The 135,918-nt window shown below is 40.9% G+C and overlaps 20 protein-coding genes and 2 non-coding genes across 27 annotated transcripts; 14 read left to right on the top strand and 8 right to left on the bottom strand.

The window, feature by feature from the left end:
- Positions 1–8,470: 8,470 nt before the first annotated feature.
- On the top strand, positions 8,471–10,557 carry LOC104424323 (CDGSH iron-sulfur domain-containing protein NEET). The gene is made up of 2 exons (XM_010036694.3): positions 8,471–8,812; positions 10,191–10,557. The coding sequence occupies exons 1-2, from the start codon at positions 8,580–8,582 to the stop codon at positions 10,297–10,299; spliced, it is 342 nt and encodes a 113-aa protein (XP_010034996.2). The 5' UTR covers positions 8,471–8,579; the 3' UTR covers positions 10,300–10,557.
- A 2,500-nt stretch (positions 10,558–13,057) lies between these two features.
- On the top strand, positions 13,058–18,974 carry LOC104424322 (DEAD-box ATP-dependent RNA helicase 7). The gene is made up of 14 exons (XM_010036693.3): positions 13,058–13,731; positions 14,416–14,550; positions 14,631–14,771; positions 14,871–14,982; positions 15,492–15,562; positions 15,702–15,856; positions 15,968–16,079; positions 17,062–17,163; positions 17,258–17,318; positions 17,405–17,573; positions 17,647–17,743; positions 17,879–17,973; positions 18,120–18,253; positions 18,416–18,974. Exons 1-14 carry the CDS (start codon positions 13,210–13,212, stop codon positions 18,622–18,624), a joined length of 2,115 nt encoding a protein of 704 aa, XP_010034995.2. The 5' UTR covers positions 13,058–13,209; the 3' UTR covers positions 18,625–18,974.
- Positions 18,975–19,441: 467 nt separating this feature from the next.
- On the top strand, positions 19,442–22,597 carry LOC104424321 (glycosyltransferase family 64 protein C4). The gene is made up of 5 exons (XM_010036692.3): positions 19,442–19,897; positions 20,406–20,793; positions 21,343–21,506; positions 21,616–21,686; positions 22,186–22,597. Exons 1-5 carry the CDS (start codon positions 19,617–19,619, stop codon positions 22,344–22,346), a joined length of 1,065 nt encoding a protein of 354 aa, XP_010034994.2. The 5' UTR covers positions 19,442–19,616; the 3' UTR covers positions 22,347–22,597.
- A 751-nt stretch (positions 22,598–23,348) lies between these two features.
- Positions 23,349–28,554, top strand: LOC104424319 (uncharacterized Rho GTPase-activating protein At5g61530). Its single transcript, XM_010036690.3, has 10 exons — positions 23,349–23,581; positions 24,580–24,696; positions 24,778–25,040; positions 25,297–25,359; positions 25,441–25,459; positions 26,041–26,139; positions 26,235–26,312; positions 26,394–26,638; positions 27,569–27,725; positions 28,084–28,554. Exons 2-10 carry the CDS (start codon positions 24,636–24,638, stop codon positions 28,227–28,229), a joined length of 1,131 nt encoding a protein of 376 aa, XP_010034992.2. The 5' UTR covers positions 23,349–23,581; positions 24,580–24,635; the 3' UTR covers positions 28,230–28,554.
- Positions 28,555–29,208: 654 nt separating this feature from the next.
- On the top strand, positions 29,209–34,540 carry LOC104424318 (ceramide kinase). Of its 3 annotated transcripts, none has more exons than XM_018865695.2 (13): positions 29,210–29,536; positions 29,822–29,977; positions 30,057–30,224; positions 30,328–30,420; positions 30,869–30,961; positions 31,564–31,647; positions 31,769–31,838; positions 31,943–32,027; positions 32,720–32,869; positions 33,059–33,160; positions 33,378–33,743; positions 34,034–34,100; positions 34,190–34,540. In XM_018865695.2, the coding sequence occupies exons 1-13, from the start codon at positions 29,351–29,353 to the stop codon at positions 34,325–34,327; spliced, it is 1,758 nt and encodes a 585-aa protein (XP_018721240.2). In that variant the 5' UTR covers positions 29,210–29,350; the 3' UTR covers positions 34,328–34,540. The 3 variants fall into 3 exon arrangements, with proteins under 3 accessions (XP_039160249.1, XP_018721240.2, XP_010034990.2); XM_010036688.3 differs by having other exon boundaries at positions 29,211–29,536; positions 31,506–31,647; positions 31,806–31,838; XM_039304315.1 differs by lacking the exons at positions 34,034–34,100; positions 34,190–34,540 and having other exon boundaries at positions 29,209–29,536; positions 31,506–31,647; positions 31,806–31,838; positions 33,378–33,442; positions 33,546–33,659.
- Positions 34,541–36,553: 2,013 nt separating this feature from the next.
- On the top strand, positions 36,554–41,531 carry LOC104426942 (U-box domain-containing protein 35). Its single transcript, XM_010040112.2, has 9 exons — positions 36,554–36,755; positions 37,048–37,169; positions 37,293–37,414; positions 38,154–38,338; positions 38,788–39,014; positions 39,298–39,399; positions 39,606–40,034; positions 40,440–41,189; positions 41,314–41,531. The coding sequence occupies exons 1-9, from the start codon at positions 36,554–36,556 to the stop codon at positions 41,494–41,496; spliced, it is 2,322 nt and encodes a 773-aa protein (XP_010038414.2). The 3' UTR covers positions 41,497–41,531.
- Positions 41,532–42,119: 588 nt separating this feature from the next.
- LOC104424317 (putative kinase-like protein TMKL1) lies at positions 42,120–44,863 on the top strand. Its single transcript, XM_010036687.3, has 2 exons — positions 42,120–43,059; positions 43,583–44,863. Exons 1-2 carry the CDS (start codon positions 42,573–42,575, stop codon positions 44,185–44,187), a joined length of 1,092 nt encoding a protein of 363 aa, XP_010034989.1. The 5' UTR covers positions 42,120–42,572; the 3' UTR covers positions 44,188–44,863.
- Positions 44,864–45,878: 1,015 nt separating this feature from the next.
- Positions 45,879–49,687, bottom strand: LOC104424316 (ubiquinol-cytochrome-c reductase complex assembly factor 1). Its single transcript, XM_010036685.3, has 8 exons — positions 49,508–49,687; positions 48,912–49,107; positions 48,432–48,645; positions 47,566–47,732; positions 47,312–47,436; positions 46,915–46,978; positions 46,580–46,628; positions 45,879–46,223 (listed from the first exon to the last, which is right to left on the bottom strand). The coding sequence occupies exons 2-8, from the start codon at positions 49,095–49,097 to the stop codon at positions 46,150–46,152; spliced, it is 879 nt and encodes a 292-aa protein (XP_010034987.2). The 5' UTR covers positions 49,098–49,107; positions 49,508–49,687; the 3' UTR covers positions 45,879–46,149.
- Positions 49,688–56,800: 7,113 nt separating this feature from the next.
- On the top strand, positions 56,801–62,848 carry LOC104424315 (putative lipase ROG1). Its single transcript, XM_039304833.1, has 10 exons — positions 56,801–57,235; positions 58,239–58,306; positions 59,258–59,328; positions 59,449–59,691; positions 60,639–60,802; positions 60,930–60,985; positions 61,180–61,232; positions 61,313–61,433; positions 61,628–61,725; positions 62,459–62,848. The coding sequence occupies exons 1-10, from the start codon at positions 57,099–57,101 to the stop codon at positions 62,528–62,530; spliced, it is 1,083 nt and encodes a 360-aa protein (XP_039160767.1). The 5' UTR covers positions 56,801–57,098; the 3' UTR covers positions 62,531–62,848.
- Positions 62,849–64,251: 1,403 nt separating this feature from the next.
- On the bottom strand, positions 64,252–64,857 carry LOC104426941 (ethylene-responsive transcription factor ERF106). The gene has a single exon (XM_010040111.2). It carries the CDS (start codon positions 64,855–64,857, stop codon positions 64,252–64,254), a length of 606 nt encoding a protein of 201 aa, XP_010038413.2.
- A 6,359-nt stretch (positions 64,858–71,216) lies between these two features.
- On the bottom strand, positions 71,217–72,668 carry LOC104424314 (ethylene-responsive transcription factor ERF105). Its single transcript, XM_010036683.3, has one exon. It carries the CDS (start codon positions 72,416–72,418, stop codon positions 71,558–71,560), a length of 861 nt encoding a protein of 286 aa, XP_010034985.2. The 5' UTR covers positions 72,419–72,668; the 3' UTR covers positions 71,217–71,557.
- Positions 72,669–78,805: 6,137 nt separating this feature from the next.
- On the top strand, positions 78,806–79,877 carry LOC104424313. The gene has a single exon (XM_010036681.3). The coding sequence runs from the start codon at positions 78,916–78,918 to the stop codon at positions 79,708–79,710; it is 795 nt and encodes a 264-aa protein (XP_010034983.2). The 5' UTR covers positions 78,806–78,915; the 3' UTR covers positions 79,711–79,877.
- A 1,552-nt stretch (positions 79,878–81,429) lies between these two features.
- LOC104426940 (oleosin 1) lies at positions 81,430–81,879 on the top strand. The gene has a single exon (XM_010040109.2). The coding sequence runs from the start codon at positions 81,430–81,432 to the stop codon at positions 81,877–81,879; it is 450 nt and encodes a 149-aa protein (XP_010038411.1).
- A 5,570-nt stretch (positions 81,880–87,449) lies between these two features.
- LOC104426939 (zinc finger CCCH domain-containing protein 54) lies at positions 87,450–88,145 on the top strand. Its single transcript, XM_010040108.2, has one exon. The coding sequence runs from the start codon at positions 87,450–87,452 to the stop codon at positions 88,143–88,145; it is 696 nt and encodes a 231-aa protein (XP_010038410.2).
- Positions 88,146–89,174: 1,029 nt separating this feature from the next.
- On the top strand, positions 89,175–91,723 carry LOC120289535 (probable transcription factor At5g61620). The gene is made up of 6 exons (XM_039304581.1): positions 89,175–89,460; positions 89,770–89,987; positions 90,120–90,200; positions 90,416–90,490; positions 91,218–91,255; positions 91,498–91,723. The coding sequence occupies exons 1-6, from the start codon at positions 89,175–89,177 to the stop codon at positions 91,721–91,723; spliced, it is 924 nt and encodes a 307-aa protein (XP_039160515.1).
- Positions 91,724–97,259: 5,536 nt separating this feature from the next.
- Positions 97,260–98,288, top strand: LOC104424312 (blue copper protein). Its single transcript, XM_010036680.3, has 2 exons — positions 97,260–97,454; positions 97,724–98,288. Exons 1-2 carry the CDS (start codon positions 97,292–97,294, stop codon positions 98,110–98,112), a joined length of 552 nt encoding a protein of 183 aa, XP_010034982.2. The 5' UTR covers positions 97,260–97,291; the 3' UTR covers positions 98,113–98,288.
- A 3,518-nt stretch (positions 98,289–101,806) lies between these two features.
- Positions 101,807–102,991, top strand: LOC104426938 (histone-lysine N-methyltransferase, H3 lysine-9 specific SUVH5-like). Its single transcript, XM_018864742.2, has one exon. It carries the CDS (start codon positions 102,045–102,047, stop codon positions 102,927–102,929), a length of 885 nt encoding a protein of 294 aa, XP_018720287.2. The 5' UTR covers positions 101,807–102,044; the 3' UTR covers positions 102,930–102,991.
- Positions 102,992–104,266: 1,275 nt separating this feature from the next.
- On the bottom strand, positions 104,267–104,958 carry LOC104424311 (putative glycine-rich cell wall structural protein 1). Its single transcript, XM_010036679.3, has one exon. The coding sequence runs from the start codon at positions 104,924–104,926 to the stop codon at positions 104,450–104,452; it is 477 nt and encodes a 158-aa protein (XP_010034981.2). The 5' UTR covers positions 104,927–104,958; the 3' UTR covers positions 104,267–104,449.
- Positions 104,959–108,858: 3,900 nt separating this feature from the next.
- On the bottom strand, positions 108,859–108,943 carry LOC120290070. Its single transcript, XR_005547945.1, has one exon. It is a non-coding gene; the product is annotated as a small nucleolar RNA SNORD34 (small nucleolar RNA).
- Positions 108,944–109,153: 210 nt separating this feature from the next.
- On the bottom strand, positions 109,154–109,238 carry LOC120290069. The gene has a single exon (XR_005547944.1). It is a non-coding gene; the product is annotated as a small nucleolar RNA SNORD34 (small nucleolar RNA).
- Positions 109,239–111,639: 2,401 nt separating this feature from the next.
- LOC104424310 (ATP-dependent DNA helicase SRS2-like protein At4g25120) lies at positions 111,640–125,030 on the bottom strand. 4 transcript variants are annotated; one of them, XM_010036676.3, is made up of 29 exons: positions 124,745–125,030; positions 124,060–124,651; positions 123,921–123,962; positions 123,552–123,715; positions 123,023–123,221; positions 122,184–122,240; positions 121,971–122,076; positions 121,753–121,886; positions 121,569–121,643; positions 121,336–121,461; positions 121,123–121,254; positions 120,927–121,010; positions 120,094–120,207; positions 119,890–119,990; positions 119,064–119,130; positions 118,627–118,677; positions 118,064–118,141; positions 117,557–117,766; positions 117,391–117,429; positions 116,545–116,616; positions 116,375–116,461; positions 116,241–116,297; positions 115,240–115,442; positions 115,049–115,142; positions 114,378–114,428; positions 113,498–113,560; positions 113,320–113,379; positions 112,531–112,593; positions 111,640–112,134 (listed from the first exon to the last, which is right to left on the bottom strand). In XM_010036676.3, exons 1-29 carry the CDS (start codon positions 124,894–124,896, stop codon positions 112,045–112,047), a joined length of 3,363 nt encoding a protein of 1,120 aa, XP_010034978.2. In that variant the 5' UTR covers positions 124,897–125,030; the 3' UTR covers positions 111,640–112,044. The 4 variants fall into 4 exon arrangements, 3 of the variants coding, with proteins under 3 accessions (XP_010034978.2, XP_039161661.1, XP_018721355.2); XM_039305727.1 differs by lacking the exon at positions 118,064–118,141; XM_018865810.2 differs by lacking the exon at positions 124,745–125,030 and having other exon boundaries at positions 123,552–123,669; positions 124,060–124,160.
- A 7,013-nt stretch (positions 125,031–132,043) lies between these two features.
- Positions 132,044–132,946, bottom strand: LOC104424309. The gene is made up of 2 exons (XM_010036675.3): positions 132,482–132,946; positions 132,044–132,287 (listed from the first exon to the last, which is right to left on the bottom strand). The coding sequence occupies exons 1-2, from the start codon at positions 132,813–132,815 to the stop codon at positions 132,268–132,270; spliced, it is 354 nt and encodes a 117-aa protein (XP_010034977.3). The 5' UTR covers positions 132,816–132,946; the 3' UTR covers positions 132,044–132,267.
- Between the last annotated feature and the right edge of the window lie 2,972 nt (positions 132,947–135,918).

Raw genomic sequence — 135,918 nt, 5'->3', positions numbered from 1 at the left:
CGTTTCCCGATGCAGACACCTTCTCTTTTTCTATAGGAATTTATTAGCATAGCAGTAGTCGAATTATCTGGTTTATAATACCTCTTCCGTTTTTCAATGGATTCATTAATAAATAATCTCATTATAATTTATAATTAAAATTTAATAACATTACAGTTTCTAGATTATTATAAAAATAACAACTTATTGTGAATGAATGAATCCCGTAATAATTTATAATTATTTATTATCTGATTTTTGTAATCTAAAATTATGTATTATTCTTGCAGTAGATAAAAAAACGGTTGGATTATTATTATTTATTTATAATTAATTATTATATATATTTTTATGATTCGAAATTATTTATTATTTTCATACTAGATCAAAATTATTATCACATCATTTCTCTTTTCGGATATCCATTCCCTTCCTCCCCGTAACGGACCACGTGCCACGCGCCACGCGCCGGGCTCGCACGCCTCCGCGTCGCCCGGCTGCCGCCCGTAATTTTGCTGCCCCCGCAAAAAGTATTCATTCATTTGCAAAATAGCAAAAAGAGAGAGGAAACAACTGCTGCGCGATCAGGGAGCCCAGCAGGCATTAAACGGAGGCTGCTCCCGTTCGTTTAAAGCTGTCTCTTCTTTGTTGTACTCTCAGCTTTTTTTTTTTTTTTTTTTTTTTTTAATTTTTAAATTTTATTATCTAAACAAAGATGGGAAAAAGATAAATCAACGACACATATATGCTCGGATGGGCTACGTCGATCATGCAGCATAGAGCGTAGAATAACGTCCCTCCATCGAAGCCGTCTAGGGAGCGTAAGGTTCGTCCCCAGCCGTCTGATCTACTCGCAACAGCCGCTCGCTAGGGGAATAATGATGGAGGGAGTTCGACCTTCATTGCCACTTTTATATTAAAGACTAGCCAAAAGACCGTCTCGCTTCCGCATTACCGCAACGGCTAATTTCACCTCGAAACCACTACATGGTCATCTTTTTCTTATCTTATAAACCACTCGTCAAACCCTAACCTTCTTAGCTCTTGGTAAACTATAAATTACCATGATTTTTTTTCTTTTATGCAGTGCCCATGAAGCTTGCCTCTTTATTGGTGCTAGCAGTCGGGACAAGTGGCGAGAATAATTGAAGTTAACATTTTTACATTGTAGAGAACAGTAATGAGTTTAACTTTAACTCTCACGCAGCTTCAACTGTCGAGCAATCGTTCAATGATAGTAAAATCATACCTAGAGAAATAAATAATAGATTTTGTTGCATGTCATGGTTGATTTTATCTTCTTTGATACTTTTTTTTTTTTTATGTACACTTAATTTTGAAGGAAGAAGAAAAAAATAGGATAGCCAAACTTAGACTGATGATGCAATTTTGTTTGTTGTATGAAATGGGGCAACGCTTGATTTTGTTCCAAATGGCATGATACTTGGGAACAATTTGTTCCAAAAGATATGATATGCCAGAGAGGTTTTGTCCATAGTGTTAGGTCAATGCAATATCAAAAGTTATGTTTGAATGGCCACGAATCTTACTTGTTAATCCACTCATTAACTTCACTAGGTCTTTTAATAGACCAAAGGAAAATTGAAAATACACAAAGATGAATTCATATCTGTCACTTTCTTATTCTTTGCCGTTTTATATTTCTCTTGAATTTACGGGCATCATTGAAAATGCCTCGAAGTGCATCTATATCATGTTCTCATAGATACGTTGTACATCAAATTAGCATTTGCAACTGAAATGTTTGCATGCGGAAAAGGACAAAAAACTATTTCGCAGAAAGTTTCCGAAGTGCCTCGGCTCAATCTATATTCCCGTGTTTTCTTCTTTCAAATGTGATCCTCTTAGTTTCCCAATGCATGCTTAACGACATAAGGAATTGCCATATTTTCTTTAAACTAATTTATCTCAACCAGTTTCTCTAATTGATAGATTATATATATATAGATATTATTTATATTCATCATCTGTTCATTGTGTTTGACCCATCAGCTAAAAGCGTATCGAGATATAAAAGAAAATATACGAAAAAAAGAAAAAGAAAAATCCAACCTGTCACACGTACTCAGTGAACATTAATCGAGGCATTTATAATGCCCAACTACAAAACAACGATTTTTATCACGTTGACTAGTAAATCACTGTGTTTAAATAAGCAAGATTGCTTCCGACGTTGCAACTTTCTCCTTTCCTCAGGTGCCGCGTCATGATAGTGAGCTTTGCATGGCCTTGTCCGAAGCCCGACAAAGCGAAACGCGAATTTCCGGGACTTCTGTTCTGGTCCCGGCGGACGAACTCGTCGGAAAAGACAGCTTGCAGACCCACGCGACGCGAAACTTATTGCAGCCGGGACGACGCATAGCGGCTTGAATCTGACAAAGACAATAAAGCCGCAGCCACCCCAAAAGACTCGAAGGAGATAGGCGGCGACTTGCTCAAAATCGCCGGACGCATGCCGTCAGCCAGGGATAGAGGAAGGCGCCAGGCGGCCACAGCCGAGCCGAGAATGTGGGCCCCGAGGGAGGGAGAGAGAGATTGTGATCCTGTATTTAAATTTAAAATCCCTTAAAAAAATATATATATGGGCCTTGATGTGATGTTGGCTTTCCATCGTGTCAGCTTGCTTTTCTTTTAATTTAATTGTTTTTCTGGTCCTTTTCACATCCATTTCGTTATTAAATAAAATATAAAATAGAGGTAGCTGTGCTCTAATAAATTAAAATTTCAGATTATGCAGGAAAGTAATCATTGAGTAAGATTCTGGTTGTCTTATCCCAGAGCCGTATTTCCACGTGGACTAACCGGAGATTCCAAGTTCCCATAAAAAGTAAACATCATTAATATCTGCAAACAATATCCCTTTCAACGATTATTCATCGAGCGAAAAAAAATTCAATTAATTATCTAACAAGTGTCTCTCACCATTCGCTGACGGCATTTCATTAATAATCGCTTAATCATGGGACTTGTTTGGGATAAGTTACTATGGCTTGACAATGGTTTGTATTATTTATATTTTTCAATCTTCCAATTCTGTTAATTGTGCCAATTTTTTGCTGCAGAGTATTTTGTTTTTCTAATTTCCAAGCGATATGTTCATTATAAATTTTAAAACTTATCATAAAAGTACAATTAAATCTTAAATCTTATAAAAAGTGCAATCAAATCATATAATTGTCAATTTGGTATAATCGAATTATTTTGTTAACTTCATCCATTTCAATTAATGAAAAATGTTAACATGATTTTTTAAATATTTTTTTCTCTCGAGATGATGATGTTGACTAAATTCTAATTTATTTAACCAAAATATTAATTAAAACAACATTTTATAAACAACTTGAAATGTAGTATAACAACCCTCTTAAGGCCCACCACAGTTGAGCAAGGAGCTAGCAACCTCGCTCGGATTTGTGGGTGAGGGTCACCGAGCCTTTGTTTTTGGTTAGTAAGGGTCGCCAAACCTGGCCGAGGCCCCATCAGCCTATTCCGATAATGAGCCCTTGTCCTTGCTCCCTTTTATGCGTGTTTCTTTATAAATGTTTTTTTATTTTATTTAATTAAAAAAGTTACATCTATATTTTTCGTTAATTTAAATAGATGGAGTTAATAAAAGTATTCGATTATACTAATTTGATAATTTTTAGAATCTAATTATATTTTTTTTATAAATTTTAAAATTTTATTGTGTTTTAATGATAAGCTTAAGGCTTCTGATAACCATATCCCTATTTTCAACGACCAGCTTGCCTCCTCCCTGTGCATATGTAAGGAGAATGATGATTTTTTGTCTCTTTCCGAGGTGGGGTGGATCCGTAATTTTCCCCAGTCCGCCGGTGCTGTTGGCCTGGGAATTTGACAGGCGGTCAAGAGTCAAGAGTCAGCAGAGAAAGTAAAACCGAGAGGGGGTAACCAGACAAAAAAGCTGTTGTCCCATTACAGCGGTACAATCAGGACAAGCCAGCCCAACGCAACACGAAACCGAAACGGAGGGAACGGGGCGAAAAAGAATTGGGGGCGGGGGGCGTGGGGCCCAGCGCTTTGCAGAGGGAGGGGAATTAAAGACGGGATTGATGATACGCATCATAGGACCCGTGAGGGGCTATCAACTCCCTCCCCCCCGCCCCCTATGCTCGCTACTCCCTCTAGGTCCTTTGCATTATGCAGTTATTATTATTGAAGAAGTGACCAAAATCATGCCTACCTTTACTCCTCATAACAAGGAATTTACAATTATCTTTCACGTCTCGGATAAATAAGAGAATGAATAATAACAATTCTATTTTAAATATCAATTTCTGGCCATTACATTCTCTATACAAATTTTTGAACAAATATACGCATTTGATAACGATATAAATTTTTTATTTTCGAAACAAAAATTTACCTAATAACAGCACAAAATTTATTCTTCATTTATGGTGAGAAAGGTTTTTATTTTTCATTTCTGTCCAATAGATAAAAAAGTATAAAAAATTATTTTTAATTTATTTTCCTAAATCTGTTTATGAACAAAACATTTATTTCAAAAATAAAAAAAAAAAGAAATTGCATTATCAAATAAGTTTCAATTTCAATTTTGTTTTCAAGAATAGAAAAATAGTAAAATAGACAAGCCAAATAGTTATCGTGCATGTTCTAAACGGTTATACACACTCTGTCCCCTCATTCGAGAGGCTTATTCAGTCCATCACACACACCGCTGTGTCTCTCCTCTCCACCACGAGCGCTGCCACTCCTTTTAGAGGTCATTGCGGCATCAAATCATAGTTTGGCCATGGTCACTATGCTAACTCAAAGCCAGGTTGAGGTCGAGCAACGTGATGGCCACCTTGGCTAAGCTTTTTACCATAGAGATTGCGTTGCTCTCAAGCTTGGCCCAAATGCTCATGGCCGTCGCGTGCTCAAGGCCAACCTGATGGACTCCAAGTCAAGCTTGTGTGGATTCACCATCACGAATAGCAAATGAGCTCGCCACAAACAAAGACATGGATATAGGGGCATTTGTGGTGAGCCAGAGCGAGGGTCTCGTTGTTGACATTGTGGTTAGGCTTCAAACGCTGTGAAATGACTTTTAATTATCGATGTATAGTGGCGTGTGAGAAGAGAGAAATGGTATATAAAACAGAGCGGGAGAGGGATTTATGTATAGATTTTATGCGTGCACGAGAGTAATTAAATAATTTCATATGGCGGAAATGCAAATTGAGAGTTTGAAATATTGGGAGGACAGGTGATGTAAACATTATGGCCGTGGCAATTATCTCTTGTTATTGTTATTGTGCGTGAATGCATTGTGAAACCCGACCAAAGTATTCATCGTTAGGCACGCGGGCGCATGACGCGCTGCACCCGGACCAAGAAATTTATTTTTCTTTTTTGTGAATTTTGTTGAAATATGCCCATAAGACGCCCTTTTTAATGATTTCTTTGTTTATAAGAAAGCCCCGCGAAGTAATCGATTAAAAAAAAATTGACAAAATTTAGATACACTATTTATTCTTGTATTATGCATACTTTTAAAAATTGGATAGTTTCGAATAAAGTAAACTTTCCAACCAAAATAAATGAATAAAGCAGGCTTAACAAGTAACTATAAACAATTGCTGCTGATGTATGTTTTTATTCGAGAGAGGGTGGAATTGGCGGTCGCTGATGACTCTCTCCAAACCATTATCCTAAGGGCTTCACATCCATAGAGAAATGTTGAGTTTAAGTTCCAGCCATTTCGTGCGATTAGCGTTCTAGGAGTTTGAGATTAGCAAGCTCATCCTCACAATCCCATTGAGATGCTTGTGTCACAGTCTCGAGGTTTGCAAACCAAAGGACAGTGTTTGATCGAAAAAGATTGTCCAATGTCGCCTAAGATTTCCAAAACATTCTCAAGGATGGCACAATACGGCAAATGTGCCATATTCTAAACTTTTCTCAATACAAATATCAGTAATTAGTAGATAGGGAGATGCAATCGCATATACTCTATCCAATGTTGATCGATGATTGTAAAAAGGACTTATTATATAAACAAGAGAGCTCCCCCTTCTTGTTTGTATTAACTATTTAAGCAATATAAAGTATCATTTCCTAGAATTTCTTTTTTTAGATTTTCTCTCTATGCAACTTGGGTGAGCAAGTGAGTGATCCATCGCAAGAAAGGCTTTGTTTAGGTGCTTCATTGATCCGAGGAAGTCTATGTTGCCGCATGATCTTGATTCCAAACGATCGGTCTGTTACACTTGCATCTCAAAAATTTATGCTTGGCAGGATAGATACAAATCAAACTCGCAACTCCATAAAAGATAGTTATTATTTAACTAATCATTAGTTTTCAAGCTCATGTCATGCGTGTGCACGGTTTATTTTCATTTCCTACTCAACGGAATGATTCCATAGGAGAATTCACAATTTAAATATGAGCGGACCATTTTAAAATTCTCATTAAATGCAGGGATGAAGTTGGTTCTTGCATTTCCAAGGATAATTTATAAATTTTTTCAAGTCAAGATTCAAGATTCTTTATGGAAAATAAATAGTTGACTTCTTAATTTTGCATTTTATTATTTTTCTAGTCCCTAATTTCACATTATTCCATTCAAAGCTATACCTAGACAACCTTTGGTAGTTACAATAACTTCACGACACGGGATAAGGTGTTTAGTTTGTGTCGAAGGTAAGACGAGGTCTAATGCGAGAGGGATATAACCAGATGGAATATAGGTGGATATTATATTTTATCTCAACGGTATAAAAACTAATTTTCTCAAATGAAAAACCTCTTATAACACGTAAATTCTAATGTAAGAATTAAAATATCCAAAATAAGAAATAAATAATAACAATAATTTTCACCTTTATTTTATCCTATTTTTATTTATATACTTGAATTTCTTTCCATTTTATAATATATTCCATGTACATATTTGAAATTTAAATTTATTACATATTTTAGGTATATCAGTATTTTATTATCTAAAAAACTATTAAGGAACGATGGAAGGAATAAAAAATAGAGAGAAAAAAAATAAGTAAATAAAATTGAAGTAGAATAATTCATATTTCAAATGAACAAATCTAAACTTGAAAACGATATTTTCAATTCTCGAAGCGAGGTGTAAGGAAATTTATTACTAAGATCAATTAAAGAGTGGATGGAACATAGTAAATCTCTCTAGATTTTATAATTTATCATATTCAATTTTATCCCCTCGAGAAATCAAAACAACAAAACACTTAAATAGGAGGGTATCTTTGTAAAAAACAATTAGATATAGCGAGTAAGACATGTGTAGACACTTAGGGCGCACGTGACGACTATTATGACATAGCGAGTAAGACATGTGTAGACACTTAGGGAGCGCATGAAAATCATTTTGTTCCATAAATAGTTTATGAAACATAAATATATTTTTCTATTTCTATTTCTAGAGGAGTTTCAAAGCAAAAATAACTGTTTGATAACGATACAAAATTTATACTCTAAAAATATAAATTCGTTTGATAACGATATAAAATTTATTTCATTCGGACGGTGGTGGTGACGGGCAGCGACTGGTGACTAGCGGTGATGGCGGCTGGTGACCAGCGGGGGCTGGCGACCGACGGAAGGTGTCGGCGACAACGGATGAAGGATCGGTTGACAAACGATGAGAAATTTTTTTATTTCTCATTTCTGTTCAAGAAATAGAGAAGTAGAAAATTTATATTTATGATTTATATTCAAACAAAACCTATTTATGGAATAGAAATCTATTATAGAAATAGAAAAACGGAATAAGTTTATCAAACGGGTTTATATTCTAGCAACAAGTCTGGAATAGAAAAATTGTTTCCGAAACAGAAATAAACAGTTGTCACGTACTCCCTTAACTTCTCTTAACTTCTCCGTAGAAAAGCAATATTCATTAACTATGAATTAGAATTTAATACAAAAAAAAGTGAGAAAGGGAGTATGACCACTAACTTATTTACGTCACCGGTAAGTTTTCATATAAAAAAGAATTTAACCGCGTAGGACGCGAGTAATGACTTTTCTATATTGAAAAGTATTTCTTTCTCTTTCGCCTCAAATTGTAGAATAGGCTTTTAACAGATGCGTAGCTGGTATTTTCCAAAAGGCTGCAATACCTTTTCTTCAGCGATCTTTCTTTGAAGAGCCGGTTATCGTCGATATTATGGGCCGTGGATTATCGTCAGATCTTTTGGATCCACAATGACGTGGAAATCCCCCAAAGTGAAGGAACCATTTTGTTCCCGCGGGCCTCCTCGTTGGTCTCTCTCTTTTTCGTCAAAAACATCAATTGGGCTTTAACTCCAACGAAAAGCCCATGAGCACGGACTGGTCCCCTGGGCCACGACGATGGAATCGCATTTTTGTCCTAACCTTTTGCGACTCGCTACGCTCCTAGAGTCGACACGTGTCGCCGCTTTCATCTACTCGATCGCCCATCGGCAACGCCCCCATCCAAAGAAGCGTGGTCGCCACAAGTTCTTGCCTCCCAACTAATTTCTCAACCTTCGGAAAAAGAAAAAAGAAAAGCAGTTCCCACTTCCCAGCCGTCCGTCGCTCGAGCTCATCGTCCATGGCGTCGATTTTTAATCTGGCGGGCGTAGGGCTCTCGTCACCGGCGGCGGCGCCGAGGCGGAGCAGGGGCGGAGGATTCGCCGGCGCGGCCGAGAGAGCGAGGACGAGGCGGGTGGTGTCGGTGAGGGCGGAGGTTCAGGCCATAAACCCCGAGATCAGGAAGAGCGAGGATAAGGTCGTGGACTCCGTCGTCGTGTCCGAGCTCTCGAAGCCCCTCACTGCTTACTGCAGGTAGGTCGCCGACGTGGCTTCCGATTTTGAAGCTCGCCGTTTCGAGTTCGTTTCGCTTTCGTCGCTTTTGGAGTATGATTGATTATGTGCGAGTGCATTGGAATTGTTCCTGGACGAGGCTAGTGATTAGCAGTTACTCTCGTGGACCTGTTCCGACACTGGGGTTGGCTGATTGTGAATGAAACCTCCCACTTGAGTCGGCCCTTGCAAGAGAGAGGAAATTGCCCCGATTCATTCTAACTGTCCGAGTTAATTACATCACAGAAAGACGTGGGAGGGAGTTATAATCCGACTTTGTACGTGACCTGATGAAAGATAGACTTCGCATGTTTGTTCTTTCACCGAGATTAGCTATGTCTTGAGCTAAAGGATGAGGCCATTTTGCTTTATTCAGTGGTGGGACAATGGGTCTGTTCTGGTAAGATAGTGTAGCGCTTTTAACCAACTTGGAATGATTACGTTTCCCCTGCTACATGCTGGTTGCTCATTACACGTGGATGAAAGACTTGACTAATTCGGAAAATGAAATGGAAGCATTTTCTTCGTCTGCATTGATGAATGGCTGGTGAATGGTGTTGTTGCTATCTTGTACTTAATTACTCAAGTGCGGGATCCTTTTCTGGAATGGGGATAAAGCATACTCTGGAGGTGCATTTGGTACGTGGGAGTGGAATGTGGGGTGGATGGATGGAAATGGGTGTGAGGATGGACAGCATTATTGAATTCGGTTGCAGTTGTAAGAGGAAACAAAGGGAGAAATTTCAATCTTCCTTATCGGTTTAATTATCTCTATACCGTTATGGAATGAGGGGGAATTTACCTTCTCGATTTACAGTATGAAGGACTTCTCTTGGGAGTCTAAGGGCAGAGTATACTGCATTAAACCATCTAATGTGAAGACTTAAGATCAATTGATCCGAATGGACTCTATTGGCATTGTTTATAGAAATTCAATAATTTCATCCGGTGAATATTAAGTCATATCTCGATGAAGTCGAGAAATCTGCTTCAAATGGAAGCGACAATTTTAGCATGATGCATCCTCGTTATGATATCAATTTCTTTTGCTCAGAAGGAGGATCGGTTTAGTATAGTACTTTCCTGCATATGCTCTTGGATTGGTTGTGACACTTGTGCATGATGGATTAGTGACTAGGAATTAGGTGAGTTTATTGCTCCGTGTCAGTTCACAGATAATTGGTCGAAGCAATGTCTGAGAATTTCTTGCTTTTACTGGTGATATGTGAACTAAAGAACTTGTATACATACTTGGGCTGAATCATGCTGTCTAAATTAGTTATGATATATGGCTTCTGTTGTAAGATGTCTCATATTGTAACTCATCTCGTGCTTTCTCTGTTTTTGAACTTGATTGCAGATGCTGGAGGTCTGGTACTTTCCCCCTCTGTGATGGGAGCCATGTGAAGCACAACAAAGCTACCGGGGACAATGTTGGTCCTTTGCTGCTGAAGAAGCCAAAAGAGTAGATTGTACTGTATTCAAATGGCTAATTTGGCATGTTAAGCTGATAGTCTGAACTTTGAGCATGTGTGCAGTGAATTTTGTCTGTCGTGCTACGGAACATATTGAGTTGCTGCTCCGCTAATGAATAAACTAAAAGAATTGTTTGCGTAAATGGATCTTTAAGGTTTCATCCATCGTGTAGTTGATGTTTTCTTTCCCAAGTTTGTTTGCATAATTATTTATGCTATGACTTTTGAAGCTGGAGTGTCACCCCGCTATTATTCCCATATTCCCTCATCCGATGGCCCTCTATAGATTTTGAGACCCTTTCAATTGATGATTTGTGCCCTCTTGTAATGGTACTTTTTCTCTTTAATCTTGCATGTATCTCTCCTACATGGGTTAGTCTCGTGGTTAATGTAATTAAGTTTTACGTTCTTGATATCTATGATGCCTTTACCCATGATGCACATTTATCAAATCGATAGAATTATCGAATCTACTCTTTGATATCATTCGACTCCATTTAGCGAGCTGCAAGCACCTCTTCCTTGTTGCTTTCCTTGTTGCCTGCTGGAACTTTGGCCAAACTGGGTTCCCAAACTCAAATGGAAGTAATACCCCTGGCTATGGTTATCTGAGTTAGAAATACCATTCTGTTCTAAGAGAATCAGTCTGAAGCTCATCAGTCCATGGACACGATTTCTCTGCACACATCCAAGGCTCTTTCAAGGATGTACCACGGGGGTTAAGAATGAAACTAGCATCACTTTTGCTGTTGTCCTCTGGTGTAATTGCTTTTATGTTGCTGTTGATTAAGGTTGGATTTGGTGGTCAGCTATCATGGAGCAAGAGGGAAAATGTTCTTTTGCTTGGAGATTACCGAGAAAATCTCACATCTTATTGCTGAGAAAAACTCACACCTAATTCGTCATTATTTTGTGTGCAGAGCTTTCTCTGTCCCTAGATAGCTAATTTGCTGCTTTGAGATTACCTGAGCCGTTGGTATGAGGAGAAAGGAAACTTGTACGCAGAGGTATTTTTGTTCGTCGATGAAGTTATGGTCTGTCCTTTTATTTAGACCTGGGCGTCGGAGCTTATCTTGGGCCTGCAGCTTGCTAGATCTGCCAGGCCTAAGGTCTCAAATCAGCGGGATCGAGCAAGTTAGTTTACTTTTTGGGCTTGATTCATCCAGTTAGGCCTAGTAAGAACACTACCTTTCTTTTCTTTTTTTTCTATTACTTTTTAGTTATGAGGTATCGATATTCTCACGCGATCCGCACATCAACGAGCTCGTCCATCTCCGAGGTATACGTTGGGAAGAATTACATTTTCTTTTTGTTTGGATGGAAGAATTACATTTTGCCTGTCGAGTTTTAGGATTGTAACTAGTCATTTCCAAACGTTTCACTTATTGCAAGTTACTCCTAAATACATTGAAAAATGTGACAATGTGCCCTTCACTCCACTCAAAGATTTCTCACGTATTTAACCATATTACTAGTTGTGGAATGTACAAGCACATATTATCTATATATGGGGAAAAAATTATAGACTATTCAAAAATACATTTTAAAACTATATAACAATGTGCATTTTATGTTGACTTCAATTGGCTTGTCATTAGAACTTTAGTTAGAATTGCTCTCACATAGAATGTACCTTTAAAACTATTCTTGTACTCTTTTCATATGTGCGTACTTATACGATGAATTTGCATTCCATAACCAGTGTTGTTACACAGTAGGGGCTTGTAGCAAGAGTTGGTCAAAATCAAAATTAAGAGACATGCAATCAATTTCTAAAATTTGAGAAGAACATTGCAAATATGAAATGTTAAGAGGCAATTTGCAATATACCTAGAAATTTGGAGGCAATACATAATTTTGTCGATATAAGTTGCATGCAATCTCATAGTATTTCATTTTTGTTTTCTTTATTGATCATCGTTCCTTTTTTACTCTAATCTCATAAAACGAATTTTTCATGTTAGGATTAAGTATGGAAGGAAAAGTTGCTTCATATCTAGATCCTCGTGAGACATATGATCACTTTAGAAAGATAAAAAACAATAAAGGATTTAGAGTAGCTGCTGTTTCAACAGCAACCCATCCTCGAAACAAACTCCGCAAGGCTCCATTGTCTCTCTTACCAGTTGCAACTGGGATATGAGCTTTTGCATCATTGATATGAAATTCCAAAGCCCAGATTTGGCGATGCCACCGGTGGTGATGGTAAGATCCTAATAAGTTTTGTCAAGAGAATAGAGAGGCAAGTTTGACGATGGCGGGTGGCGACATCATGTGACATCGATGGGGTGGTGGAGGCGGGATGGAGGTGATGGGGTGGTTGGGTGTTTTTTGTGAGTAAAATTAGGGTTTTTGGGTGTCGTTTGCAAAAATGTTTTGTGTGTAATTGGATGCGCACGGGTTTACAAGAAAAAAACATAAATGAAAAGGACAACCCTAAAGGAGCAGCAGCGAAACTTGCCCAACGATTAGGAGGTAATTAAAAGAGGTAACCCCAGAAAAACAGGCGAGGTTTTTAGGTATTTCCTCAGCAAGAGGGAAGCGCTTGAAAAGTCTTGGACCGAAAAAGGGAGACGGCGTGAGTCGGGCAAAACGACGTCACATTCCAGATTTTTCGAAGCGGATCGCTGGCTCCGGGGCCTAGAATATTCCCATCCAACGGCGGGCGTCGATTTCAAGTTCCCTCCACCATCCAACGGCCAGAACTCGCTCAACCGGCAACGCCATATAATCATAAAACCCTAACTCTCGACTCCTCTCCTCTTTGTCCCTCTCCTTCTCTTTCTCCTGCTTCTGCTGCTCACCGCCACACCATTCTCCAAGCAGGAGAAGAGAAGAGAGGACAAAACCCGCCCCCGCCCTTCAAACTCCTCTCGCCGTTCCTGCCAGTTGACAGCTTCATCGATGCCTTCGATAGTTGTCTCCGATTCAGTTCAGTCCCCCGACAACTCCAAAAGCAAAAGCAAAGAGAAGAAGATGAAGGTGAAGGTCCAGCTCGAGGCCGACGGCGGCTTCGAGTCTCCGGCGTCGGACAAGAAGCACAAGAAGGAAAAGAAGAGCGGCGGCAAGAGCTCCGAATCCAAGCAGCCGAAGGTCCTGGAGCATCAGGAGGATGCGAAGAAGGAGAAGAAGAGGAAGGCGTTGGAGCTGCGCGAGGACGATGATGACGATAAGAGCGAGACCAGCTCCGAGCTGGTCGACCCCGAGAACTTGAAGGGGAAGAAGAAGAAGGCAAAGCTGAGCGACGGCGACGATGAGGTGGCTCAGGAGGAGAACCCCAACGCCGTGTCGAATTTCAGGATCTCGGACAGCCTGAGGTTGAAGCTGAAGGACAATAAGATCGAGGCTTTGTTCCCCATTCAGGCCATGACGTTTGATATCGTCCTCGATGGGACTGATTTGGTCGGCCGTGCCCGCACTGGTCAGGTATAAAATTTCTTATTCGAATTTCGTAGGATTGACATGTTTGTGGTCGCGTGCTTATTTGAAATCTGCTAATATTAACAGACAGTTAGAGAATTGAATGGTCTGGACTTGGAGTAATGATAGTGTGTGATGGTGGAAAAGGGTCACTAAGCTGACATCTTTGAAAAGAGAAAATATGTTCTATCTGCTCTACGAGCAGTGAATGGTTGATTTGTGAGCTTGGTGAATATTGTGTTATCACTGCCGAGGCACGATGCAATTATAGTGTAGATGCAATTATAGTGTAGAGTATAGCACAATGCAATTGGTTCATGAAGTGCCTCTCGTGTATTTCCGGTCCTATTTCCCTGTATTTCAGCCCGTGATTGTAATTGTAAAAAACAAATTCCGGCTGATCTTTTCGGGCATTCGAACTTTCAGCTAATAATTCGACTGAAAAACCAACGGCTAGCTAAACCTTTAAGTTTGTGGCAGAGTCATCTGTACATTAGTTCACTGGTGTCATTTGGGATATAAAAACTAAAAGTGTGTGAAGACTGTTTGGCCGCAGTTGCTTTTCAAGTTTTTTAAAGGTGATTGGCTGCTAGGAACAGGAGTTTTTCAACTGTTTGCTCTTTCTGTAGTTGATGGGTTTTAATTTTTTAGCACTGATTATCACCTTGTTCACTGTGCGAATTGTAACAGGGCAAAACTCTAGCTTTTGTCTTGCCCCTTTTGGAATCTCTGACGAATGGGCCTGCAAAAACCTCAAGGAAGACAGGATATGGTAGGCCACCAAGTGTTTTGGTGCTTCTACCTACTAGGGAATTGGCCAAGCAGGTAAAGCAATCAAGCTCATGGAAGTAATCTCATCTCTTTGCAGAGATAGATGTTTGACATCTTTTACTCTATTATTTTAGGTGTTCTCTGATTTTGAAGTATATGGTGGAGCAGTGGGCTTAACATCATGTTGTTTGTATGGTGGAGCACCCTATCATGCTCAGGAGAGCCATCTGAGGAGAGGGGTTGATATAGTAATTGGAACACCTGGCCGTGTGAAAGTAATTCATTGAATTGGAAGCTTATTTGGTTTTCTTTCACCCGCTGGGAATAATGGTCATGTTCACAGCATTGATCTTATTTGTTACATCTTGTGGCAGGACCACATTGAGAGGGGAAATATTGACTTGAGCTCTTTAACCTTCCGTGTCCTTGATGAGGCTGATGAAATGCTAAGGATGGGTTTTGTTGAAGATGTGGAGCTAATTCTTGGTGCGTGTGTTCAAATTTTTTTCACTATGAAGTTTCTGGTGGAAATATGCTCCACTTATTTATTGCAATCGCAATTACTTTTAGTAATGTTGTTTTTTGAAATTTGAAAACAGGTTTCAGTTTCAGCATCATGCAGCTTAGAACTTTTAAACAAGAGATGTTAAATCTTTTTTTTTTAAGAGCAAGATCTTTATTTTCTTTTTGTGCCTTTTAAATTCTCTACTACACTGACCCAAAAAAAAAAAAAAAAAAAAAAAAATTCTCTACTACATGTAAGATATCTCTTTCTGTGCATACATTAAGAGGGGCTCAAACCAATATTGCTATTCCTTTGTTCGAGGCTTGTCTGAGTAGGTTTACATAAGGCATTATCAAAGTTGCAGTTTGAAAATCGATAGTTTCCTGAATTATTTGGAGAATTACTGTCTCAATTTTGTGATTTTTTTGATTTAACCACGTTGGTGATAGATGTGGATATACTTATCCTTCAATTCTTCTGGTTCTCGCAGGCAAGGTGAAGGATACAAGTAAAGTTCAGACGCTGCTCTTTAGCGCAACCTTACCAGACTGGGTGAAGGGTGTATGTAACTCAATCTGGCAAAATTGTTTTGTTGTTCTGAATTTGTATCTTGGTTGTCAGTGTTTGGTTTTCCTTATTTGCTGTTGTGCCAACTCATCTTCACCCAACTTTTCCTGATACCACAACTTTGCATTTCCAGATTTCTTCCAGGTTCCTTAAACAGAACAAGAGAACTATAGATCTAGTAGGTAATGAGAAAATGAAGGCCAGCACCAATGTTAGGCATATTGTCATTCCTTGTACAAGTGCAGCTAGACCTCAGCTTATCCCAGACATAATACGCTGTTACAGCAGGTTAGTTGTTTCAATTTCCATTTCTTTAGTGCTGTGCTCTTTGGTTAGTTACGAGATTTACTTGACAATATACACTTTTTAAACTTTCTTCTCTGGTTGGATTTTCTTTAGTGGAGGCCGTACCATAATTTTTACCGAGACAAAGGAATGTGCTTCTCAACTTTCGGGATTGTTGCCTGGAGCACGGCCCTTGCATGGAGACATACAGCAATCCCAGCGAGAGGTAAATGATGAATGTGCAGAATCTTTATAGATACTAATACACGTAAAAGTAATAATGTTGTAACACACTGAAGAGGAGATGAACAGAGAAGAGAGGGCATGGTTTACTATACTAAATTACATGACTAGGAATAGTTGGTTTACCTGCTTTCCAGTTGTCAACCACATTTAGCGGGTGACAATGTTGTGCGAGCTCCTTACTATCTTAATCAAGTCAACCAACCTAGTTTGCCTAGAAGTTCATTTTCTTGGAGAGTGCTGATATATTGATGTGTGGTGGTTTCACAAGGTATAAATGATTAAAGTAATAAATGTTACATCCAGAGGCAAAGAGATTGGTCTGTAGCAAAAAATTCCCTTTCATTATAAACTATTTTCAGAGAGTAAAGGTGGCTGATGCTTTTAGTGGGGTACCTACCCTCAGATTTTCAAGTGATAAATGCACAGGTCTAGGCTTCAATAGAATGAATTATGGGTATTTGTCTTTGGATCTAATTCATTGGTAGGTCTGGCATCATGACTGTGGAAACAATATTCTTTTGTTAATTTGCAGGACCTATCTGTTTTAAGTGATGCATTCCTTGTATGTCACTTGTTTTCTGGTTTCGCGTATGCAAGTATTTCTAGAAATTAACTCTCACACTCTTGGGCATGTTTGGTTACACTCAAGCAAAAGAGAAAAGTACTTCCTGCCAAAATTTAAAATATTATTTGAATTTGGGAAATACTATGGATAAATTATTTCTGAATTTATGTGTTGATACTTGAGTGTTTGTGATGAGTTCAAGAGTTTCAGATTTAAAAGAAGTGTGTGCAAGCCACAATGTTTATATTAAGCAAAAACAAAATGTAAAAGGCCATCCAGATACATGCTCAGAATGGCTACCAATGACCATATATATTAAAAAGGCTGAAACCTTTTTTGCCTCTTAATTGATGCACGACATGCTTTTCCTTGCTTAAACTTTGCTTCTTGAGTGCAGGTTACACTTGCTGGTTTCAGGTCTGGCAAGTTTATGATATTAGTGGCCACGAATGTGGCGGCACGAGGATTGGACATCAATGATGTCCAGTTAATTATCCAGGTATGCTGTATGTGGTATGTTTTGATTTGCTTTTATTTTATTTTAGTTTATTTTAATGCAGTCGTGCTGATAGTTGGCCTTTTTTTCTGTTAAGTGCGAGCCTCCACGTGATGTTGAAGCATATATTCACAGATCTGGACGCACAGGGAGAGCTGGTAATTATTCAACTTGAATCCTGCATTTTCCATAGGTTTGTTATTTCTGTAGCCTGCCAGATGCTGAGGGCAATGTTGTTTTCTAGGCAATACTGGAGTAGCTGTCATGCTGTACGATCCAAGAAGGGCAAATGTATCTAAGATTGAAAGAGAGTCTGGTGTAAAATTTGAACACATCGCTGCTCCGCAGCCAAGTGATGTTGCTCAAGCTGCTGGTGTTGAAGCTGCAGAATCAATAACACAAATTTCTGATAGGTACAGTCAATTCTTTTTGCTGAGAAGCTGAATCATCACCTATAACGAGATGCTAATATCCTCCAAAACGCAGTGTTATTCCGGCATTCAAATCTGCAGCCGAGCAACTACTGAACACATCAGGCATGTCAGCAGTTGAATTACTTGCAAAGGCTCTTGCTAAGGCTTCTGTAAGTTTATTTTCCACTCGCCTCTTGTTACTTCAACAAATCTGATTTCTTTTATTGCACTTCCTGGACATGCATCTCTTTTCCTTCTTTCTTCGGTTATTTAACAGATATAATCTGTACTTTTCCTATTTTCAGGGTTATAGTGAAATAAAGAGCAGATCACTGCTTTCGTCACTTGAAAACCATGTAACCTTACTTCTTGAGGCTGGAAGGCCCATTTATACACCTTCGTAAGTATGCAAGATCTCTGTTGGCAAATAGTTGTACTGCTTTGCAGATATTGTGTGGATGTGGGGGATGGCCCCCTTCTAGCTTTGGTATTGTATTCTATTCTCACCTGATCTGATGCTGGGCTTATGTGTGGCTTTGATTTTAGGTTTGCTTTCGGTGTCTTGAGGAGATTCTTGCCTGAAGACAAAGTAGAGTCTGTGAAGGGTCTTACTCTCACAGCTGATGGAAATGGCGTTGTATTTGATGTGGCAGCTGAAGATCTAGATACTTTCCTTGCTGGTACTTAAACTACAGAACTCATCAGGCTCCTAAGTGATGCTACACTTTATGCATACTTTCCATAGATTTTTCTCTTATTTTAGTAGAGAATGTTGTGAATTAAGCAGCCTAGTGTAGAAAATGATTGATTCTGATATTTCTTTCCCCTTGTCCGGATGGCAGGTCAGGAGAATGCAGCGAATGTAAGCTTAGAGGTGGTAAAAACATTGCCGCGTCTCCAGGAGAGAGAGCAATCAAGAGGGGGAAGATTTGGCGGCGGGGGTGGTCGTGGTGGCTATGGTGGTAGGGGTGGTGGTGGTTTTTCTGGCCAAAGGAATGGTCGGTTTTCTGGTGGCTTTGGCGGGAGAGGCCGTGGCAATTATAGAAGGTGATAAAGTAATCTGCAGCCAGTCTCTTGGTGTCGGAGCTTTCCAGAATAAAAGAAGGCATCACTTTATGTTGATGCAGAAATTTTGGCTGATTTTATGATTTTACGAACGTAGCCTCAAGCGTCTGTAACGGATGACCCACCGTAGGATAAACTATCTGGTACCGTGGTCCCATAGTTTTCTAATATATTTTGGTATAATTTCTCAAGTCAACTTTGTTTTTTTTTTCCTAATTTTTTGTGGGGGCGCTTTGATGATGCCTCCACCTTTCTAATTTTTTGTTTTTGTTGCAATTGTGAGTTGTACGCTTGAGTATATATTCTTGATCAGTTCAATATAAGAGTTGTTTCCTACTTTTTTGTGCTTTTTAACGGTGGAACTGCAATAATGCTCTTGCCAGCCTACAATTTTTGATCTCACCTTGTAATTCGATCTACCCATGCTAGTTCCAAGGTTGGAGTTCTAAATGATGAACCTCACGTTGGTAAAACTAATCCGTTACAGTTTTGTGTCAACGTATGGCTTTTATGTCAGTTTTGTGTTAGTGAAACATACTAAAATCCATGGTCTGGCAATGTGCTCTTTTGATGCGTTTCGTATTAAAGAAAGAAAATGGTCAAATTCGGTTATATTTCTTGAGAATGGAATACTTAGATGTGAAACGTGAAGCATCAAAATGACTTGCATTCCAATCGAAATGAGATGTCAATTCCGTCCATTGGACATTCAGGTCATTTTGCTTTTTGGGGAAATGAAATTCCCGTTTGACTAAACTCGCGATTTATATATGTCAGCTCCAGCAATGAAATAACACGAACCCGACCCGACAGACTGAGTCCCAGTCCACGAGCGCGGGTCTTCCCTCCCCCGGCTTGTCACTTGTCGTAACGGTCGACTTCGCAATCGCAGGCTAATTATTATCAATCGAAGCCAGTCATGGTCATAGCCCGAGCTAAACTAATCACGATCGCCAGCGGCGTTGACTTCGATCATCCATGTCCTCCGCTTCCACCCTAGTCAGAATCCGCGAGGAGGAAGCCGGGCTGTGCTCGCCGGCGAAGGAGAAAGCGGCCGCCCGGGGCGCGTTCGGCAGCCGGTGGCTGCTCCTCCTGTGGCGGCCCCGCCACCCGCTCTGCGGCGGCGGCGGCGGCCGCCCCAAGGTGAAGCTCCTCGCCTGCGTCGTCGTCCTGGGCCTCGTTCTCTTGGTCGGCTCGAGATTGGACTCTTTTATGGGATGGAACTTTCATCAACCTTCTTCAGTCTCTTCTCCTTCGAGGTATCTCTGAACAAATTCCCGCACGACTTTCTTCCGTGAGATTGTGTTTGATTCTGTTCGTTTCAAGAGTGTTTTAGCGACTTGTTGTTTTTGCATGCATGACGTTTCTGGGAATGATTGGCGTTTGTAGTTTGCAAATTGTGAAATAGCATATTGGGTTCTGGTCTCAGAGACAAATCACCTGATTATTTTTCAATAGAAACATTCACTGGTTCATTTCCTTTGTAATTATTGAATGTCGGTGATTCTTTTGCTCCACGATAAGCTCTGCTCAGACAATGGGCACTAAAGTTTGCTATCTTGATGAATGATGACTTGACGTCTTCTAGATCTGATTTCTTTTGCTTCAGTTTCGTTTTACTGATTCATTATTGATGATGATTCTGTGATGTCTACATAGTTTTAGCGTGCACTGGCTGCTGCTTCTTTTACTCGCATGGTACTTGGATTACGAGAAGCGATCGGTGAAATGCGAGCTCGTTTTGTGCTTCTCTCTTTTGATTTGCAGGGGTGGTTACACTGTGCTAATCAACACATGGAACCGAAACAACCATCTTAAGCAAACTGTTGGTCATTATGCATCCTGCACTGGTACCGATGCAATATGCGTCATATGGAGCAAAAGTGATCCGCCACAGGAGAAACTAAAGTCCCATCTCAATGAAGTTGTGGCGTCGAAGTCTCATAAGCATGATTTTAAGTTTGATATCATCAGTGGGAGTACCACGATAAGTAGATTCAGGCCAAGTGGGGACATCAGAACTGATGCTGTTTTCTCTGTTGATCATGATGTGATTATTCCATGTCCTACTCTGGATTTTGCTTTCACGGTGTGGCAGAGTGCTCCTTCCACTATGGTGGGATTTGTTCCTCGTGCACATTCGCTAAAAGCAGAGGTTGGATTTGTATCTTTGCTATTCTATCATTTGTGGGAATGAATAAGATCTCGGAGAGTTGTTCTGAACATTTGGCAAAGTGGGAGAATCTATCCTCTGACTCCATGATGAACTTACAAGCTGCAAAATGGACCCATCATTATGGAAGGACAGTATGGCCTGTTGTACTTGTACATCGCTGTAGTTTTGTGAAACTCCTATTGGGTTTTCTCTAGAAAGTCTTTAGGTGTCTTTCTTTGGATATTTGAGGATTAGCAGTCTATAACCACTTCTATATATTAAAGGAAAATGTTATGGAAAATAGCTGATGCTCACCAGAAGTATTATGGGGGAAGTAACAAACGGACTTGATTATAGAACATGTAACTAACACTAGGCACCAAAGTTACGCCAGGAAGATTAAATTCAAACCTACTTGTTTTCTTTGAAAAAAAGTATCCTCCAATGGTTGGAAAAGAATTGGGACCAATTGATTTCCAGAGTATAAATGGAACAAGAGGATTCGTCCTGAAGCCGTCACTGAGTAAGTGTATTTTTGACCTGTTGCAGGGAAACGGTATTCCTTATTACAAATATGAAGGATGGTGGTCAGTTTGGTGGAAGGGCACCTACAGCATGGTTCTTGCACAAGCAGCATTCTTTCATAGAAAATACCTGGATATGTACACCTATATAATGCCATCGACAGTTCATGATTATCTTACTAGGGAGAGGTACAGCTTTCAAAGTTTTTGTAGAACAATGACTACATGGTGCTGCATTTTTGATTGATTCTATATGTCCTTGAATGAATTGAAATTCATTTTTTCTTATGCTACTCAGAATTTGTGAAGATATTGCAATGTCTCTGCTCATTGCCAATGCCTCTGGTTCTCCTCCAATTTGGGTGAAAGGTATTGATCTCCCCAAGCTAGTACCATATTGCTTGGAACTCCTTAATGAAAAAGGGAAGATATGTACAGACTGCGAATTAGATTTTTTTATCTGTCCAGCCTAGTACCATATTGCCTTTCCAACATAGATAACAGCCAGTCCAACCTGCCTTTTGCAAGGCACAGATGCAGAATAATAGTAGAGATAAAGAGGATGGGAACTTGAGTATCCTTGAAAGGAAGTAGAAAGATGATCACCCTTCCTTGAAAAAAGCCTCATATAAGCTAGCCTCCTTTGCATTATAAATAGTCAGCAATGTAATAACTCTGAGTCTTACCAATGACCTCACCGTACCGTTAAAAATTGCATTATTAGCATGACATGCGAGGTACATATTCCACTCATCTAGTTAATTAAAAGGTGAAAAAATCCCTACTCTATCATTTCCAGGTATGCTTTTCGCTAAATGCTTTCATGACAAACTGTTTTTGCTAATATCTCTTGACAAAAATTTTTCAGGGAAGACTTACAAGATAGGAGCCTCAGGTACAAGCGGTTTAGAAGGCCATGGTGACCACAGAAGCAGATGCCTGAATGAGCTGCTTTCCCTATATGAGACTGTGCCCCTTATGCATACCAATGTGAAAGCTGTTGATGCAAGACAGGGATGGCTCTGGTAATTCATGCCAGTTTCATGTAAATCGTGCCTCTGCCGTTTCGGCTATTGCCATCCTCATTTAGGACTTTAGGCAGTAATTTATTGCTCCTAGATGATTGTACATTCCATTGGAGCGGCTAACTGGAGAAATCAGTGTTTACGGTGGTTTGACTGTTAGTCTGACTCGATTGCGAGGAACTTTGGATCGTGGTCATGTTACTTTAGTTAAGCAATGTACCCATCTTCCTCTATTTGGCCGTGATTATCATACAACTCCAATGTCCATGGTACTGCTGAGGAGTGGCTTCATCGTACAAGCCAATTTTCTTTGTTTTTCAGAATCCTTTTTGGTGGAAAACTTGCACAAATCGATGGGGCCCTTGAAGTGTAATCCATGCATGGGACAAAGCAAACTTTACTTTATCAAAAAGGGACATGCTCAATGTGGGTCCTTGTTTCAATCTCGATTCTTCTGCCTTCGGCCTCTTTGGACCATTCCTTTCCCATCGATCGAATGCCAATGTCATAAGCAATCGGGAACTATTCACGGTCAATCATCGTACAGCCTCGCCCCTCATGGAGACCGGCTCAATCATGCTCCTCAGTCACGTCACTCTCACGGAATCCAGCTGCCGTGATTACACTGGGTTTGCGAATCTCTTCGTCTTGGGTCGGCATGGGCCCAGAACGCGTGCCATTCTCGAAACCGGATCCAATGATATTGTGGATTCATTCGTGCCCGGAAATTGAAATCCCAATTCGAGTCGGGATGGATGAGATCGAACCGGATCGGCACATTTGTCTGTTTCCACGCTCCAAAAAGCAAAAGGCCGCAGAGTAAAACCTCATCGGCTGCTAATCTCTCTCTCTCTCTTTCAAATTTTGAAAAGGACGGGTCAAACAACCGTTGATTAGCGAATTTTGCTTCGGATCACTTTATTGATTAGTTAAATTAGACCACGGGTCTCCTTCGATAACCCCCCAAATATAGCAAAAGGAAGAGGGAAAAAAAAAAACAAAAAAGGGGGAGGAGAGAATCTGTCCACTCGCTCTCGCCTCTCCCAGTCTCACTGCCGCTTTCCCTCTCAGGAGAAAATTCATCATATTAAAAAAAAAATATCGCAAATAGGAGAGGCGACTTTGAAGTTCAAACTCAGCAGGCCAAAAGTTGCTCCTCCTCCGTGCTCATCAGCTCAACCGATTCCCGTCTCGCTCTCTCTCTCTCCCTCCGGATTCCATCGTCATCGAGCATATCAGGTGCGCGCCGTCTTTACGTCCGTTCGATCCGTCGAATTGTTCTCAATCCTCGATTCTCCGCTGCGCGTGTCCGAAGCTTTTTCGCGGTTCGTGCTTCTTCGGTCGTGTTTTCGCTGCGGGACGGGTGGTTTTTTCGTTTGATTGCGTTCTCGATGAGCGGAACCGATGTCGATTGTTCTTGTTTGGAGTGATGGGGCGAGGAACCTGTGCAGAGCTCATTGTTCTGGACACCCTTTTGCTTTTTCTTCTCTTACGTCGGACTCTTGGAGAGAATTCTTGATTTTTTAATGTGAATTTTGGATCTTTTTCTTTCGTTTCGACGTTGATCTTGTGGGTATACGCGCTTTCAGATGGGACGCCTACTGCTGTCGTGGGTACTGGGTTTGTGCTGTGTAAAGTCTGTGTTTAGAGAAAAACAGTTTGATGGCTTCAGGATTGAAGTGCCGTACGCTTACTAATTTGTACTGCCAAACCAAATTTAGAGTCTGGACGAATGGGTTTTCTTTTCTGTAAAGATTGGTGAGTGTTCAGGCATACCTACATCCATCAGTATGCGAACCTCCACTGCAGCGACATCCTTTCGTTCAAAATATTCACCTTCAGTCGTGTTTACTGTCAGTCATGCTGGTTTACACATATCAAATCATCTAGCTAGTTCCTTTGGGCATTTCTTAATTCCCCATCCTGCATGTGCTGGACAACTAAGCCTGTTTTGTAGGTGGTTTCAGCCAACTAATTCAATGCCATGAAAGGAGTTTTAAGTACAACTGGCATGTCTAGTTGTCATTCTTCTTTCTTACTTTCTGTGTGTGTGTGTTTTTTTTTTTTTTTTTTTTGGGGGGGGATGTCTGGTTTCCATTTTCTTTGATGTAGGTATTCAGTTTTGATCAGCTGCTTTCCTAAGAAGCTCAAATCTCCTTTACATTATTGAAGAACGCTTGAGATACTTTGTTGTTTTCATTTTTGGATACATTGTCAATGTGTTTTTTATTCAACAGAACTTTTGGTTGGGATATTGAATTCATCTTGGTCCGGCTGGCTAGCTTCGCTATCAATGCCTTTGCCCTTCTCACCTCAGTGGAAAGATAAGGCGAGTGGCTTCTTTTCTTCTTCAGGTAAGAGATTATTTTTTCCTAATGTTCTTCTGGAGATCCTTCACTGGAACTGCTTGTCACATTCTCAATGGTTTTTTGCAGGTGTGAAGCTTAAAGAAGCTGGGCAAACTGCAGGAACATTTGTTGGCGAGGTCGCAAAGGATGCTAAAGGCAATGTTGCTGAAGTGGCAGGACGAGTTGGGTTGAGTGTCAAGAGTCGCTGGACACTGCTACAGCAACCATCTACCAGACACGCTATGCAGGAGCGCCTCATAGAGGCAGCAGCATCAACGGGCTCAATTCTAAGGAAGGGCATTTCTGAGACAAAGGATAAGGTTGCCGTTGGCAAGACGAAAGTCGAGGAGGTACCTCTGTTCAGCTTCAGTTTGCGATTTAGATTTTTCACAACACAATAAACAGATGAAGTAGTAATTAATAGGCATAGTATATACATAAGTGACGCCCGCTGATTGTATAATAGAAGCAGCAAAATTATTAGTGCAATTTGATTAATGACCTGACAAATGGTAGGATACAGATTATAGGTCTTGACAAATTCAATGTATATCTGTTGGTTAATGAAAAGGAAGTTTACTCATTTAGATGTTGAAATTTGTTCAGGTGGCAAAAAAGACTGCACAGAAAAGTAAAACAATAATTACTGATATCGAAAGGTGGCAAAAGGTAGGATTTGAGGAAACTCTCTCTCCCTCTCTCTCTAAAATTTTGGCAAGTGCCTAACACACGACACTTCACTGATTGCAGGGTGTTGCAAGCACTGATGGTGAGTGGCTATATTGTAAATGCAGATGGGTGAAGTCATGGGATATCGGTCATCTTTTTTCTTTCTTTAGGTTAAAGTGAAGACTGACAATATTTCTTGGCTTAAAAATGAAGTATTGCCAGTCATTACTTGACAACTCTCTTTGAATTGATAAGCGATTTCAGGATCTATTAAATAAGGTCTGTGTCTATATGTAGGTGATGTAGTCCTACATCATCATTTCTCATGGAATAACCCGACACATGTGAAATGCAACATAAATTAGAAATACTCAATTTCCTGAGAGTGAATAATCTGAATCTTATCGTCAATATATTGTTAGGTTAGTTCTGGTATAAAATGTTATCTTGCCGGCAGACAAAGAAACTGGTTATCGTGTTTTTGTCCGTTGGGGATATAGTGTTTGGACTTGCCAGGCATAAACATGGCAGTTGCAATATTGACGAGTCCTGTGATTTATGACATTGTTTGACAATGCAGCTAGACAATCCTTTTACTCGGTTTGTTAGTGAAATAGGTACAACTTTTGTGAGGCTTTCCTGCTTGACAGCAATTAAATTTGCTTTTCCAACTTTCTTCAGTATTTGGAGTTCCGATTGAGGTAACTGTACATCGTGAAGAGTCCAGCCGGCCAATTCCGCAAATTTTGGTCAAATGTGCTGATTACCTCGTATTATCAGGTTATTTAATTTTAGGTTATGCTAAGCTTGTTTAGATATGCATGATGCAGTAATTGTCCAATGAAAGTAATTTTGGGTACTAACATGTTTATTAGGCCTAAATGCTCCGTATCTGTTCAAGTCTGAAGGAGATAAGAAGGTTATCCAGCAGTTGGTCTCATCATTCAATCTAGGTATCTCAGATACTTTCTTCTTTCCAAAGGCAGTTTCATTTATTTAATCTGGTAGGTGTTGATAAAATTTGGTCACTCCAGATTCAAATGCATCTCTGCCTGATGGTGTAAATCCAGTGGACATAGCAGCTTTAGTCAAATGTTATCTTGCAAGCCTTCCAGAACCGCTCACCACTTTTGAACTTTATGAAGAGATCAAAGGAGCTCGTTCTAGTATAAATGCAATGAGAAACATACTAAAGAAGCTTCCGACGGTGAATTTTATGACTTTGGAATATATCACTGCACTACTGCACCGTGTGAGCCAGAAGTCCCTTCTGAACAAGGCAGGAATCATCTCTCTCTCTCTCTCTCTCTCTCTCTCTCCCCAGCTCGATTCTGGTCAACATTCTAAATATGTCTTTTATTAGAAAGCATTTACAGATTATGGAAAATATTAATTAACGTGCAAGACATTAAATGTATAGCATAAGAAAATGTTTACCTTTTTCATTACATGGATGATGAGAGATATGAAACTTTATAATAATAGAATATCTTTATCACGTGATTGGTAATCTAGCGTGTTCACAAGCAATATGGTTTCCCAGTTCAGTTAATGTATCTGAAGATTTATTTTTCTTGGTTATTAACCGGTTTTAGCGTAGTCAAAGCATCCTTGACATGTTAGTCTTGCCTTGTCAGTGCTGGTGCCACCATTCAAACATTCTCATATATTCCTTCACCAGGTTTAGTTGTGCTGTGTTCCTTGGAAGCTTGTGAGAATTTTTTTCTCCTGTTAGAAGCTTGCATGGTTATCCTTTGCTGCTTCCACATAATCCAGCAGGACTGGAGCTGGAAATTGTCATGTAGTATATGTCTACAAGGAAGTTATCATATACTGTATGCCCACTAGTTAACTGTGCATGACCATCAATTTGTTATTCTACCTTGTGCATGGAGACTGAGAATCAATCCTGGTTAAGGCAATGTTGGAGAGAGCCTCACAGGCCATCATCCTTTTATTTCATTGTTTGAATACTTCTGGCGAATGTGAGAGATTGACAAATTATAAGCTTCCCAACAATTTTGGGGAAGTCCATTCTACGCGACATGTATTACATATGATGTTTCTTGATATTGTTGAGTTCTTGCATGTATTTTCTTTTACATTCTGATCAAAATGCTAACTGGAGTGGTATATAATCTAATTCTTTGGTTGAAGTGGTATATAATTTTATTGACCAGCTTTTTGCACGGCCCTTTATTTCCTTCAGATGGATGCACAGAGTTTAGCTATGGAATTTGCTCCTTTGATTATGTGGCAGAATGGGCAGAAACCTGAGTATTATAGGCAGTACTGGAATGATCCACGCACAGGTCAGAACGGCACAGACAAGGCGCCTACTTACAGTGCATGGGACATGCTTGCAGGTTGGTAAGCTTATATAATGTGTTTTTGCATAGATGGTTTCTTCTGTGCTGAGCATGTTGGTTCATGCACGGTGGATATGATCCAAATTATTGTCAGCAGTGGGATATGTTAGGAGATTAACCATTTGTTGCCTGAAAAGTGAATGCCCTAAACCTTTCGGTCTTGCAGGCACCTTGTCTTTCAAGTTTACAGCCATTGGATATCTATATTAATAAATCAAAATGTATATGCCAACACTTGGTCCAATGTTCAATGTCCTTGAAGGCCAAAATGATGACTTTTTTTTTTTAATAAGGATTCTGTGTTGTACTCTACAGAAAAACATACTTGTGATTCTCATTCCCATTCTAATTGCAGAAGAGGATGATACTGCCGTTGCGTCATCCATGATTCCCTTGGATGATGGGACTCCAATGGATTTTGGTGCCATCGAGGTTGTTCAATGCCTCATACAACATCACAATGCCATTTTCACGGATGCCAACGAGACAGTTTGGAGATAACTGAGATTGGAGTCCGTCCTTGTACAGAAAGGGATGCTGACCGTTTGGATCGTGCATCATCAGCAGCATCATTGGCTTCAACCAATTTATTCATGATGCTTCCTTATAGCCTAGTTTTTGGATAGATATTGTAAATGTTAGCTGTTATATAGACATTACTCCTACACCCTAGGTTCTTCTCCATGTTCAATAAATATTTTGTTTCGCAATAATTTGTCTGCTTTGGAGAACTTGTATTTGCATTGAGAAGATTTTCGCCCTTGTTGTGCATCCACGAGGAGTGGTCTCTTCTGTTATGCAATAAATAGCTGTCTTGTTTTCTGAATTGCCTTTTATATGGGCCTCTGCGAGTTGCAGGATAGCTTGTTGATACTTGAGCAGACCAATCTAATAATGAAAAGATTCGAATGCTTCGAGAAATCACTTGTGCTGATATTGCCAGTTTCGGCCCTGTGAATGTAAGCAAGAGCCTGTGTATGGTATATGATAGTATATGATATGACCACTTCCATTCCTCCTCTTTTGAAAGCTGTAGGCTTTTGCTGTGATATCACCAACTTCAGTTTTACCTGAAAGATTAATGGCCAAATGCATGAAACTTGAGGTTGGGAAGCTCAAATTTGGAGAGAGATTTTCTAACTCTAAGGACTATTGATTTGATTTTATCAACTGGTGTAACGTGTTGTTGAGTTTGTTCATGCTTTTAATTCATTTTCATACGATATTATCAATGATTATCATCCTGTCATTGTTATTTTCATCGGCTGGAATCTTGTAATTGTGATTGGTCGTTTTGGTCGAAACGTGCTTACTTGACAGGCTGTCAATGGACAGACCCGGCCCAATTTCTTGGAGAACCAAGCTAATCGATGGGGCAACAACGTCGGCATCGGTCTGCCTCGAGCCGAACCGAAGCAACGGACCGGTGAATCTAAGAACCGGAACTGTGACCAAGTTACCAACCCCCCGGCCAATGAATTTTCTCGACGCATTTCTTCCCATCAAGTTTCAACAGCGATCGTCGCTGCACTTTTTTGTCCCTCCCCCGTCCCTAGTTACCTTGTCTTTTCTTGTTTTCTTGCGAATCTCCGTGATAGATCGGATTGGACAGGCGTGGATTGATGGAAAGGAACGGGGACGATTCGATCCTCGCACACGAACCCATTGCCGACTCGAACGGGGGCATCGCCGGCGAAACCACCGCGGTCTTGTCCGCCAATCTGATCTTGGACAACGTCGGAGAAGTGGTCCTCACCCTCGATTCCGATGGGCTGCTGTCTTGGAGGTTGCTCGAGCCCTTACGCAGCGTGAGCGCTTTTTCCTCTTTTCGAGAATGATGCGCGCACGGATGTTCCTGTTCGCGCATGATTTTGCCGTGATGTTTCTAGATAGGCGGCTGATCTTGGCCAAAGAATAACAGTTAGGGAGGCGATTGGAATTGCGTGGTGGTGTAGTGAGATTCATGCTCGCCATGAATACATGTGCTCTCCGATTGATAAGTTTTTGGTTTTAGGATCGTAAAGATGTCTTTTTGAACGCTTCGGAAGACATGACGGCTTAAGTTCACACGACTTTCTCTTTACTTGGAACAGGATCGATCGGATTGCTGTGGCATTAAACGTTCTCCTTTGGTCGCAACAAGTATCAAACTTGCTGATGTTTATGCTGTGGAGTTTGTCGACCATGGTTTAATTCCTGAATCAAACCTCTCGAATCCCGCAAGATGTCTTCTAAGCGAGGACTCGCAGGTTCGTTCTTGTTTGTGTTGGTTAGCACATTGGCATTATGACATGATGGTAACTGATGGGCATGCCGATGATGGAACAGATATACCACCTTGTGGTACACGGGGTCCAAACGTCGAAGTGTCATCCTTGCCGGTGTATCTTAGACAAATATGTATTTAGTCATAAAGATTGGCAGATATGTCAGATGTGGGTAAATCTAATTAATTCCCGTTTGGACAAAGAAATGCAAAGGCCGAAGAATCTCCTGGTAAGGTCTTCCTGGGATGCTACCCTTCCATGAGCGAGATATGTAGATTAATTGGCTGCCTCAATGATAATAACTCGTTTCCAGAACTCTTTCATGGTAACAGGTTTTTGTTCATCCGAAGAGCGGAAAGGAAAATGGCCGTACGACGTGGGAAAACGTGTCTCCTATATTCGCACGTGCTAAAGTGCATACAAAGGTTCACATTCTCCTCCTTCTAAAGTTAGTGATGCTATCTCTGAGATTTTCTTTTTTGTTAATGTATATAGAAGCTGTACTTTTCTTATTATTATCCTTGCCAACTGCACTGGACTTTAGTTGAAATATTTTTCCTTGTTCATCTTTTTTAATAATATCATGGTTGTTGTTTTGCCCTCTAATAGCACTCGCAATTGTCTTTGCATGTCTTGCTGTCTAGACTACTTTTTTAATCATATTTGGTGTTTGAACTTCGAGTTGAGATGTCTGCTGCGTCACAAGATCTGCAATAAACTAGCAACTCATTATGTATAGAAGCTTTTCACAGTAGTGTTCCGGCGTTATTAAGCTAACATGAGCGTGTGGGAGGAAAATTCTCTCCCTTGGACGGCTATGATTAAATGTGCAGACATAATAATTGCTTAAATATCTTTGAATTTTTTAATCAGGTGATCGTGACTGAGAGGGCAAGTCATGCATACGATGTGATGCTGGCTGCCACGAAGGAGGAGCTCAGCCAATATGATGGCGTTGTTGCTGTTGTAAGATATGAAATTTCTTAACATTCTAGTTCATATGTTCCAATTTTTGATGTGTAGCTGGTCAAGGTCTGAGTAGTTACATCAATAAATTTTAATGGAAATCAGGCTACATGTGCCCAGAACCAAGCAATTGTGTGATTAGCACCTTTACAACACGTGCCTCTTGTTACAATCATAGATTTTCCATTGTAACTGGTATCGGCATATTCTAATAGAAAATATCGCATGATAAGGTTTCAGTTGTAACTGTTCAGAATGTGACTGCCAGTGCTTTCTCCTTGAATGCTTAAATATGAGTAAGTATGTGCGAGACCTGGATTTTCAAACATAAATGGTGAAACAATATCTTTGGTATGGTACAGAAGATTCAATCCTGAAAGGAGCCAATTTGTTCAACTTGCCTACACGGCCATATCTCTTGCTACTGCTCTTTAGATGTTACCTTTTTTCTGACCATACTGGTTATCGTGCATCAATTTTTTGGCAGCATTATGAGTGAGTGGTTTTGACATGTTTTTTGCTGAAAAGAAGTGTTATGAATCAGGGTGGTGATGGTTTCTTCAATGAAATTCTCAATGGTTTTCTTTCCTTGTGGCATAAAGCTCCTTATCCACCTGCTCCAGCAGATTTTGTGCAGTCTCTTGGAGATTATGGTGATTTCTCAATGCACAATACAAATGAAAGAGGTACTAAGAATTCTTTCCAGAATGAAGATCAGTCCCCCCTGATCACAAAAAAGGGGTTAATCTTACATGTATTTTGATTATGCTTTTTTCTTAATAATTAGACTGAAACTTGTGGTAACAGGTGAGTCTGATGTCAGATGATTATTTGTACATTGCAGGAGATGAAGGAGATTCTGGCACTTGCTACACAGGTGAGTTTTTCCAAATCTCATTGTCACTGTGGAATTATTCATAGAAAACGTCACTTCTGTTGTAAATTGATATAGAGTTAGTTTGTCACTGTTTAACTCTACAGGTGACGGTTCTCAGTTGCTGCTCCCGAAGGAAGGATTTCGATTTGGAATCATTCCAGCTGGTTCTACTGATGCTATTGTGATTTGGTAATGTCAATTTTCTCCTCGGGTGATTCTTATTTCTTACCCTCCCTAGTTAATTACATCGGGACACTTGCCCCTTACATAAGGAGTAGTGTCTTAATGACATATTTGTGATATAGATTTCTGATAAATATGTACTCAATAGGGCCTTTCCTTGTTTATGAGCGGCTCTGATATTCTTTGTCCAGAAGTTCTTCTGGCTTCAACAGTAAGATGAAAGAAACTTCTTGCTGAAACAGACTTACATGACTAAACATACTTTGAATTACAAAAAGTTGATCAGAAAACAGCAAATGAGCACTAGATAAAGTAGGGCCAATTGTTTGTTGATTGATTGACCTGGATTCTCCATTGTCTTGCAAGTGCTATACTTGAGAAATTATACAATAAAACTTCATCTTTGACTGCTGAAAGGACAATCAGATTCTGCCAATTGTGTAATTTTTTAAACTTATGGAACCTCGCAGGCCTGAAATTAGCTTTTTCAGGTCATATATCTAGCAGTGGCATGAAATTAACTGTGGAATTTGACCATTAATCTTTGTTCTTCTTCATTGTCAGATTAATTTCAAGTAAAGAGAAAAGTTTATATTGCAAATGCAACACTGAATTCATGTCCCGTAAATAACTTAGTCTAGCCAATTATTAGCTAATTGTTTTCATTGCTTCACATCTGGTGCTTGTGCTTTATGCAGTACAACTGGGGCTCGTGATCCTATTACTTCTGCATTGCAAATTGTAATGGGGAAAAATGTGCCCCTCGATATCACTCAAATTGTAAGATGGAGGACAACAGCTGAATCAAAGGTTGAACCTTGTGTACGATATGCAGCTTCTTTTGCTGGGTAGTTTCTCATTATTACTGATGCCACATACTGCAAGACAATATATGTTTTTTGTGCTTCTTTTTTTTTTTTTTTAACTGTCTTGTTTCCATGCTAGTATGAAACAAATCTTGCATTTTTTTTTTTTTTTTTTTTTTTTGGGATATTTTGGGTTGAAACTGTCCTTCTAAACTAGTATCCTTGAAGCAGGTATGGATTTTATGGAGATGTTATTACTGAAAGTGAGAAATACCGATGGATGGGACCCAAGAGATATGATTATGCTGGAACTAAAGTGTTTCTGAGGCATAGGTATACCTCTTAGTAGGCTTTATTTCCTTTTGATGATATGTGGACTCTTTTTTTTTTTTTTTTGGTTGAAGATGGTATGCAGACTTAGTGACTTGGTTCGGTATAGAGTTTTTTGAAGTCGAATTGTTTAATTTTAGCTTCTTTTGAAGAAACCTACTAAAAGTTACTTTGAATTTGTTTCTTTCGGGTATTGATGATGTTGTTTCCTGACATGCAGATCATATGAAGCAGAAGTGGCAGTCCTTCAAGTCAATTCTGAAGAAACACATCCAGTGGAGGGAGGTAATCAGCATCGCCACTTTCGAGCGCAACGTGGTTTGAATAAACGTCAGAAAGTAATTTGTCGTGTTAATTGTGAGATCTGTACTGCAAATCCTGCTGTCAGTTCTCAATCAAAACCAGATTCACAACGGGGTGAAATGGGTTGGTTGAGCTTCAAAGGGCGCTATCTTAGCATAGGGGCTGCCATTATTGCGTGCCGCAATGGGAGAGCACCAGATGGTTTAGTGGCTGATGCACATCTTGCAGATGGCTTTATGCACCTCATTCTGATCAAGGACTGCCCCAGGGCCTTTTATTTGGGGTAATGCTTCTTCAAGCTCTGAATCTGGTTTTTCTTTTGTAAAATGTGCACACAAAATTTCTGGTGTTATCTGATTCTGAAAGCTTAAGTGACAATCAGGATTAATTTAACAGGACAGTTAAATTTTGTGTCAGCAGCGCAAATTATACAATTTACTCACCATGAATGAAAGAGTTTTATGAGTCCTTTTGGGATTGACCTTTTCAATCCAAAATTCCCCTTGCTTAAAGTTCTTATCCTCTCATGATCTTCTAGTAGCGTCAGAGTTGTGACTTTGTTGTGACCGACAGGCACCTTCTGCAGCTGGCAAAGAGAGATGGAGATCCCTTGAACTTCGAGTTTGTGGAACATCATAAGGAAGTTACTTTAATCATATCTTGTATGTTCTTTTCCACTGGTTTAGAGTGTTTTTAACTTTTTGACACATTTATTTCTTGATGAAACAGACCTCGGCCTTTACATTTAGATCTTCCGGCAACAGCAGCATCTGGAACTTGGACGGTGAACTCTTTCAAGCACACCAACTGTCAGCGCAAGTATTTCGAGGCCTTATCAACTTGTTTGCTTCTGGACCTCCGGTTTAGAAGTTAACCACGTGTCATCATCCTCTCAAGAAACATTTTTCATTCCATAAGAGTTGGATTTATACTCTACTGACTTATGCGGCAGAAGGAAGGATATATGTGAACTAAATTATACATCATGCAGAAATCACGAAGTTGTATCTCGAGAATGCCTCCAACAATTGATATCACATAGTCCTTTTCTATTAGCACTGTCAAAAGGATCTCTTTTTATGAATTAGATCCATCTACTAGGTATATTAAGTTAACAGGAATTACGGCGCTTCCCTAAATGAGGAGCGGACTTACATTCATTGCATGTGTGCATAAACAGGGCGAGATTTCGGAAGGGATGTATAAGCTTTTCATAATGATCTTTCAGGAAGGGAAATTACCCCTTGCATTGGGAGAAAATAGATTTTCTAGAAAAATGAAGATATCCGTGTTCCTTGAATGAAAAACATCACAGCTGCTTGAAGTGTTGTAATTATTGATTGACGTATCAACTCAAGTATCGCAATCATCTAATGATACCTTGAATTGGTAACCTGCACGACAGCTGAATTTTGAAACAGAATCAAAAAGTGCAATTTTCGGGTGTAAATCTCATGCCTGAAGGTACGGGACACCATTGAAGAGGCGTGAAGCATGCATTTCATAGCTATTGACAAACTTCAATATCCTCCAAGTCCCACCATGTTCGAATTTTTTCTTCGAACTCTACAAGAAAAGAGACTTATGAAACCATAGTCCTCATGATTCATATGTTACAATTGCAACTTCACTTTTTGTTTGCAGACTGCTAGCCCTGATATCACTTAAAATTGCTACTTTTTTCGCTCCCGCCATGGAACTTGCGCAGAAGGAAGAACGCCTCAAAAGTATCGTCTGCTTTCCCCTTTTTAAAGCTGAATACCTTCTGTAGAACAGAAAGATATGGAACGCCATGTTATATAATTCCTTGACACTTGGGGGACAATGAATATCTCCATCTCCCATACGGTTGGACTTCTAAAGCCAACATGCATCTAAGAGTGGAAACGAAGAATAATCTTTCTTCTCTGTATTAATTCTGACTAACCCAGGCGACATGCCCTCCACTAAGGTTCTTTAGTTTTTGCTTCTTGACAATTCGTTGTTAGGACTGGGAAAACTATATTTAACCTCCCTGACTTGAGAGCTAAGTTCAACTTGCAATTCATTGGAACCCGTTTCTGTATTTGCCCCAACTCATCACACTCAAGTTGACGCTTATACATATCAAGCTATCAACTAATTTGAGATATAATTTGATCTTTGATTGACTCTATCTAACAAGAGAGGTGGTCTAATACGTCAAGTTCATTGCATTGTCAACTTCTATCAGAGCCTTAATAGCTCAATACATTAATTTTTAAGAAGCGTACAATACTTGAAAGGCTTAGCAAAAACTCAAACTTGATTATAAAATCCCAGTTTTGAAATCTCTCCTTGTATGCACGTTGCTAGTTGTTGTAATAAAATGCGATGAGGACGAAGATGCTGTTTATAACTCACAAATGGTGACATTCTGTTAAGGAGAACCAAACATAACAGGTAATGACCCAAAATCTATGAGAAATTGTTCCTTATAACAATCGTTACTTGAATTAATGGAGCCATTCCTTGTCAATTTGAGCTTTGATATTGTATTGCCTGTGAAACCAGCAAACAAAAAGCTGTTAAAATGGTGATAGATAAATAAATAAAAGTCTTCTAGCACCATATGAGAAAAATCACTGAAATAAATCAAGATATTTAGCAATTCGCAAGGAAAAGATAGTGCTCATGAAAATATTTCAGTAAATTTTTTAAAGACAAAATGCAGAATCTGGAAAGCTGGGATATGATGATTTTGCATCCAAAATTTTCAAGTTCTCTCTGTGACTTACGTCTCAAGCAACACAACCAGGTGAAACCCTCTGGTTTTGCGACTTGCCATTCATTAACATATTAAAAGGAGAAAAATAAATTTTAAGCCAGTTGACTATTTCAGGTCTTAAATTTCAACAGCAGACAAAGTGTAAGCTTCATGTCCTAGCTGTTGCTCAACAAGATAACACACCTCCTATTTATAGATGCAAATGTGAAGTCTCTGCCCATTTTGAGAGAGAGAGAGAGAGAGAGAGAGAGAGAGAGAGAGCTTAAGTTTGAAACTTGAAGCTGCTGAAGCAATTGAAGTGGTCTGTCTTGCTTTAATTGGCTCTGAATAAGGAAGCGGGGTTTTCCATGGAGATCAACAAACCAAGTGAACCAGAGGATCCATTGCCTTTGCAATCACCACTATCGGCAGTTGTTGCAGTAGCTATCAATGGGAAGAGAGAGAGTAAATATGTAGTGAGGTGGGCACTTGAGAATTTTATTCCTGAGGGAAAGGTGGTATTCAAGCTGATACATGTACGCGCAGTTCTCTCATCTGTCCCTACTCCAAGTAAGTTGACGATTTTATAGACCCATCTGATATATTGGGCAAAATATCTATGTGGGTATAAACTGCTTGCTCAATCATAGTTTTGTTTCTGAATTCATGAATAAGAAAAGTATACATAAACAAAATTTACAACATAAGAAGTTAAATTTTCAAATATCATTCTGGAAAATCCAAGTAATTTTGTCATGTTGTTAATGAAATATAATGTACGAGACATTGTGAACAAAATATTGCATAATATTCTTCTTCTTCTTTCTCTTCTTCATCATCATGATTGTCATTTTCATTTCAGTGGGAATCATGATCCCAATAACAGAAGTGAGAGAAGATGTAATTGCTGCTTATAGGAAGGAAGTGAATTGGCAGACACATGAATTACTTCATGCTTACAAGATAATGTGTGTCAAGAAAAAGGTGAGCCTTTTGGTTGAATTTATATCCATGTTGTACATTTCTTTCCTAGATTTCTAGCTTAATCTCTTCACGGTGTTTCATAAGGTAAAGAACTGCTTACATTTGACTTGGACTTGCGTACAGGTGCTGGTAGATGTAGTCGTGCTTGAATCAGAGGATGTGGCAAGTGCACTAGCACAAGTGGTTCATAAGAGCAATATCACCAAACTAGTCATTGGAACTTCTACTCCCGGACTTTTCTCAAGGTACTTCCACTCCATGTAATTATCGGTATGGTATAGACATGAAGAATATACTGCTTGCTCGAAATGCGCCAGGCTCCAGCAAGACTTTTTTCTTATTGGGGTTCAGGATTATTTTTACTGCTTCTTCTTGATATGGAGGAAATGCTATCTTTTGAGAAGATGGAAAAGCTATTGTGTGCATTGCTGTCACAAATGTTAGGTTGTTTACAGGGAGACAAACTTGCTTTCATGGCTTCTTTTCTTACAATATTCGATTGCTGAATTTGAACTTAGAAGGAGTTTATGATATCGATATACCTTGTTTCAATCTATTTGGCTACCATAACAAGGTTTAACATCAAGGATAATACGACTCATAAAGTCTTTGAAGTTCTTCACCCCCAACTCAAATACAACTAGCATCATTTTGGTTTGAACCTCCATCATACATCTGCACTTTTTTTTTCCCGGAAGCATACTATTCTGATTAAAGCAAGTGGGTCCTGTTTGCTAGGCCTAACAATTGTCTTATCAATATACCTTGCTGTTTTACATTTCTTATCTGGCATGTCTTTAAGACGATTATTGGTAGTCATGCAATGCAACTTAACATGAATATAATAGTTATAAAACGATAAGGCAAGATAAGAGAAAATAGAAGAATTAAGCAGATTCCTAGAGAATGAAGCATTCCAGCCATTAAGGTATCGCTTTCCCATTGGTTTCTTCAATACTTACTTAATAAGGACGCTGATTTCAGGAAAACCGGTACTCTATCATCAACAATCTCAGCAAAAATTCCAAGCTTTTGCACGGTATATGCAATCTCAAAAGGGAAATTGTCATCTATCCGCCCATCAGATATGGAGACTAATGGAAACACTAAAGATGACTACAGTGACACAAGCTCTACCAGCGGTTCATCTGGTTCTGGCTCACAGAGAGGTTAAATTTTGTTGTTACCTAAAGATGCCTCTGTTTGTGCTGGAGATTGCTGACATTAGGATGTAGACAATAGGTGGATAATATCGAAAATGGATATATATTATGCCAATAGGCATGCTTGAAATGCGAAGTGGCTGTGGAAGTCTACAAATTTAATGTCATTAATAGGTACATTCCTAGTAATTTTCTCTCTCCAGGGATGTCCGATTACGTAATCATTTTCAAGTACATGGCTCTTACTTTAATGTGAATGAATTTCTCTCTTTATGTGGGTGCGGGTGAGATGAAGAGAAACTGAAAAAGTATGCGGCATTATATTTCCTAAGGATAGAGAGAATGTTGGCAGAGACTGGTATATTACGTCTAATAATATCGGTATGAAAGTAACTCGGTCCGGTTGCTCCACTATCTCATATCTGATATTTTTTCCTACCGCACCATGTGTGCAGGCTCTCAGGCTCCTTCAATTAGAAGTCAAATGTTTGCAAGACCGAGCTCTGTCAATGTGAATCACTTGCGGTGTCAGTCTCTAGGTAGTGAGGAAGGGAATGACCCCATTACTACACACTTTAGAGAGTCTAGTCTACAAAGCTTGATGTCAGAGACTGAGTCCAGGATGTCCAATCAGGAATCCATCTCTGATGTATTATCAGGGTACTCTACAAGCGAAAGTCAGGTAACTTACACCCTTCTCTGGAATTCCTGTCTTGTTGCATCTGAGGATTATTTTTCGTGTAAAAGATAGTAAAGTTCGTATCTGGTAGAATTAATTTTCCTGTATAGCGCAATTTCAAAATGGTTATCTTAAGAATGAGTTCTCCTGATGCTTAGATTTCTCTTTTGATACCTACTCCATAAGCTTCAGTTCAATTTCTGTGCAACAGTAGAATGAAATGTACTATGAGTGGGTAAAGTTTCTCCATGACTCCCTAACTTGAAGGAAAGACTGTTATGTGCAGGCAAATCTGAACTTTGAGCTGGAAAAGTTGAGAATCGAACTCAATCATGTCCGTGGAATGTATGAAATGGCCCAGAGTGAAACGGTTGATGCCTCTCAAAAGGTAAGCTCAAATTCACTGAACACCACCCATCAATTTTAGTCATGACGAAGAGTGTCCTGAAAAGTGACGAGTTCCTGTCATAGCCAAATGATATTGGCCCGATCCACATTGTCATTCTCTGTGCTGTGATCCTAATTTCGTAGCAAAATATGGCATCTGCTATTATTCGTTTTTATTTTCTGTTACTATTTTATTGCTTTAATCAGCTTTACAATCTCAAGGAATGGAAATTGGAGGGAGAGAAGATGTTAAAAGAGGGCAAGTTTCGCGAGGAAATGGCCAAGGAGTTAGCAAGGCAGGAGAAGGAGAAGTATGAGGCAGCGAAGAAAGAACTTGAATTGATGAGGGACCGTGCTGAAAGAGAAGCCTTAAGAAGGAAAGCGGCAGAGACAAAAGCTGAGCGGGATGCAAGAGAGAGGGAAAAGATCAGCAATGCTCTAGTGGATCAGATGCAGCAGTACCAGATATTCACATGGGAAGAGATTGTTTCTGCCACATCTTCATTCTCCGAAAGTCTAAGGATGGGAATGGGAGCATATGGAACAGTCTACAAGTGCAGTTTGCATCACACGAATGTTGCTATCAAAGTTCTTCACTCAAAGGAGAGTCAAAACTCAAAGCAATGTGATCAGGAGGTACTAAAATTATTTTCCGAACTTCTTATCTGAATAGCAAAGTAATACGTGACCTAGAGTTGTTTTTTATATAGTTTCACTTGGTCTATTACTCTTGGTTGAAAAGTAAGGATCTTTGGACTTCAGATTGAGTGAATATGAATGTGTCTCTTCTTGCCTTTGGACATGTCAGTCCTGTATGTTGATTCATTGAGACAAAGCTTCAAGATTTATTCTCAGCGAGAAATGTATGTTTATTCATGTGTTCGTCTGATCTGTCTCTGGTCTTATCATCTAATCCATCAAAACTTCCGATAACAAGGTTGTCTTTTCAATTTTCCTGGCTTGCCTGTGGAATGATGGGCTTACTTACATGTTTGACACCTTCGATTGGATGATATATGCCTCTTTGTTCTTGTTTTGCAGCTTGAGGTATTGAGCAAAATTCGCCATCCACATGTGCTCCTTCTAATCGGTGCATGTCCTGATCGTGGTTGCCTCATCTACGAGTACATGGAAAATGGAAGTCTCGAGGACAGGTTGCTCCAGAAGAACGGCACGCCTCCCATCCCATGGTTTGACAGGTTTCGCATTGCCTGGGAAGTGGCCAGCGCTCTTGTTTTCCTTCACGATGCGAAGCCTAAGCCAATCATCCACCGCGATCTCAAGCCAGCGGATATATTGCTGGATAATAACCTTGTGAGCAAGATTGGTGATGTTGGACTCTCGAGTATGCTTCACGCTGATCCATCCTTACCAAGCATATTCCAGAACACAGGGTCTGTTGGAACACTGTGTTACATAGACCCTGAGTATCAAAGGACAGGATCGGTTTCTCCGAAATCCGACGTGTATGCTTTTGGGATAGTCATTCTGCAGCTTCTGACTTCAAAGCCAGCAATAGCACTCACTCATATGGTGGAAAGAGCACTTAGTGAAGGATCTCTAATGGATGTCCTAGATGCAGATGCCGGGGATTGGCCACCCGAAGAGACAGAGGAACTGGCTTTATTAGGAATCTGTTGTGCCGAACTTCGGAGAAAGGACCGGCCCGACTTGAGAGATCAAGTTCTTCCCGTCCTTGAGAAACTGAAAGAAGTTGCCAGCCAGGCCAAAGACGCGACAAGCTGGGTTAAACTTGCACCTCCTAGCCATTTCATTTGCCCGATCAGTCAGGTACTAATACTCCCATTTTATTCATTTTATGTACGCATGTTTCCTATAATCTCCTGCAGGAGTACTATTTCGAATGTTCAAAATGCATGCTTATCTGCCTTTTCATCCTCTCCCCTTTCTTCAGGATGTGATGAAGGACCCTTACGTTGCTGTGGATGGATACACTTACGACCGCAGAGCGATCGAGAAGTGGCTAGAAGGCAACGACAAATCCCCAATGACGAACTTGCCGCTTCCGAATAAGCATCTCATTCCGAACTACACTCTTCTCTCCGCAATTAAGGAGTGGAAGTCCCTAAACCATTGAGATAACATCTGCACTAAATGTGCACATGAAGGCTCTTTCTAAAGCGAACTTTATAACTTGTGGGAGTGTCCATAATTCCAAATTGCTGCGCTACTTGTTTGTCACAGTTTCGGCAGTTTCTTTCTTTTCTCGTCATTTCATTTGCATCCCTAGAATTTCAATTCCCGCGAAGCCAAGAGGTCTCTGCATAGCGTGCAGAATCATAAAGACCAGAAAAACTCGTGGCTTTACCACACTTGAAAAGCGAGAAGAAGAAGAAGCACGACATCGAGTGATCGATTGCAAGAGAACATCACAAGGTCCGACAATTCAAGAGATCGCTAGCAAATTGAGCAAATCGTGGCATGATATAGACACATGATTAAATTTGGTCAAACCCACCTCGAGTTATTGCCTTCACTCATCGTAATACATTCATTCGCTACGCATTAAAAAAAATGTCCTGCTGAAAAGCACAAGTCACTGCAATGTAAATGCTCGGCGACTAGTTCGTGTTAATGGCATAACCAATAGGATAATAAAAGCTTTTCCCTTCCCAACCACCGAAAATTTGCCTTCTAGTTGAAGCAAATAGAAAAGGGTGAAAAAGCCAACGACAAAAAGAAATAAATATCAATATCAGAGCCACACAAGATGCGGTGGCACGAGGGAATCGAGACGGGAACAGTCAATCATTCGTACATCACTGCACATGCATTTGAGATCTGTCTTCCTTAATTCCGCTCTCACTGCATTGCGTTGCATTGCATAAGATAGTCTTTCTCCATCCCCAGCCTAGCTCATCTTTCATTCATGCCATGTTAGTCACGTTCCTTAAAATCTAGTGTGCCCCAACCCCACGCAAACTTCAGCTCTTTCTTCTTCTTCTTCTTCTTCTTCTTGTCTTGCTTACATGGCCTCTGCAAATCTTGCTACAGCATTATAACTGCAAATTCAACTCTCTCGCCCAAATTTTTTTTCCATGTTTTAGCAAGGTGTTCTTTCTTGGAACCGTAACACTCACCCAAGAATCTTGAAACTCTTTACCGACCGTCAGCCAGATCAAAAGCTGCATCTTTTTCACACTCTCTTCTGTCATGAGAAACACCCACATGCTCAAGCTCATCTTTGGACTAGCTACAGCTGCTGTTGCATTAGCTCTGTTCCTCTTCTTTTACTTCTACCGGAATATATCAAGAACAGATGGTCAAAGAGCAGACTTGGAGAATTCAGACGGAACGTACGAAGATGAGACGGACGTGGAGGACCTGATGACGTTCCGAGGCGGCGAGGACCTCACGATTGGCGAAATCTTGGATGCTCCGGGAGAGGTCATTGGGAAGTCCAGTTATGGGACACTGTACCGGGCTGTGTTTGATCAGAGCAATTCATTGAAGTTGTTGAGGTTCTTGAGACCGGTTTGCGTCACAAGAAGTGAGGAATTTGCTGAGGTGATTGAGATTTTGGGAAGTGTTAAGCACCCAAATTTGGTTCCTTTGCTGGGGTTTTATTCTGGGCCAAGAGGAGAGAAATTGATGGTTTATCCATTTTATAGGAAGTGGAATCTGGCAGAGTTCATCAGAGGTACTTCACTCATCTCCAGGTCTTGTTGCTGATTCTCGATTCTTTATTTGCGCTACGTTCAGTATTTCCTTTTTTATGGAATTGGGGAAGACGATGAAGGGCCAAATTCAAGAGTTTTTGAGTTACTTCTGATCATAACGGAGATTCTTGGCGGGGATCTAAATTGGAGTGATTTAATAATTTCCCCCTCAAAGGGCTTTTCCCAGGCATTACAATGTTTTCAGTTGACTCCATACTTTTGAGAAAGTGCTCGACTCAAATTTTCCAATTAGACTCGTCAGCATTTAAACCAAAATATTGTACCTTTGTCTGAATAATTGTTTCTATAAACTGAGTTATTTTCTATTTCCATGCTTGCTTGACAGCTTTCTTTTTGATTCAGTCAGAAAAAAAATTGCACACAGCACGGTGTTTTATTTTGGTCCTCGGACCTGCTTTAGTTGGATTAATCAACTCTATTGATTTATGATATAGTATCAAGAGATCATGATCTTACTAAACACAAAATTGTCCTGATTGGCAGATGGAAACAAAAATTCTCGCAGATGGGCCACCATCTACAAGATCTCGATAGGCATAGCCGAAGGACTGGATCATCTTCACACGGGACTAATGAAGCCTATAATCCACGGGAATCTAAAATCGAAGAACATTTTCTTGGACCACAATCAGCACAATCAGCAGCCGTACGTCTCAGATTTCGGCTTGCATTTGCTGTTGAACCCGATGGCTGGTCAAGAAATGCTCGAAGCATCGGCAGCTGAGGGCTACAAAGCTCCGGAGCTCATCAAAATGAAAGAAGCAAGTGCAGATTCCGATATATACAGCCTTGGCGTCATCTTGCTCGAAATGCTTACTGGGAAAGAACCAATCAATGGAAAAGCATCTTCTGATGAGGAGATTTATCTACCAAACTATATTAGAAGGGCAGTACTTGGTCGTAGAGTCTCGGAGTTATATCATCCTGATATTCTTTTCAGCAATGGAGGAGGTAGTGATGATGTTTCTGTTTTGGAAGCGCGCGTGCTCAAGTTATTTCACCTTGCAATGGCCTGCTGTTCTCCATCTCCCTCTCTCAGACCAACCGCAAAACAAGTCCGATGGAAGCTTGAGGAAATCGGGAAATGAGGACTCAATTACAGATCATCAGACCTATTCGATCCGAGTAATAGTAGTGTAGGTCTAGGTATACTCTGACGGTTAAATTTAAAGCTGAGACTTGGTGTCATTTGGTGAAGTCCTAGGACAGTGACAATGAAGACTATGATGTTTCATATCTATAGAGTTTGTTTTACTAGCAAAACCTTTGAAAATTTCAGCTACCCACCGGACGTGAGCAAATGCAGTGACAATGACTTCCATGACGGTTTTGTTTGTGGGCATTACTAATTCCCTGAAGAAACAGGTGGATGCGTCAGCCGCTCAAAAGAATTGGAGAGTTGGTGATTTGGGTTTTGTCCCGTTTCGAGATTCTTGATTGTTACCGCAATTATCAGCTACAACAGACTGGATTCTACTGGTCCCATCTTGATTGTGGAGGCTACTATATCCTGAATTTGAAGCTATGACATTGGGATTGATGATTGATATGGGTGTCCAGGATCTTTTGTTCATTTCTTAAGCAAAGAATGTCAGCTACCAATGGAACCTTGAGTGCTCATGTGGGTATTACATTTTTTTTATTTTTGTTTTAAAGATGATCCCTGTTGATAGGGATTAAAGAATATGTGGCACCAATGAAATATAAAGTGCTCGCTCAACCTTGGCATATTTTATTATTATGGCTCCATTATTGATGATTAAATTTCATTTATAAATGTGAGTATGCAAGCGTTAGTTGAGATTGTAAATCTGTCCACTTCGATAAAGTTTATCAATCCAGCGAAATGATATTTGGTTTTGTAAAAATGGAGATGTAATGATATCAGAGGATTCGCTAACAAATGAAATGAATTGAATCCCCCCCTCTCTCTAACATACACTCACATACATCATTCCTTGTTCTTTCAATTCAAGTTCTTTAGCTGGCATAGGTTGGTGGTGGGTGGTTATCACCCCTTGGTTGTTGGTGGTGGTTCAATTGAGAGAAAATATGTGGAGTCGAGGGAAAAGAATTATCTAAAATGTCATTATAACCCCATCTGGAGGTGGAGACAAAGAAATGTCACTTTTTCGATTATGGCACTCCCTTTACCACTTTTATTTCTCTGACCAGAAAGAAAAAGAAGGAAAGAAAAGAAGAATATCTAAAAAGAAAAAGTCTTCCAAGCAATGGACCTCCCTGGACCAGCGGGGAGTGACCCTTTAGGGACGGGCCAGGACATGCGGCACATTATTGAAAAAGAGGACCAGCACTAAGGTAATGTTCCCCGCTTTAGCAAATTGGCCTTGTGGCTTTTTGCTGCTTTGGGACCTCCTCTGCTTTTTGGGTTCTTCACCTTTTTAGGCAATGTTTAGTTGGCAGTTGCATTTGAATTCTGAGCTCTCCCTCTCTAAAGCTCGTGTTCAATCTCTTGGTTCATTCGTTCCCATGACCAAATATTCAGAGAAAACCGGCGATTTGAATGGCGAGATTGATTGATGAAGCGCCGTACAGGAGCATTGTTTCTTATGGTCTAAGTGCTTTTTAACCCAGTACTCAGTAGCAGGGGCACCGCTAATTTCACCGGGACAAAGAATCCCGTGTTATTCAGTATCCATCAGTTCTCTGTGTTTCACCTTGACAGAGAAAATATAAATTGATGAAAGGACATTTTAGACAAGGACTCGCCATTGGACGGTTAAAGCTAAGCGGTTAGTACAGGAGAAATGAGCTGCTATTTACACTAAGCTCAACAAATTAATCTTATCAAAGTATACAGAAACATGATGTGTCCATATCATCTTATTGATTCCGGTGACATTGCCAGTTTATAGACAAAAAATAAAGGCATACCGAAGACATCCATCAATGTCTAATAGGTCTTTCCTAAAGGTAATTTGACTAAGAACAAAATGTCCCCCAATAAAGCAATGATTTCTCCTACATTTCTGCCGCCATCTCATTTTCTTTAGATGGCTTGGAAACTCCTCACCCACATCTCTTGGAGATCACTTGTTCTCTGAACCAGTTGTGCTCTTTAATGAGGTGAACATGAAGTTCCCAGAGAACATGGCCTCTTTGTCTGCCAGATAGTGATATAAATTAAACCGGGCAATTTGAATGAAATCATATTTAGCATTAAACATTCAGAATTATTGATAGTCAGGCCAATAAAGTAGGTAAAACTCATCAGGCACATAACAGCAAAGAGCATGGAATAGGTTTAGCACACGGCAGCTCCTGTTTCTGGGTTTCAAGACATACACCTTCGGAAATGTAACCAATAGGACTTGAAGGTTTATGAAAGATTAAAGTTGTCAAACACTAACTTTTCATGAGTACAGCTTGTTACAAGTCCTGTTTGTACTATCAACATATACGAGGGAAGACAAGAGCAACCCACGTATGCACAGAAGAAAAACAAAAATGTGAACTTACCTGTCAAGGAGAGGCAATGGGATTCTCGACAAGCATACCTAGCCATTGCCTACAGAGTATCCAAAGTTAGTAATAAGTTGTGGCAAGAACTTCACAGCGGGGAAGATATCTTAAAAGATCCAACAAATATTTTAAAGGCTGGAATATCATCCATTACAGAAAATATTGCATTACCATATAGAGACAAACTGTACCAACTGAGTATTAAACTCATTCAATGATATAAATATCTAGTTTGTGGAGAAAAAGGGGCGTTACTAATGACCAGTGGTTTTCATTGCTTCTAAAATATCATCGTTTTAACAAAATTTGGAAAAGCTCTTTAAACTACATGCCTGAACAGCACCTAGCACCGCAGTACCATTTGGTCTTGGTGAGCCATCGTCAGAGAAAACATTCCTGCAGATCAAACATAATATGAAGAAGAGCAATGGAGGTTTCAACATCAATTATATCTCTCATACATGAAATAGAGACCTAACCCTGATTCTAACAGTCAGATTGCCTATCCAGGTTTGCCATTAACATCAATGAATTATATACTTGTAATGTTTTCTATGCACCTTTGTATCTTTGGCTACAAGTATTTACAAGTATACTTTCTACAGCATAAATATGAGTAGAACTCTTTAGTCGAGACTTGAGAATGTATATTTTTCATATCACATGTTACATAGACATGTCCAATGACAACACCTCATAAGCTCTTGTTGGATAAGAAAGATGCGCTACCTCCAAATTATGTTTGTCATCTCGTCCCGTTTAGCCTCTGGAAGCATGGCAGAATCATAAGCGACAATATTTCCATAAAATATTTTCTCCAGGTCCTTCATCCATTTGGTTAGCAATAAGTTAACCTGCCAAAGATAAAAGCAATATGAAAACCCCTTCACATGACAGGTAGCATGTGCACTTCATTGATATCTTAAGAAATATCTAGTCACAGTATATAGTCTTAGGCAACTAAAGGAGACCTAGTCACATACCCCAGCTTTAGATACTCGCAACTCCACATCATGATTGTAAATCTCATACAAGTATTGCCCAAATTCAGCACCTTCTTTTCCATCTTCTTTCAATCGACGTAAGCAAAGCCACATATGGAGTACGAGCAAAGAGAACGTAGTCTTAAAAGTCTTCTCCAAATTAAACACTGCATGGACAGCAGTCACCCTCAAACCACTTGATGCATTAATTGTTCGGTATAAAAAAGTGAGTCGTTAATAAAGTCTTACTCAACCAGTAACATACCTTCACGATGTTTTGCTCAAGCAAATTATCTGCCTTTGGATGCCACATGCATTCAGAATGCCTTCGTACTAAAGTCTGTCATTCCTATGATTCTATCAAGCCATTAACAATTGACAGCTCTGGTCTAGACTCTACTTAATAAATTAGGCGACTGTAGCTTCAAAAGAAAAGAAAGTTCCATAGTCACAGCATCAGCTGCAACTTAAAAGGTGTAACTTTTCAAGAGCTTGAATGGACATTTGATTCCTCAATAGTTTGTTATTGAAATGAAAGGTCGGCAAAAGATTCGTAAGAGATAGCCGTGTCATTTTTATTCTTGGTTTCTTCAGAAGCAGGACCGGTTATTAGAACTACATTGCTATCTCCACATCTTCTTTTTAAAAGTTCTTTCACTTAATAACAAGGCTTCTGCCAAGCTTTAGTTATTAAGTCATGGTCCCAACATTATATAGCTATTAACTCCACCATTCATGACATTGGATTGCTTGAATAGTGGAATGAAGAATCCTCATTCTGAAAATTGAATCTCAAACTTCAATATTTATCAACAGGTCCATGAACTACACGTTTTATCCGGCTAGCAAAGTAAAGATAGGGTTACCTTCATAAATGGCGGGTTTATCGACTTGATGAAGGATCCGCCGGTACACAACATTTGCACCTCTGATAGATTTGCTCTGTTTGCTGTAAAAGAGCATCAGTTTGAGGATCACATGGCGGATGCCTTCGTACTTTGGTTCTTCAATTCTCAACGGGGAATCTGGGGCCAAAGCCAGTGAACATGGCTTGGACCAAAACATTCTCTCCAAGTTTACCTGAAGGAACAATCCCAGTCAATTTCCACAACAAGGAACTGCAAGGGTGGATGCTATAACATAAAATTGGAGAGTAGCACGCGAGCATAGAGATTTTGATGAATTTCATTTGGATGATCGCTACGCTTATTGTGACCAATATACTTATGAATTAAAAGCAGGAAGAAGCAACATCTACAGAGCTGAGCTCTTCAACACTTTGCCGGTATCTAAAAAGCAACGGCACCCCTCATACACATAAAAACTAGATGTGCTTCAGCACCTACCGCTGGTCTGGCGGACAAATCATTCCCGGCATATTCAGGCGCGACGGGTGCTGCAGCTGCAGCTACAGCTGCACCCTTGGCATAGCTTCGATGAGAGAACGCAGAAATTCCATCTCTGACTTCCACATTCCTTATTGGACTGACCCTTGATAATTGATTAAGTGCTCTGCTCCATCTCGGGAACATCGTGAGTTGCCTAACAAAACAAACCGAATGTCGAGCGAATTACAACATACATAGACGCAAAATAAAAGTTTCTGGGGGCAAACCTAATCTAAATTAAAACGAAAGATGCAATTTTTGTTAAATCCCAATAAATTAAAAGCAAAAGGAAAAAAAAAAAGAAGGCAAAAGAGCTCGATATCTAGACAATCATCATCCGTCGATGCGACCAAAATGCAAGACATTCCTCCAAATGAGCTAACGATTGGACCGAAATCTAAGTTCAGTGAAGTGATCAGAGGAGCAAAGCTGTGCGAGAGTTTCTGCTACTCTAGACACGCGCTCGTTTTACAGCTGATCGGGGGGTAACTAACTGGACAGTAATTGGGGAGTGGGAGGGAGAAGGAGAAGAGCACAGAAGAGAATGAGCAGACCGTGGAACCCAACGAACGCGAGGGAGATTACGAATCGGTCGGAGCAACCATTTCTCGATCCCGCGACGCTGTCCTGCCACCGGCGGAAGTCCTAAAACCCTAGACAGGTACAACGCCCAGAGAGAGAGAGAGAGAGGGGACGTGGAGCCACTTGCGGCCGTGAACGACTGAAGTCGGTTAGTTTGTTTCGACGAAGTCCAATTTCTGATTTCTCATATTGGAATCGCTTTGAAAAATGGATCAACGAGTTTTTCTTTTTTTTTTTCATAATTAGTTTGTTTGTTTTATAGAAAAATGCATACTTTAGAATTTGCATTTTTCTAAATATGATCATTAAAACTAATTAATTAATAATTTTTTATTAACAATAATTTATATTAAAATATTATCGTGGATAATGAAAATACTTTAATTTCATTTATTCTAATAAGTGATATAAGTGACATTTTTAGAAAATATGCCCTTAATGAAATGTTCTTCTTTTTGAACTCAAGAAAATAATTTCTTTTCTTTTAAAATTAGTGACCATATTTTTTTAATGTTACTAGATTGGCGCTGGATCACAAATATTATGCATGGCATGGACACCCACATGTTTGTGCCCAAGTCCTTAATGGCCGAGTTTCTGTCCAAAGAGATGAGGACTAAGTCCGGAGCGCAATAACGTTCCTTGAGCCTTAGTCCAAGATATCGGACATGGGCACTAACCCATATAACATCTCTTCACAAAGGTTGGATGCATGATCCCATTACTTGTGATCGAGTCTTTGGTGACTGTGTATGATACCCGACTTTGAAACCCAAGTCATCAGCATCCGTGTCGAGTTTCCAACATGGTGGTTAAGTTCCCAACGTTGGGCTTGAGAAATCCTGGCTCCTATTATTAAGATCCCGATGCTTGGGCTTGGGGACCTTAGTGGTTAGGCCCTAGTCCCATGAGTCCCCAAAACCCCATCTAAGGTCCTTAACATCTTGGTCCAATACCATGGACATCGAATCCAAGGCCTCGGTTCCTATGCCTGGGTCTATAGTAGTGATGCTTTAGTCCTCGAGCCCCCACTTGCCAAGTCTATATCCCTTGTAACATAAGAATAAGGAGGCAACAATTTCACTACAAGCATTAAGAACAACCTAGATATGACAAATCTTATTACTATTTTCAAGATCATCACTACCAAAGGGCACTAAAAGTGACTGCTGCCAAGATCAAGCCGAACAAAACACGAAAATGAAGAATCATACAACCCAGAGCAAGAAAAAACAACTATGACAGGTTTCAAACTCTGATCACAGCCACATAGGGTTATCCAGAAATTGAAGTGAAGCTAATTTAAGATGAACCGGCAAAACACAAATCAAATTGATATCGCAAAAACCTTCATGCTCAACATGAAGTTATCCAAAATTGTAAAAACCGGCATATTCTCAGGGAAGGGAGGCAAGTGGCGAGCGGCATTGAGAGCGGGCGTGATGGAAGAGAGGCAAAGTGGCGTGCAGCATCGAGAGTCAAGAGTGAAATGAGATGTTTGTCAACGGCGTAGAGACGAGCAAAATTTATCGAGAGCGAAAGAAAGATGAGACATGAAAGAGAGAGGAGAGAATCTTTGGGGTTTGTTTTAAAATGGAAGTATACTTGATAAATGAAGGTAAAATGGAAGTTTAGAAATCTTCATCAAACCAACGCTTAGCATTCCGGAAATGCAACTTTTCAAAATGCCTCCAACTCGGAATTTAGCGAAAGTCCTTTGGAGTTTTGGAGGTGCAATTGCAACTCTCCAAAGTAAAAAAAAAAAAAAAAAAAGTAGCCAAATGCCATTTACATTTGGCCAAAAACTTTAGAGCTTTAAAGCCATTTCCAAATGTTGAACCACATGAGGCCTATGTTTCTTGAGGCTTGGTCCAAGACCCAAGTGTCGTGCTTGGGCTCAAGTGCCCCACTTGTACCTAAGTCATCGCCACTTGCATTGGGTTCACTGAGGTCGAGATTGTGATCCCATTGCTCATGATCGGGTCCCTTGCAATTGTGCATAGTTCTCAACTCTGAAACCCAAGTCATAGGTATCTGTGCCGAATCCCTACCACAATAATTAAGTTCCCAATAATTGGGCTTGAGAAATCCCAACTCCTAAATTACCGAAGTTCCACTCTTCCAACATGAAATGGGGAGGTGGAGGGTTCAAATCTCCATCTTCTCAAAGGGGTTTGGATGGGGATAATTTAGTTTCAAATGTGGGTTTCAACTCCCACATCTTGTAAAGAGGTAGAGTAAAAGTCTAATATTGAAAATTAGAGTAGGAATATAATAGATCGATAAAAAAAAAAATCCCAACTCCTATAATTAAGATCCCGATGCCTGGGCTTGGGGACACTAGCAATTGGGCTCGAGTCCAGTGAGCCCCCAACACTACATCTAAGGTCCTTAACATCTTGGTCCAAAACCATGGAGGCCCGGCTCATGGCCTCGGTGCTCATGCTTGAGTCTATGATGGTCGTGCCTAAGTCCTCGAGACCTCACCTACCAAGCCTAGGTGCCCCATTACTAGGTCCTAGACCGCAGGCCCAAGTACCCCCAGGTTGGGTGTGGACCTAAGTAACTAGCCCATGAAAAACTAATGTAATAAAATTCTATTTAAGATTTGATGATATAATGTTACACGACAGTATATGTCACTTTGAGAAAATAAAAAGCAGTGTTCTCTTCGAACAAAAGAAAATAATTCATTGTTTAATTCCAAATTTCAAATAAATACTAGAAAATATTATCATTTTCTTAAAAAATATTTTTTCGAAAGGTTAACTTTTCCACAAAACAAGCAAAGTATTATGAATAGCACTAATTACCCTTCTTGCATTAACTGTCGCATTTCTGCCCTCACTTACTTTAGTAATACTAATTTACATCCTCACTTCAGTATGCTTGTACATTGATTTACCATATTATCATTTCTCTTTCCTAATATATCCTTCATCTCCTTCCATTTACCAGCTCACCAACCCGAATTTCTAAATATAGTACCTAACACGTGAGCGCAGCTGCCGCGGCCAAATGTCTCACCCCCGAGACCAATCCTCTTTCCATTCTTCCTCTTGCTTCTCCATAAGTTTGCCAACTGTTGACTTCCCTCGCGAAGTCGAGACACTGCAGAATCTTGAGCATCCTCGAGGTGGCCAATGAGCAGTAACAACCTCCGATCGAGGTCTCCATGGCCGTTGTGACCTTGGATCTGAGGCCTGGGCATGGCGACCTGCCAAACTCAAACCTCAGGTCTCCATTGATGTCCATAGAGAGAGCGCGAGAGAGAAATGGGCTTGTACATACTTGGAGAGGCGCTGCATTGGGTCGGTGGTGAGGGGCAAGTCGGCGGCGTCTCAACAGTCGACTGGTGGCACTGGCGACTGCGGTGGCAGTTTTCCTAAAGTGGGCTGAGGATTTTTTCTTTTTTTTTTGAAAGTGGTTCGGGCAAGAAAGGTATTTTGGTCATTGCAGCAGTTTGAAGATGCGAAGTCGCGATTTGGAATTAGGGGAGGATAAGCGGTAAAGAGTTAAAAACTGTTGAAAGGTAGTTGGTATAATTTCGAGAAATTAAAAATATAATGTAAAACTGATTTTTTTAACATATAACGTGATTTTATGAAGTAAAAAGGCTACTATGATTCATTGAGGTGCACTTCCAATGAAGCTTAAAACTCCACATATTCATATTGTTAGCGTCTATCATGCGGGAGGACTTTTTTAGGGCTCTTGCATAATGTAAGACTATGTTTATTTCCCATAAAATGAGGCTTACATAATTAATCAATTGAATACATTTTCATTATGAACAACAATTTATGTGTAAAAATCTTGGTGTGTGATGCAAGTATTTTTTATTCATTTATCGATTTTTATAAGTGATATAAACGATCATTTTCAAAAAATATTTTTAAAATCATTAATCTTTCAAAAAAAAAAAATACAGCATAAGTTACTAAGCCTGCTCATTCGAAATATAACCACCTCGTGCTAATCATATGGTCTTGGATCCCAATGGTCATGCATCAGGATTCTTTGAGGCTATAAAAATGCTTTTTAGTGCGTTTAGTAAATGAAAATTTGCAGTCTAATGTCAATGAATGGCCGTGAAATTCTTAATAGACATGGGAAAGTTCAATTCCTAGGTTATGTTTTTTTTCTCCCCTGAATTAATAGATAAACTAGATTTTACTTATCCAATAAAAAAAAATACACCCTAGGACGGATGAGTGTTCTGGGTCCACAACCTAAAGACGGGTTGTTCTTTACGGTTAAACTAGACATTTCTTTATCCACGAGAGGGGAAAAAAGGGGGAAAAACCAGACACTGAAGCCAACAAGATGATGGACACTGTGTTTCTTGTCAGAGAGGATGACAAGGAGATGAGTTCGCCAAGGAGAGACGTGCTTGTCCAACCGACGTTGGGAATTAGTCAGCTAATTGGGTCTTTTCTAGTTGTCGGCTCGTAAATATGAGCTGCCAGATCTATTCACATAATTGATCCCCCAACCCCCACGATTGAAACGCGAGCACTCAATTCCAAACCTAAGTCCATAGGGAAAAAGCTTTAGCATAACCATTTAAGAGCGATGAATATGTACTATTGACGGAGTTGATCTAATGGTACAAGTTGATATCTTCAAAATGCGAGTTTCGTGAATGAATTTTCAACCTTCTAGGACATACGTTGGGATACGGGTATGATCAATAAATGACGGGTGTGTTGGGTGTATTGAATAACGACTTCTCCCGCATTCTCAAGTCTGAACTTTCCAGAGCCAGTACGGAATCATTGTGGAATTGTGCACAAGGAGGGGCCATGTTGAACACCTCTTGTCAACAATCTGGTTAAGAAAACTAATCAAACTATTTGACTTAATGTAACCTCTTGTTAGTGTTAGACAACAAATAAAGTATTCCTCAAAATCCCTTTATGCGGGCGTGGATGCTCATGCCTTCTGTTCTATTATAGCTTAAAGAGTTTGAAACATAGACGCGTGCGCAAAAGCTTTAATTAAATTCGCCGCAAACCCGAAGCAAATAATTGACATAAAGATACGTTTCCAAGGCCATATGCCTTTCTTGAAAGCAATATCAACTGGCAGAGAGATATGCTTTGCGTTCAAGCGGAATGCGGTTGGCTTTATAACGCGGATTGCGAATTTTCACGGATTAATAATGGGAAAGTATAAAATAATGGGAGGACGAGTCCAAGCGTGTGATTATTGTAGGATGGGGGCAAAGGCCACTTTGGATAAGTCTTGCCATGTCCCTCTTCCTAAGCAAAGACAAGCATATGAAATTGATAAAGAAAAGAGTTAATAATTTTCGATATTTGGTTACTAGCTACTGTGAGGTCCCAGCACTGAGGGCCATCTTTTCAAAATTTTTATAATTTTTCGTAAGGAGGATTTGAATCGTGCAATTATTAACTGATTAATCATGAAGATATTAATATTTTTTCATAGATGGGTGACTCTTTTCTGGTCACGTGCACAATTAGCAGTTAATAAGATCCAAATATTCCTGATTAAATATGTTTGTTAAATAAGTTAAAGAAATGTGACGCTTGTAAAAATGCGAGTTAGATTTGGTGTTCTTTTACCTCTTTATTTGATTGGTGAAATCCATGGAGACAGCCAATTTTAACTTTCTTTGGCTTTTCGGCTGAATAAATCCAAAAATTCTTATTGCCTAAGAAATTGCGATGATCGGCCGATGCAGCGTTGGTATGAACTGAGACTGCGGCTGCGATCTATTCAATCGACCGACCAGTGAACCGCCCACTTGCTTTCTCTTCCTCTTGATTTCTTCGAAATTCGAATTACTCAAGATATGAACAAACAACCAGTCGCTAGCTGCCCTCCAAGGATATGTTCGGGAATTTGTTGAGATCTGCTACATGCGAGAAGATCTCCTCAGTAGGATCCGCTAATATCTTTATCATATCGTTCGCAAAAATTTCGTTAACAAGCATTCACTTGTATACAAATTTTATAACTTCCAATGTACTAATATCTTTTTTACTCTGTGTAATTCATGTTTTACAAAATGATTTATATAATTTTATAATAAGGTGAGATATACTTAACAACTGTACCCACATACTTGTTAAATTTGAGTGCATAGTTTGCCAAACCTTATGTAAAAAATAATAATAATAAAAAAATAAAATTCTTTCGTTGGTGCAATAATGTCAGATTATTCCTTCCTCGACCAGCTAGGCAGAATGTCGCTAATTCAACGACCAGCTCCTTAGTGATGACGCTTTCTTCAATTGCACCTTTTGTTTTGATGGAAACGATTTATTTACTAAAGCAATCCTCTACGACAATGAATCCAAAGCTAAACTAGCACGGCCCACACAATAATTAAATAGATAAATACCCTTAATCCTTACTAGGGTTAGTGACACAAATGGTCTATGAACTTTTGTCTATTGTGCTATGTAATCCCTTAATTTTAACTCAATGTGCAGTATCATTTTGAATGTTTTGGACTCGAATACATGTTAAATTTGGTCCTTAAATTATATGAAAATTTTTAATGTTGTTTTTAGTTTCCGAACTTAAATTGATGGAAGGATGACATTAAACATTTTCGTATAGTTGATTGACTAAAGTGAATATATACTAAAAGTTAATGGATCATATTAAATGAATTTATAGTTCATGGATCACATTGCATGGATGAAGAAATTTTATAAGAATAAACTTTTGTCAATGTTATTATTGAAGTTGAATTAATGAAAGAACAATATTAAACATCATTATACAGTCAATTGATTAAATCGAATGTATATTAAATATTAATGGATCATACTGAAAAAATTTAAAGTTCATGAATTATATTGCATAATAAATCAAAGTTCATGACCTTTTATATTATTATATCCATCTTAATCAAAAGAAACCCTAGTGAACAAGCTTTACTTTGGTTGAAAGACTCCATCGACGAACTCAACTCATCTTCTCTTCCCCGTGGTCTTAAATGTCTTGGACGAACTAATCAATGGCATGATTTTAATCAGACGACCCTCAAACCAAAAAAAACACCTCTTGAATTTTGACGACCCTCAAACCAAACACCTTTTGAATTTTGATCGCGGAACTCCGATCTAGTGGGGCCCAGCGACTTTGTCCCTGTATACCCGCGTACCTAACCGCCCTATCGTAAACGCTTTACGAATTTTTTACTTGACCCCACTAATTTTCTTATTTTATCCTTTGGCCCCAAAAGAGCTCAATAAGTTAATCCACAAAATAAAAAGAAGAATTTTAGTTTCGCGGAGTCATCGAGCCATTTGGCTACGTGTTCTCTTCCTAGTTTTTCCTGACCTTTCCTTCAGTCCCAGGCACTCTTTTTCTTCCGCTCCGACGCCGATCATTCTCGCCCTCGTTTTCCCACGCTTTCCCGACTTTTCTCTCCGATTTTTCTCGAGAATCTCGCGCGCCGCCGCCGACGTCTCTCCTCCCCGCCACTCGCCGATCGGCGGCCGTCCTGCTCGCTGCTGCTCTCAGCATCGGACGCATTTCGCCCGGCGACGCCGAGCTCGGAATCGGATCAGGTCGGATTTTATGGAGAACGGAAAAGTAGAGGACGGAGTGTGTTCGGCTGAGTCCGTGAACGGGAGCAGGGAGGTTTGGAGTAGCAAGGACTCCGATTCTTCCTCCGCCGATCACCTCGTCGTCATGGTCAATGGGATTCTAGGAAGGTCGGTCAGTCAAAAACGTCATTCGCTCATTTGTGCCGTCGACGTTAGCCTGCTGTGAAATCTCGCGGCGTGTCTCCGTGAAATTAGGTTTCAGGAATATCGACCTTGTCTGCGAATGTTCTTGCTTTGACTGACGGATGATCGGATTTTCGGTCCTACCTTTATCTGCCAGATTTGATAGAACCCGCTCATCGCCTTTATGAACTTTTTGTGCTGGTTGCCGTGTGCATCTCGAACATTTGTGTTTGAAGAAATTATATCTGGCATGAAATTTCGGGGACGCTAGTCGTTTTATGTTGGCTTATAAGGCTTTGCTTCGTAGTTGGAACTGGGAGCTTTTCCCTTCTAATCTATGCAGCTTTCCCGTTTTCTTCCTTCGTTGAGAACTGGCTCAATCTGCAAATTGTCTTCTGTTTGAAATGCCATCATAACAATATGCTTGCGGGGGTATGTGCTGAATCTACGCCCCTGTGGGTGACTTATGAAATGTAGGAGTGAAGAAGGGATTATAGTTTTCTTACACCATGTCATTCTTTTTTTAATTATACAAATGACTGCATAAGGCCTATCTTCGCATGGATAATTTGTTTAAAAAACCCTACTTATGTTTCTGACCTTTCTTTTTAACGTGCTCTAGCTCTGATCAAAGTGATTACTTTCATATCCTCTGATCAAAGACCAAATCACGGGTCATACATGTAATAGAAATAAGTTAATCAGCTACAGCTTCTCGAACATCAACCTTCTTTAAGCTGCAAAATGTGGTTTTTCTCATTTAAGTACGAATAGGTTAGGTTTGAGATTACAAAAACTGATGGTAGTAAGTTCTTCGAAGAATGCCTATCCATAGAATGCTTTGTGTAAATAAAGGTAAATCCTAGGAAACTGAACCTTATTGTTTTGAATAAGATGAGACGACTAGGTGAAACATTAATAATTCTTGGCTAGAATGGTGAGATTATTTTCTATCTGGAAGTGCTAAACTGTATGTGATACTTTGCAGTGCCTCAGATTGGAAATTTGCGGCAGAGCAGTTTGTTAGAACTCTCCCTGATAAAGTATTTGTTCACTGTAAGATTGATTTCTTGAATCCTTTTTCTATCTCCATCTATTGTAAACATCTTGTGTTAAACTGATATATGCTAATGTGCTGCATGCCTTGATTTAGGCTAGAAATACATAATTTGCAAATCATATTAAGTTTGGTTGCTGGTCTCCTAATGAAAGCATTATTTTTGTTTTTGCGCTTGAGACTGGTTTGAAAGAGTTTCGTAGTTCTTTATCTTGCTTCTTCCTGGGTTTGTCGTTTGTTCTTCTGGTTAGAGAAGGTTAGAAGGTTTTGCTTCCTAAGGTTCCTATTAACTGCTAGGATCCTGCATAGCATGAGTGGATCTACTCGCTGATTGATGGTAATCTTCCTGCATTGTTTGTTACTGTTCCGTTGAATTTTTTACAGCCTTTATTTCTTTGCACGTTTGAATTCCTCATGCATATCTGAAAGAGAAGCAAGAATTATTTCCATCTTACGGAAGGAGTTCACTCAGTAATATTAATAATCTTTGAGGCTATGTTTGGGAAAAGAGAGAACGTGGAGGGGATGAAAATTTGGGTGGAAAATTGGAGTAAGTTTGAAATGTTTGTGAGAGAAAAATGGAGGGAAAATTTAAATTTTGTGATACTTTCTGTTCACATTCCATCCCCCCCCTCCCCTGGGGGCAATGTTCCCAAACATAGTGTAATTATCTCTCCAAAAAATGCCATGTCCTGTGGATGGCATTTTCACTGCTGAGAAAGAAACCACCCATAATTCTTTGTTTTCTTCTGAGCTTCGTGAAGGGTGGTTGTAAGCAAAACATTGTGGTAGATTCTTAACTTTTGAGTTTTGACGTAGTATCATGGACATTTACATCATAACTGTTCTGTAGGCTTATGGTTCTATATTCTTTTCTTTCCACATCGTTGACTTGACTCTAGTGGGCTGTCAGCCTTTTCCCCGATCTTCAATTGTTTACATGATTTCAGGTAGTGAACGCAATGTGGCTAAGTTGACACTAGATGGTGTTGACGTGATGGGTGACCGTTTGGCCAAGGAGGTTTTTTCTTTTAAATCTGATTCCAATTCTTCTTGATTACTTGTTTTTCATTGCTTGGCAATCTTTTTTTGAAATAATTTATAGAGTAATGCATTGCCCTTTATTGCCATTTGTTGTCAGGTTCTTGAAGTGATTGATAGGAAACCAAATATCCGTAAGATCTCTTTTATTGCCCATTCCGTGGGAGGGTTAGTTGCAAGATATGCTATAGGAAAGCTGTATAGACCAGCTAAGACGAAAACCCTGGAAGATTTGTCAGATAAAAAAGTGGTGGAGGAATCTAGGGGTACCATAGGTGGTCTGGAGGCAATTAATTTTGTCACTGTTGCTACACCTCATCTTGGTTCACGGGGTAATAAGCAGGTATTTTGTTTCTTCATTGTTGAACTACATCCTTTTTCTTCAATTTTCTGGCATTATAATGTATTGATGAAGATGTCATGAGAATTCTGTATCAGCTCGTTTCAATGAGAAGCAACTTTTTTGTCTTCATTTAATTTTCAAGCATAAAATTGCGACTTTTCTCTGGTCAGCCGTTTTTTGGGTAATGTCAATTGGATGAATAATTCAGAGGAGAAGGGCCTTCCGAAGGATTGAGAACAAGTGTCAAGGAGTAAGGAGCCGTTGGAATCACAGAAATTGTTGCTATAATATATGGTACTTGTAGATCAATAACATGGAAGACTTAATTTTCCCACTGACTCCTTGAGTTTCTTCTATTTGACCCTAACCTAAGCCTTCAAGCCTGAGTATGTGGGATTTGTTAGATTTGAGAATATTCTGTTCCATGTTTTCATTGGTGGCTTTTAAGGGCATGTTGTGATAAGAACCTGTTGCATGGGGGGAAACAGAGAACTTTTCTGGTTGCTGAAGGACAAACTTGAAGTGCTTAAGAGGCTCTCTAGATATGCTTGCTCTCCTTCACTTGGTTTTTACCACTTTCTTAAGTTTCTCATAGAGACTTCAAAAGTAAATTCTGTATATAGATTTTTGAAGTTTCTAGCCCCTAAGGATTGTCATCTACCTTGAACAGGTTTCAGTTTGTCCAGATACTAATTTTTAAATATATTTGCTGAGTTGATATGCACAAATTAGTTTCATCTGCAGTCTGGTTAGCAATCGTATATCTACAAACAATTGACAAATGACACATGGATGTATAAACCTGGATATTATGACAGCTAAGACTGCTCAGAGTTTGGGAACTGCTTGATAATTTACCATCATAACCGTTCCTGCAATTGCTATCTTTCTTTTTGTCAGCTCAAATTCCTCACTTGGTGTTTTTTGAGTGGACTCTGTTCTGACAGGTGCCATTTCTTTTTGGATTGACCGCCATTGAGAAAGTAGCCACTCTTGTTATTCACTGGATATTTAGAAGAACAGGTTGCCATCTTTTTCTCACTGATGAAGATGAAGGAAAGCCTCCATTACTTCGCCGCATGGTGGATGACTTCAGCGATTACCCTTTCATGTATGTCACATTGTACTTATCCTTGTTTAAGCTGATTGTACTTGAGGTGTACCATCCAATCATTCCAAAGTTGAAATGTCAATTCTCCAAATGGTTGCCAACTCTCCCCCTCTTTTTCCCTTTGCAGGTCTGCATTAGGCACCTTCAGGCGTCGGGTCTTATATTCAAATGCAGGCTGTGACCGTATCCTGTTAATAGAAGTTGTTATTCGATACTTTCTTTAGATTATCGCTTCAATTAGGGCATGATTGAGTTAAGGCAAAGATGTGTTAATTCATGTCAATAAGTGAAAACAGCATATTTCTTCCTATTTGCATCATGCCATGTCCAATGTTGCAGCTATTTCTAATGTTGTCCATGACAGATAATCCTTCAAGATATTGTTGGATGGAGAACATCATCGATACGACGTATTACTGAACTGCCAAAGGTAGCACCTTAATTTTTCTTCTTTTATCATGGTTCACGTAATTCAATGTTATTTCTGAACTGTTTTTCTTGGGATTTTAGTGGCAAAGCTCTCTCAACGAAAAGTATCCTCATATTGTTTACGAAGAGCATTGCAAGGCCAATGATACTGAACAAAGCGAACCTGTACTAGGTGAAAATGATGGAGCTGACAAGTTAGAAGGTGTGTCTTTGAAATTCAGCAAGATTGTAAACATTAGAATCTTCTTCTCTAGTTTTCCAGGTAGCAGAGCTGATGCTTTACCATCTCATTGTTCTTATGTCATTTTTCTGCATACAGTGCTTTGACATGCCCTTGTGCCAAAATAAGTGTTTTCAAGTGGTTTTCTATTCATTCTATCCATATATGTTTTGCAGAAGCACTAGTGACCAGCCTTTCTCGTGTGTCTTGGGATAAAGTAGATGTTAGCTTTCACAGCAGCTGGCAGTGGTTTGCAGCCCATAGTATTATCCAGGTAGCTATCCATCCACCTCCGTGCTCTCTCTCTCTCTCACGTTTTCTTAGAAGTCTCTGTGGTTGAGAAACTAACGCTCACTTTCCAGCATCTTTTATGAGTTAATGCAGCAGATAAGATCACTTCGGTGCATTAATGCAATTCAAGATTGTGAAAAAAAGAAGAATAAATGGCTTGTGATTCTTAGGATATACCGATAATGCAGCATGATCATAGCTAAAATCGCTGCCTTGCTTTCTGAAAGAATGAGATTTCATCTGGTTTTAACAAATGCTGGTGGCAAAGCAAACTTAGTGAACTTGCCAGTGCATTTAAGATTATTCTAGAAATATACCAATCTTACTTCGTGAGGGATTGGAAACACATTTACGAACCTTCATAGATTAGTCTGTGTGAGCTTACCTCATCAACAAAGGCTGTTCAGAGGAGGAAGACAATGGCTAGTTGATTTGTTAACAATTAATCTTCTCTTTTATTACAATTGCGAATTATTTCTTCAAATTTTGAATATCTGGAGTTTGAGAATGAAAAGGAAAAGCAAATGCTTCGGTGCTGATTGTGTTAGTATATTGTTTGGGGTCTTATTTCCTGATGATCCGAACTGATTATGACTTCTGGCATATGTGGATAGTTTTTTCGTACTGGGGAAATATATTGTGTTAAATCTATGTTTTTTCATATTTTACTCTTAACGTATTTTTAAAGGGCACTGATTTTGACTGGTATTTAACAGGTCAAAGATCACAATATGCACATGGAGGGTGAAGACGTCATCCGGCATATAATCGATCATTTCCTTACTTAAGGTGTGTTGCTGTTATGGAAAGTGCTCCAATAGCAGGAAACTCAACTCTTGTTGGTAAATTACCACCCATCATGCTTCAGAGATCTGGTTCTGAGAAGTTTAACATCTTCAGATTGGAGCAATGTGGTTTTTCGGTACCAATGGTCGCTGATCATATAAGAGCATCGGCAACTATTATTAATGATGAATCCCTACTAAATCACTTTATTCATTCTGTCTTTAACAGTGATGAGGAAATGCTGTCGAATGTAATGCAATAACGAGCAGTAATCTGCTTGACTTAGGGTATCATATTCTATGTCAAGCATTTAGAAACTCTCTCTCTCTCTCTCTCTCTCTCTCTCTCTCTCTCTCTCGCAAGTGCTGTGTATAGAGCTTGCCTGCATGATATGGGAAACTCTTACATCAGGGTTTCTTCTGCTTCAGCAGTTTGAGACTTTGAGGAAAACGTAGGGATCTTGCATGTCATCTCGTTGGGTAGGTGCAGGCAGTGCTGCTTTAATGTGAAGTAATAAACAAAAAAAAACATTTATTTTAGTTCTCAAGAATAACACTTTTAACTTTGCCACTACTATAGTTGATGAGCCTTTGGAAGGAAAAAGAACAAACTCAAATAAGATAGACCAGAAAGTAGGAAATGTGTTCTAAGTTGTTAAGCAAAATAACAAAAGCTTATAAATTTCTAAACCATGCGTAGTATGGGTGTGCTACTAATGCTACTAGTTGGCATTTAGCTGAGACTCTTGCTAACAGCAATTGTTGCCCGTTTCTGCATGTTAGTCCCCTAAATTCTGCTATTTGAGTCTCCATTAAACTTGACGAAACACTTTACAAAACCTAATCAGCATATGTTGTGCACACATTGTTCACATGTATTGGAGCGTGTATGGCTGGCTTGATAAGGACATACCGTAATGGCTTGATCTCTGATCACGCCAGCGAAAAGGAAAACGAAGTAGGTTTGTGACATCTTTCGTATTGGTTACTTTTCTGGCACAGGCAGCTGCATAACTAGTATGGGCACGTATATGCGCGGGTCTTTTTCTTCATAACGTGTTGCAGGGAAAACTGAAACTTAATCCTACTTTAGCGTGTGTACTCCGTTCTCATTCCTCCATTTAGTCTGAGAGTCGTTTTTGGGTGTTGCTCAGTTTTTGGTCGCTTCGAATGGCCATTTCAGATGTGATGTCTGGAGTGAGTTCTAGGTGACCTGTAGTGGGCCTACTCGGGAGCAGATGATTTTTCAATGAAATTGGGAAGTTTTCACTACCCTTGCAGAATAAACTGATATATACTGATATATTTACAGTTCATATGCAACAGCTAGCATGGTTAGAATAAAAAGGACAGATAATACACCCTTGAACAGATAAAGTTTCATGACCCTCGGACTTCCTCCATTTGGATTATGCCCCGTTCTCTCGGTCGCTTGTCCTGCACTGGTCATGGAAAGCACTACAAACCGATATTTTTACACGATTACCCGCACTTTTCAATTGTGCCTCCTTGACTTGGTCGCCTTATGTCCCTCACTCTTCCCCTCTTGCTGGTGTCACGATGACTTTGGGGACGTGTTAACACAGATATTTGGTATCATCATATCATATCATATAGTAGCCATTGAGCTAATTTTGACGTTCTACTGTCTAAGATGGACACATGACAACTGTTTAGTATGTGGACATAACTTTGTCCTAGTTACCAACGATAGTTGCTCGGAGTCAACACTGTGTCCACTCATCTTCACCCCTCTCCGCCTGCGCCAGCATCTCAATCGGCCAATCTTCTACATTCTCTTTTGACTCCTCTTTCTTCACCGCCACCCTCCTCCTCTTGCGCCCCGGATTCGGCGGTGGGGCCGACTTTCCTGCCTCCAGAGGGAAATTCAGTATGGCTTTCCGGCCTCTCATCTTGAAAGCGGCGCAATCGTAAGCCTTGGCAGCATCTACGTCCGTGTCGTAGGTCCCTAACCAGACCCGGCTCCCTTTACGTGTCGGGTCCCGTATCTCCGCAGCATATTTTCCCCATGGTCTTCGCCGAACCCCTCTGTAACTTGCCTTGGCCGCGGAGCCAGCCTCGTCCTGATTCTTCTCCGGCGACCCCAACTCCGACTCTGGAGATTCCAAGGTGATGGGCTCGGCTTTAATCTCAAGATTTGGTGTCTCCAGGTCTTGCCAGGTGGGATGATCTGAATCTGGCGAGTCTGGTCCTGGATCAAGAAACAGGTTCTCTGTTTTCACCGGTTGGAGTTGAGCGAGGTTGATAGAGTCTTCTAAGAGATACTGCGTGATGAGTTCCAAAGTGGAAGATTCATCAAGTTCGGCCATTTCGGAGAAAGAAGAATCCATGAGGAAGCTTGAGTAGATCACTCCGTAGTCAATACGGGATTGTTTACGTACAAATAGGTGAAGAACCACCGTTTTGCAACAGGCAAATGAATCAGGTCGCTCTAGGGGACTTCGGTGTATTAAATGTGCTAATTTCGGGTCGGCCTCAGATGGCGGGTCACAACTGAATTAAGTTCCTGTCCTGGTTTCTTACGTGAACCGATCTTATCCTCTCACTATTGCAAAGAGAAAGGAGTCGGATTTGGGCCCGCAGTATACGTGTGCGCTGGGAATCATTCGCCGTCCCTTTTTTGTCTTTATAAGAGAGAAATCGTGGCAAGTTGCTGCAAGTTGTTTGCTGGATGGCCCAACGAGCAACTCCCCGAGTAAACAATTGTCTGTTCCTCCTGTCACGATCTTCGCCCGGAGACGTCCTCATAATTGCAGTGTTAAGCAAACACGATTGAGAGCAATGGAACGAAATGGACATATCCTATCAAGTTGCATCGAGCACATCTCTCGTCCGGTTGGCAATTGGCATTGCTGCATAAAGCGAGGCATTGACAAATCGCTGTTTTCTTTTCCTAATTTGGCAATCTCCATTGCATGATGGCGGGGTTTCTGTTCTACCAGTCAAATTAAGTGAACTTGAATGTAAAAAAAAAAATCTCCATCGAAATGGAGGAGATACAAGTATGTTATACTCAACGACTAACACGAACGCTTGCCGCGACTAATGTTTCTGACTTCCGCGTATTGTCTAAGAGGAGGAAACAACATGGAGGTCCTAACGAGTAGATGCCAAGACATTCAGCTTGTTCGTAACTTTGCATGAGAGAGAGATAAATTAGCTCAAGCTGAAACGAAAGACAAAAACATTAATCCGAATGCTGACTTTTGCTCAAGATGATCAAAGCCAAAATATCCACGGTTGTCGCATGAGAGATGCAGAGAAATATCTCCTTTCCTTGCATTGATATCACAACCTGCAAGTGGAGGTTTTTTTTTTTTTTTGAGCAAACCTGCAAGTGGAGGTTAATGTTCATGGAGAATGACCAGGTGAAGCGACCCCCGTCAACGTCGACTCGCGTCTTAAAGACTCCGTTGAATTTTGCAGACTCGTGACTTTTCGAGACAGACCATTTATCATAGTGATCTGGATTTTCCAAATCACTCCGCCTCTTTTCTTCTTCCTTCCACTTGATGATTCAAAGTTGATAGCAAGTAATTTCTCATCCCTGTATATAACTCAACATCTAGCGCCGACACCGACATCAATACATAACATGACATGACGCGACACGATATATTGACATATTATTTTTTAAAAAAATAAAAAATTTCGACATGTTATGACACGTTATATATTAAATATATATTTTTATATATATGTATGAAAATTAATTTGATTCAAATGCATAAATAAATAAATAATAATAAAAAGCTTAGAATAAATTAATATTAAAAATCGTGAATCACAGAAAGTGAGAATAAGAAGAGAAGATAAGACTAGGTTTTCTTATTTTCTTTTATTATTATTATTATTATTATAATATTATAACCCTCATTTTTTTGACAATTTTTAAAATTAACTCCCCATGTGTCGGAATTTTAGACTCGTATGTTGGGAGAGTTGATCACATGTTGTATTTTTTAACACCTGTTGACCGCGTGTTAGATACGGTATGAAGGCTCCCAAAGAGTGTCAGTATTTTCTAGCATTGCGAAGTGTATGATGAAGTAGTTTGATAGATATTATTAGAAAAAGGCATGCGTCCTTTGAGTTATTTTGGCCTAAATATCCAAATCCTCTGATCCGTTGACGTCAATTTATTGCATTGATGAGGTTAGGTAGAAGTGCTTGTTTCGGGGCTTTGGGGTTACCGGGGCATCAAGTGGACAAGTTGAGGAAGTTGCGTCCAAGTGGAGAACTCTGGTCCAGGCAGACGCAACAGCCAAGCCAACTCAATTAATGTGAATTCGTCGCGTACGTTGGAGTTGATTCTTAGGACGAAATCGTGGAAGTTGGATGGCCCGCACAATGAACAGGTTTAGATGGATTTGGTCCAAAGTGTGCAATATTCCATGCCATGTCCTTTTCTCTTCGTACATTTGCGCTCGCACGGGCATCAATATAGGCCTCACAAGGAACTTCTTTTTAACAAAAAACTGAAATTCATTGGCCAAAATAAAAAAAAAAGACAATAAGATTTTGTTTATTTTGCAAAAAAAATTATTATTTTTCATTTTCTAGAGTCAATAAAAAATCTTTTCCTGATTAACAAAAAACCTATACTTAAATTTAGCAAAATGGTTTTCTTTTTAAAAAAATCAAAAATCATTTTTCAATATATAACTAGATATTGACGCTTCGACTTAAAATTTTATGGTTGGGCACAAAAACCCCAATGTTGATTCTTAAATCCCCGTTGTCTAAGAATAGTAATAACTTATATTCTTTTGAATCTGAGAGTAAATTTGAAAAATAAATTTGTTTAATAAAATTTTTGTTCCCGAAAACAAATTTTTATTCTTTTTCCCAAAAGTAGATTTGGAACGAAATTGAGAAGTAAAAAAAACTTGATTATCTGTTTTCCTAACAATTCTGGAATCAACCAACTTATTTTCTCTCTTTTTTCTTTTTTCTTGTTCTTCTTCCCTCTTTCTTCTTCTTCAACTACCACCGCTGTCACCATCTGCCGTCCACCGTTGTTGGTTGTGCCGGCGACCAGTTGGGCGAGGTTCGGCAAGCTCGTTGGAGGCTCGCCAGGCCAGGGCGAGGTCCGATGAGCTCGCCCAGCCATTGGAGAGGCGGGTCTCCCCGCCACCAGCGAGGCTCACCTAGCCGAGCGAGGCTCGGTCGACGAGGTGAGGCCTCAGCGTCCCCTAGCATTCATTGTTATTGTTAAGATGCATTTGTAAATTAGGTTAGAAGAGTCTCATATCGGATCATTAATATGATGTAGAGTAGTTAATAAATACTACTTAACCCATAATTCATTGACTTAAATTTTTGAATGAAAATAAGATTCAACTATGTGTGTGTGTGTGTATTTCTTTACAATTGCTCAACACTTGATTATTGCAAGGCACACCGTGTAGATACTAATGCAAATAGATTGTCACTTCATGATTAACTAGAGACATCAAAGACTAAGTGAGACAATAAGGGTGCATTTGATAACACTTATGTTTTCGAGAATAATTTCTAATCAGAAATGGTTCATTCTTATTCTATTTTCAGGAAAAATTTCTAAATATTTTAAGTCGTCTAGTAACTATTCAAAATTTAAATTCCCAGAATAGAATGCGTTTGGTATTGTTCTGAAATTTCTAATCCAAATAATTTTTTTTTTTAAAAAATTATTTTCTTTATCTTCTTCTCCTTCAAGCTCTGCAGGTCGTGCAATCATCACGAGTAATTCTCATGCCTAAGATTTGCTTAGCCAGGCCTAGGTTTTTCATTGCCAAAAGCTTTACTCAACTCATTTTTCAAACTCTTGATTTTCTTGGCATCATGCCCAACAATCAACATATCATCCACATAAAGTAGGAGAATAAAGAAAATCATTATTTGAGAATTTTTCATAAAAACACAAGAATCGAATTTGTCTTACCGTATCCTTGTTCTTCCATGAATGACCTCAAACTTCATATACCATTGCCTAGGGCGCTTGCTTGAGACCATATAAGCTTTTCCTTCATCTACATACAAGGTGCTCCTTGCCTTCAACTTCAAACCTTCTGGTTGCTCCATATATATCTCCTCTTCTAGGTCTCCATGAAGAAAAGCCGTCTTTACATCAAGTTGTTCAATTTCTAAATTTAAACCGCGGCCAACCCAAGAACAACTCGGAATAGAAGACATCTTTACAACCGGTGAAAATCTCTTCAAAGTCTATGTCCTTCTTTTGACGAAAGCCCTTCACAACAAGTCTAGCCTTGTATCGTGGTTATAAACTATTTTCTTCCGTCTTCAACTTATACACCCACTTATTTGTGAGTGTTCTCTTACCCCCGAGGCAACCTCACCAATTCAAATGTGTGGTTCTCATGCAAGGATTTAAGCTTCTTGCATGGCTTCATGCCACTCATTCTTTCTTTCACATCATGATATAGCCTCTTCAGTTTCGCTCCTGCATGGGTAGTGAGCAACACATACTCATATGGCAAATTTTTGAGAAGGCCTACGCTCTCTTTCGGATCTTCTAACTTGAGGTAGGATAAATTGCTCTTCCTCAGCCATTTCACTTGTGTTAGCTGAAGAATCAACATTATGTGAGGGGACTCACCATCTTCATGACTTCCTTGCACTTCTCCCCCATAATTTCTATCAACATTAGAAGGATTTGGGTTGAAACTAATCAACGTTGAGCTGTATTCTTGATCTCTCACCTTTCAATGTCTTGATAGTTTGACTCACAAAACACCCATCTCGACTTCTAATGACTTTCTTTGCACTGGATCCCATAACCAGAAAGCAGTAAACTCTTTATGTCCATAACTTAAGAAAATGCATTGTTTAGACTTGTCATCAAGCTTGGATCTTTCATCTCTTGGAACATGCACAAATGCCCTACAACCGAACACTTTTAGATGGTTGTAGGAAACATCTTTGCCACTCCAAACTCTTGCAACATCCCCTTAAGAGGAACCGATGGAGAAAGATTTATCAGAGTATCTTTGCTGTTCTCATCGCTTCACCCCAAAATGACTTAGGTAACCATGCATGAGAAAGCATACACGAATTCGATCATTAATTGTCCGGTTCATTCTCTCTGCCACTCCATTATCTTTGGTGTTTTTGAACAGCTTCTCAAGCTTGATACCATAATCCTTGCACATAGTGTTCAAATGGGCCTCTATATTCACCACCGTCAATGCCGAACACATTTCAGCTTCTTCCGGTTTCTCTTTCCACATTGACATGAAATGCTTGAAAGCCTCAAGTACCCGATCTTTAGATTTCAAAGCAATAGCCCACACTTTTCTGGAGCGAGTCATCAATAAATGTCACAAAGTATAATGCACCTCCAAGAGTTCTAGCATCCATACAACAAACATCGGAACTAAATCAAGTACATTTAATTTCCCGTAGGAGAGGAACTCAAATGAGAATCTATGTTGCTTACCGTATTGAATGAGTGCATTCCTTTTAGATTTTTCTCTTTCAAAGGTAAAAGGTTCTTTCTAACAAGAGTTTTAAGTCCTTTCTTGCTAAGATGACCCAACCTCATATGCCATAAATCAACCAGGAATCCTCCACCGCATTTACCTCTTCTTTAATCAAGCCGCCTTGCATGGTGTAGAGAGCTGTCTTCTTGCCACTACCATGGAACCTTTTAGTCAACTTCCATTTGCCATCAAAGAATGAATTACAATAACTATCATCATCCAAGGCACTTGTAGAGGTTTGGTATTGTTCTCAAATTTCTAATCCAAATAATTTTTTTTTTAAAATTCTTTTCTTTCTCTTCTTCTCCTTCAAGCTCTGCAAGTCGTGCAATCCTAATTGTCAGGTATGCATTGACGTGAGGTTTATATGGTTTGGGGCTCTCCCATATCATTGGCCAGCTTTTGGGGTGTGATTCTCTTAAGTTCTTATATCAAAATCAATGTCCATCCCGGTGCTGCTTTGAGGAGACAGACATTCCCGATGCACATGAATACGCATTAGTTGCGATGGGAAGTCCAACAGCAACCGCTATTCTCAGACGACACCGTTCGACGATCGCCTCGATAGCGACCGGGGAGAAGGAGGGTGATGGGTCATCTCTCCTTCCTAATCGTTCTAGCGTCCACACCATATGAACATCGGAAACCTGGACGTCTTAGCTTATTAAGATTTTTCCAAATATCCAATTAGCCATTTACCTTACAGTGTTATCATTCCTCCAAACAAACGGTGTCGTTATCCTGTGGGGCCTGACATCTGGAAACCCTTGGAAACGGAAACGGGAACGTTGGCTCCGCAAAATTGCTCTAATTGTTATTCCTATACCGATCTCCCCAACTCGAGGAATGGATAGAGGATTAAACAGGGACACAAATAAACTTTCCAATAAGTAATTTCCCCAGTAAACAATGCAACTCGTGCGAACATCATGATGGCCAAGGCCGACTGATTTTCATTTTCCCCTTTCAATTCAAGTTGAATCGAACTGATTGATGTGAGGATGTTCAGCTTTGGCAGGTTAGCTCTTGCCCTTAAAAAGAAACTCGTGTATACATGTGAGCTCGACTTTATTGAACTATGTTGAATATGTGAATAAGAAGAGTATCGAAATTTCTAGATATCCGTTCGAGTGCATGACAATCATATGGGGCGATGCTTTTGACAAGTTCCGTTTGGCTTGTAATTGACAAGAATCATGCTCCGGATGTATTCTTAATGAACGAATGAACAAATTCATTAGCCTTCCATGGCAAATACACCCACACCACATTCTCCCGCAACCTCACTCGTATATACACTAATCTAAGAACTCAAACTCAAACTCACACTCAAACTACTTTCTTCTTCTTTTGTTTAATCATCTTCCCTCATCTTCGAAGGAATTAAGACTTAACTCAAATGATCGTAGATACTTTCCCCTCTCTTCCGTTTTTGTGTTCTGGGTTTTGGGTCAACAGCAGTCCCCCGATTGAGCAAAGTCATAGTTCATTTCTTGAAATCGATGATGTGATCTATGGCCTTTCCTCATATGACCATGAGCTGAGAATAGCCGAAGCATGGATGTGGAGATAGCGGCGACAGCGGCGGGACGCTGAATATACTCTCCTTGTTCCCTTCCCCAATGTCCCAGAACCCCCTCCAGCTCGACGGCGTCAGCGGACATGTATCCCTGCCGCTCGCCACGTCCGCATGCTGCTCCTTCTTCACCACTTTATAACAGCCGCCGGCACTCATCTCGGACTCGGCGCTCTCCGCGGCGGCTTCCTCTCTTGCTCTCTTGCGAGAAGCGTCCGCCGGGGCCAGCGACGGTTCCGTCGACGTCGGCTCGTCGCGTCCCGCCTCGAGCGGGAAGTTCAGGATGGCCTTGCTCCCGCGGAGCCTAAACGCGGCGCGGTCGTAGGCCTTCGCGGCCTCCACTGCCGTGTCGAACGTCCCCAGCCACACGCGCGTCCCCTTGCGCGTCGGGTCGCGTATCTCCGCCGCGAACTTCCCCCACGGCCGCCGGCGCACGCCCCGGTAGTGCTTGTCGTCGTCGCCGCCAGCGGAGCCCGACGGCTCGGCCCGGGGGACAGCCGGCGCCGCCAGGAAGCTCGTCGCCGCGGGGACCGCGACTTGGATGGCCGGGCGGCGGGAGCTGAGGGTGGACGAGGACGGCTTGGGGGGCTTGGGGGGTAGAGGGGCAGGATTGGGTTGGAAGCTGAAAGAGGTCTGGGGTGAGTTGGAACCGGAGGAGGGGGAGGAGGCGGCGGCGGCGGCGGGGACCGGCGCCACCTTGGAAGTGCAAGCGTCGAGGCTGGTGAGGAAGGTGTCCACGGAGGAGAAGTCGATCAGGAGGTGTTGCCTGATGAGTTCCAGGGTGGAGCTCTGCTGCTGTGTCGAGGCCATCAATCCGCCTTTGGAGATTAGTCAAGCAGGAGAGAGTGTTCAAATCGTGGGAAGATGGAGAGTCTAGGGAGAGAGAGAGGAGAGAAAATTCGAGTTTGAATTGTGGAGTGGAAGATGGGGAGTGTGGTGGAGTGAATATAAAGGGAGCTTGGAAATGCGTGGGGAGCTCGAAGGGAGGGGGCTTCACCGAGCCTTCCTGGATGGAGGTGGGAAGCATCGTCTGGTTCCATGTGCTCTCCAACGTCAAGCTCCAACAGTGATCTCTCCTTGGAATTTTCAACGATTTTTGTCCCTCTCCCTTTCTTGAAAATTATTGTTTTCGTCTCGTCGTGGGGAGGGGGACCATGTGTCACGATGATGCCACTTTAGCCATAGAGAATTCTCCTTCCAGGGTGCTTCCGGATCAAAGCTTTCGTGAGCAGGGATCGAGGATAGGGGCAAGATGCATTACTTTAATAAAAGATCATGATCATTGAAATCAACATGGGGGGATTAAAATATTGGACATGGATAAGAATATTATTTAAATTTATGCTGGACGCACATGGAAGGAAAAATGGGCTGGGCTTGACTTTGTCTGGCGCTCCCACAGTGTGCAGCTTGACTTGGGGCGTACGCTGATCTTCGATAGAAACTGATGAGAAAGATGTGCACGCACCCTCCCGCATCTCCCACTTAGCTTTTACTCAACCGTGACGTCTCTACTTAGCCATGTGACTTGCTCAAGTGGGAAATTTCATTGAACTTTCGCACTACATACCCGCAAATCATGGTCTATCCTATCAGGGCTGGAGCGGTTAAGCATGGCGAGGATAGACCGCATTTTTCAAGCAGCCCGTGTTCAAAATTGATACGTATTCGATTCAAGTATGTTGCGTGTGTTTGCTGAGAATTTGCACAATTATATCTAAGTTAGCCATGCTCAAATTTTGTACATGATTTGAATGAATGGGGCCGCAAGCGTGAGTTGAAAAATTTGAACACTATTGCCATCGCCGTCACAGTTCTTGGGCAACTTGGCCATGTCAACGAACCAACCAGGAACTACGATCCTGAAGTTGATTGATTTTTCAAAGTCTATGCAAACTGAGAATTGGACTTTTAAGCCGGTTTGGATTTTGAAATAAAAGTTCATTTTTTATTTTTTATTTTGCTGTTCATAGAAAACGCACGACTTGAGGCCCTTCAAATTGAATTTAAGCGTTTTCAACCTTACGGTCGCAAAAAAGTAACAACCACATTTTGAATGCTTTATTTGATCAAAACTACAAAAGATGATTTTCCTTTTCACGTTCTAAACATCCTTAGTTTCCTTTGAAATTGAATCAATGAAGCCTCCAAAAGTTAATTTTAATTGTGAAAACAAATTTTTTCTATGCATAAGTATTCGAAATATAGACATGTGATTATTTAATGCCCGATGATCAATAATCTCGATCATTTAGTTTGTGATCATGTGCTCTTTCCGTAACGTGTTGCATGCATTTGAAATTTTTGCAATCAAGTCTTCGAACATGTAGGGTCCCTTTCGCTCAACTCCTTCGGTTTAGTCTAAGATTCCGGCGAATTGAAAAACATGTATTTTTTCAACATGGGACAAAAGCATGGCGTGAGAATGATCTATGCCTCTCTGGACATGAACTTTGTATTGATTAAAAGTCTCGGAAATCGCAAGACGTCTAGTGTTCAAGTCCTGGAAATTGCAGAAGCGAGAGAGCAATTGTGTTGAGTAGAACATAAAATGGGACACACCAAAAAAAGAACTAAAATTTCATGAACATTTTCACTTCCTAACAACCCCTTGATAATAAGTTAGAAAACTCTTCATATTCATAAAATCTCATTTTACTTATCGATTTGAATTTTTAAATTGAATTTTTGAATATGATATTATAGTTAGTGCTCGAGAATGTGCGTCTCCGCACCGACATATGCTAGTATCAAGGTTTTCGTCGACATTAAATGGTGCTTAACTTTAACTTACATCTTCAATGATTTGACAACATGGATCGGGTTGCGGAATTCAAAAACCATGTGCGTTTGAAGTATTGACTTCTGACTTCAATACTTTGAATTCCCATTGGAATCGCAAATTCTGTAACGACAGAAAGTTGTTGCTTTGGGTATGTGCATCTTTTACTTTGGTGGGGCCCCCATCTTCTAGACGATAACGTCGCTTTTCCATCCAAGTGGCCACTCTCTCTTTTACTACTATTGCCTGGAAGGAACCCTCCGACCCGTTTCCCCCCTCACTTGCCGCGATATTTCCTTCTGTTAGTGCCTTAGAAATAAAATAAAAATAAAATTATTCTTTTTCCAAGTGCGGACGTGGACAATTTGTTCACCTATTTATAGTAAAAAAAATAGAAAAGTGCGTGGGCCGTATGTCGTTTGCTTTGTTAGACTAGGATTTTTCCAATTTTCAACCTTAAAAGTAAATTCTAGGACAATCACGTATACTTCATCAGATGGCAAAAACCAAAACTGCAAAACTCTTATCATAGTTTTGACGTTTGATCAATTGAAGGGTCGATTACATCTTTCACGTGTTCCTAACGTCTTTAGATAAATCGTTAAGCATTACACATCATGAAAATGGACTTTGGCATTGTAGGGCGTTTGCAAATTGCAAATATAACTACAGACTTTAGCTTGTGAATAAGTTTGGAGCTATCATGCACGGGATAAAAACATTGCGATGTCCATCGTTCACCATATTTATTAGGGTTACCAGATTGGTTAAGGGTTCTATTTTGATGGAAGAGAAAATATATTCGAGTAGGAATGAACGTTTTTCTTTATTCTTTCTTTCTCTTATTTATCAAGCAGGTTGGATCACGATTGAAAATCAAATTTGGCTCATTGACTGCGGTATGTACAGTCTAAAACAATCTTGACCGAGCCGGACCGAGTTTCGTGCAAAACCAATGGCCGATCTTCAGATGGACGGGAAAATCTCCGCCATGCCTCAATATAAAAAATGGTTCACGGGGAAACGGATGATTTTGGTCAACTCAGTAGGAGAAAACACCCTCGCCGAAGTCACCGAGTCAACAAGTCATCTGGTCCTCATCAATGAGCGCACCTTGTTTTCAGATTCTAACCGCAAAAAGGTGACTGGTCCTCTCACGAGACATACGGACCTAAATATTCTATTCTATATGGACTAGATTGGCTGAGACCTCTATTTGTTTTTTTTTTATAAATAATTTGTTTGAATGAAGATATTTTCCTCATCTTTCTCCATTTACATCGTTTGGGAAAATGAACCGATGGAAAACCGCTGCTTATTAATTTTAGAAATATAATTTCTTTTTTAAATATTCAAAATTATTTTCCAAAATATGACTAGGTTTCAATGTTTGAGCACAAGAACCCTAATGCTTGTTCTTAGGTCTTAACAATGTGGCCAAGAGTAGAGGTCACGACCGAGTCTACTAATGTCCACTGGAAGCAAGCATGAATCCATCGAGGCAAGGCCTAGGACCCCGTATCCATGTTTGGGACTCTATGGCCCATGCACGGGACCCAGGTGCTCGGGCTTACATCCATTGAGGTTGGGCTCGTAACTCCTATGCCCGTGCTTGAGACCCCAACATCTTGGCCTAGGTCTATCTAGGCAAAGCTTGAGACCCTAGCCATCATGTCATTGAGGCTTGGCCTAGAGCATGGGTATTGGTGCCCATGCCCGTACCTAGGATGTTGAACTCGGGTCCATCGAGGCCGAGCCTTGGAACTTGGCACCCGCACTCAGGTCCCTGGATCCATTGAGGTCGGGCTTAGGAGTCTCCTGCCTATGCCTCGTCCATTGATGCTAGGCTCGAGACCTTAGTGCTTGGGCTTGGATCTGTCAAGGCCAAGGATCTTGACGCTCAGGCCCTTGCTTGGGACCTAGGCTCAAGTGCTAGGGTCCCAATCTCAAGAGCTAGGGTCTAAGGCCTAGCTTCAATGGACTTGGGCTCAACCTCTAGACCTAAGTCGGTAGCACTAGGAAGATGGGCATGAGCATTGTGTCCTTGGGCTCGATTTCTATGGACCTAAGACTAGATTCCATGCTCTCAGGAGTCGAGAATCCAAGCTTTGGGACCATAGAGCCATGTCAAGTTCATCAACTACTTATGCGCAAGTCACTAAAGCCCAAATAATGTGTACCTATTTAGGAGAATTAAATAATATTTTAGATTTATTTTCAGGTTTCAATCAAATACTGAAAAATATTATCATTTTCATGAAAAATGACTTCCTTGAAAATATTCCTAAAAACATTACATTTTTCTATGAAACTGATGGAGCCATAGAGTGGAAAAGTTCTAAAACGTCATGTCATTGAGTGCCTTAAGGATATTTGCTACGTGTACTTTATGAGATAGGGAAAATTGTGTAAAAAGTTCTAAGTCTATTGTACAGTGGCCAATTTAATTCTAAACTTTTGAAAACTTGCCGATTTAATCCTACACCTTCCAATTGTGCTAATTTAATCCTAAAACTTTTGACGATTTATCAATTTAGTTTTAAACATTTTGATAATTTCTCAATTTAATCATTTGACTAATTTTGATAAGAAATTATTTAAGTGGACAATTTTAACAATTGTTCCTTTTTTCCCTTTCCATTCCCTTTTCCCTTTTTCTTTTTCCCTTTTCCCTTCCGTTGGCCTCAAGGGAGAGCTACCCTTGCCAACTTATGTCTGGGTGTCCCTCGCCTGAGGGTAGCGAGCACAGCTCTCGCTTGAGGTCAGCAAAGGTTGCCCACCCATTGATGAGGCCCAACGATGGTCGGCGCAAGCCAAAAAAAAAAAGGAAAGGAAAAGAAAAGAAGAAAAGATTCATAAAATTTTTAAAAATTGTTCAAATCAACACCAGTCATGTCACGTAGAATGCTCAATAGTGATTAGACCATCACGTCAGTGATTTTCTAATTAAAATTGGTTAGAATGACTAATTTCCCTCGTGAGAAGAAAGATTTCGATTTTCAAAATACTAATTTCACGAAAATATAAAAGTGGGTTTAAAAGATAGGGGAAGAATTACCAAAAATGTCCTAAACTTATGGCAATTGTGCCAATTTAGTCACAAACTTTATTTTTTGGCTAATTTAGTCTTAAACATTTTTCAATTGTGCCAATTTAGTCTATTCGGCCAAAATTGGCCTGTTGGCGCGACGTGACGCCGGCCGTTCGGGCGAAAGCCGACATGGCAATTTTTTTGAATTTTTAAATATGCTTTGAATTTTTTAATTCTTCTTTTCTTTTTTTTTTTTTTTTTTTCACCTTCTCCTTCCTTTGGCCAGCGAGGCCAACCTTACTGGCCAATGGTGAGCCGCCCTCGTTGGCTAATGGTGAGGCCGGCCTTGTCGTCGTTGGGCGAGGCCCCGCGTATTTGGCGAGAGCCGAGCTCGTTGGCATTGGCAAGGTTGACCCTTGCCAAATCTAAGGCGAGGCTGGGCGAGGTCAAGCCTTGCAGATCTGGCGACGGCAGCCTTGCCGGCCATCAGCGAGGTCGACCGTCGCCTTGGCTGGGTGAGGTCGAGCCTCGCCAGATTTGGCGGGGCCTTGTCTAGCAATGGCGAGGCCTCGCCTAGTGATGGTGAGGTCGGCCAGCAAGGTCAGCCTCACCAGCCCTTGCCTCTGGCTGGCCAGAGGAAGGAGAAGGTGAAAAAAGAAAAAGAAAAAGAATTTAAAAATTCAAAAAATATTGAAATATTCGAAAAAAAAAATTAAAAATATTAAAAAATCACTATGTCAGCTTTTATTCTGCTTTGGATGGCTGGTGTCCACGTCAGCACTGGCAAGCCAATTTTGGCTGGATGGACTAATCTGGCATAATTGTAAAAATGTTTAGGACTAAATTGGCAAAAAAATAATGTTTAGAATTAAATTGGCACAATTGGAATAAGTTTAGGACATTTTTGGTAATTCTCCAAAAAGGTGGGTGATGGAAACTCTTACTACCTTACTAGTTTAAGATTTAACATTTAAGTGGATGGAAAAAAGCAAATTACAATTCAAGCGAGAGAGATCAAACGATGATCTCTCCATTCATTGGAGCAATAGATATACCATGTCCATCACAAGCATAGAGATTTTTAAGACATGATCATGTCCACTCTTTTCTACGAAATGCTTTTTTGATCCGATGAATATTTTCCGATTGCCGAGCACGACGTAATGCTCGAAAAACTAAAATCGATTGCGACTGGTTCTTCAGGCGTTTGAAATATCGGTGCTTAGGAAAAGCGAGGGACCCTAATAAAGAACTGCACGGGTTAGCGTTTGCTCGTACCTTTTCTTTCCAACTGCATCATCACAGGTTCCCTCCAACTTACATTTAATATCACCCTTGCACCTTTCGTTTTTTTTTTTTTTTTTTTGCCTTCTCTGATGTCGGTCCTACCGGTGAAGTACTGTAGATCTGAATTTCTCTTCTTTCGCCCATACAAAGGAACGTGATAATATCTGCAATGCCAATGGAAAGGGCTAATGAAACACACAAAAAGCAATGAATAGCGAGAAATATCGTCCGACAGCACTCGACCTCAATGCCCCAATTCTATCCACCAGGCGCCCTCCGCAGTCATCTTGTTGCATCCGCAGGGCGTCGTCAAGAAGAGGGGTCAGTGATGGCATCCCGTTCTCATGGGAGCAAGCTCCGGGCAAGCCCAAGAAGAGCGCCGACGAAGTGATGGGCGGCAGCTCGCCCAAGGAGGCGGACACGCCTCGCCTTCGTCCTCCGCCACAAATGGTTGAAAAACCGAAAGGATATATCACCGACGGCAGTGGTGATGTTTCTTCGTTAAATAATGAAGAGGATATGTTTTCTAATGCGGTGGATGTGTTCTCACTGTCGGAGGCAATAGATATCCTCGAGAGAGCTGAGAGATCGGTCCACGCACCTGACGATAACATCGACCAGCTCAAGTTGAAGATTGCAGAGTCGTGCGGCAAGGACGCGTCGCCCAACTTCATGATCAACCGGTTCCTCCCAGATGCCAGTGCCTTGGCGCTGGCGGCGGCGTCTTCAGCCCTTACTAGTTACCATCATCATCCTTTTTATAGCGAGGACGAGACCAGGGACTTGAATTGTTGCAAGAGGCAGGTGAGCTCATCATGTAGGTACAAAGAACAAGAAGTGGTAGCATCAAGGAGATCGGCAGCAGCAACACAAGCTAGTGGAGCTCAGAAAGGGTGTGGAATGGAGAATCTCTTCCTTTGGCGCATGAAGCCCAGGTTCTGTGGTGATCATAAGACTTGCCATGTTCAACCCTTCTCTACTGCCAAGCCCAAAAATATGTGATCGCATCTCAGATTTTCTCTTCTTTTGGTTTGCTTTTGTTGGCTGAACATGAGAAAATGGTGTTAGTTGTAGTGATTAATAGGTTATGTTGAGTATTTCACATGCAATGCATCCATGTACATTCGCAAATTCGAAAATTTAGGATTGCGCATACTATAATTTCTCAAGTAACAATTAAGATATGTCCTAAGAACGAAGATGGTCGAATAAGGCCCCGATTTCTAACTTGTTGTACTGAACCATATGTTAGCAAAACGCCATGAGCAATTTGGTCTGTGATTTCGCAATATTCACTAGACTTCAGATTACATCCCAGATACTGCAGCAAAATTGAAAGAGTGAGCCGCCAAAGAAGAGAGCAATCTGTTCCGTTTGATTATACTCAGAGTTTTCATTCGACTTCTAATGAGCCAAGTCAGTGATCCGTCAAAAGCATAAGAAAAAGCTAATGAGAACGGAAAAACATGAAAGTCTAGTGGCACATTGGAAGATAACATCGGAGAATCTCTTTTGCAACTGAAGCAGTTTGCCTTTGTGAAGATGCATCAAAGTACAAATCCAAAAAAGTTACAGAAGAACCTGATCGAACATAATAGAAGTTAGGGACCGAATCACACAAATCCCGAATCTTATAGGACTAATGTATTTAAGCTCCTCCTAAACTTCATGTGGGAACAATAATCTTATAGGCAATTTTGTGTCCCATGCAAAAGGGAAATGTCATCCTTCCAAGCCCTGAGCATAGAATTGATTTTTTCTGGGCTTTAGAACTACAGAAATATGTTGTGTACTTTTTATGCACCTAGATATCTAGATATCTTTTGCTTAGATCAGTACAAAGCAAGATATCTAAGTATATGAGGAGACGACCGACTTTAGCCTATTGAGGTTAGATTTCAGCCGAACGAAATTGCCCACCTCAAACTTGCTTGGCCCACCTCCTGAAGGGAACCCAAACTTAAACAAAGGGGAAGAAAGATGGACTCTCCCACGAGATGGAACTAAGATTTGCTTGTAAGCAAGAAATAAAATATCAAGTGGGGTCATGAGCTGCAGCAGAGCTACTCCAATTTGAGTTTGACCACCATAAGATTAATGCATGATGTGTAGCGAGTCTAGCATGAACTTTTATTATTGCAAGAGAAATCGTTGATTTCCATCTGGCGGTGCTCTTGCATAATGGGTTTAATTATGGACCGTTTCATTTTGGCATCGTGACACGTCAAGTAGTGTGCTTACAAATTTGACCAAAATCACATAATTACCGCATCCAATCGCGTGGTAAATCCGAAACAAGAACGCACTCCGTTTGACTTTGCTCGAATGATTCGACAACCTTCTCATAGACTCGATCAGCTTTCAAACGAAAACGGAGAAGGCTTTTCGAGAAAAAAAGGAAGAAAAGAAAAGAAAAGAAAAGAAAAGAAAAGAAAAGAAAAGAAAAGAAAACATGGAACTCAGACAAAGATGAGGAAATAACGTACGTGTCGAGAGGCGATGACTCGTGCCGACATGCAACCCCTGCATGAGAAGCTCGTAAACACGTGACACTCCGTCCCTCAACACTTGCCCCCTCCCTCTCGCTCTTACTCACTCCCTCCCTTCTCTCTTCCTTCTTATAATAGAAATCTCTCCCTCTCCCTCACCTTGCCAACCTCGTTCTGTTCAGAATTTCGCTTCGCTTGGTAGAGTTTGCGTTCGCGTTGTCTCTGAATAACCATGGCCGAGCATCACACTTATGGCCAACACCAGTACCCACACCAGTACCAGCAACAGCAGCACCAGCAGCAACAGCCCGTGGCCCACCAGGTGGTGAAGGCTATGACCGCCGTCACCGCGGGTGGGTCGCTGCTTGTCCTGTCGGGGCTGACCCTGGCGGGCACGGTGATTGCCCTCACCATCGCCACGCCGCTGCTGGTGATATTCAGCCCGGTGCTCGTTCCGGCGGTGATCACGGTGGGGTTGTTGATCATGGGGTTCCTGGCGTCGGGAGGGTTTGGGGTGGCAGCGGTGACGGTGCTGTCGTGGATATACAGGTACGTGACGGGGAAGCACCCGCCGGGGGCAGACCAGCTAGACCAGGCGCGGATGAAGCTGGCGAGCAAGGCGCGCGAGATGAAGGACAGGGCCGAGCAGTTCGGGCAGCAGCATCTCACTAGCCAATCGTAGAGGGAATATCTAAGAAGCGGTTCATATGGCGGTTTATATCATGAAATCTTTTCTTTCTTAGTGTGTAATGTGTAATGCACGAGCATGTAGGTGTTGGTCTCTTTTAGAGATCTTGAGGACAGATTCTGGCCCCCGAAATGCCGCGTTGTTTTCAATTACTCTGGTCTGTGTGGTTTCTTCTTGTTGTATGTTGAGTTTTGTCAATAATGAATTGATGGACCATATGTGTGCTCTTCAATTTTTATAAATCTTTGTTTGCTGTCGATGCATTGGCACGTAGAAAACAAAATCTATACGGCCGGTCTTATCGGATCCTCTCGGTTGGTGGATGAAATTCGAACTTAAGCCGCATGCCAATCGCACGTTTTAAATGAAAATTAGTCAATATATCACCACGAATTCATTGATCACCTCTATATACTTTATATATGGATCATACTATTTAGGCGAACCATTATGTTTGTACGATACCTCACTCCCTCAATTATATTAAGATATATACTTCTCATTCTACTTGTATAGAGTAGGCCCATTTAAATCCCCTATACGTGCAAATTATTCTAAATCAAGATCATCTACTCAAGCAAAAAATTTTGAACTTAAGTAGCTGCCCCTCCCACTTGTGCCTTGATTGTCAAAGGAAAAAGTTCGGCTTCGTGCAAATTTTACTAACTATTTAGAATATTACGTTGTGTGAGAACGATTATGTGACTATAGATTCCTACACATCGTATGAAATTTGGCAATCTAAATCTTAGAATAGTATCAGGTATGTGGAGATTCATGGGAAAAGGTACCAAAAAAATTTCTATATGTATTGATTTTCTACCAATTGAGTCTTAAACGTTAAATCTTTTGACAGATTTAAAGATTTAACGATTTATCAATGTATTTGACGATTTATCTCCGGGACAAATTTGGCAAAAAATCAACTCACATAGAAACCAACCGTTATACGGATGTGGAGCACGTCCGATATAAGATAACTTTTTTTAATTTCTTTTGAATTTTTATTTTTATTTTTCTTCTTTTTATATTTTCAACCAAGGGCCTGCAAGGTCGTAGGCCAACCCTACCAGCCGCAGGTGAGGGCACCAGGCCCTCGCCCTTGCCGGCCAACCCTCACCCGCTGCAAGTGACCGCCCACCCAGTGAGGCCGAGCCCCTTCCCATAGAGGCCGCCAACCCCACTTGTCTGGTCAGGAGGGCCATGATTCTCCCTCACCCATATTCAAGAGAGAGCCACAACCTTCTTCTATTGGCCGGCAAGGGCCGTGACGCACTTGTCTGGTCTAGGCGAGGGCCATGATTCTCTTGCTAAGCATATGCGAGGGTTGCAAGCCCGTTGTCTATGGGCAGCAAGGGTGTCATGGCCCTTATCGTATACCAGCGTAGAGTTTGTAAAAAAAAAAACAAAAAAAAAAAAAGAAAAGAAAAGAAAAGTTTTTTTTTTAAATTCAGAAAAAAATATTAAAATTTGTTTGTGTCCATGTAAGACGACTGACATGCATGTGTCACGGGCCGAGAGTTTCCTTGGCCTCGGAACGACCCGCGAGCGCCCAACGAGCGGAATTCGCTAGGCCAGCCCTTTCTTTAGCTGTTCCACGAACGATACGGTGAATGATTCTTCGTGCGAGACCCTACCACGCCCGCCTTCGCTCGGGCGTCTAGTCCATCGAGTAAGGCAAAGAGTTCTTTTTAGGCACAACAACCGGTTTCGCCCGCCATGGCCTCGTCGGAGAGCGGCATCGCTCTCGACCGGTTGTGCACGGGAGGCCTACCCCGTCTTCGAGCTCCTAAGTGTTGTAATCCTTCTATCCCGTAACTCCTAGCACCAACCGTCCCGACGCCACTCCCACGGACCGGTTGTGTTCTACCCTTCGCCTCTCACTCTTCACCGATAACCCCAAGCGCCACTCACAAGTGTCACGAGTACGGGAGGATTCACGGACCATGACATTCTCCCCCACTCAATTCGCAACGCCCTCGTTGTGATCTCTACTCTGCCGCTTCCTTGCGTAAATTAACCATTGATGTGTCACTTTTAGGAATTCACATCGAACGGTCACGCTCGCCCAACAAAGCAGGTTTTGCTCCATTGGTGGCCTCTTTTGATCTCAACCCGCTCGGCCTTGATCCACTGCGCTTTCGGCAAGTGTGGCATTTTTCGCCAACCGCATCTTTTTGGCAAAGCACCATTTCAACCTAATCAACATCTTGACCCCAAAGAAACCAATGGAGGTTCTTTTCTTGTTGAAAACGCAGCGGAGACCTCTTCTTCGTATTCACCGATCGATCCAGGAACTTTATCCCTATTCAGCGAGGGTTCGGTTCTTCTCTAACTTCGCATTCTGCTCGACGAGAAGCCGACTCGTCCTAGCACCCATCCACTAGGACTTATCTGCTTGACCCGCACATGAGCGAGGAGTCCGATTCTCCGACTTGCTCACTCGCCACTGGAGGGATTCTGCTCCGATACCACTTGTCACGGGCCGAGAGTTTCCTTGGCCTCGGAACGACCCGCGGGCGCCCAACGAGCGGAATTCGCCGGGCGCCCTTTCTTTAGTCACCCACGAACGATACGGTGAATGATTCTTCGTGCGAGACCCTACCACGCCCAGCTTCGCTCGGGCGTCTAGTCCATCGAGACGCCCAGCCTTCGCTCGGGCGTCTAGTCCATCGAGTAAGGTAGTAGTTCTCTTTAGGCACAACAACCGGTTTCGGCCTGCCATGGCCTCGTCGGGAGAGAGCGGCATCAGCTCCCGACCGTTTGTGCACGGAGGCCTACCCCGTCTTCGTGAGCTCCTAAGTGTTGTAATCCTTCTATCCTAGAACTCCTAGCACCAACCGTCCTAACGCCACTCCCACGGACCGCCAGTGTTCTACCCTTCGCCTCTCACTCTTCACCAGATAACCCCAAGCGCCACTCATAAGTGTCACGAGTATGGGAGGATTCACGGACCGTGACACATGTCACTAATTTTGGGTAAAAAATGGCCAAATATATTATATTGACAAATCTTTAAAATGTTTAGAATTCAATTGGTACAATTGAAAATTTTATAGTTGAATTGGATAAATGCAATTGGTTTAGGTCTTTTTTTTGTACTTTTCCCAAGGTTCATACACTAAACTAGTGGCTAAATTTTTTGTTAGATATTGTTTTACTCAAAAAGATGAAATATCTTTCTAAGGACGGAGGGACTGATAAAAATTGACAAAAGTTGTGCAGGATGCTTTGTTGATTTTGGACATAAAAGTAAATAAGAAGGAAGCTAAAGGTACGCACATGGTAAATTGCGGGAGAAGGGTGATTTTTGTAATTGATCTAGGTTTTTTTACAAAGAGTACAATGTTGTATTTATACAAGCGATTATTAAATTTGAATAAACAAATAAATCTCTAATTATATATTACAAGAAGTTACACTATCCACTATCCACGATGATAAAAAAATTACCTTCTTCAGTATTTGGCAACATCCTTTGAATTGTATAAACTCGTATAAAAATGCCAGAAAAAAAATTCCAGCCTAAGAGGTGCGATTGACCTAGATTTGAATTTTTTTTTTTTTTTTTAAATGACAGACTCTATTATCTTCAATGATGGGGCTAATGCATTCGACAAACACATGCGACGAACCTACAATTCTCGACACTTTTTGCAGATGTCTGGCTGCTCTCCATTTATGAAGCGTGGTTCTCAGCTCGCTTGTGTTCGCATCGTCCTCGTGGTTCGATTATCCAATATGGAAAATCAATTGAAATTGACCTTTCTCACCGTCCCCTTCTCCTCGTCCTCTTCCAGGAGACTCAAGTGACTGTCATGACCATTCACATAGCCAATTTCCTTCAATTCATTGCTATTAGTTTCTCATAATTCAACCCCGTTATCTGCTCCTCCTCCATTACTGTTTTCGCGACCGCCAATGACATCGCCCATTGCGTGATTGTTGTCGCCGTCGAGTCGCCAAGAAACACGGCCAGAGGAGGGACGGAGAGGAGGATGGGGCCGATGATTGATGCGCGATAGAGGGGGCAATTAGCGTATAGGGAGATGTGGTTGGATTCGGAGCCATCGGCAGGGGATGGTATGGGCGAAAGCTTCCGGTGGCTATCGCGTTAGCGAAACAAGTGAAGTGTCCAAGAGCGGAGGAACGATTTAAGAGAGAGAAAGGATATTATGAGAATTTTCAAAGATTTGTAAACTTTTTTAAGTGACACTAAATATAGGATGTGATTTTCTACTTTATGAATGTCGATTATTCTATTTTATCTCATCCTACCGTAATTTGAATTTGGACTATCAAATGCAGCATAAAAAAGTTATAAACATCCTAAATTAGCAAATATAAACATAATCAATTAGCGGTTATGTTTTTATATTAGACCGTTCATTCTCGATGACTTTATCAATGACTTGTCAATTCTTGATGAAGACTCTCATCGATAACATTCACATTGCGTTGTCAATGACTTCATTGACAAAATGTTGATTACTTTCGAGGTACTTCTATTTATCGATAACATTTGTTTCTTATCAAAATCTACCCTCATCGAGTAAAATGCATCACTTATCGACAGTAACCAAAATTCAGTCTTTTTATTTTTATTTTTGCATTGACGGATATTGACTACGATATATAATATAATCTAAAGGTCGATTCCAATTAAATCCTGCCACGTCACCTGATTAATGCGCCCCATCGCGGTGCATACGCACATACGCACACGTAGCATTGCTGGACGCCGATGACGACACAAGAAGGGCCACGATCCACCGGGACCGGATCGGTGGTGGTGAGGGGTGCTCAAAAGCTGGCCGATTTTCGTCGGGATCGCCTCACAACTGTCTCGCTAGCGCCCACTCATGTTCACCTGATGTCGCTCTTACGTTAACTCTCCCTGCCTCTCCTCCTCGTTTTTTCTCTCTTTGTTGTTTCTGACCTCACTCCCTGACTGTCCCACTGGGAGGACGTTGTCCGTTACGGTCAAGCTCTGATGGCCCCCAAAACCGACAGAAACCAACAAACGTCGAGTTCGCTTTTAACCCGACATTGGTTAAGAATTTTAGATTGGTTCCACTTCTAACTCGACCCTACCCATTTTCCTATAAATGGATCCCCTCTTTCCTTCTGCTTCCACAATCTATGGGTATAAATTCAGCGCGTTGGTATCTTTTTGTGGTTTTCTTCTTCACTATCTCTTATCTCATTGATCTCTATCTCTCTCTCCTTGTCAATTACGCCATAATTATCCATAACATTTTCAGTTCAAGATCCTACACATTTCACGTGGGCCCCTTAAATTTCTTGGCAAGCTATTTGATCTTTCTCCTTCCCTTCTGTTACAGATACTCTCGTCTGCCCATCCCGTATATAGCAGTGATCTTCCATCCGCGCATGGACTCTCATCTCAAACCCTAGGCTGATAGTGTAGCGTTTGAACTCCACGCCCATTCTTTTTGAAGGATTCGTCGCCTGCGTGCACGCACTTATCGTTCTTCGCATATACCAAGAAGAAATCGAAGAGGAGGAAATAGTGGGTCGCTCCTCGGACGTGGTCGTGTAACATGTTGAAAGGAATCAAGAATCGGAATGGGGGTTGGGGTTTCCCGGATGACCCCGCATGCAGCAAGTTCGACGAGGTTTACAACTCGGACGAGTTTCGCATGTACGCTTACAAAGTGAAGCGCTGTCCCCGCACGCGGAGCCACGACTGGACTGAGTGCCCCTATGCCCACCGTGGCGAGAAGGCCCAGCGTCGCGATCCCCGCAAGGTCCGCTACGCGGCGGTCGCCTGTCCTGCCTTCCGTGGCGGCAGCTGCCTCAAGGGCAGTTCTTGCGAGTTCGCCCACGGCGTCTTCGAGTACTGGCTCCACCCTGCCCGGTACCGCACGCGCGCGTGCAATGGCGGCGAGTTCTGCCAGCGCAAGGTCTGCTTCTTCGCCCACTCGCCCGACGAACTCCGCCCCGAGACCAAGTACAAGTGCAGCAGGAGCGCACACCGGCCGCGAGTGGTGGAGATTCACGGATCGCGGAGGGTCGCGCCGGCGAGGACGCCCGGGTCGCCGAGAGGAAACGTGGGGTCTGACGTCGAAGTGGGTGATAAAGTGTCGGATCTCTTGAAGAGCCCGAGGAGATTGAGCGTAAGAGGCAGCGATGACGACGATGGCGATGGCGAATTGGAAAAAGTGAAAGCCGGATGGGATGCCCCGGTTATGGATTTATCACATCTTGGTTGGATCTCCGATTTAGTGGATAATTAGTTTTAAGTCCAAGAACACTAAATTTAAACCAGGTTGTACTCTGGAGATGTCCTAGCCTTGTAGCTGGATTGTTTAGATTTTCCATGTATGGAACGTGGCCATTAATTGGGGCGAGAAATTTGAGCCGAACGAGGAAAAAGGATTTCACAGCGATTTTATTTTTCAATTTCGGTAACTTTATTGATCACACACATATATCGATGATTATGTTTTTGATCTCTCTGAGACATTATCACTTTTTGATTTCTTCTTAATGTTTTACATTACTCATCAATATATGCTGTCTGGGATTTCTTCATCCATAATACGTAGAATATAGAAAGAGGGCCAAATTACCTTGTCCAACCAGGATTCTCTATCCAAAATGGAAGAAGAATACAAACATAAGTTATAAAGAGTTCCACTTTATCTAGAATTGATCCCGTTCATAAAATTAAATCCAGACACGATTACAAAGCTTAAATACGATGAATTAATGAATTTTATGTGATCTAGACAGAGATCATTTACGGTGAGGGTGCTTAATAATCTCTCCTCACCCCCATTAGTATTTCTTTTTAAACCTTGTAAACCTCTTATCGTAAAAGAAAATACTTTAAAAAGGAAAATCGGAGATAGCCTGTATCTAAGAAAATTGTCCAAAAACCAGCTAGGCTTACCTAGTTGGGAGCACGAGCGATTTTGGAGGATCCAGCTTATTATCTGATTCATTGAAATTTGTTAAGCCACTTAAAGATAACGAAAGCCAGCAATGTCCTAGTTATTTTTATAGGGAGAGAGAGCAGGCATCAGATGTTATACTCCTGAATGTCATATATAGGAAAAGTTAGAGATAAAAGATCGTGAGAGGATCCTGACCAAAACCACCATCCTCTCCGATCGTTAATCCGATCCGACCATAAACCCTCGCAGGGCCATAGCTATTGCAAGATGCAATTGGGTTTTATTCAATGTCGGTTCCTGGAACTGAAGAGAAGGGTTTGAAGCTTTGTGTTTCTCAAGCTAGAAACGGAGCAAGGAAGGAAAGAGATGGTGAAAGAAGCGGTGACGTGCGGGGGTCGAAAGTGTTCGCACTGTGGCTACAATGGTCACAATTCGAGAACGTGCAACGGGAAGGGGTGCGTGAAGCTGTTCGGCGTGTATGTGTCGGAAAACTCGCGAGCGTCGATGAAGAAGAGCTTGAGCGTCGAGAACATGAGATCTTCGTCGTGCAACAAGAGCTCGGAATTAGCCGTGGTCGATCCACGTGGTTATCTCTCTGACGACCCCAATCACCATTCTCAAGAAGCCAAAGCTGCTCGTGAAAGGAAGAAAGGTGTGTGCTTTTGTTGTTTTCTTTTTCAAGAACAGAAAAGAAGATGTGATTCTGTTGTAACAGAATCACAAGAAATAGAGAAAGAATACTATTTTTATAGGATACAGATTATATCGTACGTATGATCTTCATCATGATGCACCTGACGGTATCGAATTATGACTGAGAATGGATTCTGATAATTGAAATTCTAAAGATTGACTGAAGCGGTTCTGGACCAGATTTGTTGAATTAGAAATAACGAGTCGTTTTCCGGAACGAGCAAATGTGGAGAAATCTGTTCACTTTGGGATTTTGGAAGTTTCTCAGGAAAGCCATGGAGTATGGAGGAGCACGTGACATTCTTGGAGGGTCTGAAAAGGCTTGGGAAGGGGGATTGGAGAGGAATCAGCAAGAACTTCGTGCCCACCAGGACGCCAACTCAGGTCGCGAGTCATGCCCAAAAATATTTTCTGCGACAGGTCATCAACGACAAGAAGAAGCGCCGGACGAGCATGTTTGATTTGCATTCTCAAGACCATGACCATGTAATCTCTCTCTCCCTCTCTCTCTCTAGAAATATTGGAGACGAATCTATCCCATTTCTTGACTTCCAATATGCTCGGAAAAACAACGAATTGGATGGACGATTCGATATCCTTTCTTGATTTCCAACGCAGGATGATGCCTCCCCAGATTCTTCGGTCACATTTCCAAAGATAGTCAAGGAAGCCACAGCATCCACAGCATCACATTCGCAGGTGCATCTGTCGAACTCGTGCGAACTAGCTTGTTCCTCCATTTTCATCATTTGAGGCTTAAGGTCTTATCTCTATTGTTCCAGGCAATTACCTCATCAAATTCTCTAGATGTTGCAGCACATATAAATGTTGCTAGGAGCTTCTTTTTTTTTTTTTTTAATGAACACGCAAGAATCGCATATCCATCGCTAATGACCTCTTTTGTTGATTATCAGAAGCAGAATGCTCTGCAAGTGGTGGATCAGTTTCCATATCTTTGCTTGGACAATCCTTCTGTCGGACCATGCCTGGTAAGAACGACATATTCATATTCCGTCTTATGTATAATTGGTTTATACAGTGGAAAATTCGATGCTTATTATTGAGGTGTATGAAGGAGCTAATTTACTTTCCTTCCCTGAACTTTGATGTTCTTGGTGCCAATTCTCCATCATAACTGCCTCGATACCGTAATTCTTGATTGCCATAGATTTTAAACACACAAAACTCTCGAATGTTGCAATTTCATGACATCGTTCTTCTTCTTTTGAAAAAATTATATGCTTTTCTCATTGATATCCGGCAGTATTAACCACACCAATTGTGCAGGGAGGAATTCGGATGATACAGCCAAACTTCCCACCACCAGATTGGAATTTTCCCTTATCATCATATTACCCGATGGGAAATTTCCAGAGTTTTATGCCCCGAAGCTTTCACACTTATTTGAACCATCAAGTGCATCGCCCTTATATTCCTTTACCTTCGAACATTGCATCTCAAGCTCAGATCGATCTTCCAATGTCATCACCAACACTACAAGATCCCACAGAACTTCAGCTCAGAGGATCGCAGTCCCCAAAAGAAGCGAATCGACAATCTTCCAAATCCGTGGCTTCCATACAAGTGAAATGACATGAACCTCTTTTTATCCAAAAGCAACTTGGAGAATGAGTACGCATATATTTCAGCGACAGAATGCATTAGACTCCACATTTTTGCATCCCATGGTTGATACAATGAGTTATTCATTCATAGGCTAGAGGAACTCTTAGACCGAGTATTTTTGTATCATGGTTGGTAATCTTTAATGAGATGTATCGATGCTACAAATTGCCTTATTTCTCATTCCATTCACACTGAAAAGAGTTGAAACTACCACAGCTATTTTGTTCTTACAACTACTTCTTAGTCCTAAGCGTACTGATGAAGCTCTTGCCCTCTGCAAAATCAGTGGTGGGCAAGAAATTTAGGAAATGCCGGAAGCTACGCACGTGAGAATCCATTGGTTGGTGCTCACTCACCGGCTCTTTTGCAGTGCCTATCTTCTCATCCATGCTCAAACTGTGGAGGCTAGCAATAGAGATCCTTGTCCTCTCACCATTCAAAATAGCCCTGTGGACCAAACTTGTGTACAAGCCATTGCTCAGCCCTTCGATATGGTCTCCGATGTGAACCTGCAGGGCACCGTCGATTTTGGGTACCAGTTTCCACGCGCCACCATCCTCGGCATCCATGATCTGGAGGCCCGGCGAGCTCTATAGGAGAACTGTTAGGCAACTGTAGTCAGAACGTGCGGGAAGCCCCAGCGCACGGTCTGGGTTGGGGCATGGTGGACAACGATTCACAGCCATCATTTGCATGCGGTTGGACATTCTTGGGGTGAGATAGGTTGATCCAATGCCCAGGTCCAAGAAAGAAGTCCTGATAGAACTCTAACAGAATATTTTAAATTACTGATTATGTCATGCTCGATATTCTTTTTTTCTTTTTTTTTGTTGTTGCATTTTTAGCTTCTTGGCCCGTTACCATTGATGAGACTCTTTTTTTTTTTTTTTTTTTTTGGTTCTGGTACCATTGATGAGACTAAAAGGAGCTAATTTTCGGCTAAAGACTAAAGTGGTAAATTCCAAAGCGACCCTAAGCATGTCTAATGGCTTCTACCGCCGTGAGGCGCTGTGTCGGGCTCTCTTTCAACTCACCCAAGTCAATGATGGGATCACCCCAGGGCGACATAGGTAAATGCATCCGTAAGATCATTTAGAGAGGTGGATTAGTCCTAAACCTTTTGTATTGGTACCAATTCAGTCCTAAATTTTTCAATTGGACCAATTTAGTCATAAACCTTTTTACATTGGTATTAATTCAGTCCATTCGACTAATTTAAGTCGGAAATTGCTAACGTGGCCACCGGTGGTTTTATGTGGTGCCACGTTGACAAATTTTATAATTTTTTATATTTTTTAAAGATTTTTTAAATTACTTTTTTTTTTTTTTTTCTTTTCTTTTCTCCTTATGCCTTGGCCGGCGAGGTCACCGCCGGCTAACCATCGTCGGCCACAAGCTAGTTAGGGTGAGGGGCCCTGCGCCCTCATCGGCCACTAGCGAGGGCTATCGCGCCCTCACCGGCCACAAGCGAGGGTGTCGGCCCCCGCCTAGATCCAGGCGAGGGCCAAAACCCTTGCTCGTCGGCCAGCGAGGGCCTTTGCGCCCTCGTCAGCCATAGGCGAGGGCGTAGCGGCCCTCACCAGTGGCCGGCGAGGGCGTGGGGCCCCTCGCCTCGACCAGCCTGTGGCCGACAATGGTCGGCTGGCCGGTGACCTCACCGGCCAAGGCATAAGGAGAAAAGAAAATAAAAAAAAAAAGAGAAAAAAAGGAAAAAAAAAAAAAAATAATTTAAAAATCTGAAATATATATATAAGTTATAAAAATTTGTCCATGTGGCGCCACATATGACCGCCGGTAGCCACGTCAACAATTTCCGGCTTAGATTAGCTAGATGGACTAAATTGGTACCAATATAAAAGGTTTAGGACTAAAATGGTCAAATTAAAAAGTTTATGACTGAATTGATATCAATGCAAAAGGTTTAGGACTATTTTGGTACTTTTCCCATTAAACATGTGAAAATCCAAAAAAACTAATTTATGAAAAAAACTTTCAAACAAATAAACCCTTAGTCGATCTTCATTTAGGGATGAATTAGGTTTGCCAATTAGGGTGCATTTGATAATGTTTCTATACATGGGAACAATTTTTTTTTCAAAAATACTTTTTTTTATTTATTCCCGGAAATAATTTTTGAGCATTTGAACGTATTTGATAGTTATACAAAATTTCTGTTTCAGGGAGAGAAATATATTTGGTATGACCCGATATATTTTTATAATTTAGAATTTCTTTTAATTATTACTAATGTTATTATTTTTTATTTTTTTTTTTTTCTTCTCCTTCCTCTAGCCGATCGCTAGTTGGTAAGGTTGGCCTCGAGGGAAGCTTGCTGGCCACCAGCAAGGTCACTCGAAGCCTCGCCATGACTGGGTGAGGCTACCTCACCTTGGTTGGGCAAGTCGACCTTGCCCGACCACTGGCGAGGTCGAGCCTTGCCATGGTTGGGTGAGTCTTGGCCTCACCCAACCATCGTGAGGTCGGCCTTGCCCGACCAAGGCTCACCTTCATCAGATTTAGGCGAGGCTCACAGTGGCCAGGTGAGGCTTGGCCTCGCTAGATTTGGGTGAGGTCGAGCCTCACCTAGCCATGGTGAGGCTTGGGGGGCCTTGCCGTCCACCGGTCAGGCTCACGGTGGCCGAGCGAGACTTGGCCTCACCTAGCCACGGCAAGGCTCAGAGAGCCTCCCTAGCCACCGTGAGGCTCGGGAGGGTCTCGTCAATGGCTAGCAAGCTCGGGGCAACCTCATCGAGGGTTGGCGAGGCTCCGGCAAGGTTGCTAGACCTCATCGAGGACTGGCGAGGCTCCGACGAGGTCGCTAGGCCTCATCTGGCCGATTGTTGGCCGGCGTCAAGGCTAGCAACCAACTAGGGGAAGAAGGGAGGAAGAGAAAGAAAAAAAAATGAAGAAAAGAAAAGTGAAAAAAAAAAAAACTCGATTCTCGATTCTTGTTTCTTGAATTATTTCTAAGAACAAGAAGTAACTTTTTTTTGCCTTGTTTCTGTTTTAGATCTATTTCCGAGAACAAAGAATTTACCAAACACGTTTCTGTTCTATTTTTAGTCTTGAGAACAAAATAACAGAAACATCTGTTCTAGAGAGCATTACCAAACGCGCCATTATTTGCCCTCTCTACTCTAAGCAAATCTTTTGCCTCTGTCGCTTCTTAACTCGCTTTTGCCTACTGAGTCGGCGATCAAAGACGTTTTTTCCTTTTTTCATGGGTGTTAATGAAGTAACAAGTTTCTACAGTTCTTAAAAGGGATCAGCTTTAAAGGTTTTTTCTGCCCTCGTCCTGAGCAAAAACCATTAGACTGACTTTAGCTTTTTGTGGAAACTCATGTGGTGGTAATTCTTATACACGACTTTGTTTGGTTGGATGGAAGAGATCGTAAGAGAAAGGAAATGAATATTTAGGCAAGTTTATTTGTCCTTTTTTATTTGGATAACATGAATATGGAAAGTACATTTATTCCTTAGAATTGGACCAAACAGATTGCATTTCCTGTCAAAGTCGGTATAAATGTAGGAAATTAGAATATGGCTCTAGCTTCTTTCCACCGTTGTCCTTACTTCCCAAAAAAGAGCATAGAGGAAGAGGGTTATTTCCGTTTATTGGAAAAATTAACAAAAAAGTCATACACCTATTATAATTGTGTTATTTTAATCCTAAATCTTTTGCATTTTTATAATCCATGTAACCAATTTTGGCTAACCGGCACAAACATGCACACTGGCCATCCAACTAATGTAGATGTGGACATGGATAATTTTTTTTCGAATAATATTTAATCCTTTTTTATTTTCTTATTTATTTATCTTTTTTTTCTTTTCTCCTCCTTCGTTCTTTCTCTGACCAGTGACAAGACCCAACGAGGTTAGCATCACCAACCAATGGCAAGGCTCACCCCAAGCGGCCACTAGTGAGGGTGAGGCCCCACTAGATCTAGTGTAGCTCGGCCTCACTAGTGGCGGACCGGGATGGGTCTTGCTAAGCCTTCCCACTAGCTAGAGAAAGAAGAAAGAAGGAGGAAAAAATAAAAACTAAAAATCAGCAAAAAATTAGAAAATATTTAAAATATTATTAAAAAACTTCCATATTAGTGTTGGTCGATACCCACATCAACGTTAGCCAGGGAAATTTGGCTGAATGAATTGAATTGATATGAATACAAAAAATTTAAAATTGAATTGATAAGAAAAACAGGTTTAAAACTTTTTTGGTAATTCTCATTTTGCCTATTTGCTTATTTCATTTCTCTTCTTTTGACTTTTTTTCATTGCACATGCAACTAGAGAAATCATTATCCAATTTTGCCTTCTCCTTTCATTTTCCACTGTTGGGATTAATGAATTCTCAAAAACCGGATTCGACACTAAATCAAACCCCTAAAACGAATGCGGAAGATGAGCCCGGGAAAACAACACATATCACCGATCCTAAAGCACACCATGGATTCGAGCGTATTTTTTTAGCCACAGATTAAACACCGACACCGATATGAGAAAGTGAATTTGGTCCTGTTCGATCTGATGACGCCAATTCGCTTTGAAGGGAAGAAAAACGTGCCTTGTGCTTTACTGTTTTCCTTTGGGAGAGAGAGAGAGCGAGAGCGAGAGACGTACGTACGTTTTTAATTCCAAAAAAGGTGCGTTCTCCCTCTCTCTCCTCCCTTTTATACGACCCTTCATCCACGGGCCCTATTCCTGTGGGCTGGGCTTTTAGGCCCAACATGGGCGGACGGGCCTTAAGCCCATTAATAATAAAACCATCATCCACATAGCTATCTTGCTTAAATGACATCTCAAGTCCTTCTTCAAATGAGAGTCTTTATTGAGTAATTTATAAATGGCACTTACCTCAAATCAAATGGGTCGTGTGGTTACAACTTATGAATTGTATGCTTTCTCTATGAAATAATTCTTTTTATTTACATGCGCAAGAGAAAATATCATGTGGAGCTTTATATCATTTTATATAACTTAATATTATGTACTCCGAGGTAAAGTTCCATATCATCTTATGTAGCTCGAAAGTTAGGTTAATTACTCAAATGGACACGAAATGAGAACCATATTTTCACGTAGTCTTCCCCTTGCGTAGGGTCAAACATAGAAAGTAGAGGAGTTGGGAGGTGCTTAACTGCCTACAACGCACAAAGCCCGCCCTTTCACCCACTCCAACCAACTCTTTCCCATCTTCTCGGCAGACATTTCCTTCCCTAGCCGCGACCCGTATTGGGCATCGCATTCTCCTTTTTCAATTCGTTCTTCAATCTTTTTACACCTAATTATCACCCAATCGATCTTATTATATACTTCTCATCCCTTGAAAAAGGGGAATTAGATAGTCAATCTGAAAACATCACGCAAGTTTCATCACGCTTTGTCCACAAGAACTTGATAAACTCTGTAATTTAATATTTAACATATTTAATTGATGAGGCAAATGGAGCCTGAAAAATTTAAACTCATGACTTCTAACTCTGGTAATTGTGCTGGGTAGTTTTGCACTTCTCTCATTCTAAAAGCTAGTTCAAAAAATTTATATTATACTTATAAACCGATCACCAGTTTATTCCACAATCAATATGGGATAGCCTCAACAATCTCTCTCTTATACATCAGGCCTAGATTAGAGCCGCAACAACCTGTAATTCTCTCTTGCGATTGTTGAGTTCGGACTTATTGGTAACTTGAGCTCTAATAAATGAATATCATGTTAATTTTTGTGGGACCACAAGGACTTGTTGGCAACTCGAGCTCTGAGAGACTAACACCATGTTAATTTTTGTGGGACCACAACTAGTTGTTGTAAAAGCTTAAATAGTTAGATGAGAACGTGATTTAATATTTGATTTTGCTAACAAACTCGACCTCGCGCGGAGGGAATATTAAGTGCGTCAGCAATAATTTCTTCAGGGACAGAAACTTCTACCGATCATTATTTTGATGATCGTTAGGCAAATTAGAACTGGGCTGATGAGAATATTGGGTAGTGCATCTCCATTAGGTAAACTATATTTAATTCTCATCCTGGGACGGGTTAGCCCAACGCTTTCTTTGGAAGTTAGGTAATCTGATCACATAAGTAGGGCCCCATTCACTCCCACATATGATAAATCCACCCCATTTGCTCCAGTCCTTTCTTGTTCGAACTCAAGATGGCAAAGCTGCTTCCGATTTGTTTCGTCCTTGTCCTCGGTGCCGTAGCTTCGATGTGCGAGGCCACCACTTACACAGTGGGTGACTCCTCCGGCTGGGACATCAGCACCGATCTCGATACCTGGGCTAACGGCAAGGCCTTCACCGTTGGAGACGTTTTATGTAAGTTTCTTGTGCTATGATACATATCGTGCCGTGATTTTGCCATAAATTCTATGTAATTAGAAAGATCACAGTTCTATTCCATGTCTACCGATAGTTTAGTTGATGAAAGTAGTCATACTTTGTAAATCATAATCTTCATTTGTCTTTCTATGAAAATGAATGCGTATATTACTTGAATTAGGAATTGGCACGTAAATGTTTGAACCACGGAATTTTGATTGTGAAAGGCTTTTTATTTTTGTGTTCTTGCCATACCAATGGCGAAGCGTTTCAATACCCATCATCGGATAGCGTGGAAGAAGTGAGCAAAGATAGCTACAACAACTGCAGCACGACGAACGCGCTCCAAACATTCTCAAATGGCAACACGACCGTCCCGCTCACGAGACCCGGCCCATGGTACTTCATATCCGGTAACCGGTTATACTGCCTCGGAGGGATGAAGCTCCAGGTCAACGTGGCGAACTCGCAAGCCGCCTCGCCCGCCGGCGCGCCGCAAGCGGCTCCCGGGGCGGGTGCTGCAACCCAACCCGGTTCGAAGACCGACACCCCAGCCTCATCTTCTTCAGACGGGCTTGTCCACGGTCGGAGTTGCAAGATTGTTTCGGGCTTGATAGGCCTTGTAGCCACTGCCCTGTGGGTGGCCCATGTATAATAATTCTTTTTTATCATTGACGAAATCAAATCCGTTCATGTATTCAGAAACAACATCGTTTGTCTTATTTGAGGGTACTTTTGTTTCGGGTTTTTTCTTGTTCTTTGTTTTCATTTGATGGGACAGAGTTATGGAAACATTGATGGGCACTCGGAAATGACAAGATTGTTTGCTAATAATCCTTTAGTGCCACCTCATTATCACATAAGCCACTTAGGGAGCAACACGTGTCTTCTCGGGCCCACCTTTCAAGTCGATAACAGCTGGAGGCGTCTGCGTGGGGGGCCCGCTTTCCCCTCCCTCCTCCCGTCACGTCACTCACTCCCTCTTGACTTTCTCTCTCCAACTCCCTCTGCAATTCCTCGTCGCCTCCATGGACGCCAAAATCGGACGACGGCGGAGTGACTCCCATCGGCTCGTCCAAATCGGCGTCACCGATGTATTCTCCGCGCCGCGCCGCGGAGCTCTAGCAAGGTCCGTGGCCACGGCGACCACGGCATCCGACCTTGAGCCTAGAGGTTGCGGTAGCCACGGCAGCATGTGTTTCGAGCAAACAGACATTCTCCCTATCTTTTTTCTCTATTATGCTAAATCGCCGCATTTAAAGAGTTCGTGGACGATTAATCTGCAGTCTCGCAACTGCTATGGCTGTGGAGCTTGTTCTTGAGGCTAGAGATCGAGGTCAAAGCAGCCATGGTCGCTTGAGCACGAGCTCACGACCACGGTTTACTCGAGGTCCAGCTCCGCGGTAGAAAAACGAAAAAAGCAAGTGTTGCAAACTGCGGAGGAGAGAGAAGGGAGAGAGATATTTATTGCAGAAGTCTTCTGCGGGACAAGATATATCTGACAGGGAATAGTTGTTCCGTGCATGATTCTGCACAAGAATTAAAGCAAATCTATTTCCCCGTTTAATGAAAATGGATTTGCTTCGACCCAGTTTTATCGTAAACTGATATCATATTATCATTTTTCTCATTAAAAATGTCCTCACCGTTCTTTTTGGAAAAATTTACCCATAATTATTAAACCTATTATATGATCGGAAATTCGATCTCAACCTTCTTACTCGATCAATGTAGCCTCGATTATTTCTCATTAATGTAAAAAGTCACAAACCTCCTTGTGTCCCGTGGACATGATTTGAGGTCATCCATGATGGCTGGCAACCTTAAATATGAGATCATGAGGTGTAGTCACGGCTACTAAAAATCTCATTTAGGGACTGATTAAATGCTCAAAAAATGATTGCATAAAGAGAGAATAGAGAGAGGCGAAGAAGGATCACGGACACAAAAGAGACAAGCAAATTTTAATTTGATAAATAAATTGAAAATAATTGATTTGACAAAATTTGGTGATGAATTTAAATTTGAGGATGCGGAAATGAATTCTGAAAATAGAGCATGTGAAGTGGGTAATTTTCTTTTTTATCATCATTATCATCGTTATTATCATTTTGCTAGATATTGAATTTTGGATGATATTGAGATGAACTCGCGACTTACCTCTATAATTAAATGCCCCCTTTCTCAACTAAAAACGGGCGTAACAAAATTTTGATGAACGAACCGACTCATTCAAATTTCGAAGCCGCGTTTCGTTTCTCAATGATGATATACCAGCACGCAGGCCGGTGCATATTTCGCCCCCGTGCGCAGCTTAGCCGGACCGTGCGTCTTCCCGTCATTTCATTCTGCTGCTCCCTGACGGTTTCTGCCGACTCTCTCTCTATCGCTTCAACCACTCTCTCTTCTTCTTCTTCTTCGTCTTCCTCGTTGAGAACGGCATTTTCTCTCCGTTTTCGCTCCCGTCTCGAGGCTCTTCTGCAGGTTCTCTTCTTCTTCTTCTTCTTCTTCTTCTTCTTCGTCTTCCTCTCGGTCGCTCGGTCGCTCGCTCGCTCGTTCCCTCGGCGTTTTTCTCTTCTTGCTCGCGCCATGGCTTGCTAGCTCTACTTCCTCCGTTACTTTGAACTTTTGTAGTTGAACTCGTTCGTCACGTTTGGCGATGCAGCTTCCGTGCAAGCCGTGCGATCTTTTCTTTCTCGTCTTTTTCTGCGTTTCGGCTTCATATGCTTCCGTTCGCCTTGCGTCGTCGCCTTCGTAGCGTTTCTGTTCCTCGCTTCTGATGACCTTTTTCGTTTGCGGCTGTTCGTGCCGGTCTCGATCGTGACCAGAGTGCTTCGCACACTTCGGAAATGGGAGATTACAGGCGTCATTCCCTGGGGAAGCGACCGAGAGTTGACGGCCCCGGAGGGTCTCGTAAACCGGCCGAACGTCGAGTCGCTCGCACCGAGACTGCAGAGAATGGAGGCCAAGGCGGTGGTACGTCCAGGAGTCGTTCGAACGGAGCCGGTGCTTCTTACTCCAAACCAGACGATGGAGACGCGATCGCCGTTCCTGTGCGATCTTTTCTTTCTCGTCTTTTTCTGTGTTTCGGCTTTATATGCTCCGTTCGCCTTGCGCTGTCGCTTTCCTAGCGTTTCTAATCCTTCTCTTCTATTGTTCGCTTCTGATGATCTTTTTGTTTGCCGCGGTTGTTGCCGGTCTTGATCGTGAACAGAGTGCTTCGCTTTCTGTTCGCCGTGCCTCTTCGGAAATGGGAGATTACAGGCGGCATTCCCTGGGGAAGCGACCGAGAGTTGACAGCCCCGGAGGATCTCGCGAACCAGACGAACGTCGAATCGCTTCCACCGACTCTGCAAAGAATGGAGGCCAAGGCGGTGGTACGTCCAGGAGTCGTATGAACAGAGCCGGTGCTTCTCACTCCAAACCAGACGACGAAGACGCGATCGCCGTTCCCGTGCGATCTTTACTTTCTCGTCTTTCTCTATGTTTCGGCTTTATATGCTTCCCTTCACCTTGCATGTCACTTACCTAGCGTTTCTGTTCCCGCTTCTTCTATTGTTCGCTTCTGATGATCTTTCTGCTTGCCGCGGTTCTTGCCGGTCGTGATCGTGACCAGAGTGCTTCGCTTTCTGTTCGCCCTGCGACTTTGGAAATGGAAGATTACATGCGTCGTTCGCTGGGGAAGCGACCGAGAGTTGACAACCCTGGAGGATCTCGTAAACCGGACGAACGTCGAGTCGCTCGCACCGACACTGCAAAGAATGGAGGCCAAGGCGGTGGTACGTCCAGGAGCCGTTTGAACAGAGCCGGTGCCTCTCACACCAAACCAGACGATGAAGACGCGGTCGCCGTTCCCAGGCGCTCGAGGACGCGTCCTACTGAGGTAAGTCCTGCCAATGTACCCTCCGTCGATTCTCGCGGTGGTGTTGCGAGGAGAGACTCGAGAACTCTTGCTGCTGAACGCGAGGAAGTTGTTAGTGATCAGATGAAGGTAAAGGAGGCCGTGGATACGTTTCACGAGATATATGAAGAGGTTAGACGTGCGCGGAAGTCAAAGCATGTGTTTGATAAAGACTCTGGAATTTCAGTTTTTAGTGAGGCTTTGGAGCGTATGAAAAGTTCAGGGAAGTGTGTTAATCCTGAAAATCGGTAGGCTCTGTATCTGGTGTTGAAATAGGGCAGGAGTTCTGTTGTAGGGCTGAACTGGTTGTGACCGGCCTTCACAGTCAAAATATAAGAGGCATAGATTGGGTGCTCGGGTTGAATAGGGTACCTTATGCGACACTCTGGCCAATACTCAAATAGCGTGAGTTCCGAAGATGAGGTGGTTTATTGTGGCGAAGGTGGAAACCGTGTAATGGGCCGAAGGGGTTGCCTTGAGGATCAAAAGCTGAGTGGGGGTAACCTTGCTCTGAGGAATAGCATGCGTTTCCAAAACCTGTGCGCTTTATTCGCAGATATGATCTTACGAAGAACGGTTCTGGTCTTAGGGATGCCAACCATGAGAGACTTTCTAGGTGCAAATATGTTTATGAAGGTTTATTCTACGTTCGTCGGTATTGGATAGAAAGAGGGCCTTTGGGAAAGATGATTTACAAGTTCAGATTGACCAGAAACCTGACAAGAAATAACCATGATGGGAGTGCTCCAGTTTGTTCGAATAGTTCAAGAGCTCTTGAACGTGTCTATGTGGATGATGATATAGGTCAAGGGAGAGAAACGGTATCAATTCAAGTTTTTGGTGCAGTTTGTAAGGTGCAACCTTCACCTTTCAATTACATTACTGATATCACTTATCCAGAGCTAAAGGATCTGTCTCCTTCAATCGGTTGCAATTGCAAGGAAGTATGTCGTTCCAGGATATGTTCTTGTGTAATAAAGAATGGAGGGACATTGCCATACAAACGAGATGGACGAATTTCGAAGTTTAAGCCCCTTGTTTATGAGTGCGGCCCATCTTGTACTTGCTCGCACTCTTGCATTAACAGAGCAAGTCAAAGTGGCATCAAGTTTGACCTAGAGATATTTCAAACTCGAGGAAAGGGGTGGGGCGTCAGATCACAATCACACATCCCATTAGGTAGTTTTGTTTGCGAGTACATTGGCAAAGTACTTCCAGATGAGTTAGTTTCGCCAGAGTTCAACAAACACAAGTATTTCTTTAATATCGGGGTTGGTGGTGCCACCTGCAAGCAGAGTGGCAAGTGCTTTACTATTGATGCCAAGGCGCAAGGAAACATCGGGAGGTTTATCAACCACAGTTGCTCTCCAAATTTATATGCACAAAATGTGCTCTCTGATCACCATGACAAGAGAATGCCGCACATAATGTTTTTTGCTTCGAAAGACATACCTCCATTAAGAGAGTTGACTTTTGATTACAGAGTTAGCCATGTTCGTTGTGCTGATGTCCTGCGGAGGATGAAATGTTACTGTAATGCTATAGCATGTAAGGAAAAGCGTCCCAAATGAAGAATGAAGTTGTTAAAGGTCGTGCTGGAATACGTACTTTCTTTTTTTTGACATGGTTGAAGTGCTTGACATCAACCGTAGGTTGGTAGTTAGTTTTTTTTTTTTTTTTTTAAAACTTGAGCCGATTCAAGCTGAATAGGTATAATGTTGAGCTTGATGAGGCTACTGCTTTTAATGAGAATCTGGTGATGAGGAATGCTAGTGGGCTCTGACAGTGTGCTTCTTCACAATGTGACCAATATGTTTTACTTTTGATCCATATTATCAAGTTGTTGACCTTTTTGGCCCGAGGAATGTACTTGCACATTAAATCTTGGTTGTGTTAGTGGGCTTGGCTATTTTGTTGAAGTTGCCCATGCTTTCCCATGTGGAAGCTGAAGGGACGTTGGAATGGCAGGCACAGGCTCATGGCTTAGAAGAGCAACAACAGGTCGTGGTTATGTTTTGCTTTGTTGTTGCTTGTTATTGTTTTGGCATTTGTAATCGTTGGAGAGTGGATTTTTGTGGATAGAAGTTGCTCATTTCTTTGTTTTTACTTTTAGTGAGACTGAAAACATTGTGATTGGATTCACGATACAGAAGCAAATAAATCTCATAGTCGAATTTAGATCGAGTGCTTTATGATATGACTGACAGATTTTGCAGGATACTGGGTTCCACATGCAGTTGGAGAATGATAGGGTCAATTATATAAGCTACTTTCAAGTATGTTTCTCTTTTGGTTTATTGAGTGAATTTAATGATTTGGATGGATGTCTGTTTAGAGAGTTTTTATTCTCATTGACCACCTTTTTCATTTCATTTTCTTTGCTTGTGGAGTGTGAGAAATGCCTCTTTCCATGGTATTGCTCATCGAAATTCCATCCTTCCGAAAGAAAAGACTGGACGTTGGTGTTGCTCGGAATTAGAGGATAGAGGCCACGACTAGAAGTTTATTTGATGTGGTGAATCAATTAAAAGAATGGTGCTTGCGGCTGCTGTTTATAAACAGGATTCCGTGTAGCGAACGGGCTTTCAATGTGTAAAGTCCTTGTCATTAGCCATTCTAGTTACATTCCATCCGACTAGACTGCTTATATTTTTTTTTTTTGGTCGAAGACTAGACTGCTGATTGAATGCAGTATTTATCTGTGTGGTGAAGATGAAGCGATCTTTGGAAAAAGCAACGACTTTCCTTGACAATATCTACAGTTGGGGCTGTATGCCTGTGGATGAAATTATTTTGAGCGAAACTGAGTGACTGGCCGAGATTCGTTTGGTCATTGGCCGTTATGCTGCTCCAACTTAAATGTTTTCGGGCATGTGGTCCAGAACCCACGCAGCTATTTCTGGTAGTATGGTAGAAAAGATGGAGATTGGTACTATTCTGCTGACATTATGTTGCCATATATATACATATATATAAATATATATTTCTCATGCTGAAGACATGATTTCGTACATGATGCACGCGTTACGACCCTGAGGACCCTATTTTCTCTAGAAGGTAAATTCTTTCTTGAACCGATCGTCTCAGCATATTAAGTACGGTGGTCTCTGTCTCTAGGGTATGACGGGGATTTACCGCCGGATCCACCAGAATTGCCGCTCCCGCCGCCTGCTCCAGCACCTCCAGATCTGCCAGAACCACTTCCGTACCCAGAGCCTCCGCCGTGAGCACCGCCACCCCCTGAACCATACCCGAACCCAGATCCTGATCCTGTCCCCGAACCAAAGCCGTACCCAAATCCCTTGCCGAATCCTGTGGGTGAATGGCCAGACCCCGAACCGTAGCCCCAGCCACTCCCCGGGCTTGAACCCCAGCCCCAGCTGTAGTCCCAGTTGGGGCCGTGGCCTGAGCCAGTGGCTCCATCCGGGCTTCCGGTTCCGCCAGTGGGGCCTGTGGACATCTCTGGCAAGTCTAACGTCCTCGCAGAACTCACAGGCGATGAGAAGGCTATTGCTGCGAACACCGCGAAGATAAGGAACTGTGATGACATAGTTGAGCGCAAATGCATTTCCAGGTTTGTGCTTATCTTGGACAGGAGCGAGTTTATGTAGAGCAGAAAAAGGCGGGTAGTGGCGTGTGACCTGTGAGTTTTTTGGGGCCTGTAAGCGAGTGCTGCATCTTTGTGGGTCGATGTTGATAGGAACGCCCGTGATTTGAAATAATTAAATGGGGGGATACTTGTCGGGATCTCAGATAAAATTGCCCACAAACATTTGGGCTTAACCACGCCATGCACGCACCACCGCCTCTCAACTTGAAGAATTGACATCCATTAATTGCTGCAATTTCGGTTGAGTTTTGCTTTTTGACCTTGAGGACCTCGGTTTTTTGTCCTTCTTAATTTGCTCCAGGCCGCTAATGGGTTCGAACTTTAACGTGCATCTTATCTCCTGTTTTTGAAATAAAATTCATCTCCATCAATTGGTACTTCATCGTCTTTAGCTGGAGGGCATTCATTTTCTGAGCTCATATGGGTTAAGAAGGAACTGTACAAGTAATACGGGCACAAGGCTCTTCCTTATGGTACCGATTGAGTTGATTTTGATTATTATGAAAGGTTATTCAAATAATGAAAGGAAAGGTTATGAACTCACTTTTTTTTTTTATATATATAGATATTATTAAATAGAGTAATTGCTAACCTTATTAGCGCCCGATTGACCCATCTTAACCTGATAGGAAGAGTGTTCTCCATTAGTCAAGGCTTGCGGCATTTTTCATCGTTATTTTCTTTTAGATGATTAACTTTTTCATTCTTGTGCATTTTTTTTAGCTAAATTTTCAACATAAAAAATGTGCTTGGCCAGTAAAAGTTGTGACTAAATGGAATATATGATATATATGAACATTTGTTTTCGGATTATAAATCAGAATTCTCATATGATAAAATACGATTTCGAATCATCATATCACCAAATGTCAATAATGTTGTGTCTAAAACATCACTGGAGATGGTTTCATGTCACCAAGTACAATCTCATGTTTGAGTTGCTCTCATCGTCAAAACATGGACAAATGTGTGAATTTGACAAAGAGTACACATTTCATTGTTGTTACCACCAAAGCAAATATTCTCAAATTGAAGCTTAGATTATGCAATTAGCAGCGCACTCCATTCTGTTAATTTGAGGAGGATAAGTTTCCTGTTTTCCATGAGTTGTAAAGTAATAATATCGAAACTTACTTGGATTTTTATTTTTCGGAACTTGCCTGAAAATTAAATCCAATGAGACTCTTTGTATCTATGAAAAGAATATATCCCTCTAAGTCCGTATTTTTCAACCCAAAACAAGTAAAGAATACACGAGCTATGAAAGGTTTCAGTTGAATTCTGAATTCTGATTTTTAACCGTTTTGTTTCCATCCAAGGTTATATGTTTTTTTTTTTATATATATTTTTTATAATCGAGCGTGTATTTCAAATCGAAGTTTACTGGAAAACCATACCGCCATCTGAAAAGTATCTTCGCAGAAATGGAGGGATGGTCCACCCACTCCTGCGGCCGGCGGTGGTTACTTTTCTATCTGCCGACCTGCCAACACACGTGGCGACGTAAGCCTGCACAGCGAACAGCAAATTCCAATACCGTCGACGATATGTAAGGACCCGTCTGATAACATTTTTATTGTCGAAATTAAAAATAATTCCTTTTTATTTTATTCTCGATAATAATTTTTAAGCATTTTAAATTGTTTGGTAACTATTCAAAATTTTAATTCTTGAAATGGAATTGTATTTAATATCGTGCTTAAAATTTCAATTCCAAATTAATTTTTAAAATTTTTAAATAATTTTATTACTTTTTTTTTTGTGACCGAGAACCGTTGTACAGTTGGCAACCAGCGACATAAATCTGGGGCGACTCGCAGGGACCCACCAACCATGAGTCGCAGGTGAGTCGCACAATGGGAGCGAGAAGTTTCTAACCCCTTCCCTGCCAATTGAGGGGCGAGGCGCAAACCATGTCGTCCATCGCGAGTAGGTACTTTTTTCCTTTTTTTTTTTTTTTTCCTTTCTTTCTCCTATTTTCTTCTTCCTCAAGTGGCCGATCGTCGGCTTTGGGATAACCAAAGAACCGTCTAGACGAGGACCAACGATCTCATCATAGTGTCGCCAACCGTCGTTGGTAGAGGCTCGACCAGCCTCGCTGAGGCTAGGCTTGCTTCCAGTGAGCTTGCGGATCTCATCCTGACCTAGCAAGCCTTTGACGAGCTCGCCGGACCAATTGCTAGCAATCGGCAACGATGGATGGTGGGCGACAATAGACAACAGACATGGTGACAATTGATGATGAAGAAAAAAATGGAAGAAGAAAAATAAAAAATAAAATAGACTTGATTATAAAATTATTCCTCAGAACAAGAATCAATTTATTATTATTATTATTCTTGATTCTATTCCAAATCAACTTCCAGGAACAAAAATTTTACTAATCACGATTTTGTTCCAAAATTACTTCCGGAAACCAAAATGATAGAAATTTTTACTATTTAGCCAGTTACTAAAAAGGGCCTAAGTATCAAAATATCCAATCCAAATCCATCAATTTAAATCCGTTTTGATATATTTCAATAAAATATAAATTTGATAATTCATACTCTATTACTCAATCAGTTTTATATGTAAGCCAATTCATGAAAAACTCATGCCCAAACTAAAATTAAAGAACAAGAAAATAAAAGATGGTGAAGATAATCGTATAATTGAGCTGGATTTAAGTAAATTATGAATATATTTAAAACTCATTATTTTAGATTTTTCCATTCCAAACCCAATTATTAAACAACTAACTCAAATAACAACTTAACCTATCAAATATGGATTAACAAATGTGTCTATGATGCATTTTGACAAGTCTAATTTTTGGATACCACTTATAAAGATATGACAATTGAAGACCAAAAACATTCACCAGCTTATTGTGGTGGGGGCGGGCGGGGGGAGAACAAAGATAGTGCTGAAGTTTCTGCTCATTTCTGCAACAAGAGACTTGCCCAGGAGGATACCCGAGAAATTAAAATAGCAGATGGACCCCATGATGTCTGCATTTAAAGTTCCACATCCACTTCTTTGTTTGCAAAGAAATGCACAACAAAGATGGTTTCAAAGTGACGCCAGATCTAGAGAAGTACGCTGACCCCAAAACTTAATAGATGTCTGAAATCAAGAATGCAGAGCCCTTGCCACTGGCCAGACCTCACATGCCCGAAAGGGCGTTCATTGGAAAAAGAATGCTCAGTTGAAGCCAACGATGCATTTGATTCCCAAGCTTCTCACAGCCCCAAAATTCAATCTCTGTAGGGCTCACCCAATTGCATCTTTCTTGTATCTTTTTCCTGTATTCTGCACTCACAATTTTGGAACTCCCGCAATCTTCGCTGGACTCACGTAATGTATCCAAATGCATCACAGGCAATGCCCAAGCATGAAGCATGTCCCCATCACAAAGCAATAGGCAAGCTCCAAAGAGTAGATTAATAAATAACCACAATCAGAGAAAGCTCAAAGCAGCTAAGGAGTCATATAAGATTCCACAGCAGAGTGAACAGTCCGAGAAAGAACTTTGAAATCAAACTCAATGAAATTTATATTTGTAAAGTCAGCCTGGCCATCTCTAGAGTAACCGTACTTCAAAAATTATACTTAAGCTATTTTGAATCAAGCTTTACCAAAAGGGTGAGAACAATAAACAAGTTGAAGAAACAGAAATAAGAAATGAGAAAAAATGGGGTTAAGGACTTAAGAGGACATTTGTTCTATGGTCACAAAAGGGATAGAAAATACAAGCGACAAAGATGTTGTCCAGCAAAAGTATAACCTAAATAAACAGGAAGCCAAGATAACCACAGTTCCAACAAAATTTGAATGGTAAAGGCAACAGCCGCAATTAAACCAAGCTGTTGCTCTTAATTTGTTAAGCAATCAAACCAAAAGGATAGGAAAGCCTCAGAAAAGTCAATAACATAATCATACACGTAGTCAGGCAATGTAGGCAAGACTATAAGAAGATCATCACAGGCCTCCGCTAACGCAAAAACAGAAATCAACTAAAAGCAAATTATCCCATATCAATATGGGAGATCAAAGAAAGCCAACCAAGCCAACGTAGAAAGAGAATTCCGTGCTACAAAAGCAAAAGATTTGAGCAACTTTATAGAGAAAAAAGCAATGGATTTAAACCAAACCGTAGCTCATAAATTTCTTAAGCAGTCAAACTGAAATATATCTTAGCCAAGAGGCCTCAGAGAAGTCAATAACATAATCATACATATAGTCAGGCAATGTAGGCAAGACTATAGGAAGATCATCACGGGCCTCTCCGCTCGACATGAAAACCGAAATAAATAAATTACAAAAAGAAAACCAGATTATCTGTATCAATATAGCACACCAAGGAAAAAGAACCAAGGCAACTTGGCAAGAGAATTCTACGCTGCAGACAAAAACAAGATTTTAGAAACTTTATACGACCAAAGAAAGCAATGCATAGTTGACAACCGCCAACAATTCAACTCGTCGCGTAACGTGAAATTCGCAAAATGAAGGGCGGAATACTGAGACACCACAATATGATAATGCCGTTACCACGCCATGAAACTTGTTCCACCGCAGCAACATAGTAGCAGATTCAACTCCAGAACAGTAGACCCATACTCAGTTTCGCATTTCTCTTCTCCATCCTTTCTTTATATATATATATATACAAATTGAAAAAAAGGCGAAAGCAGCAATGCAGCACGCGACTCAGCTGCTCCTTAGCACATCTTCCGCCACGACAAGAACCGATCAAATGCGGCTTCCCTCTTGCCTTGTAACGACGTCCTAAAACATCAACGATGCCCAAGTCGCCACCTTGTCGACACGTCCGCAGGTTTAAGGGCGTGGACAATTACTAGTAACCCTCAAACTCCCGCCAGACGCACAAAGAAATGGAGGCAATCGCACACGACCCGCACTGCAAATAGCGAATAGCGATAATCTGCAATCGAAATAGCATCTAAAAACCTCGGGTGTAGCGACTGGACTTGGCGAAGGAAGGGAGTGGTAAGAAGCAGCCGGCGCTGGCGGTAAGAGACGACGAGTTACTCGGTTTCGCGTTTTATAGGGGAAGGGAGAATTGCTAGGGTTCATCCTCTCTGCAATTCGCATCGCCGGGGCGGAAAGCGGCGCATTCCCGACGGCTTTGCTATTTTCTGGTTTGGGCCTCCGGCTTCCGGGCCGGAAAGTCGGCACCGAGAAGCCCGTGGGATATGGAAGCCCACCAAAAGATGAAAATGGATGGGGGTGAGGAGCTTGTTATCTTTAATAAGATAGATAAATAGAAAGGGTCCATGACCCATTTATTCGATGAAGGCCGTACGATATGGACGGTAGCATGCCGACCATCTTCTTGAGGTCTCTCGCTCGGGCAATGTTTAAGCTACTCATGTCAAGGTAATTTAGTGGCCGGACATAAGAAGCCCACCGGAAATCATCAATGGCCAGATTTTCCTCATCGCCGCCGTCATCGTCGTCATGAAGATCAAGGACTTCTAAGTTGGTGAGGTTTTCCCAATTGTCTAGGAACCGTTCCACGACAGTTACAAAACGACAAACCGAGGTAGCTCAATTTGTTTTGTCGAATCGGAGAATTCGTGTATTCTTCCATGCTTGAAGTCGATCCCATTTAAGTCCAAGTAGTTCAAGTGTCTTGAGTTGAGCAAAGGAGAGCTTCTGTTGCATGGGAATAATCATATCATAATTGGCTCTAAAAGTTGGGAGTATGAATTGGAGCTCGATGATGTGACATACGCTCTATCACGAGTGACTCATTTTTCATCTGCAGCAATCGTTAACTTTCCAACAAGAGAGCAAGCGATACGAGTGTGAGAGACTTTGTCTAAATTGGAGTAAAACCTATCTTTCTTGCTCTATATAAATGATTGTTGAATTTTCGGAGAAGTATACACACAAAATATCTAAAATAAGCAATAGTGCAAGCACTTGGAGGAACACCTCTTTCACGAGCAATGAGGGAGAGAGTAAATCTATGCTTAGAGAATGGGTTGGAGGGCAAGAAGAACAGGCACATGCATTCTTGCGATTGAAGTTCGCAAGCGTGAGTCAACTTATTGACTAAAAGTCCAAACATAACCAGGGCAGACAGCAAGAGGAAAATCAAGAAATCAGATATTTATAGTAGCAATAAAATACACGTTTGAAGCAGGAGATCAATAATGAGAATCACTCAGCTTAATATGATTATGACCTAAAAAGCTTGGCATTTATAATCCTTTCGAGCATCAAATGTTCATTTCCATTGCTTTCCCATCTTAATGTTATGGCTTCAAGGAATGCAACGCAAACAAGCATTGGCAATTTACAGAATTAGTTGGCTGGCAATTTAAAATTATTACGTAAATAAAAAAAAAATTATTAACTATTTATACTTCCACAAAAACATCGCAGGTTAAATAACAGTAAGTACTTCCATAAACCTGATGAGAATTCACTAACATGTACAAACTAAACAAATTGTCAATTAAAATTTTAGTTATCAACGCATTTTGATATATTGTTATATAGACTACTAGAAATGTCAATTGCCTATCCTCTCATTCGCCCACTACAAGGTGTATCTTTTATCAAGTCCTGCATTAACCGATCCAATTTAAAGTGCGAACGATGGAAGGAATTTGGAACATTGCTGTGCCTAAAGATAAATCAATCAATTCTCTTTCCAAATAATCAAATTTTTTCATTACTCGCAACATTTACAATTCAAATGTCGCTGCTAAACTTGCATGTTTCTGTACAAACCGACTCCCAATTTTTTACATCATCACAAAGATACTATGATTGGAAGATCGGATTTGTGTTAAATAGCAAGGTTATCAAGGAACAGGCAGCTTCCAGTAATTTCGATAGTGATAGCTGGAATCTGAAGATGCGTCCTTGAAGCTACTGTTCCGCTGCAGCAGATAGCCGAACGACAATGTCGCTTATCACCCAATCAACGGGTCCAGCACTGGCAGTGCTCTTTGCCTCGTAATTTTTTTGACTGAACTCAGTCAACTCAATTCACATATTTTACCAGTTGTTGCATCCGCAGGCAGCAGTCCATCTTGTTCAAGGATATACTTCATTTACAGTGATTTGTACTGCTCAATCAGTTTAGAAGCATGGAGGCGTGATGCAGGGGCAACTGTACATCCCAACTTTTGCAGATAAGACATCTGTTATTGGACAGGAGAGGCAATTAGAAAAAGCTCATTCATGCCCACTTTAGAAACAATGTACTTAAACTACGTTCTTCTTGGCCAATATTCAAACTACTTCACATTTAGACCTCTTAAATAATTGAGGTCCAGCAATATCAAAAAGACAGTATGCAATGTCAGTTGGAACGGTCCATGGAAATGGAAATGCAAAGGCATTGAAAATCAACTTGTCTGGCCCTATTTAGAAGAAAAGGACATCAGTGTTGTTGAAGTTTACTTCCTATCACCATATTACCATGGAAATGCACCCTAGGTGTCTTGCCAGCCGCTAATGACATGCACAGTCACTGAAGCAATAACACTATCAAAAGGCAAAATTATTTATCCATGAAAAGTTAGGGCGCCAGATACCTGCTTTGATGTTGGTGCTGCTGAACCCATAGACTTCTCTATCTTTAGTTTTGAGAAGTGCTCCTGCAAGAGGGAATACAAGAAGTTAGGAATGCAGGCAAGAATCTGTGCCTAGACACATAAAGGGTCATGACCAATGGTTACAAGTCCATATAGGGCCATCTGGCTAAACAAACTTCATAGTTTGGTCAGAAGAATATATATCTTACAGAGCAGTCTTATGTGCCCGTCTGGGCATCTCCCATCAGATGGCGAATTGCCAGAGATACTTGTTTTTCCTCTGACAGTGAACACTAAAGACAAATGCAAATTGAAATTTTTTCTAGCACTTTTCAGAGGCTTTTGTAAGCTTAATCACTTTGTACAAATCTCATTGGAATAAAACAAAGAAGGTTCAGCTTTTTCAACTATTCAGCTTAGAGAGAAATAATGACCCAGTCTTAAGTTAACAAAGCTCTTGTTGAAATCTTCAGAAGAGCTATGGCAGTTTATCCTATGCAATTCAAATCCGTTGTTCAGCACAAGTAAACATGAGTGGAAACAGTTGCAAGGAAATACAATGCAAAGAGGAAAGGAACCGAGGTACTAAGCACTGAATTCCACGAAGACGCAACTCTACTGGTACATCCACTCAAGATTGTATTGTTTGAATATAAGCACCAACGGATAGCCATAGTAGCCCATTTAAGTTGCAGTATTGCTTGCAAATACATCCTATGTTATGGATTTTCATAAGAGAAATAATCAGGATATTGAACTTTGGCGGTATAAGGAAGAATTAAAAATTGCCTGTTTCTCCCGCATCAAATGAGCACGTTCAACAGCAGGCATTTCTTCCCACCTCAAAACCTAGCGTTACAGAAATATCACACAAGGAAATTAGTGGTATTAAATGTCGGAGTTTGTGTTATTGTCCACAAACTTCCAATGATTTAATGCTAATTAAAGAAATGAGAAAAGTACTCACATATTGTGCATAGTGAATTGCTTCATCAGACTTCAAGCAAGATTTCAATGCATGCAGGAGATCCTGGATTATCATGTATGAAACATTTCAGGGACACTGGAAGTAAAATCGAAGAAAGTATATGGGCAAACTTACATATAGGAAATCTGTGATGTAAGCTTTACACCCAAATTTACATATACAAGAGAAACGGAAGGCATAGTTCAAGTGTATCCCATCCACATTTACATTGATTTGATGGATTCACCTATCTTATCAGATTGAATGAAAATTTGAACATTCTCATTTTTGCTTGTCAATTGTAAAAGACAAAATCACCCTGCATGTTCCAGCTGCCACAACAAATATCTGAAAAAGTAGAAGAATTGCCTGAAATGTCTAGCTAATCATCTACCTAAGGTGATCATCCAGGATCATTGCCATTTATGGTTGAATCAGCTAGAACTTAACTTAAAAGAGCTCCTAAATGCCTTGAGCAAGGTAAGGCCAATAGCACATGAGTTTCATTTTCTCCTAATATGGATTTCCCATGACGACGTTCCTCCTTCTTAATCCAGATATCAGATAGTAGATAAAAGCATCTATGTATGCAATCTCTGTTTTGGCTTTCTCGATGTTGTCCTCACTCATCAAGTAATAGAAAGCATATGGATTATGGCCTACTTTAACTTCTCATATATGCAAGGGTTCTTTTATGACCATGGGTGCAAGATAAAGGACCATAAGCTGTTAGAGGCATGGTGGGCCCAACTATAGAGTGCTTTATCTGATCTAGTCTCCATGACAGTTTACAGCTGGAGGACAACAATTCTCGAAACACAAACAACATGGAGGGCCCTTATTTTCAGTGATATAAAAAGTACAAATAAAGTTGCATTACCTTGTGCTTGTTCTTATTGACCCTCATCCGCTCATCAATCACAAATCCAACCTGCCAGGGGGCAGACAAGATGAAAAAAAGCCAGTATTTTAAACATAATTAGATCCACACTAGAGTTGACTACAATAACTAAAATGATGGACGTGAACATAATCAGTTTGCAGATAATGGACTAATTAATTCACTTAACAACTAGAGCTCAATAATCTCAAAGCAGTGTGAGGGCAACTGAAAAGATTCCTTTTATCTTTTTGTAGATGAAATTCAATGAAGAGACGACCTATGATGCTCGCATCTATATTCTTTGGCACAAGTACAAAATTGGTTGTCTGTGGCATAATTCTCTGATCCAGTTTGAATATATAGATTAAGGTTATAAAAGCCTTTCAATACAAATGAGATGAGCCAAAGAAACCAACTGTAATCAACAAGTCAGCAGATAACAAAAGATCAATTTTAGGAGCTGGTTTAGTGAAAATCACAAGGATAGGAAATTGAATGCAATATGATATAATGGAGAATATCTCCTTACGCATGAACCACTGTGAGAATAATTACAATTGAGAATAGCTATCCCAGAAAGATAGCCAGACAGGCCAAATTTGCCCTTCATTTACTATGAAACCTGGCGATTACTTCATAAGACTGATATTCAAGGGACAAGACATCACCTTATCAAGCAACCTTTTGGGATCTTTAAATGCTTGCTTTTTGGCCCATTGATGGAACATATGAGAAACAAATGATCTGTCCTCAACATTAAATCTGTAATGAAAGAGATTACATGGACCAGTTGCAGTTGACAGTCATTACGTTATTTTAAATAGTCTGAGTCATGAAAAATGGTCCACAAGGATGTTACCTTTTCAAGAAACTATTTCCATCATAAATGTCCACCATAGCACCTGAATCCTTGGCAGCCATGTCATTCTGATAGCTGTGCTCACAGGGCAACAGTTCGGCATCAGGACATTGTATTTCTCTTGTAAAAATAATGGGAACTTCCGTATTGTCCTTTGAAGTCACTTGATCTTTTGGTTTTAAATCTTTTGCACTCAATTCAATCTACAAAAATCATGTGGCCACACATTCATGAGGGATTTGGTGGTTAAGGCTAAAAGATTGGACTAACAAATAGTAATCTGCAGAAAGAGCAAGTGAAGGGGATAAGAATATTTGATCAGGTACTTATAATGCAGGAACCTAACCTACGTCTGTCCTGAAGAAGATAACACTTGGCAACCAATTCATCTCTTCTAATTTTTCTTGCTTTAGACTTGACTACAATTAGAATAATTTCTTCATGTCCAAACACAGCAAAAAGCACACCTCACTAAGATGGAGTCAACCTTACCAAACAAGCATCTTTGATGATGACGATAAAAACAAATGACACAACAGGAATACTAATGTAATCCATAGCAATGACAAAGAGGCCCTCTATCTTTCTCCTGGAACAAAGAGCAAATGCATGTAAATTTTACTTACCTTAATGTAATCGAAAGCAACTCAAATTTGGAAGAGGTCACTGTTAATTTCTAGATTCATTCCCCAGAAAGATTCACCAAAGAAAAGATTTCATCAAATTACTTAGTATCAGCAAGTTCAAAAAATTCCACCCCACAAAATAACTATGGTGTGCTTCATCGATTCCATTTTATCTATTTGGGCTACAAATATCTTTCCTAGGTGCCATTTTCCATATAAATTTATCCCTCCGGTGTTTCAACCTGAATCCAACTCTCAACACTGTCTAGAAAGCTATGAAGTGTATGCTTGATCACCAGGCAACAAGAATGATCTGAACTTAAAAAAATAAAATAAAATTGAAAAGGTACAGTTAAGTGGTGCATTGGTACTTACTTGAACATCTAGAAGATGAACTGGGAGTTCTCTCAGAAAACGTGATGGTTGCAACATCTGACAGGGAGAGTAAAGGATTATAAACTAACTTGATGAAGAAAAATATTGACTATAAAGTTTGATATAGGCCAAACCTGCCAACTAGAGCCCATCATAATATACAAAATGAAAATTTTCCGTCGGGCACGAGTCATTGCCACATATAAGAGGCGCCTTTCCTCCTAAGATTGAAAAAATATAAGTCAGTGGTCACACCCTTCAGGAGCTGGTCATGGCATTTAAAGAATTTATGTCGCAAGCTAACCTCCAAAGAAGTCCCAATCTCCGTAGTAGCACCGTCAAATTCATGTAAAAGTGGGATCTCAGATTCATTTGCCTATAGCAACGATTGGAAGATATCAAAGTTTCGCATATTTTTGCTCATTAAGACCTCTTCTTGGATAAAAAAAACAAATCCAACAGATGGCTTTCTGATGTTAATAATCAATCTTTTATACTATCATACTGAGTGGTTTATATCACTAATGCTTATCAGCATCTACAAGTTGGCTGCCAATGCAGACCAATGAGTTGTATTTACTACAGAGACGGTTCTCTGGTATCTCTAGTATGTCCCTTAATTTAAATAATGCTTCTTGTTACTTCCAAGTATCTTTAATGAAGAAGCTTAGCATACATATAGATGCAGTGTATCCCTGAAACGAATTAGAGACTAGCAACTGCTAAATTTGGTGAAGTCACTGTCCAACATTGTATTAAATAAGGGAACAGAAGGCCTGTGTTTTTTTTCAAGCTATATGACAAAAAGCTAACACAGAATATGATAACCTACACTTGAATAATAACAATATAGATAATCTAACATACACAGAGCATGACATCAATACATTCTTCCACTTATTCATAGAATTATGCTACATCAATCACAAATTTCACCATATATGTGCAGAACTAACATTACATATACGAATTGAAAGTATCAGAGTTATGCAAGTGATAACAGATAAGGCCATGGAGTTTAGCACAGTGAGAAGTAACCATCACAATGTATAGTAGAGAAAATTGCAAATTGAGTAAGGAAAGGCATATGAAGTGGCCAGTAGCTTAAAAGACTAGGTAAAGTAAATTGGGCACACTCCTCAGAAAGTACCTTCACTATGAAAACAATGTCCCACTCTAAGCCTTTTGACTGCAAGTGAAAGAAAGAATAAGAAGTTTCATACCAGAAGATCAGAATTCACAACAAATAAAACCAAAAAGAAAAAAAAAAATTATCCCAGAGTCTAGTGATTACTTATTATGTCTGAGAAAAGTACCTGATGAATAGTGGTCAATGTTATGGAATTTTCATTGTCATGTCTCCGTGAACGAAAATTTTCCCTTTCTCTCTCACTTATATGGTCAAGAAAAGCTTTGAGCACATTGCCACAGCCTCCTACTTCTTCTTTTGTGTCTGTATCGCCTTCTGCAACCAGTGCATGAGTTGATAAGAAGCTTGACACATCATCCAGTAGGTACTGAAGAACCTGCAGAGAAGAGAAACCCCATCCAAATTGGACTCTAAATACATTGACCACACTCGAGCTAACATTCATACATAAGTTTTCTTCTTTAACATGGCTGACATAACAAGAAAATGAAAATTTCATGGTGAACATTCCATATAGTCTACACACCAGTACCTTTGACAGAAAGCATGAAGAACTACTGTAGTAATTATGCCGTTTCAGTTTCTAAAAGATAAATAAACAGCACTATGGACAAATGTGACTGACTAAGTGATTAAGACGCTGCATCATGCTTCTCAGGGACAAAAAGCTTACAGATCTAAGGTCACTGTCTTCATTCAGTAGCTTCCTTCCATCCACATTTAGAACTGCTTGTTGCTCAAGGAGATACTTCTAAGGGAGCAAATCATACAGCAATTACCAAAACATAATCTGAGAAACAATATCTTTATTTACCAGGAAAAGCAATATACCACCTTTATTGGAGACCTCTGTAGCTATTGCAAGAAAGTTATTTTTAATTTAGCCAATCAACATAACCAAATTGTTTGTTGACCAAACTGTCTAATTAGAAATTGCTTTCGCTATGATTTTAAAAGATAAATGTTTGATAAATACTATTTGAACCAACCAATGGAAGATCTTTATAAATTATTTTATACGAAAGAAGGGACAATTTCATTCCCCTTCATGTTAAGGTTGATGAAAGTTATTGTAATTAACCAAAGACCAGCACCATGGTCTACAACTGATGGACTGAAAAAGGTAAGGTGGCTGTGCGAGCCCAAGTCTGTGCGCAATGATGACTGTGTTGTACCCAAAGTTCTGAAGAACTAAGAAATAGATTTATGAATTCCAAAATGGCAATAAAGATGAACCTGTGGAATCATATTTGCCACTGAAGCTATCACAGTGGAAATCGATTGCTCCTGCAATAAAAAGAAGACTACAATGAAGAAGAAATCTATTCTGAATGAGTATAAAGTCCATGCTAAAAAGAAACATTCACAGAAAACTGCCTGTATTTGGAAATGAACCCTGTATCTAAATTAAACCGTTCACAGAGAAGTGATCATATAGTTCATGCTAAAAAAAACAACACCCGCATTTGAAAACGTAAAAATTAAGTTTTGCCCCAAAGCAAGAAAACCACGGGGTCTTAATATTCAACCAAAGTAAAATTCTAAGAAGAGAAAGGTTCACAATGCCGCTCAGTAAAAATATTTTCCCTTCGAGGTATCAGACAATTTATAGCAACTATAACCTCTATCTATACTGATAAGAGGTCAATGAACTAAGAAATAGCAATGTTTACCCTGTGAACCAGTCTAGATATCATCTCCAAAGTCGACAACACCTTGCGTCCTTGTGTAAGTTGACTCCTGTAAAAAAGAACCAATCAGATCATTAATAACATGTCGACAGAATAGCAAGACAATGGCACGAGATAAGATCCAAGACGCAGTTCACAAACACTGGTAGCTATATGCAATAAAATGTTACCGACAACATACATTGGGCCAATTTAACATTCTAGCATCCAAACTTTTACATCATCACAAGTCTCCCACTGCACTGTTTAGTGATAACAGTGCCATGACAAAGAATCAAATGATAGAACACCCTTCAGTGTCCATTTAAACCTAATACATATGTACCTGCTGGCTGTTACACATGGGGCATATGTCAATTATGGGTCAACAAACAATAGTATTTTTTATATCTGTACCTATGTCATTAATGGATAATTTTATGCTCTTCTCCCCTATTACATATATCATTTATGAAATCATATAGTATAATACGTATCAGGTCACTTAAACCAAAAGCATTATAACTGCTGCATCCCCATTATTTTGCAGCATGATAGCCCTTACATTTCATGCTTATTACAATACTGCAATCAAACGGGCTATTAGGTTGCTTCACAAATCCCATGGCTGTAAAACCAAGTAATTTTACTGGAGAATAGACATTTAAATTAACAAAATCAAAGAGGGAAGCCGAGAAGATAGTCGTTATATATACAGCCAGGAAGTAAATGAATGATCAGTAATTTAAAAAAAACAAAAAAACAAAAAAAGAAGAAGAAATTCTTGTTATTGTTAGATGATATGATGTATAGAGTCGAGAGAATTAACCTCTTAAATGTTCCGGAAAGTTTTGCACTAAAGATGTCAGAGGCAACAGATATGAAGCTGCACTTTCTCACAGTGGATATCTTGTCTATATGGTTAATTACCTGTCAAAGAGAGAGATCAACGCTTGTTGGAAAAACTAAAAGACAGGCATGGATATCTTGCATGATCCAAAAATTGAACCAGCCATCACTTAAAGACACATACCCTCTTCTTTTCCTCTTTCTCAAAAGGAAGCAAAACCTTCAAGACTTGTCGATATGGACCATCATCACAGCCAGGCACTGCTGACTTGAGCATAGCAATTATGGCTCTAACTACCTATGGCAGAAGGTTGTTTTAATCAACAAACAAGTATAGTTCTTGCACGGAATTCTGCAGTTTGCCAGCGGGAAAAATTAATTGCATCAACTATTTCAATATTCAGAAAAGGTGGGCAACATGACCATAAGACGGGCAAAAAACAATATTGGTTATGTCAAAACAATAATTTGGTCCTTTACAAGAGCCCAAACTTTGTTATAATGTGATTAGTAGCTTAAAATCCATTTTCACTAGAAACTTCACCAAATTGTGAAAGAACTGTAATGAAACATGACTATGCAGTAAAATAGGAAAGGTATGAGACATCTCAACCAGCTAGCAGACTGCTACGAAAAGAGATCCCTATATAGTCATAAGCAAAAATGAAGTCTGTGCACACAGCACAGTAGATTCTGAGACAAAATATGGTTGATAAATTGCACCAGTTTTATCATAAGGGCAAGCATAGCAATTGTATCTATGGGCTTAGAAATGCTGCAGCAGAGAAAATTTGAGAAGGAAATGGTTTTGGAAGATAAGAAGGACCAAAAAAAGCTAGTTAGTGAATACTCCAATGGCAAAATCAGCGTCAAATGATAGATTAACTCTGTTATTGACAGAAAATTGTTCCAAAATTCCACGTGCATTAGAGACTTAATACTGAAATTTAAGATAAGGATGTTAATATGACAGAGCATTGCAAGTATGGCGATCCAGAAGAATTAAGGGGGGAAAACCTTTTTCCTGTAAAAGGCCACACCATGCACGTTAAAAGGAATTTTTCTTTCTCGAAAGGCACTTTGGAATGGTTTGCCAGAGACCTGCAGAACCAGAATTTTCAGAACAAATCGTCACTAAACAACTCTTTCCATCTATATAAAAAAAAATTATATAATAATAATAATAATAAACACACACACAAAGAAGCTTGACCTGCCTACGGTAAAGGATTGCAATATCTCCATAAGAGCAATTAGCAGTGGAACCACTAGACATGGCTTCCAGAATCTTGTCAATAACAAATGTACACTGTGCGTCCTCATTGCGACATTCTTTGACAGTAATCTACATATTATAATCGAATTCAGTATAAATTTATTACTTGTGCACCAAATTATTCTTCTACCAAAAAAAGTGGCAATACACCTTAGATCCTGTGGAATTATCAGTGAGGACATTCTTGAATTGGCGCCTCTTCACATTATTTTTAATGAGAGATGATGCAGCCTCGACAATACACCCAGTGGAACGGTAATTCTTTACTAATCTAATCTGCACCATAAAGGCTATGTCAAGTCTAGTATGAAAATACAAGCTTGGCTATTTAAGACAGGGAGATAGGGAAGGGATCATAGAAAAGGCAAACTAGGAAAGCTGACCTCTTTATGCATTGGAAAATCTTCACGAAAAGAATCAAACCCAGATATATTCGCTCCACTAAAACTAAAAATTGACTGCAGCACAAGCACAGGGGTTTAACTCCAAATAATGTAAGGACACAACTGTTTTGCAGTGACTTGCCAAAATGGTCAAGATATGAAAACCAAAATTGTGTGGACATACTTGATCATCATCTCCAACAATAGTTATGCGGTTATGAGATGCAAGAATCCGCAAGAGATTATACTGCATGGCACTTGTATCTTGGAACTCATCTATTATGATGGCCTTATACATATCCTGACATTCCTTGAGCACTTGAAATTGGACATTGATAAATGTTAACTTGACTTTGAACAATAATTACGAATTGGATAACTTTATATATAGGAAGTACTGACCTTCTGGAAAATCAGTGAGCAACTTCATGGAACAGTTAATAAGGTCATGGTAATCCAAAGCATCACAAGATCTCAATATATCATTGTAGTTGTGAAGAATTGCAGCCTAATTAAGGTCAAAACAAGAAACTCAACAGCAGAATAACAAAAGAAAGTAAAGGAGCAAACTTTACTATTTAAGCTGAAGAACTTTCTAAAAGAGAATCAGCTTACTCCAGTATCATTGCCCGACTTACTGCAATCTTGAGGTGTCTTTCCTGAAGCTTTAGCCTGAAAGAGAGAACTTCAATGCCTTGAAACCTAAAGTACCTTAATACTTTTTCTCAGGTTAAGCAAATGAATATCCAAACAAAAATGAGTAGATTTAAGAAGCCACAAACATGCAATTATTTGGACTTTGTTGCTTGTTGAAAGGTGTAAAGGTACCGGAAACCAACCTAAACACACGCCTAGGAGACATTTATAGTCAGTAAGATACATGTATCCAAATAAAATAGGCTGAATGATTTAAAGTGCCATGGACCCTTCATGAACCAGACTCCCTCCCTCCCTCCCTCCCTCCCACTTCCTGCCTCCCTCCCTCCCTCCACCCAAAATGAAGCTTTAGCCTCAAAGAGAAAACAATGGTGCCTTAACATAGAAAATGGCCTGTTCTCACTCTCGCCCTCCAAAAGATTTAGCCTGAAAGAGAGAGCACAGGCCCTGACATGTAAAGTGCCCCGTACTATTTCACTAGCAAAGCAAATAAATTTCCCAAAAAGAGTAGGTTTAGGAGTGCCTAAAAAGTGCATGTTCAGGATTTTGGTGCTTGTGAAAAAGTGTTTCCTGCACCCAATGCTTTATCTGCACCTTTAATTTTCAACCAAATCACATGGCATGAATATCTGAGAAATCTAGAAAATGACATTAATTGAGAGATGATATTGTCCAATTAGGTGCTTTCTAGTTCTTTCTTATATGAAGAAAATTTTTACCGTAACCCAAAACTGAATCTGAGAATGATTTTTGAAACTTCAAGCAAAATACTGCCCTGTTTTAGGCTGACTACTGACCTGAGTAACAAACTTCTGCCACTTCTTCGATCTATCCTTGAAAAGCTGTGGAGATGTCAAGCCATTGGGATCTTCAGAAAGGTCACCAATATCATTATTTTGTTTACTGTTTTCTTGTTCTAACAATCTTAGGGCCTCAATGACTGCTTTTCTCTGTTGTCCATGGCCAAATATCTGAAATTCTGGGGTACGCTCTATCCTATATAACAATCAAATTGACTTTTAATAGTCAATACTTCATTATGAGAGGGAAATAATTAGCATAAGAATGTTGTGAAAGAGATGTCATCATTGGAACAAAGATAATCATAAAGGAGAGCTGAAAATTGGAGGCGAATCATATATCTGTAAACTATGTGGAGCTCTGGTGTATGCTAGGAGGAGATTAACGAAAACTACACCAATATTGGGACAACAGAACATGCAACCACTATACTGCTTTCACACACAAACCCAGATCCAAAGAGCATATTCTCTTCAAATGTATACATCTTGGAATGAAAAAGGTACAATAAAAGAAGAAGTGTACTTTTCAGCATGACTACGGCAGAGTTGCAATGAAAATGAATGAAATGTGCTGATTGTAAGGTCTTTAGCTGCTTCCTTCCCAGCAATGGTTCCAATTCTGTCTCTCATTTCAGAAGCAGCTGCAGTGGTGAAAGTCATTGCTAGAATGTTTGAAGGGTCAAGACCCTGGAAAAAGTATCAGTGAAGAAAGAATACTTAATCGAGAGGTGAGACATTCCATGAACTTGGAGATATCAACAGTTTCAACTTTAATTGAAGCAGAAAATCACACTTGCTCATTTGAACATAGAATGGGAAAAAAAGTTCAAATAGAACATAAAAGAGTCGTTTATGCCTAAGATGAACAATCCAATGATGCGATAGGAAGTACCTGATTAAGTAATGTCAAAATGCGCCCAACCATAGTTGAAGTCTGAAATGAGAAAGGAAAGGAGTCATATTTGCCGCGGAAGAAATGTTAAATCGAATTTGGGAGGAGTGGAAGAGACAAATAAACAAGAGAAGAAGACCTTTCCACTGCCTGGACCAGCAACAATCATCAAAGGAACTGAGATATCAGTGCAAGCCGCTTCTTGTTGCCTTTCATTCAGAGAATCCAAGTACTTCGAGTACCCTTCGGGCATGCTCATGCTCTTGGCAACTCTAAAGTCATCACCGTCAGGAATTCCTCGCTCACCACTCCCGGCGTTGTCATCGACGGCAACAAAGGCAGCACTGGCGTCGAGATCAACAGAGCAGCTGACTTGAGCCGCAGATTCCCTTCGAATGGGGCCAACGTGGTCTCCTGCCTCGCACGTCGAAGATTTCCCCTCCGACAAAGCATCAAGCTCTTCCAGGAGGGCATCGTCGAAAGCATCGTCTAGAATGCTACAATTCGAGAACGGATCGCCTACGCCGCAGCATTCGGGTCGTTTCGCGGGAGTCCTATAAGAATCCAATTCGCGTCCGTCCTGTGCACTAATCCTCGCCTCTCGAATCACCTCGCCTAGACCGCTGCCCAACGGCTCGAGTCCCTTCGACGACGGCGCGTTCGTCGAGATCTCCGAGAGCGGAATTCGTCGGACGCTCGACAGCGGGGAAGGCGGAATCTCATTTTCAAGCCTGAGTTGGGCACGACCGGAGGCATACAATCACTGAGCGTCGGCCAGAGCAGGAGGTGGGAGAGGAGGGAGCGAATACGGAGACGGGTCGTACCTGCGGCGGAGAGCGTCGGGGAAGGAGGGAGAGAGGGAGGGGCGTTTGCGGGCGAGCAGGGCCTTGGCGGCTCGGAACTTGTGGGAGATTCGAGCCATCTGCGCCTCCGTGATCTGCTCTTGAGACGAGGCCTCGGCGTTCTCGTTCGACATCTCTTCGGAGGATCGCGGGACTGAAAATCGACGATGCTCACGCAGTCGCAGTCGCAGTTGCAGTTGCAGCACCAGGGTAAAGCGCGGAGGTGAAGGCTTCGAGCTTCTGCAAACTGCTGGCGCTGGAGCTGGACTTTCCCTCTTCAGCTGCCGGATTTCAAAAACTTTTTTAATGCCTTTTTTTTGGGGGGGATACGAATCACCTTGATTTTTGGGCCGCGCTATTTATGCACTTAACATGACTAATTCTATTTAATTTTTACCAAAAAGATAAAAATACCCTCAATCATTCAATTCTGATTTAACGTGATGGATTTATCGACTTTCCTTTTCCTTTTTTTTTTTTTTTTTTTTGTTTCTATGTAGAATTTAGTTACCAAAAGATAAAATTCCCATGTACATTGAAAAGCACTATATTTTTTTAATTGTTAGATTTTACCTCCATAAAAATTAATCTTGTCAAATAGAGAAATTTCCAAGAAACCCAAGTTTTTTCTTCATTATCGATCAAATTTTCAAAAACCTAATTCTTTATTTTGCGTTTGTTTAATAAAAATTAGATATTTTTCCATTTACCTTATTGTGCATTTAAAATTTGACATCAAGGTTTTCTTTGTTTTGTGGAAATTTGATATTTCTAGAAACTATTTTTTACTAATATATATTCTTGTGTTTGGTTCATACCTAAAAATGAATTAGAAAATATTTTTTGTCGTTTGATATAAAAGATATGATTTGATTTTCTTTAATAGACATATATTATTGGTGGGCTAATAACATGCATGGGGAGCTAGGGAACTTGGTATGGGCACTAGAGTTCGATTCCAACCGAGATGGACCTCAACCCGAGTGCTAAAGATCAAGGCATGACCACCTAGGTCCTGAGGCCAACCTCAATAAACTCAAGCATGGGCATGAGGGTCCTGAGCTGAGGCCGTGCACAACCTTTACGAACCTAAGCATAGCCTTTGTAGGCTTGAACTAGGGCATCAAGGAACCAAGCTTAGCCTTTATGGACTTGGGCTCGAGTGCTGGGCCATCAAGCATGGGCATGAGCACTTGGGCTTCAAGCCCTATCTTGATCAACTTGTGTGTGGGGGTTGGAGGCTCAAGCACAAGCACCAAGTTCTTGAGCTCTACCATGATGAACCCTAGGCATGAGCATTAAGGCCACAAGACTAGTCTTAATGGAGTCTAGCTCAAGTGCTGGAGACTAAAGGTGAGTATATTAGACCGACTGGTTTGGTTCAATTCTCGGAAACATCAGTTATGTTCCTAGTCCGATTCCTAGTTCCGGTTGGGAACCGTACTGGACTTGATCAATTCTCTTTTCTTAAAAGATATATTTTTTAATTTCTTAAAAATAATAAATCCTAAAATTGTAATAACTCCTGTATTTTTTTAATTTGTTTGCTAAGTGGCTGGTTTCACTGGATTGGACTATATCGGTCGATCCAATTTTTGATCCTAAGACCATCCAGTCCAATTCTTGATTTTTAGGTGAAACCAAACCATACCGATAACCGATCACCCCTACCAGAGACTTAGCCTTGTCGAAAATTTGTGTGGGGAATTCCGTTCTCAAGTATTGATATATAGTCATATTTTTAAAATGATTTTCTATTATTTGAAAAGGAAATTATTATTTTAAATTTAAGCATAGGTTTTTGTTGATTCATTTTCTTAAACGAACCAAATGCCTGAAAATGAGAGAAATATTTTGCCCGAAAATGTCTTCATCAAAACAAACGGAGTCCAAATCTTTCTTTTAACTTCGTAGGTAATATAATTTAAGGACTCTTAAAACATTAGCGTTGATTACCTGTACAGAAAAGATGCGGACTCACTATACACATCAAAGGTGGCGTAAATTATTAGTTGTTTATTTTATACTTATAGTTCGTCGCAACATCTAGAGATAATATGGGACACTTCCTTTAAATTCGGTACTATGGAGTCTCAAATTAAATGGCTTCCGAAGTATTATTTTGATTAGCTTGCCCTTCAACTCTATAATTTGACATTTGTTCTATAAAGAAGGATTAACTAGAGTTGTTTTCTTCTTCTTTTTTTGTTTAGATAAGTAGTTAGATAATACATATAAAATTTTGAGCTTGGCACTTTCTATCATAAGACAGTTCTAACTAACAATACGCATCAATATTCGTCATCTTACTGGGGAACGTGTATATATATGTATGTATGTAGCTAACAATACACACCAATATTCGTCATCTTACTGGGGAACGTGTGTATATATATATGTGTATGTATGTATGTATGTATGTATATCATTAAAAATTGGCATGAACCGTCAAATTAGATGAAATCTATGTGATAACATCCATTTTAAATAGTCAATTTCCTATTAGTAGATGTAGACACAATTCACCTTATAATTTGCGGTACATGAAGTGTTAATTTCTATGTTACTATTTCAAAAACCATATATATTTACAAGAGAGTCCTTAGATAATTATCTCGATAAGTAGATAACCTGTGGAAGAAATACTCGTCCAATTTTAATTCAGATTTGTACCGAATGCTATAGATGTTTGAAAACTCAAAGACAATTACACGATGTATGGCATCGTTTTCAATTTATAAGCTCACAGTTTCGGGGGGAAAAAAAAACGTGGCCATCATTCAAAATCAGTAGAGAATATAAGAGTTATAATAATAATATGATTACAAAATCAACATAAGAACGAGACAAAAATTCGTTATAACCTAATTAGGGAAGGGTGAGATATAAAAATTTCAATGGAATCATCATTAACATCATAACTATGTACTAGTAAAAGCGTCAAAGTACAAGAGATAATGTCCCTGCCGGCTTTTAATAGTGCGTTTGGTAATGTTTATGTTCCCGGGAACAATTTTTTATCAAAAATAATTCTTTTTTATTTTGTTTCTAGGAACAATTTCAAAATATTTTAAGCCGTTTAGTAATTATCTAAAACTTCAATTCCCAGTATATAGAATTACGTTTGGTACCATTATAAAAATTTCTAATTCAAATCATTTTTTTAAAATAATTTTTTAATAATTTTATTACTTTTTTTTTATTTTCTTTCTCTTCTTCTCTTTCAAGGTCTGCCGGTTGTCAACCTTGAGATAATTAGCGATTAGCCAGACAAGAGCCAGTAACCTCGTTGGAGCATCGTCGACCCTCAAGGCTGTGCCTTGTCAGCTGAGCCTCGCCGGCAACTGAGTGAGGCTTGATTGAGCCTTGGCTGGGCTAGTGGCCTCAGTCGGATCTAGCGAGATCGAGCCTTGCCTAGTCATGGTTGAATCGAGCCTCGCCCAACCAAGTGAGGCTCGTCGGTGGTTGGGGGAGGCCAGCCTCATCAATGGCTAGGCGAGATTCGACGAGCTCGCTGGAGGCTCGCCTAGCCACTAATGAGGCTCGACGAGCTCACTAAACCTCGCCCAACTAATCGCTAGCGATCGGCGACAGTGGGTGGCAGACGGCGACAGTAGCGACAATTGAAGAAAAAGAAAGAGGGAAGAAGAACAAGAAAAAATAAAAGTAAGAGGATAAATTGGTTGATTCTAGAATTGTTTTCGGGAACAAAGAATCAACTTTTTTCTACTTCTCGATTATGTTCCAAATTTACTTTCAGGAACAAAAATTTTATCTAACGAATTTTTGTTCCAAATTTACTTCCGGAAACAAAAGAGTAGAAATTATTATTGTTTGGCAAGTTGCCAAATAGAGCCTAAGTCCGTAATTATTACAAATCTATATATTTTTATCTCTACCACCAACCTTTACGGCAGAGTTCGAACTCATCGATTAAATAGCTCCCCATCACTAGTGGCGTTGATTACGTTTTGTCTAGTTAGACTAGGAGGAGCACTTGCAATAGCAAAAATCAAGAGCGCATTTGGTAACGATTCTTTCCCGGAAATAATTTTTAATCGAAATGATTATTTCTGTTTTTTGTTCCCAAGAACAATTTTTAAGTATAAAAATGCGCTTAGTAACTACACAAAATTTATATTCCGTAAATAGAAATGCATTTGGTAAAATTGTATAATTTTATTGTTTCTTTTAATTTTGTATTATTTTTCCTTTTTTTTTTTTTAAAATTTTTCTTTTCTCTCCTTCTTCCTCTTTTGTAGCTGGTTGTCGGCCATGACAGCAGTTCGCCTGGCCACCGGCGAGGCTCAACCTCGTCTAGATTTGGCGAGGTCGAGCTCGCCTAGCCACCGCGAGGCTTGGGCCGATGAGCCTCGCCATGGCTCGGTGTCGCCAGGGGCCAACAACACTCTAGCAAGGTTGCCGGCCATGGCCAAGGCCAAAAACCGATCAAAAGGAAGAAGAAGGAAAGAAAAAAAAAAGAGAAAAGAGAAGAGAAAAGAAAAAAATTGTTTTCGAGAATAAGAAGTTACTCTTTTCTACATTTTATTTTTATTTCAAATCTATTCTCGAGAATAAAAAAAATAGATTTTTTAATCTCAATAACAAAAATTTTACCAAACGCATTTCTATTCTTTTTTCGTTCCCTAGAACAAAAGAATAGAAATAGTTGTTTTGGGTAACAAAAATAGTTTTTGCCGAATAGACGCTAAGGGCGCGTTTGGTAACGATTCTTTCGGGAGTAAATTCGATCGGAACCGATTCTTTTTATTCGTTCCCTGAACCGATTCTAAGCATTTTAAGCTGTTTGTTTGTAACCTGTCCAAAATTTTTATTCTAGAATAGAATTGTGTTTGGTACCGTGCTCATTAATTATGTTCCAAATCAATTTTTTTAATTTTTAAATAATTTTTTTCCTTTTTCTCATCTTCTAGACGAGGGCCGTGACCTCACCGGAGCATCGCCGGCCCTCGTCGGCCGATCCTCGTCGCCGGTGGGCAAGGCTCGCCTAGCCCCGCCGAGGCTCGGCCTCGCCGGTGGCCTGGCCACCGGCGGGGTTGGCAAGCCTTGCCGGTGGCCAGGCAAGGCTCGCCTGGCCACCTGTGGGGCTGGGCGTCACGAGGCTTGCCCAACTCCCGCCTGCCCGGTGAGGCTCGGCCTCGCCGGATCTGGGAGGCCGAGCCTCGCCGGTGGCTGGGCAAGCCTCCGGCGAGCTCGCCGGACCGGCGGCCGGCAGCGGCGGTGGACGGCGGCGACAGACGATGGACAGTGGTGGACGACGGTCGTGAGATGGCCAAAGGGAAGAAGGAGGGTTCTTGATTTTGATTCTTAAATTCGTTCCCAGAACAAGAATCAACTTTTTTTTTGTTCTTGATTCTATTCCCAATCTGTTCCTGGGAACAAAAATTTTACCAAACGCGATTTTAGGCCCAAACTGATTTCGGGAACAAAGAATTAGAATTTGGCCCCGTTTGGATGGTTACCAAACAAAGGGGCCTAAAAGAGCACGGTGGAACGAGTATCATTCGTAGTTCCTGGTTTTCCACTTGATGTAAAGTTCCAACCTTGGTAAAGACAAGAAGTCCATCTTAGGCAAGCGAACTCCAATCCATGAAATACGAGATGCGAGCCAAACCCTGAACCAATAGCCAAATAGATCTAGAGCTTTTTTTTCTAAACAGGAATAAATATGTCCAAAGATATAAGGCCCCGTTTGGTTCAGCATTCCCAAGGGGCCCAAGGGGCTTTGAGCCCCCAAAGCCCATTGGGAAAAATATTAAGCGTTTGGTTCACATTTTTGAGGCTCCATTTGACAAATGCTAGCATTTGGAATGTTGAAAGCCCAAAGTAGATTCGGACCTACTTTGGGCTTTCAGCATTTTCGGAATGCTAGGTTGAGGTTTAATGAATTTTTTTCTTGCCAATATTGCCCTTACTGAAAATCATGTTTTCCCCTTGTGCCCTCAAAAAATACCATTCATCATCATCTTCCTTGGATTTGGCCACCGCGAAGCTCAACCAGTGGGTGGCGCTTAGCCGCGAGCGGCCAAATCTGGCTGCCGGGAACCCTCGCCTGAGGTCGCATGACCTTAGGCGAGGTGGCTAGGGGCGTTGCCTGGGTCGAACAACCCAAGCACCGCCGCCTAGGTCGTGTGACCCAGGGTGTCGCCTGAGGTTGGCGCAACCTAGTTGCCTGGGTTGCACGACCTAAGGCATTGCTTGAGGTCGCTGACCTCAGGCGAGCCGCTTGCCCCCCACCGCCACTGCCACCACCATTGCCACCAGCCGCCTCCCCACCACCACCACCACCACTATCGAGCCGCTCCCTCACAATTTTCTCCTCTCCATGCAGCTGCATCTTCTCCTCTCTTTTCTTTTCTTATCTTTTTTTCTTTTTACCTTAAAATTGCTTTGCAAAATATACACAAAAAACACAAAGAAATAAGTTTCCAAACACTCTTGTATTCACAAAATGCCCATTCATTCAAGATACTTGAGGAAATGCAAAGCCATTTCTCCAAACTTGAACCAAACGGGCCCAAAGTACATATGGTCTTAATAGAAGCGGTGTTCTCATGCCTAAAACAGGCAGGTTTTAGGATTCTTTATTAACTTATTTGATTTTGTGAGGCATTTTTTCCTTGATATGACTTATCATTTGTTTTTGGAAATATAAAAGGGGAATGGGGGAAGACTCCCCACACTACGCGAAACATGAATCCGCTCGGAGTAGGTGTGATCAAATTTTTTGATAAGGTAAGCTCGTAAGCTCTCACATGCGTAGTATGACATAAGCGTTTGCCTTCGAGACAGCAAATTACATACTCAAATCAAAGTGTCGACTACCCAGAGTAATTTATGTGGCGACATCAGTAAACCTAATAAATGAAGCCTTACATGGAGATGATTTACATACATTTATGGGATTAGTCAAATCAAAAGGTTTTGAAAACTTACCTACCGGTGGGTAGCTGCGTTGGTTGGTTGAAAGTCTTTCCTTTATCACCAAGCTCGAGAGTTTGAAACCCACAGCTAGCGTTATCAGTGGGGGCTATGGTGGTGGGGTCCTGTGCTAGTTTCCCCCGAAGTATAGTCGCCGTTAAAGTTAGAAGGTGCCACCGGGTGTTGGAGGTCCTTGTGACCCCGAATAGCGTAAGCGAAATGAGGTTTAGGCAGATCCTTGGTTACCAAAAAAAAAAACTGCTGGAGGATTTTGTGACCCCGAATAGCGTAAGCGAAATAATGCTCAAGCAGATTCCCAGTTAAAAAAAAAGGAAAAAGTTTTGAAAACCTCATATTCATAAAATGAAACATAAAAATTACATCACAGGGGGAGAGCTTCATAAGATAAAGAAAATCACGAAGAGTAGACCTTGGGATTGTTTATTCATTACAACACAGACAGAGGAAATTCATACATCTAGGCACTGCATTGTAAATCTCTCTGAACAAGAATTCGCTGCAATATACGTTTAGTGCATGTGGCGCGTGCTCCGTATGACAATTCATGGGGGAGTAGTGATACCTGAAACAAGAGGAGAAAGCATCATCGCTCAGTCATTTGTATTTCGTAGATCAAATCAATCACAATTTAATAAAACAGCGAGACCTAAATCGATAGCAATTCATAACTTGTAGACATAAGATATTGTCTTGTAAGCATGGCATCGTCGCGACAAATTTACTTGAATCGAGAGAGGGAGAAAGTGTTTCGCTTACTTCCACATTTGTAGTTGCGAGGGATGGTGCCGCCACACCTCCGGATCTCGCCCACGAGACGCTTAACCCCGTAGGCCCGAATGAGGGAAGCTAACTGGGGGGAGATGGGACAGATGCACTCCACGAAATGCGTGACCCTCACCCTCTGACAGCACGCCGGAGACACGTTCTGTTTCGCCAGGAACGACGACCGGCACGCCTCCTCGATGCGGTTCCTCTCCTCCTTGCACTGCCCAGGAGTCAACGCAGCGACGTCCCAAGCACCCCGCATCACCAGCCAAAGCACAAGCAGTTGCATCCCCGCCGTCCCCGAACTCCTCCTCTTCCTCCCCATATTCCAGCTCTCGGATTATTCTAAATTCTACACAAGATCAAGAAGCAGTTCAACTGCTTATGTAGAATGCCCGTCCGTCGTGTTTTCTCTCGTCTTCTTCACGAGTCTTAGGTTCCTTACAGTGTGTGGTGCAAATCTGATCGGAGGGGATGTCCTACTCCTATATTCGTGGCCACTTAATTTTGTCGAAAGAAATTCGTCGTGCTCGGTCTATTTGGAAATGACATTTCAAAGTTTTGAAAAGGTCGAAGTCATCTTAAGGTCAAAAAAAGATGATTTGGTTTTGTCCTTTGCTTCTAATGCTTTATTCTTAGCGAGATTAGTCCTTTGTTTCTAATGCTTTATTTTTAAGGTTGGATTTATCAATCATTTTGTTTTACAGATGGCAAAGCACTTGAAAGTTCTAGATCTCACACATTGCCAATGTTTAAAAGTTACTCCCGATCTGTCAGCCTTCCAAAATTTAGAGATATTTCGGCTTAGGGAATGTAGGAATTTGAACCAAATTGACCCTTCTATTGGAGCAGCCAAGAGCCTTTTTTTTTCTTTCTCTTTTCTGGACTTGCAAGAATGTTATGAACTCTAAGAGCTACCCCAAGAAATGGGCAAGTTGGAAAAACCAAAGGAACTACGCATAAGCGAGATTGCTATATTGAAAATTCCTCTATGTATAGGTTTTTTGAAGAAGCTAGAGGTGCTTCCTCCTGCTTGTTGCCAATGGTTGATGGGACTTTCCCGTTCAATTAGCCATCTTGTAAATTTTTCTACCCTTGACTTGAGTTTTCGCCCCAAGTATGTAAACTTCTAGAGAGTATTACATCCCTCGTAAAATTGCAGTGCTTGTTATGTGGATTTGATTATTTTTTCAATCACATCACCAACGGAAGTTCCAACAGGTGAGTCAATTTATCTCGTCTGATGCAAGCATTTGCAAATTACCTGAATCCATTGGGCATTTGAAATTTTTGCATATTTCTTATTGCAAAAAATTGAGTAATTTACCTAGTACTATTAGCAAGTTGAGCAACCTTGAAGAATTAGATGCCTCATGTTGCAAGAGTTTGGGAGGGGAAATTCATATAGATGGGTTGGCTTCACTAAAGATCTTTCGATTAAGTTGGATAGGTGTTGTGACATCTCGATTTTCCAATTCTATTTTCAATAAATTGAGATAGGCATTTCGTTGGCACGCATATAGTTCTTTTCCTTGAATCGGCCACTCATGTGAAAACTAGTCTATCGGGTGAAGTCATTAAGAAATTATAATGCATCGGACTCGAGAATTTGGCCAGGAAGCGACCTTTCGACCGAGCTAATCTACAAGGGTCATTACGGCACAAATAAAAATCGATTAGAGACCGGGGATAGGTCGACTCGACAGAGGCATGTGATCGAGTGTGGGTGATTCCACCAGATCGCATAATCCTTGTCGATCGACACTGGGCCGACTTTTCTATCGATTGGGTACCCTGTGTCGTATTTGAAACCTCGAGATTACCTCGACAACCGAAAGTCGTCAATGTTTCAAAGATGTATATTGTGGCTTGAGATGATCAACCACAGGTCAAATGCATGCAAATTTCTAAAGGCTACCCGATAGGTTGGACCGCGCTAGTATCGTGCCAAAGTGAAATTAATCGTGGAATTGAGATCGAATTTAGAAATTGGAAGTCTGGATGTGTCACAAATCATTTTAGGATCATTGACTTATCTTTGGAAGATTTTTCATGAAATCAGAGTTTTTCAGCAATTAAATCAGAAAATGGCTAATTTGGCTCGAGAAATTAGTAAGCTTGTCTTTGGTCGCGCTTTTGGGACTTAAGTTGGTTCTATGGACAAGTGAATATGTGAATTAAAGTGTGGTGACATTGGATTTATTTTATGGACTTCAATTAGACTCAATTGGGAGAGAATTGATTGGAATTAAAGGAATTGATGTGCAAAGTTTCATGCCCCGGCGGAAAAATAAAATGGACCCATTGGAGAATTGTTGTGGGAGATTTGAAGTTAGTGGAATGTGAGGTCAGCTTATGTCATGGTTGGGGCCAAAGCAAATGAGGTGTTGACAAGTGTCGAATGCTCATTGGTCCCCAAAAAGCACCTCTCACTTCAATCTTCATCTTCTTCCTTGGAGAGAGCAAAGGTTGTGCGAAGCTTCAAGGAGGAGCTGCGTCCGCCCGACCGTCGCTCGGCCATTCGCTCGTCCGTCGCCGTTCGCTGTCGCCGCTCCGCCTTGGCCGCACGCCCTCCGTCTTCCCCCTTCCTCTCCCGTCACCTCTCTCCTCCATTGTTGTTGTGCGAAGACCAGAAAATTTGCAGAGGAAGAAGCCGAAGCAGTCCCTCGTCGTCTGCTTCCTTCGCCGCTCGTCGCTCGCCGCCGGTGCCGTCGTTGTCGCCGCCGTTCGCGCGCGCAGCCGCGCGTCCACTCACCGTTGCCCTCTCTCCTCCATCTCGGGTTCTTGCTCGAAAACCCATCAGATCTGAGCTTGTCGAAGAAGCTGCAGCCATGGCCGTCGCTCGTCGCCCGTTTGCCGGAGCTCGCCGTTGCTGCCCGTCCGCCCGCGCTTGCCCGCGCTTGGCCGACGCCCAGCCGTCTCCGTGGCCTCTGCTCGTGCGTCCCGGGGGCTATTCAGCCAGCTCAAGCCGCAATTCAATCACCTCCGGCCACCGTGAGTCACGCCGGAGCTGCCGCCTCGCCCGCCAAGCTACAGCCGCCGCTTCTCCGCCGTTCCTCCGCCCATTCCGGCGCAGGATCCGCCTCCTCCAGCCCTAAATCAGTGGCTGCAAAAATGGGTATGACAGCACCTATTTGGCCTGTTTTGGCCGTCTTCCCGAGCCCGATGCTCGGCCCGGCTTGAGGAAAGTCGATCCTCGCGTCGTCCTCATCGTTTTGGTTCGCTCGGCTTGTTAATCTTGTGAGTTTAACTCACTAAACTTTGATTAGAGGGTTAATGATGCTTTATGGGTGCTTAGTTTATGTTAAGTGTTATTAGGTGGTTAGTTTAATTTATTTAAGTGTAGATTATATTAAGGTGTTTGATTAACTTAAATTGTGTTTAATTTAAGGTTAAGTGAGTGGTTATATTAATATAAACTGTGATGT

The sequence above is a fragment of the Eucalyptus grandis genome, chromosome 11, assembly GCF_016545825.1.
Source record: "Eucalyptus grandis isolate ANBG69807.140 chromosome 11, ASM1654582v1, whole genome shotgun sequence".
Lineage (NCBI taxonomy): Eukaryota > Viridiplantae > Streptophyta > Magnoliopsida > Myrtales > Myrtaceae > Eucalyptus > Eucalyptus grandis.
The sequence above is the reverse complement of the archived record's forward strand: the minus strand, read 5'-3'. Positions and strand labels throughout refer to the sequence as shown.

What these genes read in the sequence shown, in the direction of transcription:
- LOC104424323 (XM_010036694.3), top strand. Translation starts at nt 8,580, where the DNA reads ATGGCGTCGATTTTTAATCTGGCGGGCGTAGGGCTCTCGTCACCGGCG. An exon ending in CCCCTCACTGCTTACTGCAG is followed by an intron (nt 8,813 to 10,190) that starts GTAGGTCGCCGA and finishes ACTTGATTGCAG; the next exon opens with ATGCTGGAGGTCTGGTACTT.
- LOC104424322 (XM_010036693.3), top strand. Translation starts at nt 13,210, where the DNA reads ATGCCTTCGATAGTTGTCTCCGATTCAGTTCAGTCCCCCGACAACTCC. An exon ending in AGGCTCTTGCTAAGGCTTCT is followed by an intron (nt 17,744 to 17,878) that starts GTAAGTTTATTT and finishes TCCTATTTTCAG; the next exon opens with GGTTATAGTGAAATAAAGAG. An exon ending in AGGCCCATTTATACACCTTC is followed by an intron (nt 17,974 to 18,119) that starts GTAAGTATGCAA and finishes CTTTGATTTTAG; the next exon opens with GTTTGCTTTCGGTGTCTTGA.
- LOC104424321 (XM_010036692.3), top strand. Translation starts at nt 19,617, where the DNA reads ATGTCCTCCGCTTCCACCCTAGTCAGAATCCGCGAGGAGGAAGCCGGG. An exon ending in TCAGTCTCTTCTCCTTCGAG is followed by an intron (nt 19,898 to 20,405) that starts GTATCTCTGAAC and finishes TTTGATTTGCAG; the next exon opens with GGGTGGTTACACTGTGCTAA. An exon ending in TCCTCCAATTTGGGTGAAAG is followed by an intron (nt 21,687 to 22,185) that starts GTATTGATCTCC and finishes AAAATTTTTCAG; the next exon opens with GGAAGACTTACAAGATAGGA.
- LOC104424319 (XM_010036690.3), top strand. Translation starts at nt 24,636, where the DNA reads ATGCCTTTGCCCTTCTCACCTCAGTGGAAAGATAAGGCGAGTGGCTTC. An exon ending in GGTCTCATCATTCAATCTAG is followed by an intron (nt 26,313 to 26,393) that starts GTATCTCAGATA and finishes TGGTCACTCCAG; the next exon opens with ATTCAAATGCATCTCTGCCT. An exon ending in AGAAGTCCCTTCTGAACAAG is followed by an intron (nt 26,639 to 27,568) that starts GCAGGAATCATC and finishes TATTTCCTTCAG; the next exon opens with ATGGATGCACAGAGTTTAGC.
- LOC104424318 (XM_010036688.3), top strand. Translation starts at nt 29,351, where the DNA reads ATGGAAAGGAACGGGGACGATTCGATCCTCGCACACGAACCCATTGCC. An exon ending in ATGATGGCGTTGTTGCTGTT is followed by an intron (nt 30,962 to 31,505) that starts GTAAGATATGAA and finishes GTTATGAATCAG; the next exon opens with GGTGGTGATGGTTTCTTCAA. An exon ending in AGTTTGTGGAACATCATAAG is followed by an intron (nt 34,101 to 34,189) that starts GAAGTTACTTTA and finishes TTGATGAAACAG; the next exon opens with ACCTCGGCCTTTACATTTAG.
- LOC104426942 (XM_010040112.2), top strand. Translation starts at nt 36,554, where the DNA reads ATGGAGATCAACAAACCAAGTGAACCAGAGGATCCATTGCCTTTGCAA. An exon ending in CGGTTGATGCCTCTCAAAAG is followed by an intron (nt 39,400 to 39,605) that starts GTAAGCTCAAAT and finishes TGCTTTAATCAG; the next exon opens with CTTTACAATCTCAAGGAATG. An exon ending in TCATTTGCCCGATCAGTCAG is followed by an intron (nt 41,190 to 41,313) that starts GTACTAATACTC and finishes CCCTTTCTTCAG; the next exon opens with GATGTGATGAAGGACCCTTA.
- LOC104424317 (XM_010036687.3), top strand. Translation starts at nt 42,573, where the DNA reads ATGAGAAACACCCACATGCTCAAGCTCATCTTTGGACTAGCTACAGCT. An exon ending in TCTGGCAGAGTTCATCAGAG is followed by an intron (nt 43,060 to 43,582) that starts GTACTTCACTCA and finishes CCTGATTGGCAG; the next exon opens with ATGGAAACAAAAATTCTCGC.
- LOC104424316 (XM_010036685.3), bottom strand. Translation starts at nt 49,097, where the DNA reads ATGTTCCCGAGATGGAGCAGAGCACTTAATCAATTATCAAGGGTCAGT. An exon ending in ATTTGTCCGCCAGACCAGCG is followed by an intron (nt 48,646 to 48,911) that starts GTAGGTGCTGAA and finishes TTGTTCCTTCAG; the next exon opens with GTAAACTTGGAGAGAATGTT. An exon ending in CGGTGCTAGGTGCTGTTCAG is followed by an intron (nt 46,629 to 46,914) that starts GCATGTAGTTTA and finishes GATACTCTGTAG; the next exon opens with GCAATGGCTAGGTATGCTTG.
- LOC104424315 (XM_039304833.1), top strand. Translation starts at nt 57,099, where the DNA reads ATGGAGAACGGAAAAGTAGAGGACGGAGTGTGTTCGGCTGAGTCCGTG. An exon ending in GTGACCGTTTGGCCAAGGAG is followed by an intron (nt 59,329 to 59,448) that starts GTTTTTTCTTTT and finishes ATTTGTTGTCAG; the next exon opens with GTTCTTGAAGTGATTGATAG. An exon ending in TTCAAATGCAGGCTGTGACC is followed by an intron (nt 60,986 to 61,179) that starts GTATCCTGTTAA and finishes TAATCCTTCAAG; the next exon opens with ATATTGTTGGATGGAGAACA.
- LOC104426941 (XM_010040111.2), bottom strand. Translation starts at nt 64,857, where the DNA reads ATGGCCGAACTTGATGAATCTTCCACTTTGGAACTCATCACGCAGTAT.
- LOC104424314 (XM_010036683.3), bottom strand. Translation starts at nt 72,418, where the DNA reads ATGGCCTCGACACAGCAGCAGAGCTCCACCCTGGAACTCATCAGGCAA.
- LOC104424313 (XM_010036681.3), top strand. Translation starts at nt 78,916, where the DNA reads ATGAATAGCGAGAAATATCGTCCGACAGCACTCGACCTCAATGCCCCA.
- LOC104426940 (XM_010040109.2), top strand. Translation starts at nt 81,430, where the DNA reads ATGGCCGAGCATCACACTTATGGCCAACACCAGTACCCACACCAGTAC.
- LOC104426939 (XM_010040108.2), top strand. Translation starts at nt 87,450, where the DNA reads ATGTTGAAAGGAATCAAGAATCGGAATGGGGGTTGGGGTTTCCCGGAT.
- LOC120289535 (XM_039304581.1), top strand. Translation starts at nt 89,175, where the DNA reads ATGGTGAAAGAAGCGGTGACGTGCGGGGGTCGAAAGTGTTCGCACTGT. An exon ending in TGCTCGTGAAAGGAAGAAAG is followed by an intron (nt 89,461 to 89,769) that starts GTGTGTGCTTTT and finishes GAAGTTTCTCAG; the next exon opens with GAAAGCCATGGAGTATGGAG. An exon ending in CCGAGTATTTTTGTATCATG is followed by an intron (nt 91,256 to 91,497) that starts GTTGGTAATCTT and finishes GCTCTTTTGCAG; the next exon opens with TGCCTATCTTCTCATCCATG.
- LOC104424312 (XM_010036680.3), top strand. Translation starts at nt 97,292, where the DNA reads ATGGCAAAGCTGCTTCCGATTTGTTTCGTCCTTGTCCTCGGTGCCGTA. An exon ending in CACCGTTGGAGACGTTTTAT is followed by an intron (nt 97,455 to 97,723) that starts GTAAGTTTCTTG and finishes CCAATGGCGAAG; the next exon opens with CGTTTCAATACCCATCATCG.
- LOC104426938 (XM_018864742.2), top strand. Translation starts at nt 102,045, where the DNA reads ATGATTTACAAGTTCAGATTGACCAGAAACCTGACAAGAAATAACCAT.
- LOC104424311 (XM_010036679.3), bottom strand. Translation starts at nt 104,926, where the DNA reads ATGCATTTGCGCTCAACTATGTCATCACAGTTCCTTATCTTCGCGGTG.
- LOC104424310 (XM_010036676.3), bottom strand. Translation starts at nt 124,896, where the DNA reads ATGTCGAACGAGAACGCCGAGGCCTCGTCTCAAGAGCAGATCACGGAG. An exon ending in AGAAAGAGGAAAAGAAGAGG is followed by an intron (nt 119,991 to 120,093) that starts GTATGTGTCTTT and finishes TCTCTTTGACAG; the next exon opens with GTAATTAACCATATAGACAA. An exon ending in TGATGGGCTCTAGTTGGCAG is followed by an intron (nt 116,298 to 116,374) that starts GTTTGGCCTATA and finishes TCTCCCTGTCAG; the next exon opens with ATGTTGCAACCATCACGTTT.
- LOC104424309 (XM_010036675.3), bottom strand. Translation starts at nt 132,815, where the DNA reads ATGGGGAGGAAGAGGAGGAGTTCGGGGACGGCGGGGATGCAACTGCTT. An exon ending in TCGCAACTACAAATGTGGAA is followed by an intron (nt 132,288 to 132,481) that starts GTAAGCGAAACA and finishes CTCTTGTTTCAG; the next exon opens with GTATCACTACTCCCCCATGA.